This window comes from Salmo salar, chromosome 24 (assembly GCF_965601325.2).
Source record: "Salmo salar chromosome 24, fSalSal1, whole genome shotgun sequence".
Classification (NCBI taxonomy): domain Eukaryota; kingdom Metazoa; phylum Chordata; class Actinopteri; order Salmoniformes; family Salmonidae; genus Salmo; species Salmo salar.
In genome coordinates, this window is record NC_138314.1 from 41,058,474 (window position 1) to 41,189,386 (window position 130,913).

At 43.5% G+C, this 130,913-nt stretch overlaps 2 protein-coding genes across 3 annotated transcripts; one reads left to right on the forward strand and one right to left on the reverse strand.

Annotated features, from left to right (window-relative positions):
* Nucleotides 1-26,640: 26,640 nt before the first annotated feature.
* egflam (EGF-like, fibronectin type III and laminin G domains) lies at nucleotides 26,641-74,781 on the reverse strand. Of its 2 annotated transcripts, XM_014172653.3 has the most exons (24): nucleotides 74,224-74,781; nucleotides 66,587-66,696; nucleotides 62,855-62,941; nucleotides 61,847-61,873; nucleotides 59,408-59,525; nucleotides 57,380-57,515; nucleotides 54,281-54,447; nucleotides 51,002-51,117; nucleotides 49,829-50,249; nucleotides 48,417-48,517; nucleotides 48,221-48,321; nucleotides 47,827-47,971; nucleotides 47,317-47,506; nucleotides 44,557-44,682; nucleotides 42,317-42,560; nucleotides 41,974-42,085; nucleotides 38,753-38,869; nucleotides 36,746-36,926; nucleotides 36,514-36,537; nucleotides 36,073-36,151; nucleotides 35,534-35,677; nucleotides 32,890-32,973; nucleotides 32,046-32,149; nucleotides 26,641-30,595 (listed from the first exon to the last, which is right to left on the reverse strand). In XM_014172653.3, exons 1-24 carry the CDS (start codon nucleotides 74,327-74,329, stop codon nucleotides 30,444-30,446), a joined length of 3,192 nt encoding a protein of 1,063 aa, XP_014028128.1. In that variant the 5' UTR covers nucleotides 74,330-74,781; the 3' UTR covers nucleotides 26,641-30,443. The 2 variants fall into 2 exon arrangements, with proteins under 2 accessions (XP_014028128.1, XP_014028129.1); XM_014172654.3 differs by lacking the exon at nucleotides 36,514-36,537.
* A 41,194-nt stretch (nucleotides 74,782-115,975) lies between these two features.
* On the forward strand, nucleotides 115,976-118,449 carry gdnfb (glial cell derived neurotrophic factor b). The gene is made up of 2 exons (XM_014172651.3): nucleotides 115,976-116,848; nucleotides 117,611-118,449. The coding sequence occupies exons 1-2, from the start codon at nucleotides 116,650-116,652 to the stop codon at nucleotides 118,120-118,122; spliced, it is 711 nt and encodes a 236-aa protein (XP_014028126.1). The 5' UTR covers nucleotides 115,976-116,649; the 3' UTR covers nucleotides 118,123-118,449.
* Nucleotides 118,450-130,913: the final 12,464 nt, after the last annotated feature.

Genomic DNA, 130,913 nt, shown 5'->3' on the forward strand with positions numbered 1-130,913 from the left:
ACGAGCTCCAACTGGAAAAAATAGTTTTGAACGGTTATCCAACTCGGAAATTCAGGCCTCTTTCTAGAGCTCCGACTTTCCGACCTGAAGATCACTGACGTCATCATTTGACCTCATATTTTTCAGAGTTCCCAGTTGTCTTGAAAGCACCATCAGTGCTCTCGTCGGCATTACATCCAAATATCCATGTTGGATGTCACAGCAGAGATTAGGTGTGCACTGTGGACCACGCCCCCTGACTTTGAGAAGCTCCGACACGACATGCATCCAGCACACCCATCTCATTAGTGGTGGTGAGATAAGAGACATTATGTCAGACTTATTTACAAATGACTGTCATAGCCCCACATTAAAAGTACAGTATGTGATGGTGAGTTGAGAAGACAATCAGAAATACTGTTAGAATGTTTTTGAAATGACTGCCATAGCTCCAAATAATTAAGTAAACATTGGTTGTTAATTACATAATTTTTTTCACATGGTTGGGGTTGCGAGAATTTTGAGACATCAAAATGGGGTCGTGCGCAAAAAAGTTTGGGAACCCCTGCTGTAGGGGAACCAGATTTGATTCACGCCCCCACTAAGCCACGCCTCCAATATACAGTGAGCTCAAAAAGTATTGGGGAGGTGACAATGTTTTGTTTTGTTTTGGCTCTGTACTCCGGCACTTTGGATTTGAAATTACATCACTTTTTGTACATAGTCCCCCCATTTTAGGGGACCAAAAGTATTGGGACAAATTCAATTATGTCTATTAAAGTAGTCAAAAGTTTAGTATTTGGTCCCATAATCCTAGCACCAAAGTCTACATCAAGATAGTGACTCTACAAAGTTGTTGGATGCATTTGCTGTTTGTTATGGTTGTGTTTCAGATTTCTTTGGGCCCAATAGAAATGAATGGTAAATAATGTATTTTGTCATTTTGGAGTCAAATGTATTGTAAATAAGAATAGAATATGTTTCTAAACACTTTCACATTAATGTGGATGCTACCATGATTGCAGATAATCCTGAATGAATCATGAATAATGATGAGTGAGAAAGTTACAAGGGCATAAATATCATACCCCCAAAAAATGCTAACTTCCACTGTTATTGTAATGGAGAGAGGTTAGCATGTCTTGGGGGTATGATATTTGTGCATCTGGAACTTTCTGTCATCCTTATTCACGATTAATTCAAAGCTAACCAATTTTATTTTCCAATGATTGCATGTTAGCAAGAAGAATGGAAGGCTTGGGAGTTTACTTGCTGGCCTCCGGATTCTCAGAAGGGTGCCCGCCCTCTTTTCGGCGTCTTTTCTTCATGCAAAAGGCGTGGATCTGGGCCTGTTCCAGTGAAAGCAGGATATCCTTCTCGTCGGACTCGTTAAAGGAAAAAGTTTCTACCAGTCTGCGGTGAGTAATCGCTCTTCTGATGTCCAGAAGTTATTTTCCATCATAAGACACAGTAGCAGCTACATTATGTACACAATAAGTTAAAAAAGAAGTTACACAAAAAGCAAAAAAATGACAAAATTGCACAATTGGTGATGTAAAACGTCAGCCATGTTCATATTTATTTATTTATTTATTTATTTATTTATTTATTTATATAAAGCGAGAATATCCAAGGCCTGAGGTCATCTGCCTTTGGCCTAAAGAGTAGGAACCTGGACTTCGGAAATACAGAAATTGTCATCCTACAAGAAACATGGTATAGAGGAGATGGACCCACAGATTGCCCCCTAGGTTACAGAGAGCTGGTAGTCCCATCCACCAAACTACCAGGTGTGAAACAGGGAAGGGACTCAGTGTAAGGACCGACGCTGGAGATGAGAAGCAGGTACGGGGAGTCAAACATTTAATCAGGAACAGACAGGTAACAGAACAGGAACAGCGTCAGCACACGGGTAAACAAAGACGAATGACAATTAATGCTGAAGCAGGGAACAGCGGGGAACCAGACAGATATAGGGAAGGTAATGACAGAGGTGATTGAGTCCAGGTGAGTCTAATAATCGCTGACGCGCGTGACAAGGGGATGCCAGTTGTGCGTAATGATGATGGCAGGAGTGCGCAATGCTAGGGAGCTTGGCGCCATCGAGCGCCAGGGGGGAAGAGCGGGAGCAGGCATGACACTCAGGGGGTATACTACTTTGGTATAGAGCAGACCTAACTCATTCTATTAAATTAATAAAAAGAGGACGATTTTACATTTGGTTAGAAATTCAAAAAGGAAATGATCTCAACAGAGAAAAATGTCCTCCTGTGTGCTACCTATATCCCCCCACTAGAATCCCATACTTTAATGAAGACAGCTTCTCCATCCTGGAGGGGGAAATCAATAATTTCCAGGCCCAGGGACATGTACTAGTCTGTGGCAACCTAAATGCCAGAACCGGACAAGAACCTGATACCCTCAACACACAGGGGGACAAACACCTACCTGGAGGTGACAGCATTCCCTGCCCCATATGCCCCCCTAGGCACAACTATGACAACATAATCAACAAAAATGGGTTCAGAACTCCTGCAGCTCTGTCGCACGCTAGGAATGTACATAGTCAATGGTAGGCTTCGAGGGGACTCCTATGGTAGGTACACCTATAGCTCATCTCTTGGCAGTAGTACTGTAGACTACTTTATCACTGACCTCAACCCAGAGTCTCTCAGAGCATTCAGTCAGCCCTCTGACACCCCTATCAGATCACAGCAAAATCACAGTCTACTTGAACAGAGCAATAATCAATCATGAGGCATCAAAGCCAAAGGAACTGAGTAATATTAATAAATGCTATAGATGGAAGGAAAGTAGTGTGGAAACCTACCAAAAAACAATTGGGCAACAACAAATCCCAATCCCTTTTAGACAACATCCTGGACAAAACGTTCCGATGTAATAGTGAAGGTGTAAACTTGGCAGTAGAAAACCTAAACAGTATATTTGACCTCTCAGCTTCCCTATCAAATCTAAACATTTCAAACAGAAAAACAAAGAAAATGAACAACAATGATAAATGGTTTGATGAAGAATGCAAAAACCTAAGAAAGAAATTGAGAAACCTATCCAACCAAAAATATAGAGACACAGAAAACCTGAGCCTACGCCTTTACTATGGTGAATCCCTAGAACAATACAGAAATACACTACGGAAAAAGAAGGAACAGCACGTCAGAAATCAGCTCAATGTATTTGAAGAATCCACAAACTCTAACCACTTCTGGGAAAATTGGAAAATGCTAAACAAACAACAACAAAAAGAGTTATCTATCCAAAACTGACATGTATGGGTAAACCACTTCCTCCAATCTTTTTGGCTCTATAACAAAGAACAAACAGCAAAAAAATATACATGATCAAATACACATTTTAGAATAAACTATTAAAGACTATCAGAACCCACTGGATTCTCCAATTACCTTGAATGAACTACAGGACAAAATGCAAACCCTCCAACCCAAAAAGGCCTGTGGTGTTGATGGTATCCTCAATGAAATGATAAAATATACAGACCACAACTTCCAATTGGCTATATTTAAACTCTTTATCATCATCCTTAGCTCTGGCATCTTCCCCAAGGACTGATCACCCCAATCCACAAAAGTGGAGACAAATTTGTCCCCAATAACTACTGTGGGATATGTGTCAACGGCAACCTTGGGGAAATCCTCTGCATTATCATTAACAGCAGACTAGTTAATTTCCTCGGAGCAAATGCCAAATTGGCTTTTTACCAAATTACCGTATGACAGACCATGTATTCACCCTGCACACCCTAATTGGCAAACAAACAAACCAAAACAAAGGCAAAGTCTTCTCATGCTTTGTTGATTTCAAAAAAGCTTTTGATTCAATTTGGCATGAGGGTCTGCTATACAAATTGATGGAAAATGGTGTTGGGGGAAAAACATAACACATTATATATCCATGTACACAAAGAAGAAGTGTGCGGTTAAAATTGGCAAAAAACACACACATTACATTCCACAGGGCCGTGGGGTGAGACAGGGATGCAGCTTAAGCCTCACCCTCTTCCACATATATATCAACGAATTGGCGAGGGCACTAGAACAGTCTGCAGCACCCGGCCTCACCCTACTAGAATCTGAAGTCAAATGTCCACTGTTTGCTGATGATCTGGTGCTTCTGTCACCAACCATGGAAGGCCTACAGCAGCACCTAGATCTTCTGCACAGATTCTATCAGACCTGGGCCCTGACAGTAAATCTCAGTAAGAGAAAAATAAGGTGTTCCAAAAAAAGGTCCAGTCGCAAGGACCACAAATACAAATTCCATCTAGACACCGTTGCCCTAGAGCACACAAAAAACTATACATACCTCGGCCTAAACATCAGCACCACAGGTATCTTCCACACAGCTGTGAACGAGCTGAGAGACAAGGCAAGAAGGGCCTTCTATGCCATCAAAAGGAAGATCAAATTCGACATATCATTTAGGATCTGGCTAAACATACTTGAATCAGTCATAGAACCCATTACCCTTTATGGTTGTGAGGTCTGGGGTCTGCTCACCAACCAATAATTCACAAAATGGGACAAACACCAAATTGAGACTGCATGCAGAATACTGCAAAAAATTATCCTCAGTGTACAACGTAAAACACCAAATAATGCCTACAGTAGAATTAGGCCATTAACCGCTAATTATCAAAATCCAGTAAAGAGCCATTTAAATTCTACAACCACCTAAAAGGAAGCGATTCCCAAACCTTCCATAACAAAGCCCTCACCTACAGAGAGATGAACCTGGAGAAGAGTCCCCTAAGCAAGCTGATTCTGGGGCTCTGTTCACAAACACAAACAGACCCCACAGAACCCCAGGACAGCAACACAATTAGACCCAACCAAATCAGGAGAAAATAAAAAGATAATTACTTGACACATTGGAAAGAATTAACAAAAAAAACAGAGCAAACTAGAATGCTATTTGGCCCTAAACAGAGAGTACACAGTGGCAGAATACCTGACCACTGTGACTGACCCAAACTTAAGGAAAGCTTTGACTATGTACAGACTCAGTGAGCAAAGCCTTGCTATTGAGAAAGGCTGCTGTAGAGAGACCTGACTCTCAAGAGAAGACAGGCTATGGGGACACTGCCCACAAAATGAGGTGGAAACTGAGCTGCACTTCCTAAACTCCTGCCACTTGTGTGACCATATTGGAGACACATATTTCCCTCAGATTACACAGATCCACATAGAATTTGAAAAGAAACCCAATTTTGACAAACTCCCATATCTACTGGGTGAAATACCAGTGTGCCATCACAGCAGCAAGATTTGTTACCTGTTGCCACAAGAAAAGGGCAACCAGTGAAGAACAAACACCATTTTAAATACAGCCCATATTTATGTTTATTTATTTTCCCTTTTGCACTTGAACTATTTGCACAGCGTTACAACACCGTATATATAGACATAATATGACATTTGAAATGTCTTTATTCTTTTGGAACTTCTGTGAGTGTAATATTTACTGTTAATTGTTAATGTATATTTCACTTTTGTTTATTATCTACCTCACTTGCTTTGGCAATATCAACATATGTTTCCCATGCCAATAAAGCCCTTAAATTAAATTGAATTGAATTGAGAGAGGGGGGGTGGATGAGAGGTTCCAGATAGGAGTGTAATTACTTCTTTCATCTTTTGAATCCGCCCCTGACACTCATATAATGGATGCTAGCTCAATAAAATGAAGCTAAGCAGATCATGAGAGAATCAATCCATTTGGACCCTAAGTCTGGATGTATGCTACACAGAGGAAGGGCTGTACATTGATACTGTCATTCCTGTCATTTACTGTCATTTTTTGTGGCCCATGATGCCAATGTACGCTGCACTGGCTTAGAGATTACAGTGAGATACGAACACACATCAAGGCAGAGAAATACACACACACACACACACACACACACACACACACACACACACACACACACACACACACACACACACACACACACACGCATGGTTAAACATAAATACACACACAAACCACAGGCCCATGATGAGCAGTTTGCTTCCTTTTGTCTAGTGATCCAAGCACAATCTGCAGTGTGGAAAGAACATTAGCCATTGATGGAATTCATGGAATACTTGTGGGGAACACTGCATCAAGTACAAATTAGCATTGACTGGGTTCAGTCCTATGACCCACATGCCCCAGGCCCTACATAGTAGCTACAGATATATGGAATAAATCAACTCCACCGTGGAGCTCTATGGTGGCCAAATGTGTTCTACAAAAGCATCATCCTTCAAACAGGTTTTATTCAAGTTTTTTTCTGAACACGTTGAAATAGAAACAGCAAAAAAGAAAAAATCCTTTAAACTGATAAATGAGAGAACTTAAACGACAAAAACAATTAGGATTCTTCAAGGTTAGGATGGCATAGTTTCATTGTTCACATCATCAAGGTGGATAGATTGCTATTTTGGATGGTTCGGCAGTTTGGTAAAACCATGGATGAATCTCCAGATCTGTACCACAAGGTGAGATGGAAAGAGATATTTACGCAATAAGGCTTGAGGGGGTGTGGCATATGGCCAATATTCCACTGCTAAGGAATGTTCTTAAGCATGACGCAACGCGGAGTGCCTAGATACAGCCCTTAGCCATGGTATTTTGGCCATATACCACAAACCCCAGAGGTGTATTATATACTGGTTACCAACGTACATTTACATAATTTACATTACATTTTAGTCATTTAGCAGACGCTCTTATCCAGAGTGACTTACAGTAGTGAATGCATACATTTTTTTTCTTTTTCGTACGTAATTAGAAGAGTAAAAATAAATGTTTTGTAATACCATGTGATATACCAACACTTTCAGCCAATCAGCATTCAGGGCTCGAACCACCCAGTTTATAATACAGATTATACAACGGGTGGGTCTAATCCTGAATGCTGATTGGTTTAAACCGCATTCCAGCCAGTGTCTATTCCACAAATTAAAATGCCTTTTTACTCTGTTCCGTCTGACTGCGCAATCCACTGTCTCATCAGCCCAGCCCAGCCAAGCAATTAAAACACTTGATCTCCACTATAAAAAGCATCTAGATATTATCTCACAATTCTTTTAGACTAACATTTAGTTTTCAACAGCGGAGATTTGTATAAACCTTACTGTCTGTCTCTCCAACATTTGCAACATTGATTCAATATTCAAATTCGATTTCCAACTGTCCCATAGTAATGAACGTGTCGGGAGTCGGGACGAGACAGACGGCAGGCAGCGGTTCTCAGCTTTTCGAAAAGGTAAAACGAGACGAAGTGCAGCTAGTTTGCATTCTTTCCAGCTTCAGTTTGAAGTGAGGTTGCTGTGTTGTTGGCTAGCTCCTCTGAACAACAGTGGCCTGATGAGGGAGCACATTTTCTACGCCAGGCGCAATCGCACCTCATTAGCTCATTGTTATGGATGTATCCAAATAAATGTCACTAGAAAACAGTTTAAACAAATGCAAATGCTGCTACTTTGCTGTTATTCTGGCTTTTCGATGTGACTGTAAGTTAGCAGTATTTGGTTAGCTAGCAAGCAAGGGATAAGAATGTTGCCAGCCAGTATGGCAATGGAACTTTTAGAACGAACAACTGGATCGCGTCCATAGATACAGAACAAAAAGACTGAACGACTGGGTCGCGTCCATAGATACAGAACAAAAAGACTGAACGACTGGGTCGCGTCCATAGATACAGAACAAAAAGACTGAACGACTGGGTCGCGTCCATAGATACAGAACAAAAAGACTGAACGACTGGGTCGCGTCCATAGATACAGAACAAAAAGACTGAACGACTGGGTCGCGTCCATAGATACAGAACAAAAAGACTGAACGACTGGGTCGCGTCCATAGATACAGAACAAAAAGACTGAACGACTGGGTCGCGTCCATAGATACAGAACAAAAAGACTGAACGACTGGGTCGCGTCCATAGATACAGAACAAAAAGACTGAACGACTGGGTCGCGTCTCTAGCAACCAAACCGATAGAATGAATGACCAGTCGACGTGGGTAGCAATCCTAGATTTGTGTCCGGGCTAAATTTATCAAAATATTTTTTTTAATGAAAATATGTCAATCATTATTTGAATATGTTGGTAACCCGTTGCTTAAAAGTGATAATGCCCTCGAAGCCGGTGTTTGGAGGATATATTGTCACAGTCTGCAGACCCTCGACTTCTTCTCGGGCCTAACAACATACGTGCCAATATATCCTCCAAACACCAGCTTCTCTGGCATTATCACTTAAATAACGCACCGTATATCAGCATGGTAGAATTCAATGGCTATAGTTCATTCTTACATATTTAGTTTGAGCTGCTTTTTAAAGCTAAAGTCGAATTGAAAACATTATTGGTATTGTTGAATTAGGTTTTCATAATAGCAAGCTAGGACTGATGGTTTGCTTTTCTAAACTAGCAAGTATGTTTGTTTGGTCACCAAGACAACTACTGTAGCTATCTAGTAAACTTGCTAGCTACTTCAGTAGATGTTGTCACATTTCTACCGGGAAATGAACACATTTCTACCGGCAAATGTGTTATATTATAGCCATGGTATGAAAGGGATAATCAACTCAGTGCTTTATGGGTTCTCTGGAAAATAATGCAACTCGGTGGAAGGTTGGTTCTAGTACGCCAGTGGTTCCCAAACGTTTTATAGTCCCGTACCCCTTCAAACATTCAACCTCCAGCTGTACCCCCTCTAGCACCAGAGTCAGCGCACTCTCAAATGTTGTTTTTTGCCATCATTGTAAGCCTGCCACACACACACTATACGATACATTTATTAAACATAAGGATGAGTGTGAGTTTTTGTCACAACCCGAATCCTTCTAACCCCCCCCCCCCCCAAAAAAGATATAGATGTACTATTGTAAAGTGGTTGTTCCACTGGATATCATAAGGTGAATGCACCGATTTGTAAGTCGCTCTGGATAAGACCGTCTGCTAAATGACGTAAATGTAAATGTGGGAAGTGACAAAGAGCTCTTATAGGACCAGGGCACAAATAATAATATAATAATAATAATCAATAATTTAGCTCTTTATTTAGCCATCTTACATATAAAACCTTATTTGTTCATCAAAGATTGTGAATATCTCACCACAGGTAAATGAGAAGGGTGTGCTTGAAAGGATGCACATAACTCTGCAATGTTGGGTTGTATTGGAGAAAGTCTCAGTCTTAAATAATTTTCCACACACAGTCGGTGCCTGTATTTAGTTTTCATGCTAGTGAAGGCCGAGAATCCACTCTCACGTACAGTAGCTATGTGGTGGCAAAGGGCATCTGCAAGAAACTCTGAGCGCAGCCCTATCCAGAAATCTGGCAGTGGCTTCTGATTAAATTAAATTTTCGCAGAACCGCTTGTTCCCATTTTGATGAGGCTCTCTTGTTCAGATATCCGTAAGTGGACTGGAGGCAGGGCATGAAAGGGATAACGAATCCAGTTGTTTGTGTCATCCGTTTCGGGAAAGTACCTGTGTAATTGCGCACCCAGCTCACTCAGGTGCTTCGCTATATCACATTGTCCGTAAGCTTGAGTTCATTTGCAAACACAAAATCATACAATGATGGAAAGACCTGTGTGTTGTCCTTGTTAATGCAGACAGAAAAGAGCTCCAACTTCTTAATCATAGCCTCAATTTTGTCCTGCACATTGAATATAGTTGCAGCGAGTCCCTGTAATCCTAGATTCAGATCATTCAGGCGAGAAAAAACATCACCCAGATAGGCCAGTCGTGTGAGATACTCGTCATTATGCAAGCGGTCAGACAAGTAAAAATGACAGTCAGTAAAGAAAACTTTAAGCTCATCTCCAAATTTTTTTTTTTAAACGTGTCATTACTTTGCCCCTTGATAACCAGCGCACTTCTGTATGTTGGAAAAGCGTTACATGGTCGCTGCCATATCATTGCATAGTGCAGAAAATACACCAGAGTTCAGTGGCCTTGCTTTAACAAAGTTAACCGTTTTCACTGTAGTGTCCAAAACATCTTTCAAGCTGTCAGGCATTCCCTTGGCAGCAAGAGACTCTCGGTGGATGCTGCAGTGTACCCAAGTGGCGTCGGGAGCAACTGCTCGCATGCGCCTTACCACTCCACTATATCTCCCTGTCATGGCTTTTGCACAATCAGTACAGATACCAACACGTCTTGACCACCAAAGTCCATTTGATGCCACAAAGCTGTCCAGTACTTTAAAAATATCCACTCATGTTGTCCTGGTTTCCAGTGGTTTGCAGAAGAGGATGTCTTCCTTAATTGACCTCCCATAAACGTAACAGACATATACCAGGAGCTGTGCCAGGCCCGCCATGTCTGTTGACTCATCCAGATTAACGCATATAATTCACTGGCTTGCATCCTAAGCAGTAATTGTTTCAAAACATCTCCTGCCATGTCACTGATACATCGTGAAACAGTGTTGTTTGATGAATGCATTGTCTGTATAGGTTGTTTGGCCTTTTCCCCCAGCATTGTCCCAGCCATATCCGCGGCAGCAGGAAGACTTAAATCCTCCACAATAGTATGGGGCTTGCCTGTCCGAGCCACTCGGTAGCTCACCATATAAGACGCTTCTAGCACCTTCTTATTAATGGTATCTGTTGTGTTTATACATGTTTTACTACTCGAAAGTCGTCTTTATTCTCGCTCAAAAAACTCCCGTGGCTTATTTTTCAAAGTGTCATGTTTCGTTTCTAATTGTCTGCGCAAAAGTGAAAGTTTCCCGCGAGAGAGTAATGATTAATGTGATTGGATGTTAATTATTTGACTAGGCTATCTGCATTTTGACATTGACTAGGCTACCTGCATTTTGACATTGACTAGGCTACCTGCAATTTGACATTGACTAGGCTACCTGCATTTTGACATTGACTAGGCTACCTGCATTTTGACATTGACTAGGCTACCTGCATTTTGACATTGACTAGGCTACCTGCATTTTGACATTGACTAGGCTACCTGCATTTTGACATTGACTAGGCTACCTGTATTTTGACACCTGTATTTTGACATTGACTAGGCTACCTGTATTTGACATTGACCAGGCTACCTGTATTTGACATTGACCAGGCTACCTGTATTTGGACATTGACTAGGCTACCTGTATTTGGACATTGACTAGGCTACCTGTATTTGGACATTGACCTAGGCTACCTGTATTTGGACATTGACCTAGGCTACCTGTATTTGGACATTGACTAGGCTACCTGTATTTGGACATTGACTAGGCTACCTGTATTTGGACATTGACTAGGCTACCTGTATTTTGACATTGACTAGGCTACCTGTATTTTGACATTGTATTGTTATTTCGCTGAACACTAGACGGTTTAATTTTATTTTTGGCAGTGAAACGAGGCTACTCAGGCGAGAAAAAACCTCACCCAAATATATAGCCCCGTTGGAAAAAGGTAAATGTACTGTTTGAAAATGTACAAAAAAATCACATTTTTATTTGGCGTACCCCGAACGGCATTGTGCAGGTATGTCTTTCATTATTTTCCATAGAACGCTTAGCCCCTCGTTGATTATCCCTTACTTCGAAACCCCTGCCCGGCTATTACTGCACCTAACATAGACTACAAATTAAATCAATGTTGTAGAATGGATATCCTCTGTGGTGAATTGTGTTGGGAAGCCTGAAAATACCATTCCAGTCAATCTCTATATGGGCTGCAGTAATTTCCTGGCGGGCCGGCGAATCTGCTGTCGACAGCCTGCTGCTGTTATTGCGTGGATGAATTTGAGATCTAAATGTGAATGATTATGACTAACTCTCCCAACCCTAATCCCTTGTTGTACTGTGTAAATGTACGACGTATTAAGATAACCTCATGCAACTGTACACAGTTAAACCTCATTAATCACACATTTAGCGCATTTCACATTGGGTAAAGGGGAATAGAATTCGCAATCTTATTTATACGTGTAATCCACCCCCCTCACATCCATTATATGACTCTCGGCGAATCAATCAAGGCTTGAGTCTCGAAAGTGACAGACTTCCATTTGATGAGCCGTCGTTTGCATTTGATGAGAACGCGCGGTTTCGTCAATTTTGACGGCCGTCTGTTCCTTCTGAACAAGGAGATTTGATTTGTGCGTGGGGAAGGCTACTGTAAGTAAAAACACTCATTTAATACCAGCATGAGGATCCCATCCCTTATTCCCTCATTTACAGAGCATCATCAGAGAAATTTCAGTGACATGTAATTCTATCTAAGCCTCTTAAGCGTGCCTGGCATTCTCTTAAAATGGGGAATCTAGGCTTACGATCCAAACGGCACCCTATTGCCTTTATAATGCACTACTTTTGACCAATACCTTTAGGGCTCTGGTTAAAAGTAGTGCATTATATAGGGAATAGGGTGCCATTTCAGACAACACTTAGGTTAGATCATGAGTGCTATGTGAAAAACATGATGGACAAGAAATGTGCTTTGATTAATACGATTTAGTTGCCATGTCTAAAACCTAGACCATACTGATGGCTCTAGAACACCAAAACCTAGACCATAATAATGGGTCTGTTCTACTAAAACCTGGACTATAATAATGGGTCTGTTCTACTAAAACCTGGACTATAATAATGGGTCTGTTCTACTAAAACCTGGACCATAATAATGGGTCTGTTCTACTAAAACCTAGACCATAATAATGGGTCTGTTCTACTAAAACCTGGACTATAATAATGGGTCTGTTCTATTAAAACCTGGACCATAATAATGGGTCTGTTCTACTAAAACCTGGACTATAATAATGGGTCTGTTCTACTAAAACCTGGACTATAATAATGGGTCTGTTCTACTAAAACCTGGACTATAATAATGGGTCTGTTCTATTAAAACCTGGACTATAATAATGGGTCTGTTCTACTAAAACCTGGACCATAATAATGGGTCTGTTCTACTAAAACCTGGACCATAATAATGGGTCTGTTCTACTAAAACCTAGACCATAATAATGGGTCTGTTCTACTAAAACCTGGACTATAATAATGGGTCTGTTCTACTAAAACCTGGACTATAATAATGGGTCTGTTCTACTAAAACCCGGACTATAATAATGGGTCTGTTCTACTAAAACCTGGACTATAATAATGGGTCTGTTCTACTAAAACCTGGACTATAATAATGGGTCTGTTCTACTAAAACCTGGACTATAATAATGGGTCTGTTCTACTAAAACCTGGACTATAATAATGGGTCTGTTCTACTAAAACCCGGACTATAATAATGGGTCTGTTCTACTAAAACCCGGACTATAATAATGGGTCTGTTCTACTAAAACCTGGACTATAATAATGGGTCTGTTCTACTAAAACCTGGACTATAATAATGGGTCTGTTCTACTAAAACCCGGACTATAATAATGGGTCTGTTCTACTAAAACCTGGACTATAATAATGGGTCTGTTCTACTAAAACCTGGACTATAATAATGGGTCTGTTCTACTAAAACCTGGACTATAATAATGGGTCTGTTCTATTAAAACCTGGACTATAATAATGGGTCTGTTCTACTAAAACCTGGACTATAATAATGGGTCTGTTCTACTAAAACCTGGACTATAATAATGGGTCTGTTCTACTAAAACCCGGACTATAATAATGGGTCTGTTCTACTAAAACCCGGACTATAATAATTGGTCTGTTCTATTAAAACCTGGACTATAATAATGGGTCTGTTCTACTAAAACCCGGACTATAATAATGGGTCTGTTCTACTAAAACCTGGACTATAATAATGGGTCTGTTCTACTAAAACCTGGACTATAATAATGGGTCTATTCTACTAAAACCTGGACCATACTGATGGGTCTATTCTACTGAAACCTGTACCATAATGATGGGTCTATTCTACTGAAACCTGGACCATACTGATGGGTCTACTCTACTAAAACCTGGACCATACTGATAGGTCTACTCTACTAAAACCTGGACCATAAGGATGGGTCTATTCTACTAAAACCTGGACCATACTGATGGGTCTACTCTACTAAAACCTGGACCATAAGGATGGGTCAATTCTACTAAAACCTGGACCATACTGATGGGTCTATTCTACTAATACCTGGACTGGATCTATTCTACTGATGGTTCGATTCTATGGGGAATGAAATTATGTCATTATGAATTACATGGGGAATGGAATTATGTCATAATAAAATGAATGTGCTTGATTATGAGGGGATTAACCAATATTAATAAAAACAGATTAAACGGGTAAGAAAAAAATAGACTATAAAAAGCAGACTTGTTGAGTGCAATGATTTACACACATTTTTCTTTATTCAAAGCAGCGCAGGACAAGCAGCAACTGTATTCCATTAAGGGAATGTTACTATGTAAGAGATCCAGAGGTTGACTTAGTGCAGTTTAAGATTTTATAACAACAGTCACACCTACTGTAAACATTGGTATGATAAAATGTTAACAATTCAATTCAGATTCCATTTCTATTGGCCCTAAAATCAGTCCATAAATTAGGGATTATCCATTGTCTCTTTTGGATTAAGAGCCGAGATGAAAGCACATTGTAGTGGAGAGCATTGGCAGAGCCATCCCTGGTTTCATCAGCAATAAAATGGAACGCATAGAAGCATGTAAGGAACATAACTTCTTACTCTCAATCCAAGCTAACAGTTGTTAACATACATTATTCAAGTCTTTGGTAGTTTGAAGGACTCCTCAATTGTAATACTGTAGGAACTCATGATATTTCTGGATTGAGCTGGTTGCATGGAAGTCTATTCCCTGGAGCTTCACGTCTGTTTTCTTCGGATTACTCTCATTTTAGGTCAAGAAGTATTTTCACATTTTCAGCTCAAATAAATGATGAGCTGATCCTTTCTATTTTTAATCTCTCGTGAATTCTTCAGATGTCCCAAGAAAGTGCTACAGAGGGAGGTGCGGACAGCTCAGTACATCACAGGGCTGAGCTCCTTCCCTGCCATCCAGGATCTCTATATCGGGTGATGTCAGAGAAAGGCCTGAAAAATGTCCAAAGACTCCAGCCACCCAAGCTATACACTGAGTGTACAAAACATTAAGAACACCTTCCTAATATTCAGGTGCACCCATCTTTTGCCCTCAGAACAGCCTCAATTAGTCGGGGCATGGACTCTACGAGGCGTCGAAAGCGTTCCACAGGGATGCTGACCAATGTTGACTCCAATGCTTCCCACAGTTGGTTAAAGTTGGCTAGATGTCCTTTGGGTGGTGGACCATTCTTGATACACACGGGAAACTGTTGAGCGTGAAAAACCCAGCAGCGTTGCAGTTCTTGACTTAAACCACCATACCCCGTTCAAAAGCACTTTTGTCTTGCCCATTCACCCTCTGAATGGCACACATACACAATCCATGTCTCAATTGTCTCAAGGCTTAAAAATCCTTTTATCTCCCCTTCATCTACACTGATTTGAAGTGGATTTAACAAGTGACATCAACAAGGGATCATAGCTTTCACCTGGATTCACCTGATCAGTCTATGTCATGGAAAGAGGTGCCTGGTTTCACCTGGTCACTCTGTGTCATGGAAAGAGATGCCTGGATTCACCTGATCAGTCTGTCATGGAAAGAAGTGACTGGATTCACCTGGTCAGTCTGTCATGGAAAGAAGTGACTGGATTCACCTGGTCAGTCTGTCATGGAAAGAGGTGCCTGAATTCACCTGGTCAGTCTGTCATGGAAAGAGGTGCCTGAATTCACCTGGTCAGTGTGTCATGGAAAGAGGTGTCCTTAAAGCTACCATTTAGCAAACAGACCCGGAGCATACCTGGACGATCTGCATTGACACTATCTTGCACGGACTCTATGCACACTCACAAGACTATACAGTGCATTCGGAAAGACCGCTTTACTTTTTCCACATTTTGTTACGTTACTGCTTTATTCTAAAATTCATTCAATTACATTTTGTTCACATCAATCTACACACAATGCGCAGACCTGCTGGCTGGAGTGTTTACGGACATATTCAATCGGTCCCTATCCCAGGTTGCTGTCCCCACTTGCTTCAAGATGTCCACCATTGTTCCTGTACCCAAGAAAGCAAAGGTAACTAACTAAATGACTATCGGCCCGTAGCACTCACTTCTGTCATCATGAAGTGCTTTGAGAGGCTAGTTAAGGGTCATATCACAATCTACCTTACCTGACACCCTAGACCCACTTCAATTTTTTAATCTTACCTCATTTGCACACACTGTATATAGACTTTTCTATTGTGTTATTGACTGTACGTTTGTTTATTCCATGTGTTACTCTGTGTTGTTGTTTTGTGTCGCACTGCTTTGCTTTATCTTGGCCAGGTCGCAGTTGTAAATGAGAACTTGTTCTCAACTGGCATACCTAGTTAAATAAAGGGGAAATATATATATATATTTTTTTTACAATTGCTTACCGCCCCAATAGATTCACAGACGTTTCAATCGCCAATGCACTGCCGCCCCCAGGTGGTGCAGGTAGGAAACAACACCTCCACTTCGCTGATCCTCAACACAGGGGCCCCACAAGGGTGCGTGCTCAGCCACCTCCTGTACTCCTTGTTCACCCATGAGTGGCTACGCACACCTCCAACTCAATCATCAAGTTTGCAGACGACACAACAGTAGTAGGCCTGATTACTAACAATGATGAGACAGCCTACAGTGAGGAGGTGAGGGCCCTGGGAGTGTGGTGGCAGGAAAATAACCTCTCACTCAATGTCGACAAAACAAAGGAGCTGATCGTGGACTTCAGGAAACAGCAGAGGGAGCACGCCCTTATCCACATCGACGGGACCGCAATGAAGCAGGTGAAAAGCTTCAAGTTCCTTGGCATACACATCACTGACAATCTGTAATGGTCCATCCACACAGACAGTGTGGTGAAGAAGATGCAACAATGCTTTCTGGTGCAATAGCGCCTCCTCAACCTCAGGAGGTTGAAGAAATTTGGCTTGGCACCTAAAACCCTCACAAACTTTTACAGATGCACAATTGAGAGCTTCCTGTTGGGCTGTATCACCGCCTGGTATGGAAAGTGCACCGCTTGCAACCACAGGTTCCCCAGAGGGTGATACGGTCTGCCCAACGCATCACCAGGGGCATACTACCTGCCCTTCAGGACACCTACAGCACCCGATGTCACAAGAAGGCCAAAAAGATCATCAAGGACAACAAACACCAAAGCCACTGCCTGTTCACATTGCTATCATCCAGAAGGTGGGGTCAGTACAGGTGCATCAAAGCTGGGACCAGGACTGACAAACAGCTTCTATCTCAAGGCCATCAGACTGTTAAATAGCCATCACTAGGCAGCTTCCACCCTGTTACGTAACCCTGCACCTTAGAGTCTGCTGTCCCATATACATAGACTTGAAATCACTGGCCACTTTAATAATGGAACACTAGTCACTTTAATAATGTTTACATATTTTTGCTTTACTCATCTCATATGTATATACTATATTCTATTCTACTGAATTTAGTCTATGCCACTCCGACTTTGCTCATCCGAGTCAGTATAGCAGTGTATGTTATTGATCTGTCAGTTTCCCTAGCTAATTCCCTACTTTTCACACTGACACGGTATTAACAGCTCTACAGACTACACTGTCATGGTGCACAGTCAGTACATAACACAATATTGAAGATGATGAATGGATACGTATATTTGTAAGTCGCTCTGGATAAGAGCGTCTGCTAAATGACGTAAATGTATATGTTTGAATGCCCTGACATGTTAACATAATCTCAGACATAAAATACTGCAGTTTAAAACCTCTACAGGATCAGTATGTCCCCCCGCGGGACGGTTGAGCTAACGCGCGCTAATGTGATTAGCATTACGTTGTAAGTAACAAGAACATTTCCCAGGACATAGACATGTCTGATATGGGCAGAAAGCTTAAATTCTTGTTACAGTTTTTTACAATCGCTAGGACCTATTTCTCAATACTTAGGTCACTTTTTCAAAACTCTTCACACAGTTCTCCTAACCAACTTTCAGCTTGGCACAGCAGTTCATTTCACATTCAAAATGCCCTAAAACTACCAAAACACTTCATACATGTCTCAAATTAAATCATTCTTCCATAACACTAGCAAAGGTTGTCACCCAACAAGCACACGTTGTCACTCATAAAACAACGACCTAAAAAACACTAACAACAGGTAGCATTACACAATGTTTTCTTTTGTCAAATTTCTTTACACAACAACAATGACACCTCTCTATTGTTTAGAATTCACTGCAGTATATGTTACAGGAATGAATCAGACATGATACAATATGCTTCAATATGTTTTAGGGCATTTTATGGCATTGAGTGACTCCAAAAATACAAGAATTTGTACATACACCATCTACCAATACAGATACAGTAGCAATGCTAGTCAACCCTGTCTTCTGCATTTGGCCACAGGTTCTCATCCACGTCACATCTTATGTACTGGTCCCCACGGGGGACCAGTACGGAGAAAAAAATGTATGAAATGTATGCATTCACTACTGTAAGTCGCTCTGGATAAGAGCGTCTGCTAAATGACTAAAATGTAAAATGTAAAAATGTCATCTTGGGCAATACACCTAGGAAAGAATCTTTTGTCATGCCTGGTCCATCCCTGTCAATCTTCTGCAGATATGTCCAGTCCAGACATCCAGCATTCATTGCGTCTAGGAGGGACATTTGATCATGTGGATGGTGGTCATAAACCTTTTACCTCCATGAGGAAAATAATTCCTCTATGGGGTTGAGGAATGGAGAGTAAGGAAGGAGGAAAAGTGACGCCATCCTGGGATGGGCTGCAAACCACTCTGTGATTGCACGGGAGTGGTGAAATTCCACATTGTCCTATACAATTACAAACGTTGGCCGATTTCACCTCACTGCAACCCTTTCCTCACCTGGCACAACCCTTCCATAGAGGTCATCCAGGAATGAAATGAGATGCTCGGTGTTGTGTGGCCCAATTATCGGTTTGTGTAACAGCAATCCATCAAAGGATATTTCTGCACACATTGTGATGTTGGCACCCCTCTTGCCCGGGACATCCACTGTGGCTCTTTTCCCAATCACATTCCTTCCTCGCCGCTGTGTTTTGGCCAAGTTGAAACCAGCCTCATCCACAAAGATGAATATGTGGGGTGTTTGCCTGACTTCTATTTCCATGACTCTCCATGACTCTCTCTCTAGTTAGGCTATTACGGTAGTTTACATTATACCTTAAAACATGCCATTGTGTGCCCTGCCCTGTTTGGTTTTGTTCAAGACCAGTTCTGCATTTTATAGTCCTCTTACCTGGACATATTGGTTCCTGAGTTGCTTCACTCGTTCAGATTTCCTCTCAAAGGGGACAGTGTACAACTGCTTCACCCTGACTTGATGTTGTTTCAGGACTCTAGAAATATTTGTTATGCTTACATTGTCTGCCAACACTTGTCCCGAATCTCTGTGAGTTTTATGCCATTGTTTCTGATGACCATATCAACGATTGCAGTTTCCTGCACAGCAGTGAAAATACTACCTCTCCCGCCTATAGGAGGTAACCGTTGGGTCCTAAACGGAAAAACAAAAACAATTACAATTACACACAAGTAGGTTTAGAGGCTTTGCAATTTACTTCTGTAATGTTTCAGTCAGATGCCCTTGCAGAATGCACATCTTACCTGTTGTTTTGCTAGACATTTCTCAGAATAGATGCCACTGTTGAGCGTTGCAGATTTGGCTGCACTCTCAGACCAGCATCTCTCTTGATAGACCATGATTTATTACATGATCAATTATAGTAGCCCTAATCTCATCTGGGACTACAGCTCTTGATCTTTCTCTCAGTCTTCTTCCACCACGCATACGTACTCTTCTCCCTCTCCCAGCCACTCTTCTTCCTCTGTCAGCCACTTCTCTCTCTGGCTGGATCCATGTTTACATTACAGTACAGCATTATTCCTAAGATGTCCCCTTTTGTATAGATGGTAATGTAATTGAAAGACTAACACCTGGGTAGGTGTTCAGCTACAATGGGAATCATCTGTGGTTGGTCTAATTGTTTTGATAGTATTTAATTTTTTAGATTTGGAATATATATTTATGTCTTATTCAATTTTGTGTTATGTTAGGTTTTGAACTTAAGTTTAACAGTTTTGAAAAGAGTATGTAAACATGTGCAAATTGGCCTGTAGGTACATAGAGTTTTGGTGGTGGTTGTGTCTGAGTGAGAAAAGAATTCACGAAATTTGAAAGATGTAGTCATTGAATGCATTTTGTGCCAAGCAATGAAAAATGATCCACAGTTTAGCCCACATAGACTGCTGTTGTACTCACTGTGTGAAGAGTTTTGAAAAAGTGGCCTAAGTATTGAGAAATGGGTCCTAGCGATTGTAAAAAAAAAAAAATGTAATCTAACTGCACTGTCCAATGTACAGTAGCTATTACAGTGAAATAATACAATGCTATTGTTTGAGGAGAGTGCACAGTTATGTACTTGAAAATGTAGCAATAAACCAATTAGGCACATTTGGGCAGACTTGATACAACATTTTGAACAGTAATGCAATGGTTCATTGGATCAGTCTAAAACTTTACACATACACTGCTGCCATCTAGTGGCCATAATCTAAATTGCGCCTGAACTGCAATAATACATTGTGGCCTTTCTCTTGCATTTCAAAGATGATGAAAAATTAAAACGCATGTTTTTTTCTTTGGATTATCTTTTACCAGATCTAATGTGTTATATTCTCCTACCTTAATTTCACATTTATACAAACTTCAAAGTGTTTCCTTTCAAATGGTATCAAGAATATGCCTATCCTTGCTTCAGGTCCTGAGCTATAGGCAGTTAGATTTGGGTATGTCTTTTTAGGCGAAAATTGAAAAAAAGGGTACGAGGTAAGACCATCCATATAACATACTATGTGCCAGTGAAACTGAACGTCATGCACTCAGAAATGTAATTCCTCTGGGGACATATTTGCATATGTTATGTTCTTGTGAAGGCTGGCTGAATTCTTGCAAAGAGTATGATCTTTTATCTCAGCATGTCTACAGATTCTCCCTTCACCCTGTTTTGGTTTGTTTGTAAGTGTTGATACTAGAGACTATTACAGTATCAGAAGAAACGGTGTAACCTAGCATTTATAGCAGCTAGGTTGGTTAGAAGGTTGGTTATCCTCCATACAATGTCACAATGGATGGCAGAAATGTCAAGTTATGTATCACTAGATTTGATTTATTACAAGATTAAGGGTATACTGTGAAACTTTCTTAAAGTCTGGGTGCCTTATATGGAACAGCCTACTACTTGACAAAAGAGGTCTGTATTGAAAACGTTTTTTTTCTTTTTTCGAGCAATCGCAAATCTATAGTTTTTTTCATGGCACACAAGACACCTGTGTAATTTGTGCCTGTCTCAGTGGACTAATCCATTGAGGAAGAAGCAGGGATGCCACGGTCCAAGAATATGGGGATTGTGACGCACAAGGCATGTCTCTCCAGAATGCGCTCTTTCCTGCTATTTTGTGGGTATTCAGTGTTTCATAACTTCATTGTGTGCATTGTTTGTTGTGTCTATCAATTCCCCATTACTTACATCACCAGTAGAAGCCTACATTTACCGTTAATACCCATCCTTTATCATCTGCCTACCTTTGACTCATTTCTCTCTGCCTCCTTCTTTCCACTCCTCTCCTCTTTTGACCTCACCCTCTCACCGTCCCCCCCTACTCACAAGGCAGGCAATACGCTTGACCTCATCTTTACTAGATGCTGTTCTTCTACTAATCTCACTGCAATTCCCCTCCAAGTCTCCGACCACTACCTTGTATCCTTTTCCCTCTCGCTCTCCTCCAACACTACTCACTCTGCCCCTACTCTGATGGTATTGCGCCGTTGCAACCTTCGCTCTCTCTCTCCTGCTACTCTCTCCTCTTCCATCCTTTCATGTCTTCCCTGTGCTCAATCCTTCTCCAACCAATCTCCTTATTCTGCCTCCTCAACCCTCCTCTCCTCCCTTTCTGCATCCTTTGACTCTCTATGTCCCCTATCCTCCCGGCCGACTCGGTCCTCCCCTCCTGCTCCGTGGCTTGACGACTCATTGCGAGCTCACAGAACAGGGCTCCGGGCAGCCGAGCGGAAATGGAGGAAAACTAGCCTCCCTGGCATCTTTTCACTCCCTCCTCTCCACATTTTCTTCCTCTGTTTCTGCGCTAAAGCCACTTTCTACCACTCTAAATTCCAAGCATCTGCCTCTAACCCTAGGAAGCTCTTTGCCACCTTCTCCTCCCTCCTGAATCCTCCTCCCCCCCTCCTCCCTCTCTGCGGATGACTTCGTCAACCATTTTGAAAAGAAGGTTGACGACATCCGATCCTCGTTTAAGTCAAACGACACCGCTGGTCTTGCTCACATTGCCCTACCCTATGCTTTGACCTCTTTCTCCCCTCTCTCTCCAGATGAAATCTTGCGACTTGTGACGGCCGGCCGCCCAACAACCTGCCCGCTTGACCCTATCCCCTCCTCTCTTCTCCAGACCATTTCCGGAGACCTTCTCCCTTACCTCAACTCGCTCATCAACTCATCCTTGACTGCTGGCTACGTCCCTTCTGTCTTCAAGAGAGCGAGAGTTGCACCCCTTCTCAAAAAACCTACACTCGATCCCTCCGATGTCAACAACTACAGACCAGTATCCCTTCTTTCTTTTCTCTCCAAAACTCTTGAGCGTGCCGTCCTTGGCCAGCTCTCTTGCTATCTCTCTCAGAATGACCTTCTTGATCCAAATCAGTCAAGGTTTCAAGACTGGTCATTCAACTGAGACTGCTCTTCTCTGTGTCACGGAGGCTCTCCTCACTGCTAAAGCTAACTCTCTCTCCTCTGCTCTCATCCTTCTAGACCTATCTGCTGCCTTTGATACTGTGAACCATCAGATCCTCCTCTCCACCCTCTCCGAGTTGGGCATCTCCGACGCGGCTCACTCTTGGATTGCGTCCTACTTGACAGGTCGCTCCTACCAGGTGGCGTGGCGAGAATCCGTCTCCGCACCACGCGCTCTCACCACTGGTGTCCCCCAGGGCTCAGTTCTAGGCCCTCTCCTATTCTCGCTATACACCAAGTCACTTGGCTCTGTCATATCCTTACATGGTCTCTCCTATCATTGCTACGCAGATGACACACAATTAATCTTCTCCTTTCCCCCTTCTGATAACCAGGTGGCGAATCGCATCTCTGCATGTCTGGCAGACATATCAGTGTGGATGACGGATCACCACCTCAAGCTGAACCTCGGCAAGACGGAGCTGCTCTTCCTCACGGGGAAGGACTGCTCGCCTCCCTACCTCTGCGGAAGCACAGTTCCCGCTCAGCCCAGTCAAAACTGTTCGCTGCTCTGGCACCCCAATGTTGGAACAAGCTCCCTCACGACGCCAGGACAGCGGAGTCAATCACCACCTTCCGGAGACACCTGAAACCCCACCTCTTTAAGGAATACCTGGGATAGGATAAAGTAATCCTTCTAACCCTCCCCCCCCCAAAAAAAAGATATAGATGTACTATTGTAAAGTGGTTGTTCCACTGGATATCATGAGGTGAATGCACCAATTTGTAAATCGCTCTGGATAAGACCGTCTGCTAAATGACGTAAATGTAAATCTGCAATATTTGTTTGGTTATGGTAATTTACCACATACTACTACTACATAATACTACATAATGGTACTACTCCATACTACTACTACATACTACTACTCCATACTACTACATACTATCACTACATACTACTACATAATACTACTACATACTATTAGATACTACTACATAATACTACTACACACTACTGCATACTACCACATAATACTACTACATACTACTACATACTATTAGATACTACTACTCCATACTACTACTACATACTACTACTCCATACTACTACATACTATCACTACATACTACTACATAATACTACTACATACTATTAGATACTACTACATAATACTACTACACACTACTGCATACTACCACATAATACTACTACATACTACTACATACTATTAGATACTACTACAACATACTATTAGATACTACTACTACATAATACTACTACATAATGCTACTACATACTACTACATACTTAGATACTACTACTACACACTACTACATACTACTGCATACTACTACACACTACTACACACTATTACAACACACCTCTACTACATACTACTAAATACTACTACATACTATTACATGATACTACTACATACTACTATTACATACTATTAGATATTGCTACTACATACTACTAGATACTATTACATAATACTATTACACACTACTACATAATAAACTCAGCAAAAAAAGAAACGTCCCTTTTTCAGGACCCTGTCTTTGAAAGATAATTTGTAAAAATCAAAATAACTTCACCGATCTTCATTGTAAAGGGTTTAAACACTGTTTCCCATGCTTTTTCAATGAACCATCAACAATGAATGAACATGCACCTGTAGAACGGTCATTAAGACACTAACAGCTTACAGACGGTAGGCAATTAAGGTCACAGTTATGAAAACGTAGGACACTAAAGAAGCCTTTCTACTGACTCTGAAAAAAACAAAAGAAAGATGCCCAGGGTCCATGCTCATCTGCGTGAACGTGCCTTAGACATGCTGCAAGGAGGCATGCGGACTGCAGATGTGGCCAGGGCAATACATTTCAATGTCCGTACTGTGAGACGCCTAAGACAGCGCTACAGGGAGACAGGACGGACAGCTGATCGTCCTCGCAGTGGCAGACCACGTGTAACAACACCTGTACAGGATCGGTACATCTGAACATCACACCTGTGGGACAGGTACAGGATGGCAACAACAACTGCCCGAGTTACACCAGGAATGCACAATCGCTCCATCAGCGCTGACTGTCCGCAATAGGCTGAGAGAGGCTGGACTGGGGGCTTGTAGGCCTGTTGTAAGGCAGGTCCTCACCAGACATCACCGGCAACAACGTCGCCTATGGGCACAAACCCACCGTTGCTGGACCAGACAGGACTGGCAAAAAGTGCTCTTCACTGACGAGTCACGGTTTTGTCTCACCAGGGGTGATGGTCGGATTCGCGTTTATCGTCGAGGGAATGAGCGTTACACCGAGGCCTGTACTCTGGAGTGGGATCGTTTTGGAAGTGGAGGGTCCGTCATGGTCTGGGGAGGTGCGTCACAGCATCATCGAACTGAGCCTGTTGTCATTGCAGACAATCTCAATGCCGTGTGTTACAGGGAAGACATCCTCCTCCCTCATGTGGTACCCTTCCTGCAGGCTCATCCTGACATGACCCTCCAGCATGACGATGCCACAAGCCATACTGCTCGTTCTGTGCATGATTTCCTGCAAGACAGGAATGTCAGTGTTCTGCCACGGCCAGCAAAGAGCCCGGATCTCAATCCCATTGAGCACGTCTGGGACCTGTTGGATCGGAGGGTGAGGGCTAGGGCCATTCCCCCCAGAAATGTCCGGGAACTTGCAGGTGCCTTGGTGGAAGAACATCTCACAGCAATAACTGGCTAATTTGGTACAGTACATGAGGAGAAGATGCACTGCCATACTTAATGCAGCTGGTGGCCACACCAGATGCTGACTGTTACTTTTGATTTTGACCCCCCCCCTTTGTTCAGGGACACATTATTCCATTTCTGTTTGTCACTTGTTCAGTTTATGTAAACTTGTTTAGTTTATGTCTTAGTTGTTATGTTCATACAAATATTTTCACATGCTAAGTTTGCTGAAAATAAACACAGTTGACAGTGAGAGGACGTTTCTTTTTTTGCTGAGTTTACTACATACTACTACATAATACTACTACATGCTATTAGATACTAATACTACACACTACTGCATACTACTACTACACACTACTACACACCACCTACTACATACTACTAAATACAACTACATAATACTACTATTACTACATACTACTACATACTATTACATGCTGTACTACTACATAATACTACTACATAATACTACATACTACTACATAATACTACTACTACATAATATTACACTACTACATACTACTACATAATACTACATACTACTACTACTACAGTACATACTACATAATACTATGCTTTAATTGAAGCCTTCATTAACACTTTATAAGGCATAAATTCTTCAGAAATCATAAGCATGTCATGCTGTATGAAGGGTGGCAAAGCACCCTTTGTAATGATATCACCTTTTATGCAGTTTGGCTTTGCTTATTTACAACATCATGTGAAGCACTTATGTAGTGCTCATAAAGACTTCATGAATGACATATACAGCCTTTTTAAATTGTAGTTCATTCAAGTATGACCAGTTTTTTGCCATTTCCCCTCAGAAGGGGTAGCATGGGAACAGTACTTGAACAATTAATAATGTTACTGTGAGTTACATAGATACTCTTATGTCATTGTTACAGAAATACTCAGGTCAATGTTACAAAAATATCCTCAGGTCAGTGTTACAGAAATACTCTTAGGACAATGTTACAAAAATTATTTTATGTCAATGTTACAGGAATACTCTGAGCACAATGACAATCAGATTCCCTCACAGCCTCACCAAGAACAGTGTGTCTCTGAACATGCTGCATAATTTATACATATTCTAAAATACACCAGTAGCGAGCACAAGGCAGCTATTTAAAAATGTGTGTGTCATATGCTTAGTGACAGCAATTCAAAGTAAATTATGTTATATTATTGTATATTATTGAATAATGTAATCATCTCAATTTGGACATTTCTAAGTGGCTACAGGCAGCACAACCTGACTAGAATTGTTCATTCATCATTTATTAATTAACTAACACATTATTACAGAGTCACAGAATGTACTGTAGTGTCCTGCAGTTTCAGCTAAACCAGGGTCAAAATCACACTGTTTCATTGGAGATCATTCAACCATCATAAAGGGTTTGGCTTATCATCAGTGTTTATCAGCATATAAACTTCAGTTACCTGGAAAAGCCAATACACATTATTTCATCACTCTAATGGCAAAGCCTTTTTATTGAATGTCTGAACATCTTTCTGGGTTTGGGGGATACATGTCTGCTCCTATCTTTAGCTAGCGTCCCAGATCTCCTCTTCCAGAAGACTGCATTTGCATACTCCCTGTCATGGATTTAAATGCATATAGGATTTGGTGTAAGGCGCATTGGAATGAAGGGAGTTTCTACTGTTGTTAAATTCAAGCGATAAAGTGGTCAAGTGCACAATTTGGAAGAAGGGTGGAGAATTAGGTCACAGATGCAGTGGAAATGAGACTAGATTGTGGGTCCCCGCATGAACAGCTAACTGGCCCGTCTGGCCCAGGGCATGGAGGAACGCCATTGATTTGTAGCACTGATATTATTGGTAACACCCAGCAGGGGAGAAACCAGGTCAAAAGAGGAATGTTGGGATTTGATGTGGCGTGACATTGCAGATTCACAAAATAATCTCCCAGCTATTGATTAAAATCAAATGTAACCTCTATGTCTACTATTCAATGGCATTTTGGGATGTGAAACCATGCTCCGTTCTCTGCTGGAGTGCCCTTTTGATCTCATTCAAGAAAGTAGCTGCTGCAATCTGTTAATGGACATGCGTGTGATGTGCACCCGGCTCCATAGTTGGATAGAGGGCGCACTTGGCCCAAAGCCTGTTTTTCGCATGGGCAGCGCCATTGAGGTCTTTCACCATTTTGAAGTAGTAATCTGGATGGGACTTTCTATGGGTTAAGGAAGGATCAAAGAGCAAACATTCCATAACTCCAGGTGGCAGTAAATCACCAACCTTTGACTTTTATACCTATTCAGACCGCAGGTATAAAGCCAGATTTGATTTGGAGATCCATCCTGGCATGTCAACAAAGCTCTCTGAAAAAAAATATATATATTTTTGCAACCCAATAGAAACAAGTGAAGTCACAGTGCACGACAACAAACTGTAGGGGGATGCTCAAGTGTCATTCATCACAGGGATGTCAAAAGACTCATCCAAAGGGAATTCAAATAAACAACTCATAACAAACATCCAAAGTAATAAACAGTCAGATTTTTCCAAGCCATCAATACGTCAAGAAATGACCCAACGGAGGCCGTTCCTGCTGTGATTCTTGTACTGTTCTTCTCTTTCACAGAAGGAGCGGTCAAGAGGTGAAGGACGAGGTGAGACTCAAGCAGCTTCAAGTTTGTCAACAGAAAAGTGTGTGTGTGTGTGGTGGGGGGGGGGTTGTTCTTCTATCCTTGTGGGGACATAAAAGCTCCAAAAGTCCCCACAAGGATAGAAGAACAAAGAAAATTCTCCCTTGTACGGACATTTCCCACATTCCCCATGAGGACAAAGGCTATTTTAAGCTTAATGGTTAGGGTTAGAATTAGGGTTAGGGTAAGAGGTTCAGGAGTTAGGTTAGGGTATGGGTTAAGGAAAATAGGATTTGGAATGGAAATACATTTTAGGTTCCCACGAGGATAGAAGAACAAAATGTGTTTGTGTCAAACCAACATTTTCTTTCACTGACTATTTGTGAAGGCAATTTTGTAAAATAGTCCACTTTAGCCAGTCATTTTATTCGTAGCAGTCAGAAGGGGAGTCATTATTAAAATATTTGCAGTAGGCCATAGACAAAATATATGATGACAAAATATATATAATGACATCAAAGGAACATCGAAAGGAACACGGCAAAAACCATCATCTTCACAAAAGCCGTGGCAATGTCTTGATTGATTTCTGTGGAATGCAGTAGTTACCATAGCACAGTCCAAATCAAATGGTAACATATTAGCTAGATATTGATTTCTGTGGAATGCAGTAGTTACCATAGCACAGTCCAAATCAAATGGTAACATATTAGCTAGATATTGATTTCTGTGGAATGCAGTAGTTACCATAGCACAGTCCAAATCAAATGGTAACATATTAGCTAGATAACGGCTACCTGTTTGAACTTCATTGAAATCAATCACATTTTTTATTCCAAATATCTATCATTAGCAATGTTCTCTGAACATTGAGTATTATTTTCTGTTTTAAATCAAACATTAACATTTTAGCAACAAAATCAGACAAAATATCAACACAGAACATTGTCAGAATGTCCTTGGTGGTGAACTTCTTATTGCAGTAAGCCTAGGCCTGAGATGACTTGGTAACTAAATGTTCTGTTAGTATTTGTGGTTTGAAATACACACAACTGGGGAAATTCATTAGGTTCAAAACAGGAGCAACAACACAACTAAAAGGCTGACATGTGCAGTACATCATATCACATTAAGAGGGTGATAGTGTTTTCCACACATTATTTTGGTTGACTTATATCAGGGTTTCCCAAAACTCACACCTCGGAACCCCAAGAGGTGCACGTTTTGGTTTTTGGCCCTAGCACTACACAGCTGATTCAAATAATCAGCTAATCATCAAGCTTTGATCATTTGAATCAGCTGTGTAGTGTTAGGGCAAAACACTAAACGTGCACCTCTTGGGGTCCCGAGGACCAAGTTTGACAAACGCTGGGGACTTGTATATTTTTCTGTGCAATAATGATAGTGTCCATCTGGCATATTTCTTTGTTGTAGAGAAAAAGCAGAGAGACATGGATACTCAAAGAGGAAAATGTCCTGATATCCAGACAGGGGGAAAGAAGGAAACACCTAGACACTCACGGCTGATCTTCATCACCTTCCAGCAGTGGAGGCTGCTGAGGGGAGGACGGCTCATAATAACGTCTGTAATAGAGCAAATGGAATGGCATCAAACACCTGGAAACCATGTGTTTGGTGTATTTGATACCATTCCACTGATTCCGCTCCAGTCATTACCACAAGCCCGTACTCCCCAAATAAGGTGCCACCAAACACTAGCAACCTGCAAACAACTCACATGAATTGAAGTCAAAAACACTGTAGTCTATGGACTGATTGATACAGACACCACAACACAACAATCACAATAACATGACTCTGTGACCCAAGAGCAGGCTTAAAAAATACAACTAAAAAAAGGTAATTTTTCTACAAACATCATGTCACTTTATCAAAAACATCCTTCATTACTACATCTTTTGGTTCTCCAAATCATCCAATAAGGATGTAGAAAAAAATATATGGATATCTTCGAAACCATCCCATGAAATTGTCCTTCGGATGTCAAAATTGCAACCTTACATTTCAGGAAGTTCTAGCGAGGTCTCTCCACTCCAGTCTTGTTGCACTTGTGTTATTGGGTCCTTTGGTGAACGTGTCTTGCTGCTGAGTGGACAGAAAGCCCAAGGCCCGTATTCACAAAGCATCTCAGAGTAGAAGTGCTGATATAGGATCAGGTCTCCCTGTCCATGCTTTCTCATCTAAAAGGCAAAACTGATTCTAGATCAGCACTCCTACTCTGAGATGCTTAATGACTACGGGCCCTGGACACACAGGACTTTTAGTTGGTACAAGTGTTGATGTTCTTGCCATCGGCAGCGTCCTCCACTAGGGAGAGGTGGTAGTCGGTGGACAGGGTGAAGTGGGAGACGCAGCCCACCAGACCTCCACTGTACTGCCGGTTGGTGTGCAGAGCAATCTCCTTCATCCCCCCTAGGCAGAGCAGAGACATCAGGTATTAAAGTTCTAATCCTACTCATCTTCATCATCACCATAATTACAATATGACATTTCTGACCATGACCACCCTTATCATCACCATCATACCATTATCATCACCATCACCCAAATTGCCATCACTATCATCATGATCATTTTCTTTGTCATCATCATCGTCATCACCATCATAACAATTATCATCACCATCATAACCATTATCATCACAGTCATAACTATTATCATTGCTGTTATTGCTATCTTAACCATCATCATCATCATATCATGATCAACACAGGTTGTACTAGCTTACATTTAGTCTTCCAACCATCAGACAGACAGTGGAACCGCCAGACAGACAGACATTGGAACTGAGGAACCGCCAGACAGACAGACATTGGAACTGAGGAACCGCCAGACAGACAGACATTGGAACTGAGGAATCGCCAGACAGACAGACATTGGAACTGAGGAAGCGCCAGACAGACAGACATTGGAACTGAGGAAGCGCCAGACAGACAGACAGTCAGACAGACATTGGAACTGAGGAAGCGCCAGACAGACAGACAGACAGACAGACAGACAGACAGACAGACAGACAGACAGACATTGGAACTGAGGAAGCGCCAGACAGACAGACAGACAGACAGACAGACAGACAGACAGACATTGCAACTGATGAACCGCCAGACAGATAGACAGACAGACAGACAGACAGAGGAAATGAGGAACCACAGACAGACAGACAGACAGACAGGCAGACAGACAGGACAGACAGACAGACAGACAGACAGACAGACAGACAGACAGACAGACAGACAGACAGACAGACAGAGGAACTGAGGAACCACCCCCAGACAGACAGACAGACAGAGGAACCACCAGACAGACATTGGAACGGAGGATGCAGTGAGAATCCAGGAGACTATCCATGGAAGGGAAAGGGAGATACCTAGTCAGTTGTACAACTGAATGCATTCAACTGAAATCTGTCTTCCGCATTTAACCCAACCCCTCTAAATCAGAGAGGTGCGGAAGGCTATCTTAAATCGACATCCACGTCATCGGCGCCCAGGGAACAGTAGGTTAACTGCCTTGCTCATGGGCAGAACGACAGATTTTTACCTTGTCAGCTCGGGGATTCGATATAGTAACCTTTGGGTTACTGGCCCAACGCTCCTACCCGCCAGGCTACCTGCCACGGCTGCACCTACTTCACTGCCCAGTCACTTTTAATGGGGACTAATGATGATTTAGTGTAAACTACACAATAGTTTCTTAAAAATACGATGACATTGCACTTTGGATGAAATCTTAATCAGCGGCAATTGAGAATGGAGTTAGTGGAACTGTCAGCCAGGAGTCACAGAACTTTCAGAGGTGGAGTGACTCAATGTGCAACCCCAGGAATAATATAGGTGACTAAATAGCTGTGGTGGTGACATACCGACATACAAGACCCCGTTGACGTTCAGCTGTCTCATCTTCCCAGGTGACCTGCCAGTCTGGGCCCCATAGTCATCCACCGTCAGCTTCCCAGTCTGGCCATCCCTGAAGAACACACAACAACAGGAAGGATGCGCAACAGAATGACACACAACGAAAGGGAGGGGGGGAGAGTAGAGAGAGAGAAATGAATGGATGAGAGGTTCCAGATAGGAAGAGAGTAATTACGTCTTTCATCTTTCGAATCCGCCCCTGACACTCATGTTATGGATGCTAGCTCAATAAAATGGAGCTAAGCAGGTCATGAGAGAATCAATCCACTTGGACCCCAAATATGGACGTATTCTACATAAAGTAAGAGCTGTCCAGTGATGGGGTCTTGGTGTACAATACATGTACATTTACTGTCATTCCTGTCATTTACTGTCATTCCTCAAGTCTTTTTTGTGGCCCATAATGCCGCTGTACGCTGCAACATAACCAACACTGGCCTAGAGACTACGGTGAGATATGCACACACATCAAGGCAGAGAAACACACACACACGCAGGGTTAAACATAAATACACATACAGTTTTATGTCTATTTCCCAGACTTGTCTAAAGAAGTCCAATTGAAGCAATGAGACAGACCTCCAAATTCTTCCCAAATGTCTTAGACACTGCCTGATTCCATATGCACAAAATGTTACAACAGATACTAGATCAAATGGGAGATGAATCTACAATGCCATACAAGTTTGCCACCTGCAATAAGACACATTATGTTGTATTCCCAGAAACCCTAGTAGAATGTAATGCATTTTTCTTCTTTTAATTTCCAAGTGAGAAGGCATTGAAAAGCACCTGACAGCCTTTACTCTGTGCCACCTTCCATCGCTGAAGGTTCCGTTGACGATCACATTGGCCACACCACTGCCCAGGTTATAGCTACAGACACAGGAAGACAACATTGGAATTAACTACTGCTACAATCATCCCACAGCCAGGTTTGAAGCAATGCACATTCGACAAGGCTCAACTCAAAGGGTTGGTTTCCCAGATGCCGATTATGCCTAGTCCTGGACCAACAAAATGGTGTATGGAGCCTACTTTTTAGTCTAAGAGTAGTTTTAAGGCTTAAGCCGGGATTCATCCTTTTCGGGCTATGCACCTTTTAAAGGCAATGTTCCCGCATTTGTGGAGAACGCATTCACGGTAAACACTGCATATGTCAATCTCAATCGGAAATTACCTTTAAATGCAAATTGCGCTATATTGCGGATCTAACGCGAATCGCAATAAATCCTGGCCTTAATCTGTATCCAGGAAACTGTCCCAAAGATACGGAAAGAAAAGGCTGGGCAATGTTTTTACCAGCCTGGTCCCAGACCTGTTTGTGCTGTCTTACCACAGCATGACCAGAGGAGTTTCTTCTGCAGGAAGCATTAGGGAAAGGGAAGGTGTGGACTAGAGGTTGACCGATTCTGATTTTTTCAACGCCGATACCGATTATTGGAGGACCAAAAAAAGGCTGATGCCGATTAATCGGCCGATTTTTATTTATATATATATATATATATATATATATATTTGTAATAATGACAATTACAACAATACTGAATGAACACTTATTTTAACTTAATATAATACATAAATAAAAATAAATGTTGTCTCAAATAAATAATGAAACGTTCAATTTGGTTTAAATAATGCAAAAACACAGTGTTGGAGAAGAAAGTAAAAGTGCAATATGTGCCATGTAAGAAAGCTAACGTTTAAGTTCCTTGCTCAGAACATGAGAACATATGAAAGCTGGTGGTTCCTTTTAACATGAGTCTTCAATATTCCCAGGTAACAAGTTTTAGGTTGTAGTTATTATAGGAATTATAGGACTATTTCTCTCTATACGATTTGTATTTCATATACCTTTGACTATTGGATGTTCTTATAGGCACTATAGTATTGCCAGCCTAATCTCGGGAGTTGATAGGCTTGAAGTCATAAACAGCGCTGTGCTTCAAGCATTGCGAAGAGCTGCTGGAAAACGCAGGAAAGTGCTGTTTGAATGAATGCTTACGAGCCTGCTGCTGCCTACCACTGCTCAGACAGACTGCTCTATCAAATATCAAATCCTAGACTTAATTATAATATAATAAACACACAGAAATATGAGCCTTTGGTCATTAATATGGTCAAATCCGGAAACTATCATTTGGAAAAGAAAATGTTTATTCTTTCAGTGAAATATGGAACCGTTCCATATTTTATCGAACGGGTGGCATCCCAAAGTCTAAATATTGCTGTTACATTGCACAATCTTCAATGTTATGTCATAATTATGGAAAAATCTGGCAAATTAATTACGGTCTTTGTTAGGATGTAATGGTCTTCACACAGTTCGCAATGAGCCAGGCGGCCCAAACTGCTGCATATACCCTGACTCTGCTTGCTCAGAACGCAAGAGAAGTGACACAATTTCCCTAGTTAATATTGCCTGCTAACATTAATTTCTTTTAACTAAATATGCAGGTTTAAAAATATATACTTGTGTATTGATTTTAAGAAAGGTATTGATGTTAATGATTAGGTACATTGGTGCAACAACAGTGCTTTTTTCGCGACTGTGCCTATTAACCGGTCAACCTCTAGTGTGGACTAGAGTGATGTGTGATGTCAGAGGTTCACCATTAGGGAAAAGGGAAGGTGTGGACTAGAGTGATGTGTGATGTCAGAGGTTCACCATTAGGGAAAAGGGAAGGTGTGGACTAGAGTGATGTGTGATGTCAGAGGTTCACCATTAGGGAAGAGGGAAGGTGTGGACTAGAGTGATGTGTAACGTCAGAGGTTCACCATTAGGGAAAAGGGAAGGTGTGGACTAGAGTGATGTGTAACGTCAGAGGTTCACCATTAGGGAAAAGGGAAGGTGTGGACTAGAGTGATGTGTAACGTCAGAGGTTCACCATTAGGGAAAAGGGAAGGTGTGGACTAGAGTGATGTGTAACGTCAGAGGTTCACCATTAGGGAAAAGGGAAGGTGTGGACTAGAGTGATGTGTAACGTCAGAGGTTCACCATTAGGGAAAAGGGAAGGTGTGGACTAGAGTGATGTGTGATGTCAGAGGTTCACCATTAGGGAAAAGGGAAGGTGTGGACTAGAGTGATGTGTGATGTCAGAGGTTCACCATTAGGGAAAAGGGAAGGTGTGGACTAGAGTGATGTGTAACGTCAGAGGTTCACCATTAGGGAAAAGGGAAGGTGTGGACTAGAGTGATGTGTAACGTCAGAGGTTCACCATTAGGGAAAAGGGAAGGTGTGGACTAGAGTGATGTGTAACGTCAGAGGTTCACCATTAGGGAAAAGGGAAGGTGTGGACTAGAGTGATGTGTAACGTCAGAGGTTCACCATTAGGGAAAAGGGAAGGTGTGGACTAGAGTGATGTGTGATGTCAGAGGTTCACCATTAGGGAAAAGGGAAGGTGTGGTCGAGGGGTGTGTGAGATCAGGGGTTCACCTAAAAATGAGTACTCCATCCTGCAGTCCTAAAGACAGGAAGTCACTGTTGGGCCTCACTTGGCTGTCGCCTCGCCATAGCAACAGACCATCCTTCGCCGTGCTCTTAAAGCGCATAAACATGTTGGTCCTGACGCCCGAAACCCTGGGGTGGGAAACACACAGGATATGTCAGCACAGAGTGGCACACAGCACTTTCCTTAAAATCCCACAAACCCTGAGGGCTTTCTAGTTGACTGTGTTATTCTCACATTGGCTGACTGTGTAGTGTACATCATCTGACTAAAGCTAATATACAGAAACTATGTGATGCAGTATAACTCAACTACTGCTGAAGTCATAGTATTTCTGTCTGAACCTAATACTTCAGAAAATACTATTTCAGTGGTAGTGTTTTCACTCTAAAGCAAACGTACATGCATGCATACACACGCACGCACGCACGCACGCACGCACGCACGCACGCACGCACGCACACACACACACACACACACACACACACACACACACACACACACACACACTTTTACGTAGACAAACCTTTTCAGGATTTCACGGTTGTCGTATGTGAGGTAGCTGCGGCCAATGAATTGTGGAATCTCAATGGCATCTGTGACAGCTGAAAAGAAAATAACATTTACACAATGTGGCCACTAGATGTCCTCCTAAGCATGGTACTAACTGAGGGGAACCAGGACACAGACAACTCTACACAGGATAATGAACAGGGGTGTATTCATTAGTGCACACTGTAGCAAAATATTTTGCAACTGAACACGTTTTGCAACGAATTTGAGAGTTTCTGATTTACAAATTCATGAGAGTTCCTTCCTGGTTTTTGCCTGTTTGTTCTGTGTGGTTCCTAGTAAATACACCCTAGGTAAACAAAAAAAGTGTACAAACAGCGTTATTAAAGTCTGATATGGTAGATGAACAGAGGTAGCCTAGTTTTTACGAACATGATGGTGATAGAAAACTTACTGTTTAAACAGTAATTCCCACATTCTGCACAGCGAAAGCATAAAACAGATAAGACAACGGCTTAGGAGAGATTATGTTGTTCAAATATATTACATACATTAAAATGTACATTTAAATGCAGAATATTTTCCACCAAAATGTTGAAAATCTACCTTGTCATACGGAATGTAGCCTACAGAGTATAACTTGTGGAAAATGTGGACGTGGGAACAATTTATTTTCCGTCTCTCACCCTTCTGGCAGTGCCGGCCATCGTAGCCGAGAGGGCAGTCACACTCGTAGCCATCCCATTTGGGCCTGCAGGTGCCGCCGTTGGCACAGGGACTCTGCACACATGGGTGGGCTGCGTTCTCCACATTCACCCCCAGAGCAAAGTCCTTGGTCAGTGGGATGCTGCGGTCATTTAGAACCAGCTGACACAACAAGTAGAGGGGAGGGTGGGGGGGCAGGTAGATGAGGAGAACGTTAAATGTAGAGGGGAGGGTGGGGGGGCAGGTAGATGAGGAGAACGTTAAATGTAGAGGGGAGGGTGGGGGGGCAGGTAGATGAGGAGAACGTTAAATGTAGAGGGGAGGGTGGGGGGGCAGGTAGATGAGGAGAACGTTAAATGTAGAGGGGAGGGTGGGGGGGCAGGTAGATGAGGAGAACGTTAAATGTAGAGGGGAGGGTGGGGGGGCAGGTAGATGAGGAGAACGTTAAATGTAGAGGGGAGGGTGGGGGGGCAGGTAGATGAGGAGAACGTTAAATGTAGAGGGGAGGGTGGGGGGGCAGGTAGATGAGGAGAACGTTAAATGTAGAGGGGAGGGTGGGGGGGCAGGTAGATGAGGAGAACGTTAAATGTAGAGGGGAGGGTGGGGGGGCAGGTAGATGAGGAGAACGTTAAATGTAGAGGGGAGGGTGGGGGGGGCAGGTAGATGAGGAGAACGTTAAATGAACAATCATTGTATTGTTTCCTTCTCCTATACAAACAAATGAATGAATGAAGTACTGAATGAATTAACAAATGAATGAATAAATTAATGAATTGAGTTGACCATTGTAAAATATATGTCAACTTGCCACAGTACACACATTAACAACAATCGATGAGAAATATACACAAAAGTCAAAATACTGTGGTCAGATGGGCCATCCCAACACTTTAACATGTATTTGAAAAGCCAAATCAGTTGTGTTTGTGGGATATCTGACGCTTCATCTGACTCTTCATCTGACTCTTCATCTGACTCTTCATCTGACTCTTCATCTGGCTCTTTATCTGACTCTTTATCTGACTCTTCATCTGACTCTTCATCTGACTCTTCATCTGACTCTTCATCTGACTCTTCATCTGGCTCTTTATCTTGACTCTTTATCTGACTCTTTATCTGACTCTTCGTCTGGCTCTTTATCTTGACTCTTCATCTGACTCTTCATCTGACTCTTCGTCTGACTCTTTGTCTGACTCTTCATCTGACTCCTTGTCTGGCTCTTTATCTGACTCTTTATCTGACTCTTCATCTGACTCTTCATCTGGCTCTTCATCTGGCTCTTTATCTGACTCTTTATCTGACTCTTTATCTGACTCTTTATCTGACTCTTCATCTGACTCTTCATCTGACTCTTCATCTGACTCTTCATCTGGCTCTTTATCTGACTCTTCATCTGGCTCTTTATCTTGACTCTTCATCTGACTCTTCATCTGACTCCTTGTCTGGCTCTTTATCTGACTCTTTATCTGACTCTTTATCTGACTCTTTATCTGACTCATTATTTACTAGGAACTCTGGGACACATGCAGTAAGAACCTAACAACTGGGCTGTGTTCAGTACGAAAACACATAATGCAACGTTCAATTACAAACAGAAACAGTTGATGTTCTGAACGACCAGTTGGGAAAAAACGGGGAGGGGTTGGGTTGTGGCTTAGGGAACGCTGTCGGAATAGCCCCTGCCCTTTAAATACGTTCACTCACTGCTTCAAGCCCCACCTCGCCTCACCCACCAAACGGAGCAAACGTACCTCAAAGTCAAGAATGTTCAAGAAACGTGTCGTTCAGTACAAGACGTTACACAATGTAGCAAACATGTAATCGAACTGAACGGACCCCCGGAGAGACTGTGGCACCCTATTCCCCTACATAGCGCACTATCTTTGACCAGAGCCCTATGGGCCATTTGGGATGCAAGCCTGTGTGACAGGGCAGGAGGTACGGCTGTTTCAGCCCCTCAACCTGAGTCATCTATACAGTAACAGTACCTTCTGGATGGTGCCGCTGAAGGGGCGGAGCACGGCCGCGGCGCTCTTGGTTTTGTCATATTGTGGAACTCCGCCGATGTACAGAGGAGAGCTGCACTTGATCTGAGTGAAGGCTCCCTGGAGGAGGAGTCACAGTAGAGTAGAGTCACAGTAGAGACACAGTAGAGTCACAGTAGAGACACAGTAGTGTAGAGTCACAGTAGAGACACAGTAGAGTCACAGTAGAGACACAGTAGAGTAGAGTTACAGTAGAGTAGAGTCACAGTAGAGTAGAGTTACAGTAGAGTCACAGTAGAGTCACAGTAGAGTAGAGTCACAGTAGAGTAGAGTTACAGTAGAGTCACAGTAGAGTCACAGTATAGTAGAGTCACAGTAGAGACACAGTAGAGTAGAGTCACAGTAGAGTAGAGTCACAGTAGAGACACAGTAGAGTCACAGTAGAGACACAGTAGAGTAGAGTTACAGTAGAGTAGAGTCACAGTAGAGTAGAGTCACAGTAGAGTCACAGTAGAGTCACAGTATAGTAGAGTCACAGTAGAGACACAGTAGAGTAGAGTCACAGTAGAGACACAGTAGAGTAGAGTTACAGTAGAGTAGAGTCACAGTAGAGTAGTGTCACAGTAGAGACACAGTAAAGTAGAGTCACAGTAGAGTCACAGTATATTAGAGTCACAGTAGAGTAGAGTTACAGTAGAGTAAAGTTACAGTAGAGTAGTGTCACAGTAGAGACACAGTAGAGTAGAGTCACAGTAGAGTCACAGTATATTAGAGTCACAGTAGAGTAGAGTTACAGTAGAGTAAAGTTACAGTAGAGTAGAGTCACAGTAGAGTCACAGTATATTAGAGTCACAGTAGAGTAGAGTTACAGTAGAGTAAAGTTACAGTAGAGTCACAGCAGAGTCACAGTATAGTAGAGTCACAGTAGAGTAAAGTTACAGTAGAGTCACAGTATAGTAGAGTCACAGTAGAGTAGAGTCACAGTAGAGTAGAGTCACAGTAGAGTAGTCGGAGAGAGTCCAGAGTAGAGTCCGGGGAGCAGTAGAGTAGAGTCACAGTAGAGTAGAGTCACAGTAGAGTCACAGTAGAGTAGAGTCACAGTAGAGTAGAGTTACAGTAGAGTCACAGTAGAGTAGAGTTACAGTAGAGTAGAGTAGAGTCACAGTAGAGTAGTCACAGTAGAGTTACAGTGGAGTCACAGTAGAGTGGAGTCACAGTAAAATTGTTCCTTACCATGCCACCTGACCTAGGAAAACACTGTGCCCTAGAGTTTTTACCTGGTCAGGTTACATGGTCAAGTGTAGGGATGTTGTGGTTACCATATTACAGGCAGTTATGAGAAATGTAAAATTCAGTACAAATTGGACAAAAAAAACAGTAAAATTCCACATGAGCATTGAGTCACGGTAATCTCCTTTTATGCACTCTGGACACAGTGGCAGAATAAATTCAACCACACATTTGTTTCATTACAACACCGGAGAGCAACATCTGTCTGGCGAAGTCAACAAAACATATTGCATGTAACAAACAGTTACATGACTTACAGCGTGGTCAAGCAAGGTAATGTTTCCCTGCATTTTCAGACTATTAAAAACAACTATTGGTTTAGAACCACAGAGAGTTACCACAAGTCACAAAGAAAACAGCAGCTGCCTCCACTATTCCAGCACCATTTCAACTTCATCTAATCACCTCTGTTTAGTCTAATACAGTGACAACTAAAAGATACCAAAAACTATTTAGTCCAATCCATGTAAGCTAAATATGATGTGGCTGTCCATGGTATTGATTTCTGTGTGTGTTTGTGTGTGTGTGCATGTATGTGTGAAAACATGTGGATTTACTCTACTTGTAGAGAAACGCCAATGCCATCCTCCTCTTTCATGTTGCCTAAACAGTATATGACTCTTTCATACAGTACACGCTATTATGTTTTGTTGTCCTAGGTTACCTGGCTAAAATACTTGCTCGCTAGCTTAACTTCATGGGCAAAGGCGCGCCAGGCCAGCTAGTTAACGTTAGCATACTAAGTCTAGCTACATGTTGAACATCCATCCTCTCAGGCCAAGGGAACAACAATGTACGAATTTATGGTTGGATCAGATTCGCTGTTATAATAGTTGGCCAGTACGGAGAATTAAGTACAACCACAAGTTCAAATCCCTATCTCCAAATGTAATGACTAATTTAGGAAAGGGACGATTTTAGCTAGCTAGCCACCGGAGGACAACAACACAATGAGATGCAACAATTCAATTTTTTTCTGTCAATAATGACGTTTGGCTCGTGATGTGATTGGTCTGAAGACAAATCCAAACTGGCTTCCCTTGACACTTTTTTTTGTGTGCACCAGGACCATTCACAGCTGAGCTCACTCAGTTTAGCTCAACGCTGATTGGCTATTATTTTATATATTTCTTTATCAAGGGAGGCCAAATGCTCGCTGGCTTTCCTTCCATTCAATGCTATGGGCGGCAGCAATGTTTTTGCGACTTTCTCAAATCATCAATAGTCTATAGTCGCATCATGCAGCCCATTTATGTTTGATTTCTAACACATTCTAAGGTTTGTATCATTCACAACTAATGTTGCCAAATAACTCTAAATCCAGTGTTGAGGACCTGTTTTAAATGATCACTGTAATGCTCAACATAGTCCCTTCACATGTACACTTGTTCCAGAATGGGAAAAATATTGAATTATATTCTTCTAACTATTAAATCATATAATATAAAATAATGGCACAGGACTTAAGCATATCTTGTTGCTAAATGAATAAGCCTACAGCCTAGGCATAGCACATAGCCAGATAACATACAATGGGCCAACTCATATTCTGTTTTTCTGAAATACATTTTCTTCATATCATTATGTTTCTTTAGACCTGCCTAAAATAAATCATGTATTTATTGTGATGGTGTATATTAAATTAATTTGACTTTTTAAATGTAGATGTTCCAAAGGCATGCGTCAGTGGCTTGTATGTGTGGAGGCATGGAGATGCTAAACGTGTTAATTAACGGTCAATTACTGTAAAACAGACAGTCTTATGCATGACAATAACCGGCTGACAAAATGTTTTCTGGAAATCCCAATCGAACAATTCCCAGAATCATGATAGAAAAGGTAGGACATCTGTAATTCTCCGACCAGGATTTCTGGAAAACCTGGGAATTTGGGGAAAGTTATTGGAAATGTCAAATCCTAGTCCAGTCCTGTACCTCAGCTATGCCCTCCATGGGCCTCTGGTTGTCCACCTGCAGGATGCCACTCTTGGCTGTACGAGAAACCCGCAGCTCATGCCATGTGCCTATACTGACCTGCTCCTCACTCCTACACACACACGCACGCACACAGAGACACACATACGCACGCACATAAACAGACATAGACACACATACGCACACAGACACAGACACACACAGACAGTTAAAGCATGGGTCAAACAGTCATAATTTCCTATACACATGAACAAAGAGTTGCCAGCACAAGTCTACAAACACTACAAAACAGTCGTAACAAAGTCATATCTTCTAAACATAGATCTTTCAATGAAGCCTGTACCTAATGACAGACCCTCCAGATCCACAGTCAAAGCGGAACTCCACGTATCCTTCCACCAGGTTGATGGCCAAGAAGTCCCGGCTGCTGGCGTCGTCGCTGTAGAGCAGCGTGCCGTCAGGACTGGCCGGCTGAAAGGTGATCTCAAACTCCATGAAGGACAGGTAACTGAGGAGGGACTGGGGCCAAGGGGCGCTGGCGTACGAAAACATGGTCTCGTTGAAGAGCGGCAGAGACAGCAGGAAACCTGGCAGTGGTTTGAGATAAAGTGACAGGTTTGGGATAGAGTGACAGGTTTGGGATAGAGTGACAGGTTTGGGATAGGGTGACAGGTTTGGGATAGAGTGACAGGTTTGGGATAGGGTGACAGGTTTGGGATAGAGTGACAGGTTTGGGATAGGGTGACAGGTTTGGGATAAGGTGACAGGTTTGGGATAGAGTGACAGGTTTGGGATAAGGTGACAGGTTTGGGATAAGGTGACAGGTTTGGGATAGGGTGACAGGTTTGGGATAAGGTGACAGGTTTGGGATAGGGTGACAGGTTTGGGATAGAGTGACAGGTTTGGGATAAGGTGACAGGTTTGGGATAGAGTGACAGGTTTGGGATAGGGTGACAGGTTTGAGATAAAGTGACAGGTTTGGGATAGAGTGACAGGTTTGGGATACGGTGACAGGTTTGGGATAGAGTGACAGGTTTGGGATAAGGTGACAGGTTTGGGATAGGGTGACAGGTTTGGGATAGGGTGACAGGTTTGGGATAGAGTGACAGGTTTGGGATAGGGTGACAGGTTTGGGATAGAGTGACAGGTTTGGGATAGGGTGACAGGTTTGGGATAGGGTGACAGGTTTGGGATAGGGTGACAAGTTTGGGATAAGGTGACAGGTTTGGGATAGGGTGACAGGTTTGGGATAGGGTGACAGGTTTGGGATAGAGTGACAGGTTTGGGATAGGGTGACAGGTTTGGGATAGAGTGACAGGTTTGGGATAGGGTGACAGGTTTGGGATAGGGTGACAGGTTTGGGATAGGGTGACAGGTTTGGGATAAGGTGACAGGTTTGGGATAGAGTGACAGGTTTGGGATAGGGTGACAGGTTTGGGATAGGGTGACAGGTTTGGGATAGGGTGACAGGTTTGGGATAGGGTGACAGGTTTGGGATAGAGTGACAGGTTTGGGATAGAGTGACAGGTTTGGGATAGGGTGACAGGTTTGGGATAGAGTGACAGGTTTGGGATAGAGTGACAGGTTTGGGATAGAGTGACAGGTTTGGGATAGAGTGACAGGTTTGGGATAGGGTGACAGGTTTGGGATAGGGTGACAGGTTTGGGATAGGGTGACAGGTTTGGGATAGAGTGACAGGTTTGGGATAGGGTTAGGAGAGAGGAGTTGGAAAATGTTTCAAAATCAAAACGCTGATCTTTCTAAGTAGAATATAGGGTGTGGCTGATCTTTCTAAGTAGCATACAGGGTGTGGCTGATCTTTCTACGTAGAATACAGGGTGTGGCTGATCTTTCTACGTAGCATATAGGGTGTGGCTGATCTTTCTAAGTAGCTTACAGGGTGTGGCTGATCTTTCTACGTAGAATACAGGGTGTGGCTGATCTTTCTACGTAGCATATAGGGTGTGGCTGATCTTTCTAAGTAGCATACAGGGTGTGGCTGATCTTTCTACGTAGAATACAGGGTGTGGCTGATCTTTCTAAGTAGCATATAGGGTGTGGCTGATCTTTCTAAGTAGCATACAGGGTGTGGCTGATCTTTCTACGTAGAATACAGGGTGTGGCTGATCTTTCTACGTAGAATACAGGGTGTGGCTGATCTTTCTACGTAGCATACAGGGTGTGGCTGATCTTTCTACGTAGCATACAGGGTGTGTAGCACAAGAAAGAAACATGTCTATGTCTGATGTCACAACTGTACAAGTATGATTGAATGGGCAGAAGTCAGTATTTAATACCCAAATGTATTAATCTAATAATTAATTTGCCTCTAATAACATCATATTATTATAGCAAAATCTGCTCCGATAAAAGGGGCTATGCAATGTCAATCCATAGAAAAACAATGATATCTAAAACAATCAATACAATTTATTCACAATTGGCATTATACAGTTAGTGTTGTAGAGAAGTACAGTATGATGCATCCCAAATAGCACCCTATTCCCTACACAGAGCACTACTTTTGACCAGAGCCCTATTGGCCATTTGTGACGCAGACTAGAGGACAGAAAGATGACTCACTCTCTTCACAGAGCATGCCTCTGAAGCCCAGAGGGCACAGACAGATGTACCCGTCCGCTCGGTTGGCAAAGCAGATCCCTTTGTTGTCGCAGGTGATCATCTCACACACACTGTCACTGCACTCACCTGGAGAACAAACGGAAAGGATACACACAGACGCTGTAGGGTTTAAATAAACAGTTAACAACAACAAAAAAGGTGTCCACTGTTAATACAATCCCATGAAATTGTGCAGTCAAGTTTTCACTTTCAGAACAAAGCTACATTTGTGATGATGTGTTTTGTGTTTTATGATGATTATGATGAACTCTCTCTTTAACTGCCCCCATCTCTAAATGAACTATCCCTTTAACTGCCCCCTAACTCTAAATGAACTATCCCTTTAACTGCCCCCTAACTCTAAATGAACTATCCCTTTAACTGCCCTCTAACTCTAAATGAACTATCCCTTTAACTGCCCCCTAACTCTAAATGAACTATCCCTTTAACTGCCCCCTAACTCTAAATGAACTATCCCTTTAACTGCCCCCTAACTCTAAATGAACTATCCCTTTAACTGCCCTCTAACTCTAAATGAACTATCCCTTTAACTGCCCCCTAACTCTAAATGAACTATCCCTTTAACTGCCCCCTAACTCTAAATGAACTATCCCTTTAACTGCCCTCTAACTCTAAATGAACTATCCCTGGGCTAGGCGGGACGAATTCGTCCCACCTACGCAACAGCCAGTCTAATCCAGTGGCGCGATTTTCAAATACCTTAAAAATCCTATTACTTCAATTTCTCAAACATATGACTATTTTACAGCTATTTAAAGACAAGACTCTCGTTAATCTAACCACACTGTCCGATTTCAAAAAGGCTTTACAATGAAAGCAAAACATTAGATTATGTCAGCAGAGTACCAAGCCAGAAATAATCAGACACCCATTTTTCAAGCTAGCATACAATGTCACAAAAACCCAGAAGACAGCTAAATGCAGCACTAACCTTTGATGATCTTCATCAGATGACAACCCTAGGACATTATGTTATACAATACATGCATGTTTTGTTCAATCAAGTTCATATTTATATCAAAAACCAGCTTTTTACATTAGCATGTGACGTTCAGAACTAGCATACCCCCCGCAAACTTCCGGCGAATTCACTAACAATTTACTAAATTACTCACGATAAACGTTCACAAAAAGCATAACAATTATTTTAAGAATTATAGATACAGAACTCCTCTATGCACTCGATATGTCCGATTTTAAAATAGCTTTTTGGTGAAAGCACATTTTGCAATATTCTAAGTACATAGCCCAGCCATCACGGGCTAGCTATTTAGACACCCGGCAAGTTTAGCACTCACCAATATCAGATTTACTATTACAAAAGTTTGATTACCTTTTGTTGTCTTCGTCAGAATGCACTCCCAGGACTGCTACTTCAATAACAAATGTTGGTTTGGTCCAAAATAATCCATCGTTATATCCAAATAGCGGCGTTTTGTTCGTGGGTCCCAGACACTATCCGAAATGGTAAATCAGGGTCTCGCGCATGGCGCAATTCGTGACAAAAAAAAATCTAAATATTCCATTACCGTACTTCGAAGCATGTCAACCGCTGTTTAAAATCCATTTTTATGCCATTTTTCTCATAAAAAAGCGATAATATTCCGACCGGGAATGTCCATTTAGCTAAACAGAGGAAAGAAAACAAAGCTTTCGGTCGACGCGGGCACGAGCCTGAGTCTCACAGTACTGTAAACAGCCACTACCCAAACGCGCTACTTTGTTTCAGCCAGAGCCTGCAAAGCCACGATTCAGCGTTTTGCCGCCTTCTGAGAGCCTATGGCAGCCGTAGGAAGTGTCACGGGACAGCTAAGATCCTCACTCTTCAATAAACAGAGACAAGAAGAACGACACCTTGTCAGACAGGCCACTTCCTGCATGAAATCTTCTCAGGTTTTTGCCTGCCATATGAGTTCTGTTATACTCACAGACACCATTCAAACAGTTTTAGAAACTTTAGGGTGTTTTCTATCCAAAGCCAATAATTATATGCATATTCTAGTTACTGGGCAGGAGTAGTAACCAGATTAAATCGGGTACGCTATCCCTTTAACTGCCCTTTAACTCTAAATTAATTTACTTATACAGCCAGACTTGACCAATAGATGCAATATGGATGACACTACCACAGACGAAGAGCCAAGCGTCAGTAAAGTCTATTTTTTCACTGCTGTCTATCCCTATTCTACATATCATCATTATGGGATGGGATGTGTATTTCATATCATCTTTCTTTGAACAAATCACCTCATTGATTTCACCTATGTGGTGCTACAGTGAGTGTTACCACTTTGACACAGAGTGCACCAGCAGTGCATCTCCCTCGTTCTGTCGACTCTCATCAACATTGACTGTCCATTCAACTCCACACCCAGTATAAATGCACTAATCAATATGGTGTCTGACTGTTGACCTACAGAAAGCCAGACAACTCTCCAGCTCAAATCTGACCTGGGGACAGATTCATTCCACAGACATGGCCAAAGACATGGGATGATGGACTACAGTACATCAGAATATTCATGGAAATTGGACAAAGTGACATTCTGTTAGAAGTGCTAGAACTAAAACTAGAGGTAGAAGACTACGATTATAAGACTTGAATGAAAAACATAAAGAAACATCAGAAACCATTAGGAATGAAGAGGATATAAGCTAGCTAGACATCCAGACGTGTATGGATCGGACCCCCTCCCTTACCGATGTCTGCCCCGCTCAGAGCACTGCCTAGGGGCCAGGGTCTGAGATCCGTGGCCTTGTTGTTGATGGTCAGGCTCTGGATGCAGCCCTGGAAGCCCCGGTTGCTCCCTGTGGCCCTGACCAACCAATAGGCACTGGGAGCCCCTCCCACGTACAACGGGCTTCGGAATGTGATCTTAGTGTACTGTCCCTGTGGGGGAGAATGAGAGGGTCAACCATTACAGTCAAGCAAATCTATAGCTAATCCTGGCAAAACGATGCGCCAAAGCTCTGTAATGGAGAGATTATCACATGTCAATCATGGATGTACGCATCCCAAATGACACACTATTCCCTATATTGCGCGCTACTTTTGACCAGAGTCCATCGGGGTCTGGTCAAAAGCTGTGCACTATGTAGGAAATCAGGTGCCATTAGATACACAGACCATTATAGATCATACTTCTATCTCAGTGAAATATCGACCCAATCTAAAATGTTGCTGGCTCACCTGCTGTGTTCTGCCCTCACCTGTGAGCGTCCTGAAATGGGCGTATCGTTGTCCATTCTCAGCCAGCCACTCATACCGTCCCTGAACACGGTGACAGTGTGCCACTGTCCCGGCACCATGCGAGTCTCGCTGACTATCTGAGCTGCCCCAGTGCCACAATTAAACCTGCAAAACCACAACACATCGTCTGTCTCCCCCGCCGCAACCACACTGACCCTATCACAGCATGTCTAATCTCTGTCACACAGTCTGGTATGAATTTTCCCCTAAGTACAGATCTAGGATCAGCTTCTCCTCCCCAATACTAACCTTAATTATTAGTGGGGAAAATGCAAGACTGACACAAGATCAGCATCAAGGGGCAAATTCACCCTACACCTTGACAAACCCGCCACAACCAAACTGGTCACACACCTGTAATGCAGCTTGCCTCGTACAAGAGCCAGAGAGGTGAAGTCTCCACGGCCATGCTCATTCTCCCCACAGTACAGCAACAAGCCATCCTCCGAGTCTGCCTAACACACAACACACACACAGATACAGACAGAAATACACACGCACATGCACAGACCACACACACAGAAACACAACCAGTGGTATAGTACTGTACCTTGAATTCAAGGGTCATCTGAAAGGTCTGGTAAGAGTTCTTCAGAGGTTCAAAGGTCATGTGGGAGTGGCCATAGAACCTTGGGAACTGCACCGTCACTCCTGGCAAACACAGAGCAGGAAACACCAGTTCATCACTGTGTTTTACAATGGCATCGATCAAGTCAGTGTGAACACGCAACACACTCAACTGAATTCAATACTGGGGCTCAAAAACGTAGGAGTGCAAGGCAGAACCAGGTGGAAGATCATGATGGTATTCATTAGGGCACACCGTGGCAAAAGGCTTTGCAATGGAAAGCGAAAACAAGCGTTGGTTATTGGACAAGCTCAGGTATAGTCCATCTTTGTTTTAGTTTGCTTCTTCTGTTTGGTGAATAATGAATACGACCCAGTTGAATTTAGGTGAAACACAAACATATTCGAAACTCTGCCCCCTCCCTTTCTCCCTGTGCGCCACATGATCAATTTGTGTTCATGACACAGAATTTGGCCTACACCAGAGACACCCTATCCAGAGACCCTATCTCCACCAGAGAGACATTTTCAGAGAAAGAGAGGACACAGATCATTTCCAGAAGGATGTCTATAGACCTAAACTCAGCCACTGTCTCTGGGGTACCCCCCCCCCTCCCACCAATTACAGAGGATAGAACGCTCCGATTGCACAGGGTTGATCCATTCTCCCACGAGGAGAGGGGTTAAAAACACTCAATAAAGTCTGTCAAATTATTCTCAGGGTTTATAAGACTCAGGAGATAAAATGCTTTGAGTATATTTCTGAGGAGGAGCAGGAAGAGGAGAGGAGGAAGGGGAGAAAGAGGAGGAGCAGGAGCAGAGGAAAAACAGGAGGAAGAGGAGCAGGAGGAGGATGAGCAGAAGTAGAGGAGGAGCAGAAGAAGAGGAAGCAGCAGGAGGAGGAGCAGGCAGAGGAAGAGCAGGAAGAGGAGCAGGAGTAAGAGGAGCAGAAGAAGAGGAAGAGCAGGAGGAGGAGAAGGGAGCAGAAGAAGGAGTAAGAGGAGCAGAAGAAGAGGAAGAGCAGGAGGAGGAGCAGGCAGAGGAGCAGGAAGAGGAGCAGGAGTAAGAGGAGCAGAAGAAGAGGAAGAGCAGGAGGAAGAGCAGGCAGAGGAGCAGGAAGAGGAGCAGGAGTAAGAAGAGCAGAAGAAGAGGAAGAGCAGGAGGAGGAGCAGGCAGAGGAGCAGGAAGAGGAGCAGGAGTAAGAGGAGCAGAAGAAGAGGAAGAGCAGGAGGAAGAGCAGGAGGAGGAGGAGCAAGAGGAGGAGAAGCATGAAAAGCAGGAGGAAGAGGAGCAGGGGGAGGAGAACGCTAGCAAGTCCCTGTCCTAATCCAAGGTCCAAGTCCTGTCATCACAGGGTTAACTCCCCCTGACCTGACCTGACCTGGACTGACTCACCGTAGGAGCAGATGTCACCACTGCGGCCCAGGTTGCAGTGGCAACGGGATCCTCCGCTGTCGTAGTCACTGAGGCAGAAGCTGTCGGGGGGGCACACCGTGTCCTCACAGGCTAGGTCGTAGAGTCTGGGCACGGGGCCTATCCACTGGGTCATGGGGGGCGTGGGGGTGGTGGGAGGCAGGGTGGTGGGGGAAGGGCTGTCGGTGGTGGGGCTCATGGTGATCAGCTCAGGGGTGACGGGGGTAAGTGGGGAGCCCAGCTCTGGGTCAGAGGGAGGTGAGGGGAGGAGGATGGCGTTGGGTGCGACCGTGCCCATCCTGTAGATGACGTTCCCGCCTGGCTGAGAGGACGGCGTTCCAGACCGGGAACGGAGCTGGGATCTCTGGTTGTCACCGTTGGGAATGGCAGGGAACGGCTTCAGCTTCGAAACGGCAAGATGGATTAAGAGGGGTGCCACTGCCACGGTTACTTTAGTTTGCTGGATTAGTTATTGGACAGACTGGGTGCATGCCTAAAACAAACAGTGTTGCCAAATCTATAGTTATACTTATAGAGCTGCTTTCCTGGACCAAAATGAAACCTATTCCTGGACCCAAATGAACCCTATTCCTGGACCCAAATGAACCCTATTCCTGGACCCAAATGAACCCTATTCCTGGACCCAAATGAACCCTATTTGTGGACCCAAATGAACCCTATTCCTGGACCCAAATGAGCCCTATTCCTGGACCCAAATTAACCCTATTCCTGGACCCAAATGAGCCCTATTCCTGGACCCAAATGAACCCTATTCCTGGACCCAAATGAACCCTATTCCTGGACCCAAATGAACCCTATTCCTGGACCAAAAACCAATCTCAATGGATAATCTGCATTAAAAGTGATTTTTGAACAAGGAATCCAGAACATACAGTCGTTAAATATTTGCCCTGAGAATAGATTCCAGACTGGGATATGACTGAGATAAAGATAAGATTGGTAGGGTGGCTTTCCTGGGTTTCTAGGGCCACTGTGACCGGTCTAGGGTGAATTTTCCCCTAGACACTGATCTTGGGACAGTTTTTCCTTTCCCCCACTAATGGTTAAGGTTAGGATTGAGAGAGGGTAAGCGGATCCTAGATCTGTACCTAAGGAAAACTTAACCCCAGAGCCCTGATGGACATGATGACCCACCTCCTCAATGAAGACATCGTAGTCAGAGTCGTCTATGTCAAATCCGTCTTCATCTTTGATCTTGCCGTCTGTGATGTATCGCTGGCCATAGCCGCTGCTGCCAACCTCTGCTGTGCCTATGGATATGGACACTATTATGTATAGAATTAAATAGACACAGTGTACAGTACAAGTACAATATCAGCATCATGAGACTATGACAAGAGCACAGTGAGTCACAATGTCACAGTTAGTCTGACTCTCCAGACAGATGGATAGGTGGGGAACATAGAGTTGGAAATAGCTGCCCATGCTAACACAGGCCTTGTGGCAGGTACTCTATCCAACTCTATGGTGGGGACTTGGTCGAGTGGGCAGCAAACACACAGGGAGCCCATGGTGCTGAGGATGATGATGATTAGCTAATAAATGTTGGTGGATGATCCCCTTTATAGGGATGGATGATATACAGTAGTAGCCTGATCCTAGATAGATCAGCTTGTGCTGTTGTGTCAAAGTCATGACAAGGAGTTGACATAATGGCACAAACAGATCTGGGACCAGGCTAATACAGTAGGTGTCCCAGGTCTACCTGTCACAGTGTAGAGAGCTTGTTTCACCACATACTGGAACCTGTCCCCCAGATATACGACTGACCATGCAGACAGAGACCAGGCTGAGTCCGACCAGACAGTAGGAAACAAAAACACCATGATGTTTAGAATCCCCAACCTAAATGTTTTATTTCACATATAATGCTGTGTGTCTCTGTGTGTGTGTGCAGAACAAACTCAAAATAATTACTCCTAACCATAATGTAGGAGTGGGGTAAGGTTACTGCTGACCATGATGTAGGAGTGCGGTAAGGTTACTACTGACCATAATGTAGGAGTGGGGTAAGGTTACTACTGACCATAATGTAGGAGTGAGGTAAGGTTACTACTGACCATAATGTAGGAGTGGGGTAAGGTTACTACTGACCATAATGTAGGAGTGAGGTAAGGTTACTATTGACCATAATGTAGGAGTGAGGTAAGGTTACTATTGACCATAATGTAGGAGTGAGGTAAGGTTACTGCTGACCATAATGTAGGAGTGAGGTAAGGTTACTACTGACCATAATGTAGGAGTGAGATAAGGTTACTATTGACCATAATGTAGGAGTGGGGTAAGGTTACTACTGACCATAATGTAGGAGTGAGATAAGGTTACTATTGACCATAATGTAGGAGTGGGGTAAGGTTACTGCTGACCATAATGTAGGAGTGGGGTAAGGTTACTACTGACCATAATGTAGGAGTGGGGTAAGGTTACTATTGACCATAATGTAGGAGTGAGATAAGGTTACTATTGACCATAATGTAGGAGTGGGGTAAGGTTACTACTGACCATAATGTAGGAGTGAGATAAGGTTACTATTGACCATAATGTAGGAGTGGGGTAAGGTTACTGCTGACCATAATGTAGGAGTGGGGTAAGGTTACTACTGACCATAATGTAGGAGTGGGGTAAGGTTACTACTGACCATAATGTAGGAGTGAGATAAGGTTACTACTGACCATAATGTAGGAGTGGGGTAAGGTTACTACTGACCATAATGTAGGAGTGAGGTAAGGTTACTACTGACCATAATGTAGGAGTGGGGTAAGGTTACTACTGACCATAATGTAGGAGTGAGATAAGGTTACTACTGACCATAATGTAGGAGTGGGGTAAGGTTACTACTGACCATAATGTAGGAGTGAGGTAAGGTTACTGCTGACCATAATGTAGGAGTGAGGTAAGGTTACTACTGACCATAATGTAGGAGTGGGGTAAGGTTACTGCTGACCATAATGTAGGAGTGGGGTAAGGTTACTACTGATCATAATGTAGGAATGGGGTAAGGTTACTATTGAACATAATGTAGGAGTGGGGTAAGGTTACTATTGAACATAATGTAGGAGTGGGGTAAGGTTGCTACTGACCATAATGTAGGAGTGAGGTAAGGTTACTATTGACCATAATGTAGGAGTGGGAATTAAAATGGGTTGTGTTTAGTAAGGAGAAAACTTTTTCAATCAGAGTGAAAACAGTATGAGGCCTCAATGTGTTATGGTAAAGAAGATTGGCATTAAAATGATCCTATCCTCTTTATTCTTTGTTTTGTGGGAGGGAACTACAAATAAGACAGTGGGGATGTGTCACGCCACCCTCCCCTCAGGTGCCCCATGTTTTTGGTCATGCAGGGAGTTAATTTGGAGATATGGGTGCTAGTCAAGTCCTGTACAAACCCGCCCTTCCCCGTGGGGGGGGGGGGGGGGGGGAACCTCCCCCATCCCCCCGCTCTTAATCCTGTCTGATGAGGCCAGGGCGTAACCCGATTTTCGCCCTGTGAGGGGGGGCAGGCTTGTGACACAGTGTGTTGGGACAGCCTCTCTGTCCAAACCAACAGGACTTCAGATGCTTCATTCAGTCCAGTTTAACCCTGTGATTGCCACCATGTGTCTGCGCGCCAGCCGCCCACCCACATGGCTCTAGGAGTTGGATTGACAGGACAACAGCTCCCACAGTCCTCCTCACAACATGGCATCAGGAACCTCTCTCTGTTCTGTAAAGGGTTAAACTTGTATCCAGTACGTAATGGGAGTCTTACCTCCAACCTGTATTTATAACCTTATGTTTACCTAATACAGTGTGTGTGCAAACAAATAAATAAAACAAATAAACACACTTCCATACTTGCACACGTACACACACACACACCAGAGTAAAGCTTACTTGCTGATGTTTGTCCATAGACTGCCAGTCTACCATGGCCCCTCTCTCCCCTACAAAAACAGTACTGATCCGGGGCCTCAGGGTTATCTCTGGTAGCCTCCTAAATGGCATCCTATTCTCTATATAGTGCACTGCATTTGACCAGGGCCCATAGGGATCTGTCAAAAGTAGTGCACTATGTAGGGAATAGTGTGCCATTTGTGACACAAACCTCTTTCTCTCTCATGTCAATATCAATCAGCCCATAAACCTCCCTTCCCCCCACCACACCAATTGTAATTTACATTATAATAATAGGAAAATACAATTCTCTGGACCCGGTCTAAGTCTATCGCTTTATCTCCATGGACTTAAAGAAATGGACAGAAAACACATACGCTCTCTATGCATGCACAACACACACACACACACACACACACACACACACACACACACACACACACACACACACACACACACACACACACACACACACACACACACACACACACACACACACACACACACACACACACACACACACAGTGGCGGGGCAGTTACCAGGGGTGCGGATGGGGTTGTTGATGGCGCTGGGAGGGCTCACTCCATGGACGTTGGCGGCTCGGACCACAAACTGGTATTCCGTGTCGGGGCTTAACCCTTTCAGTACCATGGAGTTGGCTTCAATGGGCTCCCTGATGTAGGTCCACTCTGTGTCCATCTCAGGCCTGTATAGAGGAGACCATTCATATAGGAATTACACTGGTGCACTGACTAAAACACTATTCAGAATATAAAACACTGAGAGAAAAATGTTTATATCTCATGAAATAATGCATTTATTTATTTTTTTAACTGGGAGGAATTTGGAGTGTGCAACTTAATTCATGGTCTGCGTTAGTCTGCACCTTGTTAACGAGTGTGTTTCTCCAGCTTCATGCTCCACTTAACTAGAGGGCCACTGACTGCGTAACTGCCAGGTTAGCTTACAGGGTTCTCACCCCATACTGCACACCTGTCCTGCACACTTCCAGTCCCAACACGGTTCACAGGTCAAAGTTGAGTCTTAACACACTCGTCTTAACACAGAAACACAACTCATTCTCAACTGATTGGCAGCCAACACCGGGATAGTGTTTTCAGCAAATGTTGATGTGAAATTGAATATATGCTGAGGTCTAGAAATATAAGAGATATATTGATGTAGCTCCATTTAAACAACCCTTTCTACCTTTTTTCAGTTGCCATTTGGAATTAGAATCGGGCAACGGATCAACCCAAATCCAAGTACTTGCTTGTTCTAACAGGCGTGAAACAGTATCTTACTCTATTGGCTGGGAACATGAGGATATTACAAATCAGACAATTGTCTGTCAGAGGCTTGGCAGGGTGAGGTCATCAGAGTTGAACATGTACAGCTGGTACTTTAAATACTGTCCATCTCGCTTTCCTCAGTCAATGTTATTTTTTAAATCAATACTTCTCATTTTAAATGGACTGTGTGAAGAAAACAGCTGTTCAAATAGAACCACTGTGGTTTGGTAGAGTTGAGAATTCAAACTGAAACATGCATTCTAGACTGGAACAAATCTGCAAAAAGGTATAAAAACATTACTGTCTTCAGAGGGCTTTTCTTTTCTTTCTTCTTTTTCTCCCCAATTTCATGGTATCCAATTGGTAGTTACAGTCTTGTCCCATCGCTTCAACTCCCCTACGGAGTCAGGAGAGGCGAAGGTTGAGAGCTGTGCGTCCTCCGAAACACAACCCAACCAAGTCGTACTGCTTCTTGACACAATGCCCACTTAACCCCAGAAGACAGCCGCACCAATGTGTCGGAGGAAAACACCGTACACCTGGCGACCGTGTCAGCGTGCACTGCGCCCGACCCGCCACAGGAGTCGCTAGTGCGCGATGGAACCCTCCCCTTATCACTCCTTCCGTGGCCTCCAACTGCTCTTAAACACTAGCAAAACCAAATGCATGCTTTTAAACCGTTCGCTGCCCGCACCCGCCTGCCCGACTAGCATCACTACTCTGGACGGTTCTGACTTAGAATATGTGGACAACTACAAATACCTAGGTGTCTGGCTAGACTGTAAACTCTCCTTCCAGACTCATATCAAACATCTCCAATCCAAAATCAAATCTAGAATCGGCTATCTATTTCGCAACAAAGCCTCCTTCACTCACGCCGCCAAACTTACCCTAGTAAAACTGACTATCCTACCGATCCTCGACTTCAGCGATATCATCTACAAAACAGCTTCCAATACGCTACTCAGTAAACTGGATGCAGTCTATCACAGTGCCATCCGTTTTGTTACCAAATCACCTTATACCACCCACCACTGCGACCTGTATTCTTTAGTCGGCTGGCCCTCGCTACATATTCATCGCCAGACCCACTGGCTCCAGGTCATCTACAAGTATATGCTAGGTAAAGCTCTGCCTTATCGCAGCTCACTGGTCACGATAACAACACCCACCCGTAGCACGCGCTCCAGCAGGTATATCTCACTGGTCATCCCCAAAGCCAACACCTCCTTTGGCCGCCTTTCCTTCCAGTTCTCTGCTGCCAGTGACTGGAACTAATTGCAAAAATCGCTGAAGCTGGAGACTAACATTTCCCAAACTAACTTTAAACATCAGCTATCTGAGCAGCTAACCGATCGCTGCAGCTGTACATAGTCCATCTGTAAATAGCCCACCCAATCTACCTACCTCATCCCCATATTGTTTTTATTTACTTTAATTTACTCTTTTGCACACCAGTATCACTACTTACACACCATCATCTGCTCATCATCTGCTCATCTATCACTCCAGTGTTAATCTGCTAAATTGTAATTACTTTGCAACTATGGCCTATTTATTGCCATACCTCCTCATGCCATTTGCACAAACTGTATATAGACTTTTTTTTTCTTTCTATTGTGTTATTGACTGTACGCTTGTTTATTCCATGTAACTCTGTGTTGTTGTTTCTGTCGCACTGCTTTGCTTTATCTTGGCCAGGTCGCAGTTGTAAATGAGAACTTGTTCTCAACTAGCTTACCTGGTTAAATAAAGGTGAAATAAAAATCAAATAAAAATAACCCGGACAACGCTGGGCCAATTGTGCACCGCCCCATGGGTCTCCCGGTTGCAGCCGGCTGCGACAGAGCCTGGACTCAAAACCAAACTCTCTAGAGGCACAGCTAGCACTGATGCAGTGCCTTAGACCACCGCGCCACTCAGAGGTCGACACAGTAGTGGCAAGGAATCTCAATAACCTTTACATTTCAGGTACTGACATAAATAAACCTTATTGTCATTTTGGATATTCTTAACATATTTACTTGGATGTACACTAAAACAGACCACATCTAGGCACATCTGGGCTCCCGAGTGGCGCAGCGGTCTAAGGCACTGCATCTCAGTGCAATAGGCGTCCCTACAGTCCCTGGTTTGAATCCAGGCTGTATCACATCCGGCCGTGATTGGGAGTCCCATAAGGTGGCGCACAATTGGCATAGCGTCGTCCGGGGTAGGCCGTCATTGTAAATAAGAATTTGATCTTAACTGACTTGCCTAGTTAAATAAAGGTTAAGGAAAAAAGTAGAAGACTGACTAGAATTGTTTACCGCTAGCGTAAGCTAAATAGTCACTGTATAAACGTACCTGATGTAAGCAACAAGAAAGTGTAGAACTGGTGCACTTCCCTCACTCTCACCCTGTGTCCACGACAACGCAAGCTCTGTGTCCGATACGGCCACGACAGTGGGCTGAGTGGGAGGGGACGGAGGCATACACATCTCTGCGGATGGGAAAGAACAACCCTGTCATGTGACATTTAAATGTCCCGCTGAACTCAATGTAAGATCATGCTCGATTTACAAAGTCAAATAAATTCATCCTAGAGGGGGAATTACAAGGAAGGAAACAATAAACAACAACATGAAAACAGGAAGACAATTAATATCCCACAACATACTGTATACCATAGATGATATTAATATACCACCACATACTGTATACCATACATGATATTAATATACCACAACATACTGTATACCATACATGATATTAATATACCACAACATACTGTATACCATAGATGATATTAATATACCACAACATACTGTATACCATACATTATATTAATATACCACAACATCCTGTATACCATACATGATATTAATATACCACCACATACTGTATACCATACATGATATTAATATACCACAACATACTGTATACCATACATGATATTAATATACCACAACATACTGTATACCATAGATGATATTAATATACCACCACATACTGTATACCATACATGATATTAATATACCACAACATACTGTATACCATACATTATATTAATATACCACAACATCCTGTATACCATAGATTATATTAATATACCACCACATACTGTATACCATACATGATATTAATATACCACCACATACTGTATACCATACATGATATTAATATACCACCACATACTGTATACCATAGATGATATTAATATACCACCACATACTGTATACCATACATGATATTAATATACCACCACATACTGTATACCATACATGATATTAATATACCACCACATACTGTATACCATACATGATATTAATATACCACCACATACTGTATACCATAGATGATATTAATATACCACCACATACTGAATACCATACATGATATTAATATACCACCACATACTGAATACCATACATGATATTAATATACCACCACATACTGTATACCATACATTATATTAATATACCACCACATACTGTATACCATAGATGATATTAATATACCACCACATACTGTATACCATACATGATATTAATATACCACCACATACTGTATACCATACATGATATTAATATACCACAACATCCTGTATACCATAGATGATATTAATATACCACCACATACTGTATACCATACATGACATTAACACAGGGTTTCTTGTACTTTGTCTGCACACAACAAAAAAAGTTGACACTAGATTCAGGGGATCCAACTTGGAAAATGTATATTCCTTAATTACCGCTGTGTTCATTATTCACCGAATTTTAGGTCCCGCTGGTTATCCTTACACACAATAATGTAGAAGGTGTAAAAGGCTCTTAGTTGACACTAAAAGGTAGTGTTCTAAAATAAGTTCTTAATTTGTTTGATAAGATTGCAGATTTTCTCAAGGGACCTCATTTGAGTTTCAGACCCCACGTTTGGGAACCACTGCATTAACACATACACATCAAATCAAATCACATTTTATTGGTCACATACACATGGTTAGCAGATGTTATTGTGAGTGTAGCGGAATGCTTATGCTTCTAGATCCGACAGTGCAGCAGTATCAAACAGGTAATATCTAACAATCCCACAACAAAACCTAATATCTAACAATCCCACAACAAAACCTAATATCTAACAATCCCACAACAAAACCTAATATCTAACAATCCCACAACAAAACCTAATATCTAACAATCCCACAACAAACCCTAATACACACAATCTAGTAAAGGAATGGGATGAGAATATATAAGTGTAAAATATATGGATAAGCAGTGACAGCACACCTCAGACAGGTCTAGCTTGTAGAGTAAAAAAAAAGAGAAAAAAGTACAGCACAGTATTGTGGTCACCTTTGCTGTCACCTCTGCTGTCACCCTTGATTACCTTGTGAAGAAGTGCTGATGTCCCTGGGCATGCTGGGTCGGCCCTCGCCTGCCCATCCATACGCACCAACACTAACTCTGTACTGGGTGGCAACTTTAAGGTTACCAATGTCCACATCCTAGGAGAAAGGGTGAGAGAGAGTGAGAGAGTGCATAGTAAGCTTGTCTGCTCTGAAACTTCCATTCACATACAGCACCAGTCAAAAGTTTGGACACAGCTACTCATTCAAGGGTTTTTCTTTATTTTTACTATTTTCTACATTGTAGAATAATAGTGAAGACATCAAAACTATGAAATAACACATATGGAATCATGTAGTAACCAAAAAAGTGTTAAACAAATAAAAATATATTTTAGATTCTTCAAAGTAGAATGCATACTCTTTGTCACGTCTGCTCCCGCTCTTCCCCCCCCCCCCCCCCGGCGCTCGAGGGTGTCAGGCTGCCCTGCATCCCGCCTCCCTCGCTGCAGCGGGATTGACAGGCGTCTTGCCTCAGCCGGATTGTCTGGCTTCCATGCCTCAGCTGGCTCGCCAGGCTCTCACGCTCCTGCCAGTTTGTTGGGCTCCCACGCCCCAACCGGCTTGCCCAGCGCCCATGTCTCGGCCGGTTCGCCCAGGTGGGACGCCGGGTGGCGCCCCAAGAGGGGGGGTACTGTCACCTCTGCTCCCGCTCTTCCCTCTTCCCTGGTGCTTGAGGGTGTCAGGCTGCCCTGCATCACGCACTCCTTCCATCCATTACGCACACCTGCCTTTCCTCGTCATGAGCATCAGCGATATTGGACACACCTGGACTCACTTATCACCTGTTTATTTCCTCCCCTATATTTGTTCCCCAGCTCTGTTCCCCGCTGTTGCATTGTATTGTTTTTGTCTTTAGTATTAGTTTGCTGACGCTGTTCCTGTCTTGTTCCATGTCCGTTATTTATTAAATGTTTTACTCCCCATACCTGCTTCGTCTCTCCAGCGTCATTCCATGTGGCACTCTTGGTATTCTCTCAACCAGCTTCACCTGGAATGCTTTTCCAAATGTCTTGAAGGAGTTCCCACATATGCTTAGTACTTATTGGCTTCTTTTCCTTTACTCTGTGGTCCAACTCATCCCAAACCATCTCAATTGGGTTGAGGCCAGGTGATTGTGGAGGCCAGGTCATCTGATGCAGCACTCCATCACTCTCCTTCTCACTCTCCAGCCTGGAGGTGTGTTGGGTCATTGACCTATTGAAAAATAAATTATAGTCCCACTAAGCGCAAACCAGATGGGATGGCGTATCACTGCAGAATGCTGTGGTAGCCATGCTGGTTAAGTGTGCCTTGAATTCTAAATAAGTGACTGACAGAGTCACCAGCAAAGCACCATCACACCTCCTCCTCCATGCTTCACGGTGGGAACCACACATTCGGAGATCATCCGTTCACCTACTCTGTGTCTCACAAAGACACAGCGGTTGGAACCAAAATCTCCAATTTCGACTCATTAGACCAAAGGACATATTTCCAATGTCCATTGCTTGTGTTTCTTGGCCCAAGCATGTCTCTTCTTATTATTGGGGTTCTTTAGTAGTGGTTTCTTTGCAGCAATTTGACCATGAAGGCCTGATTAATGCAGTGTCCTCTGAACAGTTGATGTTGAGATGTGTCTGTTACTTGAACTCTGTGAAGCATTTATTTGGGCTGCAATTTCTGAGGCTGGTAACTCTAATGAGCTTATCCTCTGCAGCAGAGGTAACTCTGGGTCTTCCTTTCCTGTGGCGGTCCTCATGAGAGCCAGTTTCATCATAACGCTTGATGGTTTTTGCGATTGCACTTGAAGAAACTTTAAATGTTCTTGAAATTTCCCCGATTGACTGACCTTCATGTCTTAAAGTAATGATGGACTGTAATTTCTCTTTGCTTATTTGACCTGTTCTTGCCCTAATATGGACTCGGTCTTTTACCAAATAGGGCTATCTTCTGTATACCAACCCTACCTTGTCACAACGCAACTGATTGGATCAAATGCATTAAGGAAAGAAATTTCACAAATTAACTTTTAACAAGACACAACTGTTAATTGAAATCCGTTCCAGGTGACTACCTCATGAAGCTGGTTGAGAGAATGCCAAGAGAGTGCAAAGCTGTCATCAAGGCAAAGGGTGGCTACTTTGAAGAATCTCAAATATGAAATATATTTTCATTTGTTTAATACTTTTTTTGGTTACTACATGATTCCATATGTGTTATTTCATAGCTTTGATGTCTTCACTATTATTCTACAATGTAGAAAATAGTAAAAATAAAGAAAAACACTTGAATGTGTAGGTGTGTCCAAACTTTTTACTGGTACTGTACATACAAAGGCTGTGGATAAGATTACATTAGACAACAATTATGTAACTTTAAAGTTTTACACTCAAATATGTTTGGCACAAGTAGCACAGTTCTGTCTGAATACTACTTACAAAACTTGCTTGTCCATCCAATTGCCCCTAAGAGAGAATAAGAGCCAAAATAATAAATAAGTAATTATGTTGGATTAAGTAGGATAAAACAGTCAACTATTTGTTTTCCAAGAAACACTATGTGACCTCCTCAAAACGGATAAAAAACTTCTACTTTTAAAAGAATTCCACCAGATGCCTAATCATCTACTTCTATCACCCATTTATTTGTTCAATTACTGTAAAGGACACGTCCATACTGTTAGATTTACTTTAAGGACAAATCCATACTGTTAGAATTACTGTAAAGGACACGTCCATACTGTTAGATTTACTTTAAGGACACGTCCATACTGTTACAGTTACTGTGAGGACAAGTCCATACCATTAAGGTTACTGTAAGGACAAGTCCATACTGTTAGAGTTACTGTAAGGGCATGTCCATACTGTTATGGTTACTGTAAGGACACATCCATACTGTTATGGTAACTGTAAGTACACGTCCATACTGTTATGGTAACTATAAGGGCATGTCCATACTGTTATGGTAACTGTAAGTACACATCCATGCTGTTAGAGCTACTGTAAGGACATGTCCATACTGTTAGAGTTACTGTAAGGGCATGTCCATACTGTTATGGTTACTGTAAGGACACATCCATACTGTTAGAGTTACTGTAAGGACACATCCATACTGTTACTGTTAATGTAAGGGCATGTCCATACTGTTATGGTTACTGTAAGGACACATCCATACTGTTATGGTTACTGTAAGGACACATCCATACTGTTAGAGTTACTGTAAGGACACATCCATACTGTTAGAGTTACTGTAAGGACACATCCATACTGTTATAGTTACTGTAAGGACACGTCCATACTGTTAGAGTTACTGTAAGGACACATCCATACTGTTAGAGTTACTGTAAGGACACATCCATACTGTTATGGTTACTGTAAGGACACATCCATACATATACAGCTAACAGTATCACTGGCATCACTCTGAGGAGAGGACATGTTACTTACGGTGGTCAGCATGTCCAGACTGAGAGGCACCTCCAGCGTCACGGCAGTACTCACTGGCCGACTGTTCCTCATCTCTGTGTAGAACACCTGACAAACACACACATACACACGCACACACACACGCACACACAGCCTGGGTTCAAGATTGTGCAGTATACTATCGTCAGGCTTAGAAAATGTACAAGGTGGCAACAAGGTGAAGTGCCCTTCTGTGAAGTGGAGAGAATGGTAAGTGGGATAGTGTATGGCAGAGTGTGTGTGTGTGTGTGTGTGTGTGTGTGTGTGTGTGTGTGTGTGTGTGTGTGTGTGTGTGTGTGTGTGTGTGTGTGTGTGTGTGTGTGTGTGTGTGTGTGTGTGTGTGTGTGTGTGTGTGTGTGTGTGCGCACAAATGGCATGTATGCAAGTGTGTGTGTGTTTGTGGGTGTGCATGTGCTTGTGTGTGTGTACAGGTGTGTGTGTGTGTGAGTTTGTTTTTGTGTGTGTACATGTTTCACAGCTAAAGCCTGGGTCCAGTACAATAAGCTTCCCTTTATGTGAATGAGGAGCAAAAATATCATCCTGTCCTCTCTTTATGTGTATGAGGAGCAGAAATGGTATCCTCTCTTCTCTTTATGTGAATGAGGAGCAGAAATGGTATCCTGTCCTCTCTTTATGTGAATGAGGAGCAGAAATATATTCCTGTCCTCTCTTTATGTGAATGAGGAGCAGAAATGGTATCCTCTCTTCTCTTTATGTGAATGAGGAGCAGAAATGGTATCCTGTCCTCTCTTTATGTGAATGAGGAGCAGAAATATATTCCTGTCCTCTCTTTATGTGAATGAGGAGCAGAAATGGTATCCTGTCCTCTCTTTATGTGAATGAGGAGCAGAAATGGTATCCTGTCCTCTCTTTATGTGAATGAGGAGCAGAAATGGTATCCTCTCTTCTCTTTATGTCAGTTTGAGATGAGAAACCGGAGCATCAATGCTTCTTGATCCACGATGGTAATGAGGCCTTAGCTGACGTTCACCACAAGGTCATCAGACTGCTGTCAAATAAGAGACACAGTGCATCCCAAATGGCACACTATTACCTACTTAGTGTATTACTTTGAGTAGTGATGGGGGGGAAACATCGATACAGTTACATTTCGCAATGTTAAGTGTTGATTTGTAAAAAAGTATATATACACACTGAACACACTGACCCATAGATTAATACACACTGAACACACTGACCCATAGATTAATACACACTGAAAACACTGACCCATAGATTAATACACACTGAACACACTGACCCATAGATTAATACACACTGAACACACTGACCCATAGATTAATACACACTGAACACACTGACCCATAGATGAATACACACTGAACACACTGACCCATAGATTAATACACACTGAACACACTGACCCATAGATTAATACACACTGAACACACTGACCCATAGATTAATACACACTGAACACACTGACCCATAGATTAATACACACTGAACACACTGACCCATAAATTAATACACACTGAACACACTGATCCATAGATTAATACACACTGAACACACTGACCCATAGATTAATACACACTGAACACACTGATCCATAGATTATGGCCTAATGAATTTATTTTAATTGACTGAATCCCTTATATGAACTGTAACTCAGTAAAATCTTTGAAATTGTTGCATGTTGGTTTATATTTTTGTTCAGTGTATATACAGTTAATTCGTAAAGTATTCAGACCCCTTGACTTTTTCCACATTTTGTTACGTTACAGCCTTATTCTAAAATGTATTCAATCGTTTTTTCCCTCATCAATCTACACACAATACCCCATAATGACAAAGCAAAAACAGGTTTTTAGAAATGTTTGCTAATTTATAAAAAACTGAAAAATGACATTTACATAAAAATTCAGATCCTTTACTCGTACTTTGTTGAAGCACCTTTGGCAGCGATTACAGCCTCGAATCTTCTTGGGTACAAGCTTGACAGACCTGTATTTGTGGAGTTTCTCCCATTCTTCTCTGCAGATCCTCCCAAGCTTTGTCAGGTTGGATGGGGAGCGTTGCTGCACAGCTATTTTCAGGTCTCTCCAGAGATGTTCTATCAGGTTCAAGTCCAGGCTCTGGCTGGGCCACTCAAGGACATTCAGAGACTTGTGCCGAAGCCTCTCCTGCATTGTCTTGGCTGTGTGCTTAGGGTCGTTGTCCTGTTGGAAGGTGAACCTTCACCCCAGTCTGAGGTCCTGAGCACTCTGGAGCAGGTTTTCATCAAGGATCTCTCTGTACTTTGCTCCGTTCATCTTTCCCTTGATCCTGACTGGTCTCCCGGTCCCTGCCACTGAAAAACACCCCACAGCATGATGCTGCCACCACCGTGCTTCTCCATAGGGATGGTGCCAGGTTTCCTCCAGACGTGACGCTTGGCATTCAGGACAAAGAGTTCAATCTTTGTTTCATCAGACCAGAGAGTCTTGTTCCTCATGGTCTGAGAGTCTTAAGGTGCATTTTGGCAAACTCCAAGCGGACTGTCATGGGCCTTTTACTGAGGAGTGGCTTCCATCTGGCCAGTCTACCATAAAGGCCTGATTGGTGGAGTGCTGCAGAGATGGTTGTCCTTCTGGTAGGTTCTCCCATCTCCACAGAGGAACTCTAGAGCTCTGTCAGTGTGACCATCGGGTTCTTGGTCACCTCCCTGACCAAGGCCCTTCTCCCCTGATTGCTCAGTTCGGCCGGGCGGCCAGCTCTAGGATGAGTCTTAGTTGTTCCAAACTTCTGCCACTGTGTTCTTGGGAACCTGCTGCAGACATGTTTTGGTACCCTTCCCCAGATCTGTGCCTCAAAAGAATTCTGTCTCGGAGCTCTACGGACAATTTCTTTGACCTCATGGTTTGGTTTTTGCTCTGACAAGCACTGCCAACTGTGGGACCTTATATAGACAGGTGTGTGCCTTTCCAAATCATGTCCAATCAATAGAATTTACCACAGGTGGACTTCCATCAGGTTGTAGAAAAATCTCAAGTATGACCAATGGAAACAGGATGTACCTGAGCTGAATTTGAGTCTTAGGGTCTAACTACTATGTAAATAAGTTATTTATGTTTTTTATATTTAGTAAATTTGCGAAAATTTCTCAAAACTTGTTTTTGCTTTGTCATTATGGGGTATTGTGTGTAGATTGCTGAGGAATTTGTATTTATTTCATCAATTTTAGAATAATAAAAAGTTAAGGGGTCTGATGACTTTCCCAAAGGCACTGTGTATATATATATGTTTTGCTAGGTAGCGTCAGCAAGTGCTAGTAGGCTGTACCTACACCTAAACTATCATTTTGATCCTGTAGCATGTTTTCCATCTTATTTTTAAATAGTGGGCCAATATGTCTTTTATTTCCATGACTGCTCCATGACTAATCAAAACTCATGTTCTCATGGTCTCTCTGCAGCAGACATCCACCACCGTGCTTATTATGGAAAGGGAGATACCTAGTCAGTTGTATAACTGAATGCATTCAACTGAAATGTGTCTTCCACATTTAACCCAACCCCTCTGAATCAGAGAGGTGCGGGGGTCTGCCTTAATCGACATCCATGTTTTCGGCGCCCGGTTAACTGCCTCTTCCCGGTACATATAGTGAGCAATATGTTCGGAACATCAAATCGCAATAAAATCACAGTATCGAATCACAATACATATCGTACCGGTACCGAAGTGTGTTGGTGTATGTAAGCCAATTGTTACCTTGTAGCCTGTGATGGTGCTAACATGACGCCGGGGCATCTTCCATCGCACACTGAAGGCTGTGCAGTTCACCATCTCCAACTGGATGTCCAATGGAGGGCTGAGGCGCTCTGTATGGGCCAGGAAATGATGTCATCACAATGGGTCAAAGTGAAAAGGCAGTGGCACTCATTAGAGGTTACAGGTCAATCACAATCCAAGAAGCAACAACAAAGAAGTAAGAGTGATCTACAACCAATATGTAATCCTAAATACAGGTACAAATACTGTGCCTCTGTGAACGAGTTCAAGAGTGAAAACACACACATGCTGTTATAAAAATGCTGTGTTTGACTGCCGCAACAGATAAACTGCTAATATTTGACATGACAATGCATCTGCAGACTACCAGAACTTTCAGAAGACCTAATGAATCTCTTCATATAGTGCCCTTCTGAGTAAGCACCCATAGAATAAAGCTCTGATGCAAGTCTGGGGTGTGGAAGGGACCACAATAATGGTGTCATTCCACACCCCAGACTTCCGAGGTGATTTAATTTATATTTCAGACAGCACCTTTAATAAGGCTTATTGAATGATGACACAAAAGATGCATTTGCTCTGACATGGCTAATAATCACAATCAGCCCCATTCTTCATGGTAAATTCCTTGAGATGCTGATGGTCTCATTGGTCTTTGCCTAATTATTTTCCCTGATGTGAAAGTGTGGAGAGTTAGCACTTGTGTCATCAGTATGGCTCCTGAAGAGGACACATAACTTGGTACCCTTTCTGTCTGAATGGATCTCTGAGCGCTGAAATGGCATCCTATTCCCTATATAGTGCACTACTTTTGACCATTACACATGGGTAGTGCACTATGTAGGGAATAGGGTGCCATTTGGGATACAGACAGACCCAGGCAGCCAGAATAAAACACTACATAGTAGATACATGTACCAAAACTTCCACTATGACTCACTTGCTGGAACCTAATGTCAGCACTGCACTTAGAACAGACCTTTCCAGAGCAGTGAGAGGAGAGGAGGGGAGGGGAGAGGAGAAGAGGGCCAAGCAAGGACATATTTCCACTGGGGTAAATGTCTGATAGGGAGCAGACCTCCATGGCCAAATGGAAAGGACATGTAGGGAGCCTGCACTGCTCTCTGAGCAGATAATGCACTATGTGAAGTTGACTTGTTCCTGTCCCCAGGTGCACTTGAGTAGGTCATGTAGAACTGATTCTTAGAATCAAATTTAATAGAATAGAAATTATAGAATAGAATACAATGCTCATGGATCTCCAAGCAGACAGTACATGACGTGATAATGTAGGGGTCTGCAGTAAGATGTAGTGGTTTAGGATAGTTTTTAGGATGTTACAAAGCACTTCCCGGTAAGTTACACCAAGACTGTGCAGCGTCTAGGATTTAAAAAAGCCCCTTGTTGTCACACAAGAGTTTGTCAATCATCATTTGGTTTCCCTTTCCTCAAGCTACTATGTCTTTCTGAAGAAGACAAAAAGGCAACTTTGCCAGCCTTTAAGGCAGGGTTCCCCAACTGGCCTTTAAGCAGGGTTCCCCGACCAGCATTTAAGGCAGGATTCCCCAACCAGCCTTTAAGACAGGGTTCCCCAACCGGCCTGGCGGGTTCCCAACCGGCCAGGCAGGGTTCCCCAACCGGCCTTTTAAGGCAGGGTTCCCCAACCGGCCTTTTAAGGCAGGGTTCCCCAACCGGCCTTTTAAGGCAGGGTTCCCCAACCGGCCTTTTAAGGCAGGGTTCCCCAACCGGCCTTTTAAGGCAGGGTTCCCCAACCGGCCTTTTAAGGCAGGGTTCCCCAACCAGCCTTTTAAGGCAGGGTTCCCCAACCGGCCTTTTAAGGCAGGGTTCCCCAACCGGCCTTTAAGAAAGGGTCCCTCAACTGTCAAAATAAAACATAAGAAAAAGTATGTTTGAATGACACTGTGTTTTTACAGCTAATGTCGGTTTGCCTGAGACTGACGCGGTGGAGGTGTTTGTACATATGAATATATACACACTCTCATCCAAATAAACACATACAAGAACACACACATACATGTAATAGTGCCAGACATGCACACAAACATATCCAGTTGGCATCGCTGTTATGATTTTAGTTGTCCTTGATGTCCTTTGTTTTGCGTTGTTGTTTGCTGTTTTCTTCTGTCTTTTCCTTTTTTCTCTTTAGTTCATTCTCTTGGTTGTTGGAGCATTGGGGGGGTTCTTGAGGGTGGGGAATGGAATTAATTGTATTTTTTATTTTTATTTTTCTTCATGGGGGGACTGTGGGAGGGGTCTCGAATGGTTGAGGGACAGCTATTGGGGAACTGTGGGGGGGATCTTGGAGGGTTCGGGTTCATGTTTTTTGGCCTGGTGGGTTGTTCTGTCAACGTGCCCTTGAGCAGGGCATTGACCCTGGATGCTTCTGTCTGTTGCTCTGAATGGGAATCTGTTGGATGACTGGCATGATGAAGTTGTTGAGCTGCTTCACTGCAAGCATATTGTATGTTTTGGATATTCAATAAAAAAAAATATATAAAAAAATATAGTTTTTAAATGTAAATATAAAAAAATACAGGATTCCCCAACCGGCCTTTTAAGGCAGGGTTCCCCAACTGGCCTTTTAAGGCAGGGTTCCCCAACTGGCTTTTAAGGCAGGGTTCCCCAACTGGCCTTTTAAGGCAGGGTTCCTCAACCAGCCTTTTAAGGCAGGGTTCCTCAACTGGCCTTTTAAGGCAGGGTTCCCCAACTGGCCTTTTAAGGCAGGGTTCCTCAACTGGCTTTTAAGGCAGGGTTCCCCAACTGGCCTTTTAAGGCAGGGTTCCTCAACTGGCCTTTTAAGGCAGGGTTCCTCAACTGGCTTTTAAGGCAGGGTTCCCCAACTGGCCTTTTAAGGCAGGGTTCCTCAACTGGCTTTTAAGGCAGGGTTCCCCAACTGGCCTTTTAAGGCAGGGTTCCCCAACTGGCCTTTTAAGGCAGGGTTCCTCAACTGGCTTTTAAGGCAGGGTTCCCCAACTGGCCTTTTAAGGCAGGGTTCCCCAACTGGCTTTTAAGGCAGGGTTCCTCAACTGGCTTTTAAGGCAGGGTTCCCCAACTGGCCTTTTAAGGCAGGGTTCCCCAACTGGCCTTTTAAGGCAGGGTTCCCCAACTGGCCTTTTAAGGCAGGGTTCCTCAACTGGCTTTTAAGGCAGGGTTCCCCAACTGGCCTTTTAAGGCAGGGTTCCTCAACTGGCTTTTAAGGCAGGGTTGTTGTTGTTGTTGTTGGACATAAAAGACCGGAAAAACACCAGCAAGTCAGCTCCAAGTGATCTTAATTTTAGAAATCTGTTCCAAAGTATTCCCACGCATAATAGAGATATATACGTGACCATGCAAATGTAAGCAATGTTTGAAATTATTATGTTTCAATCAAATATTATATCTGTTTGGGCTTCTTGCGGTCAATTTGAAGTCGACAAACTATTTGTAATTATGTTCCGGTTCACTGACCAGCTGCTCAAATAAAAATCGGGCAAAAATCTAGTTGATCGGCTGAATCTAGTTGATGATCCCTGCTTTAAGGCTAAATTAGGAGGAGTCAGTCATTTTTTAGATGCCGCAGTACTCCTACACTCTTAGATAAAAGGGTTCCAAAAGTGTTCTTCAGCTGTCCCCATAGGAGAACCCTTTTTGGTTCCAGTTAGAACTATTTTTGGCTCCAGGTAGAATCATTTTGGGTTCATGTAGAACCCGCTGTGCAAAATGGTTCTACCTGGAATCAAAAATGATTCTTCGAGGGGTTCTCCTATGGGGAAAGCCAAAATAATCATTTTAGGTTCTAGATAGCACCTTTTTCTTCTAAGAGTGTCGCCTGTGTCTCAAATGGCACACTATTCCCTATGTAGCACTATGTAGGAAAAAGGGTGCGATTTGGGACGCTGCCCCAGTCTTGTGTTTTAGAGGGGATGTGATTCATGTGGACACGTCCCTGCCAATCTCCTCGTAGAATGTGATCAGAATGACTGGAAACACACCGCAGAATACAAAGACATACAGCTGTCGCTGCAGGAAAGAGATCAGGATACAAGCTGTGTGTCAGAAACAACTGCTCTGAGTTCAGTCTACACTACAGGGAGATATAATAGTCTCAATCCAAAAGGCTTAGAGGTCAGGCGGACAGAGCAACACACTATCACAGGAAATAGAGAAAGACACCGTAGACTAGAACCCAAACATTGTAGCACTTAATATCCATGAAATACATATTTTTTGTTGTTGTTGATGAGGGTATGCTCTGATATACTCCTGCTGACCAACATCAGGCCACCAAGCTGCAGTAAAATGAACACACTGCAACATTCTGAATGCTCCTCCATAGTGATAATGATCATTGATGGCCAGTGAGCAGACCACAAGTTAACGTTACTAATTGAGATAAATGTCAAATGAATAACTGACTAAAATAACACCTGTGAGGTGTTATAAAAGTAGGCTGGGTTTCTGTATAAGCACTTTGATTGATTGATTGATTGATTGATTGATTGATTGATTGATTGATTGATTGATTGATTGATTGATTTGACAACAGAGTAAGGCACATCCAAGGATGTTGTTCTTTGACTGCTACTATTACAGCAAGAGAGACATTTTAACTTGGAACTCATTATACAGTAGATCTGGTGCAGTAAGTTTACATCACATTATACAGTAGGTCTGGTGCAGTAAGTTTACATCACATTATACAGTAGGTCTGGTGCAGTAAGTTTACACTACATTATACAGTAGGTCTGGTGCAGTAAGTTTACATTACATTATACAGTAGATCTGGTGCAGTAAGTTTACATTACATTATACAGTAGGTCTGGTGCAGTAAGTTTACATCACATTATACAGTAGGTCTGGTGCAGTAAGTTTACATCACATTATACAGTAGGTCTGGTGCAGTAAGTTTACACTACATTATACAGTAGGTCTGGTGCAGTAAGTTTACATTACATTATACGGGGGGCCAGCACAGAAAAAAAAATGTATGAAATGTATGTATTCACTACTGTAAGTCGCTCTGGATAAGAGCGTCTGCTAAATGACTAAAATGTAAAAAATTATACAGTAGATCTGGTGCAGTAAGTTTACATCACATTATACAGTAGGTCTGGTGTAGTAAGTTTACATGACATTATACAGTAGATCTGGTGCAGTAAGTTTACATCACATTATACAGTAGGTCTGGTGCAGTAGGTTTACATCACATTATACAGTAGGTCTGGTGCAGTAAGTTTACATCACATTATACAGTAGGTCTGGTGCAGTAAGTTTACATCACATTATACAGTAGTTCTGGTGCAGTAAGTTTACATCACATTATACAGTAGGTCTGGTGCAGTAAGTTTACACTACATTATACAGTAGGTCTGGTGCAGTAAGTTTACACTACATTATACAGTAGGTCTGGTGCAGTAAGTTTACACTACATTATACAGTAGGTCTGGTGCAGTAAGTTTACACTACATTATACAGTAGGTCTGGTGCAGTAAGTTTACACTACATTATACAGTAGGTCTGGTGTAGTAAGTTTACATGACATTATACAGTAGATCTGGTGCAGTAAGTTTACATCACATTATACAGTAGGTCTGGTGCAGTAGGTTTACATCACATTATACAGTAGGTCTGGTGCAGTAAGTTTACATCACATTATACAGTAGGTCTGGTGCAGTAAGTTTACATCACATTATACAGTAGTTCTGGTGCAGTAAGTTTACATCACATTATACAGTAGGTCTGGTGCAGTAAGTTTACACTACATTATACAGTAGGTCTGGTGTAGTAAGTTTACATCACATTATACAGTAGGTCTGGTGCAGTAAGTTTACACTACATTATACAGTAGGTCTGGTGTAGTAAGTTTACATCACATTATACAGTAGGTCTGGTGCAGTAGGTTTACACTACATTATACAGTAGGTCTGGTGCAGTAGGTTTACATTACATTATACAGTAGATTTGGTGCAGTAGGTTTACATTACATTATACAGTAGGTCTGGTGCAGTAGGTTTCGGCTACCAGACTCTTGTAGACACATTTTTTTACCAGAGTAATAGCCATCACTCTGCAATCATACCACTTTGTTAATAAGTACAAGAGGGCACATTTTATGTTTTACGTTTCAAGGGCTGTGCATTTTTATGATTTTTAAGTGTGCATTTTTTATGATGCATGTAATACAGTGTTTAGACAAACTGTAGCTGGTAAGGGATGTGTAAAATGGAGGAAGGGAGGTGTAACGCCTCTGTGTGTGCCCATTTAATAACAAATGCAGCATGTGTACTCAGCACAGGAATCTATGGGTATCCAAAGGTCCTCATCAAGTCATACAACATCCTGTACACCATATATACCATGTTCCTCTATACAAGCTCTCTCCTATTCTCTCCTCCACTACTACTCAGTATAAATTGTGTACTTCTGCAAATCCCCTTCCTCACTGACAGAAACAACACTGACATGTGTCTGTCACCTAGTATGATAATGTGTCTGTCACCTAGTATGATAATGTGTCTGTCACCTAGTATGATAATGTGTCTGTCACCTAGTATGATAATGTGTCTGTCACCTAGTATGATAATGTGTCTGTCACCTAGTATGATAATGTGTCTGTCACCTAGTATGATAATGTGTCTGTCACCTAGTATGATAATGTTTTTGTCACCTAGTATGATAATGTGTCTGTCACCTAGTATGATAATGTGTCTGCCACCTAGTATGATAATGTGTCTGTCACCTAGTATGATAATGTGTCTGTCACCTAGTATGATAATGTGTCTGTCACCTAGTATGATAATGTGTCTGTCACTTAGTATGATAATGTGTCTGTCACCTAGTATGATAATGTGTCTGTCACCTAGTATGATAATGTGTCTGTCACTTAGTATGATAATGTGTCTGTCACCTAGTATGATAATGTGTCTGTCACCTAGTATGATAATGTGTCTGTCACCTAGTATGATAATGTTTTTGTCACCTAGTATGATAATGTGTCTGTCACCTAGTATGATAATGTGTCTGCCACCTAGTATGATAATGTGTCTGTCACCTAGTATGATAATGTGTCTGTCACCTAGTATGATAATGTGTCTGTCACCTAGTATGATAATGTGTCTGTCACTTAGTATGATAATGTGTCTGTCACCTAGTATGATAATGTGTCTGTCACCTAGTATGATAATGTGTCTGTCACTTAGTATGATAATGTGTCTGTCACCTAGTATGATAATGTGTCTGTCACCTAGTATGATAATGTGTCTGTCACTTAGTATGATAATGTGTCTGTCACCTAGTATGATAATGTGTCTGTCACCTAGTATGATGACAGACTTATTTCAGATTAGCGTTATTATGAGTTTATTACCATATAGTAATATGGCTAATTGTCCTACTGTATTCAAAAAACATGTAACAATTCATGTAGTATGTGGAAATGACAATCAGAAAATTGGTCATAATTCCTATTGATTCTGCCGTAAATGATGTAGGCCCAATGAATATTCACAAAATGATAATATGTATGAATTTGTCTTTGCTGTTTATTAAAATCAGGAGAAATATCTATTGACCTAGGCCTACATATCAATCGAGAATATGATCAATAGTCAACTTACCCGATCTTCGAACGTTGGTCCTTTTCGCAGAAAAAGAAACGTTGATCATGCATATTGAAAAAAACAATATATAAAAAACGCTCCTCTGTTTACTGGTAAACTCCATATCTTTGTCTAAAGTTAAAAAGGTCAAATGGTCATTTTAGGCTACATGCAACAACAAAAAACTCCTTGCGCTTAATTATACGAATTGACGAGAGACGCAACTGATCAAAGTTTCTGATGACAAAGACAACTAGTCATTCAAAGTTCCTCACAACCTGCTCTCAAAGAACGCAAATGAAAAGGAAATTATGTTTGGAAGGCAACTGAGGTTTGACACGGATAAGATTGCAAGCTATTAAGATCAGTTGAACGCACCACGAGTTACTGTGACATTGTCGACGCGCAAATGTGTCCTGAGTAAACGTAAAAAAACCACAATCTGGATTTCCGAGTGGGTACTAATTTTACGCGCGACACTCTTCTTCTTGTCATTCGTCTTGTGATTTAGAAGTTTGCGAAATGGCAGAGGAGAGCCGAAACGTGGGGACATTTAGAGCTAAGAGGATAACAGGAGTCTAATCCACCCAGCTGGAGACTTAGCAGCGCACTACAGCCACTCAGACTAATATAGACACACACTGGCCGCGCACGTAATAGAAAACAAATAAACCATGAATTAATGAATTAAATTCTATATTTCATATGAACTTTTAAAGAGAAGTCGGCTTTTTTGCAAAAAATAGTGTCAAAAACAAATGACTGGAGAATGAGCATATAAATGTATGTAGCCTTCCATAGGCTATGCTACTGTATGTAGTGCTGACTAATTTCAAAACAATGACCCGCTGACTCGGGTATAACTCATTTAACCAAGTAAGAGGACTGATTGGTAAACTCAATTGTCTTGAGGGAAATGACTTGGGTTCTCTCGCTGTGTGTTAATGCTCACTGATAGATGCGTTTTCTGGGGAGATCAGCCAAATGGCTTAAGTAAATTTGCCAATTCCCTCCTCCCCCATAGAAGAATCCCTTGAAGAACTCCTGTCTTATTTCTCCGGGAAATGTATTATTATTTTATTGAAACAGAGCTCTAATCGAAATGAAGGAACATGTGAAATGTAGAATTAGGAGGTTAATATTTGCTGTAGCGCTGCATGTTGTCTAGTATAGCGTTCCACACACACACACACACACACACACACACACACACACACACACACACACACACACACACACACACACACACACACACACACAAATCGGAACCCCATAATGGATAGGATTAATAGCTATCTCTGATCATCTTAATAACATAATAAATCCAATCAAAGCTCTTCATAGGATAGAAGATGTCTATTCTGTTGTGATAATCCTACTCATCATAAAGTTCAGAGGTTTCCTTTCTATTCCTCCACCAAATGTCCCGTATCAAACCGTTTTAATTATTATAATGGCACCCTATTCCCTATATATTACGCTACACTACTTTTGACGAAGGCCAATGGGGCTCTGGTCACAGTAGTGCACAATATTGGTAATAGGGTGCCATTTAGGACGCAAATCCATGTCAAACACATTCTAGTATTCTAACATGGCACAGATACACCATGCTCGGTGTGAAATCCATGTTGTGGGATTAGTCTGTTAAATCTACACTGAGAATGTCAATGACTGTTCTGTGGTCAGTCTTATTAACACTCCTCTTCAACCTCTATTATCTTTCCCTGCAGGTCACCACAAATGTAACCTTCCTTGCCTGGGAAGGAAATGAGGAATCACAAGGAGAAGTCGAGAGGAAATTGTTGAATTCATTACCGAGCACAGAAATATTCTACTATTTTTCCTCTATGGGGTTATAGGAGAGTCAAGTTGATCTCTTATTTTCTAATGAAACCAAGATAAGAAAGTCGAATAGAAAAAAAGAAAAATGAAAGAAAGTAAAATAGAATGAGATACAGTCTAGGGTTAGTCAACACTGAGTGGACAAAACATTAAGAACACCTTCAGTCTAGGGTTAGTCTACAATAAAAATATGAAGAACACCTGCTCTTTCCATGACATAGACTGACCAGGTGAATCCAGGTGAAAGCTATGATCCTTTATTGATGTCACTTGTAAATCCACTTCAATCCGTGTAGATAAAGGGGAGGAGACGGGTTAAAGAAGGATTTTTAAGCCTTGAGACAACTGAGACATGGCTTGTGTATCTGTGCCATTCAGAGGGTGAATGGACAAGACACAATATTTAAGTGCCTTTGAACAGGGTATGGTAGTAGGTGCCAGGCAGGCACACCGGATGGGTCAAGAACTACAACGCTGCTGTTTTTTTTTACGCTCAACAGTTTCCCGTGTGTATCAATAATGGTCCACCACCAAAAGGACATCCAGCCAACTTGACACAACTGTGGGAAGCATTGGAGTCAACATGGGCCGGCATCCCTCTGGGACGCTTTCGACAACTTTTAGAGTCCATGCCCAGATGAATTGAGGCTGTTCTGAGGGCAAAAGTGCAAGTATTCAGACCTCTTGACCTTTTTCACATTTTGTTACGTTACAGCCTTATTCTAAAATTGATTTTTTTAGAAATGTTTGCTGATTTATATTTAAAAAAAAAATGGAAATATCACATTGACAGTGGCAAGAAAAAGTATGTGAACCCTTTGGATATACCTGAATTTCTGCATAAATTGGTCATAAAATTTGATCTGAACTTCATCTAGGTCACAACAATAGACAAACACAGTCTGCTTAAACTAATAACACACAAACAATTGTACGTTTTCATGTCTTTATTGAACACACCGTATGAACATTCACAGTGCAGGGTGGAAAAGGTATGCGAACCCTTGGATTTAATAACTGGTTGACCCTCCTTTGGCAGCAATAACCTTAACCAAATGTTTTCTGTCGTTGCGGATCAGACAACCGTCAGGAGGAATTTTGAACCATTCCTTTTTACAAAACTGTTTCAGTTCAGCAATATTCTTGGGATGTCTGGTGTGAACTGCTCTCTTAAGGTCATGCCACAACATCTCAATTGGGTTGAGGTCAGGACTCTGACTGGGCCACTCCAGAAGGCGTATTTTCTTCTGTTGAAAACAGAAACTTCTGTGTTTTGGGTCATTGTCCTGTTTCATCACCCAACTTCTGTTAAGCTTCAATTGGCTGACAGATAGCCTAACGTTCTCCTGCAAAATGTCTTGATAAACATGGGAATTCATTTTTTCGCCGACAATGGCAATCTGTCCAGGGCCTGAGGCAGCAAAGCAGCCTCAAACCATAATGCTCCCTCCACCATACTTTACAGTTGGGATGAGGTTTTGATGTTGGTGTGCTGTGCCTTTTTTTCTCCACACATAGTGTTGTGTGTTCCTTCCAAACAACTCAACTGTAGTTTCATCAAACCACATAATTTTGCCAGTAGTGCTGTGGAACTTCCAGGTGCACTTTTGCAAACTTCAGATATGCAGCAATGGTTTTTTTGGACAGCAGTGGATTCTTCCATGGTGTCCTCCCATGAACACCATTCTTGTTAAGTGTTTTACGTATCGTAGACTTGTCAAAAGAGATGTTAGCATGTTCCAGAGATTTCTGTAAGTCTTTAGCTGACACTCTAGGATTCTTCTTAACCTCATTGAGCATTCTGCGCTGTGCTCTTGCAGTCATCTTTGCAGGATGGCCACTAGGGAGAGTAGCAACAGTGCTGAACTTTCTTCATTTATAGACAATTTGTCTTACCGTGGACTGATGAACATCAAGGCTTTTAGCGATGCTTTTGTAACCCTTTCCAGCTTTATGCAAGTCAACAATTCTTAATCTTAGGTCTTCTGAGATCTCTTTTGTTGGAGGCATGGTTCACATCAGGCAATGCTTCTTGTGAATAAAAAACTCAAAGTTTGTGAGTGTTTTTTATAGGCCAAGGCAGCTCTAACTAACATCTCCAGTCTCGTCTCATTGATTGGACTCCAGATTACCTGACTCCTGACTCCAATTAGCTTTTGGAGAAGTCATTAGCCTAGGGGTTCACCTACTTGTTCCAACCTACACTGTGAATGTTTAAATGATGTATTCAATATAGAAAAATACAATCATTTATTAGTTTAAGCACACTGTGTTTGTCTATTGTTGTGACTTAGATGAAGATCAGATCAAATTTGATGACCAATTTATGAAGAAATCCAGGTAATTCCAAAGGGTTCACATACTTTTTCTTGCCACTGAACATAAGTATTCAGACCCTTTACTCAGTACTTTGTTGAAGCACCTTTGGCAGCGATTACAGCCACGAGTGTTCTTGTATTTGGGGAGTTTCTCCCATTCTTCTCTGCAGATCCACTCAAGCTCTGTCAGTTTGGATGGGGAACGTTGCTGCACAGCTATTTTCAGGTCTCTCCAGAGATGTTCGATCAGGTTCCAGTCTGGGCTCTGGCTGGTCCCCTCAAGGACAGTCAGAGACTTGTCCCGAAGCCACTCCTGTGTTGTCTTGGCTGTGTGCTTAGGGTCATTGTCCTGTTGGAAGGTGAAACTTTGCCCCAGTCTGAGGTCCTGAGTGCTCTGGAGCAGGTTTTCATTAAGGATCTCTCTGTACTTTGCTTCATTCATCTTTGCCTCCATCCTGACTAGTCTCCCAGTCCCTGCCGCTGAAAATCATCCCCACAGCATGATGCTGCCACCAACAGGGATGGTGCCAGATTTCCTCCAGACATGACGCTTGGCATTCAGGCCAAAGAGTTCAATCTTAGTTTCATCAGACCAGAGAATCTTGTTTCTCATGATCTGAGAGTCTTTAGGTGCCTTTTGGAAAACTCCAAGCGGGCTGTAATGTGCCTTTTACTGAGGAGTGATTTCTGTATAGCCACTACCATAAAGGCCTGATTGGTGGAGTGATGCAGAGATGGTTGTCCTTCTGGAAGGTTCTCCCATCTTCACCTCCCTGACCGAGGCCCTTCTCCCCCGATTGCTGAGTTTGGCTGGGCGGCCAGCTCTAGGAAGAGTCTTGGTGGTTCCAAACTTCTTCCATTTAATAATGAAGAAGGCCACTGTGTTCTTGGGGACCTTCAATGCTGCAGAAATGTTTTGGTACCCTTCCCCAGATTTGTGCCTTGACATAATCCTGTCTCGGAGCTCTACGGACAATTCCTTTGACCGCATGGCCTGGTTTTTGCTCTGACATGCACTGTCAACTGTGGGACCTTATATAGTTAGGTGTGTGCCTTTCCAAATCATGTCCAATCAATTGAATTTACCACAGGTGGACTCCAATCAAGTTGTAGAAACATCAAGGATGATCAATGGAAACAGGATGCACCTGAGCTCAATTTTCAGTCTCATACTGTAGCAAAGGGTCTGAATACTTATGTAAATAGGGTATTTCTATTTTTCATTTTTAACACATTTGCAAACATTTCTAAAAACCTGTTTTCGCTTTGTCATTATTGTGTGTAGATTGCTGAGGATAATTTTTTCCTCTTAAAGGGGTTAGGGTTACAATGTAGATGCCTACCATATGGATGTATCCTCTTAAAAGGGTTAGGGTTAGAATGTAGATGCCTATCGTATGGATGTACTCTTAAAAGGGCAGTAATTATTATTTTTTACTGTTACATACCAGCCGTGATTGGGAGTCCCACTGGGCGGCGCACAATTGCCCCAGCGTCGTCCGGGTTTGGCCGGAGAAGGCCGTCATTGTAAATAAGAATTTGTTTTTAAATCACTTGCCTAGTTAAATAAAGGTTAAATATATATATTTTTTTTATTATGTATTGATAATTACACCATACTTAAATTATATTTTTTTGGAATACCTATTATTCTTGTATTGGATTGACTATTCACAAGATACTTTCGTCTAACTATTGTTCACAACCATACTGAATATACCATCCTCATAGAGAAAGCCTCTATGGCCTCTACTTCTCCGGTCACATTCCTACAGCAGACATCAAATCAGACACAATTCCTTATTTTGTAAACCAATGTCTTTGTTCATTATCACATCTTTATAGGATCCTGTGGTGCCCCTGGCTACTAATGTGGCATCCTTGTATTCAATTTAGAACTCTCCCGAGCAAAATGCTAAAGAGCAAGTATGTGTCCCAAATGGCACCCTATTCCCTACGTAGTGCACTACTTTTTTTTTTACCAAAGCCTTATGGGCCATGATCAAAAGTAGTGCACTAAATAGGGGAAAAGGGTGCCATTTAGAATGCAATGATCTCTACCGCCATGCATACACATCATATCTCCCTGCAAATTAAGACGTCAAATTCAGGAACCAGCACCAAACAAACTAGCTTGATGATTTGTGCAATTGTTATAAGCTCTGAGGAGAAAAGATAACATTGTTGTTTGTCATTAAAGTTCCATACCCATATACCCAAACCACCCAGTCATCAGTTGTATGGCTTTTTCTCATCTGTCTTCACACAGCAGTATGGTTTCTCTGTCTCTAAAGGGTGGTAGACGGTGCTCTGGGTTTGGCAGAGTGAGAGTTCACAGCAGTATGATTTCTCTGTCTCTAAAGGGTGGTAGACGGTGCTCTGGGTTTGGCAGAGTGAGAGTTCACAGCAGTATGGTTTCTCTGTCTCTAAAGGGTGGTAGACGGTGCTCTGGGTTTGGCAGAGTGAGAGAGTTCAAAGCAGTATGGTTTCTCTGTCTCTAAAGGGTGGTAGACGGTGCTCTGGGTTTGGCAGAGTGAGAGTTCACAGCAGTATGGTTTCTCTGTCTCTAAAGGGTGGTAGACGGTGCTCTGGGTTTGGCAGAGTGAGAGAGTTCACAGCAGTATGGTTTCTCTGTCTCTAAAGGGTGGTAGACGGTGCTCTGGGTTTGGCAGAGTGAGAGTTCACAGCAGTATGGTTTCTCTGTCTCTAAAGGGTGGTAGACGGTGCTCTGGGTTTGGCAGAGTGAGAGTTCACAGCAGTATGGTTTCTCTGTCTCTAAAGGGTGGTAGACGGTGCTCTGGGTTTGGCAGAGTGAGAGTTCACAGCAGTATGGTTTCTCTGTCTCTAGGGGTTGATAGATGGTTGCCTGGCTACCCAAACTCCTTGCTACGGCCAAACGTTACGCCACAGACGTTAGTTTCTTCTCCGCAATGACAAAGAATCTGGATATGAGTACCTCCCTAACGATTTCTAGAATGGAAATCCATTCTAGACCATCTGATTGGTCGCAGAAACTGATGGGTTGGGCCAGAGTCAGGACACACGTGGGTAAAGCGCCGTTTAGAAAATTCGTCATTGGCTTTGATACTCTGATTGGTTAGAGATGGTCCAATCGCTGATGACTTTGTTTTGTACAACACTCCTCATTTTGACATCACCACAAACAACTTCAATGATGGCAGTCTCAAGCTGAAGGTTGTAGTGAACGATAGAGCAGAGGAAGAATTCAGTTTGAGTCGTCAGATAGATGGGGTGGTCACAACAGTATGGTAGATATAGAAGCCTCTGTCCTGGTTATGCTGGCCAGCAGGGCTGGACTGGGGTGAAAAATAGGCCCAGGCGTTTTTAATTTCCTTTTTACCTTAAGGCCCCCACAACCGGACCATTTTTTTCCTCGAGGCCCCCACTATATTAACCAAATAATGCTAATTCTACACAGGTAAGGCAGGTAGCAGGTAGTGGTTAAGCGCGTTCAGCCAGTAACCGAAAGGTTGCTGGTTCAAATCAATGAGCCGACAAGGTGAAAAATCTGCCGATGTGCCCTTGAGCAAGGCACTTCACCCTAATTGCACCTGTAAGTCGCTCTGGATAAGAGGGTCTGCTAAATGATTAAAATTATAATGTAAAATGTAAAACCTCCCAGAGTCCATTTCTTCTGGCCAGGCCTAACCCTGTTGGAAACAGGACATCTGCTCTGAGGAGACACAGCCAAGAAACAAAATGCACAGGTTCTAGACTACACAACCTGGAGGAGCAACCACGACATCTGGCAATATTTGACGTCTTATTGAGAAAGTTTACATAAATTAAAAGGTGAGGACACCTAACAACAACGTCTGACCACCATCTTTATGTGTCATCCTCAATGATTTTATGTCTGCACCTTGTCTGTGATATGTGTTTATAAAATGATCAAATAAACATTTGACCAAAAAAAATGGTTAGCAGTACTGCACTGTCATGGAGTTATCATTTTATTAAGGTCATTGCTGGGAATACGGCATTTTCGCCCCCGTCCCGCCCCTCTAGAAATATATTTCTCAAAACTATGGATCAAGTTATGCGCATGTGTTATTTTACGCACAATGTTTTTTCTATGTAGCTGCCGCTCACACTCCACACCTCCCTAAACATTTCTCTCTTTACTCAACCTCTTCTGAACCACTAGCCTATGTCTTTGAATCATATTTCTGAACAGCTGAAATAAAAACCCTGCAGCGATATGAACGAACATTCAAGCATTTTGAAGGCTACAACCTTCTCTGTCTGCTGTAACGGATATTGCCATTAAACAAGCAGGGCGCAGTCTCTACACATTGCATTGGAGCAAAAACAATCTTCGTTTTGTGTGATGATGTAGGTCTCTTTGTAATCTTTGTAGTTGCTGCCATGTAGCCACTAGTCAGAGTTGCTGAAAAATAACATGACAACAGTGTCTGCCTCCTGCTTAGCCAATGTTTGCCGTGATGATGAAAATAATAAGACTACATCGCTAATTAGACTGCGTGTCTGTGGGCGCGTTTGTGTGGTAAGGCGAAAGCAACCGACTGCAGACTAAAGTGAAGTCGTGGAAGGTACATCTGCGACAGCCGAAAGTTGGACACTCATGTGGTTTTCCAACAGCAAGGCTCAGATCAACATGGCAGCGTTGCCATTGTTTATTAAAGTTTTACTTTATAATGTCGAATTAAACATGCCTCCATACACTCACAAAAATGTAAATCATACAATACAAGACCAACAGTATGTGGACACCTGCTCGTCGAACATCTCATTCCAAAATCATGGGCATTAATATGGAGTTGGTCCCCCTTTTGCTGATATAACAGCGTCCACTCTTCTGGGAAGGCTTTCCACTAGATGTTGGAACATTGCTGCAGGGACTTGCTTCCGTTCAGCCACAAGAGCATTAGTGAGGTCGGGCACTGATGTTGCGGAATTAGGCCAGGCGATGGGGTTGAGGTCAGGGCCCTATGCAGGCCAGTCAAGTTCTTCCACACCGATCTCGACAAACCATTTCTGTATGAACCTCGCTTTGTGCACAGAGGCATTGTCATGCTGAAACAGGAAAGGGCTTTGCCCAAACTATTGCCACAATGTTGGAAGCACAGAATCATCTAGAATGTCATTGTATGCTGTAGCATTAAGATTTCCCTTCACTGGAACTAAGGGGCCTAGCCTGAACCATGGAAAACTGACATTGCTTCCAGAGGCAGGTTGGAACTCAGTAGTGAGTGTTGCAACCGAGGACAGACAATTTTTATGAGCTGCGTGCTTCAGCACTCGGCAGTTCCCTTCTGTGAGCTTGTGTGGCATACCACTACGCAGCTGAGCCATTGCTGCCCCTAGAAGTTTCCACTTCACAATAACAGCACTTACAGTTGACCGGGGCAGCTCTTGCAGGACAGAAATTTGTCAAACGGACTTGTTGGAAAGGTGGCATCCTATGGTGGTGCCTTGTTGAAAGTCACTCAGCTCTTCAGTAAGGCGATTCTACTGCCAATGTGTGTCTATGGAGATTGCATGTCTGTGTGCTCGTTTTTATGCACATGTCAGCAACGGGGGTTCTCGGCATTAGCCAAATCCACTAATTTGAAGGGGTGTCAACTTATTTTTGTGCCTTCGGTAAGTATTCAGATCCCTTGACCTTTTCCACATTTTGTTACATTACAGCCTTATTCTAAAATGTATGAAATTGTTTTTTCCCCCTCATCATTTTACACACAATACCCCATAATGACAAAGCAAAAACAGGTTTTTAGACATTTTTGCTAATTTATAAAAAATAAAAAAAATAACATAAATATATCACATTTACATAAGTATTCAGATATTTTACTCAGTACTTTGTTGATGCACCTTTAGCACTGATTACAGCATTGAGTCTTCTTGGGTATGACGCGACAAGCTTGGCACACCTGTATTTGTGGATTTTCTCCCATTCTTCTCTGCCGATCCTCTCAAGATCTATCAGTTTTTATGGGGAGCGTTGCTGCACAGCTATTTTAAGGTCTCTCCATGTTCGATTGGGTTCAAGTCTGGGCTCTGGCTGGGCCACTCAAGGACATTCAGAGATTTGTTCCGAAGCCACTCCTGCGTTGTCTTGGCTGTGTGTTTAGGGTCATTGTCCTGTTGGAAGGTGAACCTTCACCCCAGTCTGAAGTCCTGATTGCTCTGGAGCAGGTTTTCATCAACAATCTCTCTGTACTTCGCTCCATTCATCTTTCCCTCAATCCTGACTAGTCTCCCAGTCCCTGCTGCTGAAAAACATCCCCACAGCATGATGCTGCCACCAACAGGGATGGTGCCAGATTTCCTCCAGACATGACGCTTGGCATTCAGGCCAAAGAGTTCAATCTTAGTTTCATCAGACCAGAGAATCTTGTTTCTCATGATCTGAGAGTCTTTAGGTGCCTTTTGGCAAACTCCAACCGGACTGTCATGTGCCTTTTACTGAGGAGTGGCTTCCATCTGGCCAGTCTACCATAAAGGCCTGATTGGTGGAGTGCTGCAGAGATGGTTGTCCTTCTGGTAGGTTCTCCCATCTCTACAGAGGAACTCTAGAGCTCTGTCAGAATGACCATCGGGTTCTTGGTCACCTCCCTGGCCGAGGCCCCTCTCCCCTGATTGCTCAGTTTTGCCGGACGGCCAGCTCTAGGAAGTGTCTTGGTGGTTCCAAACTTCTTCCATTTAATAATGATGGAGACCACTGTGTTCTTGGGGATCTTCAATGCTGCAGAAATGTTTTGGTACCCTTCCCCAGATCTGTGCCTTGACACAATCTTGTCTCGGAGCTGTACAAACAATTCCTTCGACCTCATGACTTGGTTTGCTCTAACCTGGAAGCTTATAACAAATCCCGCTATGCCTTCCAACGAACCATCAAACAGGCAAAACATCAATACAGGACTAAGATTGAATCGTACTACACCGCTCTGATGCTCGTTGGATGTGGCAGGGCTTGCAAACTATTACAGACTACAAAGGGAAGCAAACAGCTGTCCAGTGACACGAGCCTACAGTACTAGATGAGCTAAACTACTTCTATGCTCTCTTCGAGGCAAATGGCACTGAAACATGCATGAGAGCACCAGCTGTTCCGGAAGACTGTGTGATCACTAGGGATGGGTATCATTAAGATTTTAACGGTATTGCTACTCTTACCGATACTGCTTATCAATCTGTACTTTAACGGTATTCTTATCGGTTCTTTTTGTTATTTTTTACGAGAAAAACAAAAAGCAAATTAAGAACAGAATGAACGTTGTTTTATTTTCTGAAATGTTAAATAAAATAAACATTTATTTACAGCAAAAGAAACAGCAATGTTTTGAACAAATCACTATTATAGACCGTAATGTTGTGATGATGGAATTGTAAAACAAATGAAATAAACAATATTTTCCTGCAAAAGAAAAGACAGTGGTACAGAGCAACACGGGTGGGAAATGCAGGTAGGCTGCAGAAGATAAGACAGTCGTATAGAGCAACACTGGTGGGGCATGCAGGTAGGCTGCAGAAGATAAGCCAGTGGTATAGAGCAACACAGGTGGGGCATGCAGGTAGGCTGCAAAAGATAAGACAGTCGTATAGAGCAACACTGGTGGGGCATGCAGGTAGGCTGCAAAAGATAAGCCAGTGGTATAGACCAACACAGGTGGGGCATGCAGGTAGGCTGCAAAAGATAAGCCAGTGGTATAGAGCAACACAGGTGGGGCATGCAGGTAGGCTGCAAAGGACTAACAGTTCTTAGCAGTTCTTCTGGAGAAAGATAAACATATTTGCCTTCTCTGGCAGAAGTCGGGACCTCTCCTGGCTTATTGTGTTCCCTGCAGTTGAAAATGCCCTCCTGCAAGGGGTGTAGGCTAGAGCACAGAGGTAGCTTGTTGCAATGTTTGTGAGGAGGGGCAGAGTAGCTATCTTCTCCCACCACCACTAAATCACCGGCTCTTTAGCCATGGGGATGAGAGGCAGGCCTTTGTAGAGCTCAACCTCTAGGTCAACATGCTCGCTGAGGGTGAGGGACGAGGTGTCCTGTTGGATCGTCAACCTCAACTCTCTGTCCTCCTCTGAGAACAGCTCCTCCAAGGCACTCCTTGTTTTGTGCAATGGAGGGACTGTCTCCTCAATTTCCTCTCCTTCTCCTTCAGACTCCTCCTCCTGTTGCTGGTGCTGTGTGTCTGTCTGCTCCGGCTCCTCTGACAGCCCTGGTGTTACCTCTGTCACATTGGCTTCAACAGTTGTCTTCCTCAGCCTGTCCCAGGTGGCGTCACTCACCAGCCTCCCTTTAAATCTGGGGTCCATTGCTGTGGCCTCATGCAGGACGGGTTGAATGTCCTCATCCTGATAGCGCTCGGAGAGGTTCTCCCACACCTTCTCTTTGATGGTTGCCACAAACGTTGTATCTTCATGCTTCACAGTGAAGTGCTCTTCCAGTTTGTGGAGGATGGGTTTGATCTGTCCACAGGGCTGCTGCTTGGATCGCTGGATACGGCTCCATGAATCTCTCTGTCATTAGATAGAGCGAGTTCCATCTGGTCTCGACATCAAGGATGAGTGAGTGTTGTGGAAGGCCTGAAACAACAAAAAACAACATACATTTAATTACCGCACACTTGAATATTGAATTAAATTGTTAAATCTGGGAATTTCAAAATAATGCTTTAATAGATTGAACTGGCTTCTTACCAAGGAGCTGCTGCTTTTCCTTCAAGACTGTTTTGGACACCGAGCATCTCTTAAACCACATGACCACTGCTCTGATTCGGGCTGCCCATTTATCAATGGAAGTCATTTAGTAGATTTTCTGCGCTGCCAGATTCGATGTTTGTGCAAAGCATCTTATTTTTAGGATGTGGAGCCTCTTGATGGCAACATCCATATTGCCAGCATTATCAACAGTCACAGCTACAACCTTGCTCGGCTCGATTTCAAACTCTTCCAGAATGTCTGAGATCTCCTCTGCCACGACTTCGCCAGTTTGCGATTTGTACACTGCCCTGCTGTGAAGGACCTTCTGTTTTACACTGCCCTGGCTTGTGTAGTGCACTGTAACAGTGAGATAGTGGTCCTGACAGAGCGCTGGTCCACCCGCCTGATGTGATGGCTATCTTTGGCACGTCCTTCAGCTCAGTGATCACATTGGCCTTTTCTAGGTAGGAATTAAATGTTAATTAAAGTGTCACTGAGGTAACTCCTGGATGGAGGGGTATATTTGGGGTTGAGTGCCTTTGTCACGCTGGTATAAATGATTCGGGAGACAGACACAGGAATGTGTAATAGGGTTTTTTATTGTACCCAAATTACGGCGTGTCGTGTAAAGGCGAAGACCAAACAAACACTATACAAAAACACAGGGTTGAAACCTCCCAAAAAGAGCGAGGAGTACGTCAAATAAATAACACACGCACACAATGATTAACACACGGGACGAGACCCGTAATCATCTGTGCAATCCACAAGGGCACGAAAGCCCAAAACACACAGCACAGGTACTCACACGAACCAACGGACATTGTAACAATAATGGACAGCCCAATGGAAACCAAAGGGCACACTTAAACCAGTACTAATCAGTGGGAATAAGGGACAGGTGTGCGTAATGAAAGTTACGGAGGGATCCGTTACAGCCTTGCTCATCTCCCTACAGTAAAAAATATACTGCTCAAAAAAATAAAGGGAACACTTAAACAACACAATGTAACTCCAAGTCAATCACACTTCTGTGAAATCAAACTGTCCACTTAGGAAGCAACACTGATTGACAATAAATTTCACATGCTGTTGTGCAAATGGAATAGACAACAGGTGGAAATTATAGGCAATTAGCAAGACAGCCCCAATAAAGGAGTGGTTCTGCAGGTGGTAACCACAGACCACTTCTCAGTTCCTATGCTTCCTGGCTGATGTTTTGGTCACTTTTGAATGCTGGCGGTGCTTTCACTCTAGTGGTAGCATGAGACGGAGTCTACAACCCACACAAGTGGCTCAGGTAGTGAAGCTCATCCAGGATAGCACATCAATGCGAACTGTGGCAAGAAGGTTTGCTGTGTCTGTCAGCGTAGTGTCCAGAGCATGGAGGCGCTACCAGGAGACAGGCCAGTACATCAGGAGACATGGAGGAGGCCGTAGGAGGGCAACAACCCAGCAGCAGGACCGCTACCTCCGCCTTTGTGCAAGGAGGAGAACTGCCAGAGCCCTGCAAAATGACCTCCAGCAGGCCACAAATGTGCATGTGTCTGCTCAAACGGTCAGAAACAGACTCCATGAGGCTGGTATGAGGGCCCGACATCCACAGGTGGGGGTTGTGCTTACAGCCCAACACCGTGCAGGACGTTTGGCATTTGCCAGAGAACACCAAGATTGGCAAATTCGCCACTGGCGCCCTGTGCCCTTCACAGATGAAAGCAGGTTCACACTGAGCACATGTGACAGACGTGACAGTCTGGAGACGCCGTGGAGAACGTTCTACTGCCTGCAACATCCTCCAGCATGACCGGTTTGGTGGTGGGTCAGTCATGGTGTGGGGTGGCATTTCTTTGGGGGGCCGCACAGCCCTCCATGTGCTCGCCAGAGGTAACCTGACTGCCATTAGGTACCGAGATGAGATCCTCAGACCCCTTGTGAGACCATATGCTGGTGCGGTTGGCCCTGGGTTCCTCCTAATGCAAGACAATGCTAGACCTCATGTGGCTGGAGTGTGTCAGCAGTTCCTGCAAGAGGAAGACATTGATGCTATGGACTGGCCCGCCCGTTCCCCAGACCTGAATCCAATTGAGCACATCTGGGACATCATGTCTCGCTCCATCCACCAACGCCACGTTGCACCACAGACTGTCCAGGAGTTGGCGGATGCTTTAGTCCAGGTCTGGGAGGAGATCCCTCAGGAGACCATCCGCCACCTCATCAGGAGCATGTCCAGGCGTTGTAGGGAGGTCATACAGTCACGTGGAGGCCACACACACTACTGAGCCTCATTTTCACTTGCTTTAAGGACATTACATCAAAGTTGGATCAGCCTGTAGTGTGGTTTTCCACTTTAATTTTGAGTGTGACTCCAAATCCAGACCTCCATGGGTTGATAAATTGGATTTCCATTGATTATTTTTGTGTGATTTTGTTGTCAGCACATTCAACTATGTAAAGATAAAAGTATTTAATAAGATTAGTTCATTCATTCAGATCTAGGATGTGTTATTTTAGTGTTCCCTTTATTTTTTGGAGCAGTGTATATAGTTTTCATGTGGTGAATTATCATTATTGAATTATTGTGTTGTTGTGTATTGTATTGTGGAGTGATGGGACTAACATACAACCCTTTTATACTACTATATCCTAAACATGAATACAACTCAATATATACTGACTCCACAATTGCAAAGGGGTGTTGGCCTTTCACTATGAACTTGGTCATGGTTAGGTGTCACTCATTCACCCTCTCCTCAGTCATCCTCCCACTAGCTGCCAGTGTGAAGGGGCTTTGGGCTTGTCTTTGGCTTCTACCAGCTGTATTAGACGAAGGAGTGGGGTTGGTTCATTTTAGCTGCAACTTTACCAAAAAAGTTGCAAAATCTTAAATGGATGATTGAATTTACGAACGCACCCATAGCTAAACAATCAGCTGGCTAATGGTTACTATTGATCATGAACAAATGTTCGCATTATTTAGTTAACTCCAGTGTGTGGGCTCTAGGCTGCTAGCATTACATACCTAACGTAGATCGGGCAATGAGAGATGAACTACGAGCTAGGCAGTCGAAAACTGTGCATTTCTCTGCCTGTACATGATGCACTTTCAATAGACGTTTGGACAGATTGCTCGTGTTTCCGCCCTTACAAGCAAAAGTCTTGTTGCACTTGTGGCAACGGAGCATCGTCAGCATCGACTCTGGTGAAGTGTAACCACACTTTTGAACGTTTAGTTCTCTCCGCCATCATCACTAATTCAGGGCAGGGTATTTGTTGTGTGTGTGCTGTAGCGTGTGAGAGACAGGCTCCGTGCGAGAGAGGTCTCTCTTCTGGATTAGGAATAGTGAAAATGCATCATAGATGAATGTCTTCATCTCATTGCAAATTAGAAACGGTTGGTGAGATAAAATGTGCAAGATAACGTTAATGTAGCAATAATAAATAGGAAATGTATTTTCTTAATTTCTCCAGTACCGAAAGCAGAACCGATAACATCGGAGCTTATCAATACTACGGTCTTTCATAATTTAGCCCGGGGCCCGTTTAATACCGGGTTTCAGTACCCATCCCTAGTGATCACGCTCTCCGCAGCCGATGTGAGTAAGACCTTTAAAAAAAGTCAACATTCACAAGGCCGCAGAGCCAGGCAGATTACCAGGACGTGTACAGAGAGCATGCGCTGACCAACTGGCAAGTGTCTTCACTGACATTTTCAACCTCTCCCTGTCCGAGTCTGTAATCCCAACATGTTTTAAGCAGACCACCATAGTGCCTGTGCCCAAGAACACTAAGGTAACCTGCCTAAATGACTACCGACCCGTAGCACTCACGTCTGCATCCATGAAGTGCTTTGAAAGGCTGGTCATGGCTCACATCAACACCATCATCCCAGAAACCCTAGACCCACTCCAATTTGCATACCGCCCCAACAGATCCACAGATGATGCAATCTCTATTGCACTCCAGGCTGCCCTTTCCCACCTGGACAAAAGCAACACCTATGTGAGTATGCTATTCATTGGCTACAGCTCAGCATTCAACACCATGGTGCCCTCAGAGCTCATCAATAAGCTAAGGACCCTGGGACTAAACACCTCTTTCTGCAACTGGATCCTGGACTTCCTGACGAGCCGCCCCCAGGTGGTAAGGGAAGGTAACTATCATCCACCAAGCTGATCCTCAACACAGGCCCCTCAGGGGTGCGTGCTCAGTCCCCTCCTGTACTCCCTGTTCACTCATGACTGCAAGGCCAGGCACGACTCCAACACCATCCTTCAATTTGCAGACGACACAACAGTGGTAGGCCTGATCACCGACAACGATGAGACAGCCTACAGGGAGAAGGTCAGAGTCTTGGCAGTGTGGTGCCAGGACAACAACCTCTCCCTCAACGTGATCAAGATAAAGGAGGTGATTGTGGACTACAGGAAAAAGAGGACCGAGCACGCCCCCATTCTCATCCTGCAGTGGAGCAGGTTGATAGCTTCAAGTTCCTTGGTGTCCACATCACCAACAAACTAACATGGTCCAAGCACACAAAGACAGTCATGAAGAGGGCACAACAAAATCTATTCCCCCTCAGGAGACTGAAAAGATTTGGCATGGGTCCTCAGATCCTCAAAAGGTTCTACAGCTGCACCATCGAGAGCACCCTGACTGGTTGCAAAACTGCCTGGTATGGCAACTGCTCGGCCTCCAACCACAAGGCTCTAGTGAGGGTAGTGCGAACGGCCCAATACATCAGTGGGGTCAAGATCCCTGCCATCCAGGACCTCTATACCAGGCGGTGTCAGAGGAAAGCCCTAAAAATGGTCAAAGACTCCAGGCACCCTAGTCATAGACTGTTCTCTCTAATACCGCACGCAAGCGGTACTGGAGCGCCAAATCTAGGTCCAAGAGGCTTCTAAACATCTTCTACCCCCAAGCCATAAGACTCCTGAACAGCTAATCAAATGGCTACCTGGACTATTTGCATTTTGAGTCTCATAGCAAAGGGTCTGTATACTTATTTAAATAAGGTTTTTCAGTTTTTTATTTTTAATACATTTGCAAACATTTCTATAAACCTGATTTTGCTTTGTCATTATGGAGTTTTGTTATTTTTTTTGTCAACGATCGATGCAAAATACTCTGCAATGTCAAAGTGGAAGAAAATTCTAATGTTTGTAAAAGAAATAATGAAAAAGAAAATACTAATATATCTTGATTAGATAACTATTCAACCCCCTTATTCAATGTTAGAATCACCTTTGGCAGGGTTAACAGCTGTCTTTCTGGGTAAGTCTCTAAGAGCTTTGCAAACCTGGATTGTTCAATATTTGCACATTATTCTTAACAAAATTCTTCAAGCTCTGTCAAGTTGGTTGTTGATGATTGCTATACAGCCATTTAAGTTAAAACTGTAACTAGACCCCTCAGGAACATTCAATGTCATCTTGGTAAGCAACTCCAGTGTATATTTGGCCTTGTGTTTTAGGTTATTGTCCTGCTGAAAGGTGAATTTGTCTCCCATTGTCTGTTGGAAAGCAGACTGAACCAGGTTTTCCTCTAGGATTTTCCTGTGCTTAGCTCTATTCTGTTTCTTTTTATCATAAAAAACTTCCTTGCCGATCACAAGCATACCCATAACATGATGCCATTAAACTCTATAACTGTTTTAAAGTCACCATTGGCCTCATGGTGAAATCCCTAAGCGGTTTCCTTCCTCTCTGGCAACTGAGTTAGGAAGGATGGCTGTATCTTTGTAGTGACTGGGAGTATTGATGCACCATCCAAAGTGTAATTCATAACTTCACCATGCTCAAAGGTATATTCAATTACAGATTTTTTTTAACCCATCTAGCAATAGGTGCCCTTCTTTGCGAGGCATTGGAAAACCTCCCTGATCTTCTCGACTGAGGGACCTTACAGAAAATGGCATGTGTGGGTACAGAGATGAGTTAGTCATGCAAAAATCATGTTAAAACACTATTATTGCACACAGAGAGAGTCCATGCAACCTATTATGTGACTTGTTAAGCACATTTTTACTCCTGAACTTATTTTAGCTTGCCATAACAAAAGGGTTGAATAATTATTGACTCAAGACATTTCAGCTTTTCATTTTTATTTAAACATTTCGAAAAACATATCTCCACTTTGGAATTATGGTGCATTGTATGTAGGCCAGTGAAAATTGTTTTTCAATTTAATCTTTTTTAAATTCAGGCTGTAACACAACAAAATGTGGAAAAACTCAAGTGGTGTGAAAACTTCTTGAAGGCACTGTAGGCCTTTTTTTATTTAACCTTTATTTAACCAGGTAGGCTAGTTGAGAACAAGTTCTCATTTACAACTGCGACCTGGCCAAGATAAAGCAAAGCAGTTCGACACAAACAACAACACAGAGTTACACATGAAATAAACAAACATACAGTCAATAATACAGTAGAAAAAAGTATATATACAGTGTGTGCAAATGAGGTAGGATAAGGGAGGTAAGGCAATAAATGGGCCATGGTAGAGAAGTAATTACAATTTAGCAATTAAACACTGGAATAGTAGATGTGCAGAAGATGAATGTGCAAGTAGAGATACTGGGGTGCAAAGGAGCAAGATAAATAAATAAATACAGTATGGGGATGAGGTAGTTGGATGGGCTATTTACAGATGGGCTATGTACAGTACAAGTGCAGTGATCTGTAAGGTCGATGAATACGGCTGCACAGTAATATCTCTTATCGATGGCGGTTATGATATTGTTTAGGACCTTGAGCGTGGCTGAGGTGCACCCACGACCAGCTCTGAAACCAGATTGCATCTCTTGGGCGAGTTGCTGTGGGGGGTTCAGGGCTGTTGATCGGGGTAGGGGTAGCCAGGTGGAAAGCATGGCCAGCCGTAGAAAAATGCTTATTGAAATTCTCAATTATAGTGGATTTATCGGTGGTGACAGTGTTTCCTAGCCTCAGTGCAGTGGGCAGCTGGGAGGAGGTGCTCTTATTCTCCATGGACTTTACAGTGTCCCAGAACTTTTGGGATTTTGTGCTACAGGATGCAAATTTCTGCTTGAAAAAGCTAGCCTTAGCTTTTCTAACTGCCTGTGTATATAGATTCCTAACTTCCCTGAAAAGTTGCATATCGCGGGGGCTATTCGGTGCTAATGCAGAACGCCACAGGATGTTTTTGTGCTGGTCAAGGGCAGTCAGGTCTGGAGAGAGCCAAGGGCTATATCTGTTCCTGGTTCTAAAGTTTTTGAATGCGGTATGCTTATTTAAGATGGTGAGGAAGGCACTTTTAAAGAATTACCAGGCATCCTCTACAGACGGGATGAGGTCAATATCCTTCCAGGATACCCGGGCCAGGTCGATTAGAAAGGCCTGCTCGCTGAAGTGTTCCAGGGAGCGTTTGACAGTGATGAGGGGTCGTCATTTGACCGCGGACCCATAGCGGATGCAGGCAATGATCACTGAGATCTTGGTTGAAAACAGCAGAGGTGTATTTGGAGGGCAAGTTAGTTAGGATGATATCTATGAGGGTGCCCGTGTTTACGGATTTGGGGTTGTACCTGGTGGGTTCATTGATAATTTGTGTGAGATTGAGGGCATCAAGCTTAGATTGTAGGATGGCCGGGGTGTTAAGCATGTCCCAATTTAGGTCACCTAGCAGCACGAGCTCTGAAGATAGATGGGGGGCAATCAATTCACATATGGTGTCCAGGGCACAGCTGGGGGCAGAGGGTGGTCTATAGCAAGCGGCAACGGTGAGAGACTTGTTTCTGGAAAGGTGGAGTTTTAAAAGTAGAAGCTCGAATTGTTTGGTTACAGACATGGATAGTAAGACAGAACTCTGCAGGCTATCTCTGCAGTAGATTGCAACACCGCCCCCTTTGGCAGTTCTATCTTGTCAGAAGATGTTATAGTTAGGGATGGAAATTTCAGTGTTTTTGGTGGTCTTCCTAAGCCAGGATTCAGACACAGCTAGGACATCCGGGTTGGCAGAGTGTGCTAAAGCAGTGAATTAAACAAACTTAAGGAGGAGGCTTCTAATGTTAACATGCATGAAACCAAGGCTTTTACGGTTACAGAAGTGAACAAATGAGAGCGCCTGGGGAGAAGGAGTGGAGCTAGGCACTGCAGGGCCTGGATTAACCTCTACGTCACCAGAGGAACAGAGGACGAGTAGGATAAGGGTACGGCTAAAAGCTATGAGAATTGGTCGTCTATGACGTCCGGAATAGAGAGTAAAAGGAGCAGGTTTCTGGGTGCGATAGAATAGATTCAAGGCATAATGTACAGACAAAGGTATAGTAGGATGTGAGTACATTGGAGGTAAACCTAGGCATTGAGTAATGATGAGAGCGATATTGTCTCTAGAGACGTTTAAACCAGGTGATGTCACCGCATATGTGGGAGGTGGAACTAAATGGTTGGTTAAGGCATATTGAGCAGGGCTAGAGGCTCTACAGTGAAATAAGTCAATAATCACTAACCAGGACAGTAATGGACAAGGCATATTGATATTAGGGAGAGGCATGCGTAGCCGAGTGATCATAGGGGTCCAATGAGTGTTTGGGCTGGCTGGAGACACGGCGATTCAGACAGCTAGCAGGCCGGGGCTAGCAAGCTTGCAGAAGGGCCTTAGAAGGACGTTGCGAAGGAGGAAAGTCTGTTTTAGCCTCTGCCTACATGAAGTTGGTTCCTGTTTCTTTGGTCACGTTCACGTGGGTCAAACAAAAACACCTTAATGATTGGTTGACGATAGAGCCTCCCACAATGCAGGCGATGGCTGAAGGTTGAAGAGCAACTGCAGAAACTTGCAGTAGACTGCAGTCAACCTTTGAACTTTGATCACATGATTTCTGTTAAATTCATGCAAGTCGGACAATTTTTATCCCCATAATGCAGCACGTTTTAAAAGGCGGTGACCTTGCAAAAGTGATACGCTCGAACGTGCCCTGTGTCTTGCTTATGTTTGATATGTTGCCTCCCCACTTGAGTTTTGCATTGGTGCAAAAAACTATTTGTGAGTTTGTGCGAAGATGTTGATCATGTCTATTATGTACAACATGTAAATACAACCACCGACTTTTTCCTAATTTGTGTTGCTCAACTAAGCGCGTCAAGGCCACTACGTCTCCAGTTGAGCAACTCAGCGCGTCAAGGCCACTACGTCTCCAGTTGAGCAACTCAGCGCGTCAAGGCCACTACGTCTCCAGTTGAGCAACACAAGTTAGGAAAAAGTCAGTCATTGAAAAAGTTTTTATTAAAAGTAGGAATTTCAGCACCTCCTAGTAGAACTGTAGTTGTATAGGACAAGGTCAAGGGGTAACAGAACACAAGGGGTAACGCAACAGAAGTACAGGTAAGCATTTTCAGAATTTACCATTATTTTTTTTAAATATGTTTTTTGTATTTTACTACCTTTTTCTCCCCAATTTTGATCTTGTCTCAAGGTTGGGTCATGCGTCCTCCGAAACATGACCCGCCAAACTGCGCTTCTTAATACCCGCCCACTTAACCCGGAAGCCAGCTGCACCAATGTGTCGGAGGAAACACTGTTCAACTGATGACCGAGGTCAGCCTGCAGTCCGCCACAATGAGTCATTAGAGCGACATGAGCCAAGTAAAACCCCCCCGGCCAAACCCTCCCCTAACCCGGACGACACTGGGCCAATTGTGCGCCGCCCTATGGGACTGCAGATCACGGCCAGGTTGTGATACAGCCCGGGATAGAACCCGGGTCTGTAGTGACGCAGAATTTACATTTTTACAAGAATTGACTGATGATGGCTCAATGTTATTGCTAGCAAATCGCATGACCAGTTAAGCCTAACTCCCCTCCTAAAAAAAATAACATGAAATCGTGCTTCTGCCTACTGAGGCCTATTGAGGCAGGGAACGCAATATCCGATTCGACCATGTCCTTTGTATACAACATGAAGTTTGTAGGCTACACCAGACCAAGGTGTTCATTACCGATCAAGAAAGGGGAAGCGGCAGGGGGACGAGCACTGAGCAGCACATAAAGGCAGAAGAGTGGGTATAGACAGCGGAGTGGGCAGCAGCAGCAGCATAAAAAACATCTCAGTATCTTTAGCCACGGCAAATCGGTTTTCCAGACCTGCCACCACTCCGTTTTATTAAACACAACAAACACATTATGAATATTAGGATTGTTGTTCTGATTATTTCAGAGGAATGGCCTTAACTGACCCTGGGGATTAGTAGTAGTAGTAGATTAATCCTCCATCATGCAGTAAGGGTGTAATAATTGGTTGACCTGCAGTTGACCCCCTAGTTATGTGATGGCGCAATCAAAGAATGAAATCATGAAGAAAAAAAAATCTAAAATCCTGCATGTGTATTATAGAACTTTATCAAAACTAAAAAACAACTTTCAGTCTGTTAGTAAGAGTCTGCTTCTGAACAAGTGCAATGTGTATGGCGATGGAGAGATCCCAGCTAACCAGTTTTGGTTCCCAGAACCAAAAAAACAAAGGAGAACCTTTAGGCAACGTTACAGGAACGTTCTGTACTAGCTGGGATAGACCTTTCCTCTGTCTGAATGGGACAGCCTGTAGTTCACAGGATCATCATAGAGACAGGCTGACAGAATCCTACTTCTTTCCCTGTGGATTACTTCCTAATCTATCACTGTCAATAAATCTCACAAGGGAGATTATACAGTACATTGGAAAGATTTACAAGGTGCCCTAGTGTCAAGGTGACCATGTGCTTGTGCATTGGTTAAATTAACTCCTCAGCTTGAAATACCACCACCCGTGCTATCAAATTGCAAGCTTTTCGGTGGCACAGCAGACTAAGGTGTTGACAAGAGGGCAGTCCCATGTGTTCCAGAGACAGAGGATCCAATATTGAATGCCAGTGTGGGCTCATGAGGAACGAAGTGGTACTGTTAAGCAAGCAGCATGGCGCCTGTTACACTCAGGCCTCTGTATCGACTGCATGCAATGATATGAACAGGCGTATTACCCATCTGTTTGTTGCCTACAAGCAGATAGGTGTTTGCCCCTTGTAAATCCAGTGTCTGACCTTTCTGACTTGTTTCATATCTATAGATTGTTTTTGTCTCAGAAAGAGCAAGCAAAGCCAGAATGTAACAGGCCTAGATACACAACCGCTGGTCTCTAAAAGGCAATGAGATAACACAGTAAACCCTTCATGTAATACCACCTTCAACTCCTTCTTTGCTATGTGATATTATTTGCTTCCATATACAATGTCCTAGTCTGCCCTCTAGTGGACTTGAACTGTAAATGTAAATGTTTCTGAAGGTAAAAACCCCTGTGGGTCCCAGTGAAACAATAAACCAATTGACTTTCCCTGAAACAACCATAAAAACCCCAACAATGCCCCTTGCCTGTAGAATGACATCCTAAACTCCTGCTACATGTACATCCATATTAGATATGAAGGGGAGAAAACTGTAGGCTAGGATGGTGATGAGTGAGCTATGCCCTTTCAATGGGAGGCCATCATTTGGCCACTACGGTTGTAAAATAACACCCCTTGACCTTGTCCTCCCCAGCCGCGTTATGTTTCCACCTACAATCTGGTTTGATCTAGCTTGCATCCTTACATGTAAGGGCTGTCCCTACTACAGCAACCCTTGTCTGCTACCTGAATGTCTCAATAACACAAAGACCCACATGCTATCTGGTGGGAACGCAGCCCTCCAATGGGAATAACAGTGATTGCTGTCAAGATAAAGCTTCTAGCTAACTAATGAACGTCCATGTTGAGATCTTGAGAGGATAGTTAGTTGTGGCTATTATTCCCTTCCATCTCATATTTCTCAAATGAATAGCAACACCTCACAGAACAACGCCTTTCCCCTATTTGACCTATATAGTTTGTGTGTATGTATTGATATGTAGGCTACGTGTGCCTTTTTAAAACATGTACGCAGTTCTGTCCTTGAGCTGTTCTTGTCTATTGATGTTCTGTATTATGTCATGTTTCCTGTTTTGTGTGGACCCCAGGAAGAGTAGCTGCTGCTTTCTCAAACAGCTAATGGGGATCCTAATAAAATACCAAGATGTCATAAAATCAAGGCGGAATTACGAGAAACCTTCAGGACCATTTTATAGGCCTACTTGAAGACTAATAAAATATCAACTGTGATAATGGGATGATCTAATGATATGTGTTTGCTGTAAAGCATCGTCTTATTAACGTTCCCTTAATGGACAATGGGTGGAGCCACTTCAACTTGAGATCTATCACTTTCCCTGGTGTGTTATCGTCATCACACTCATAATAAACTTCGTAATGGCTGCACTTCAAAATGGCTGCGCTTCCAAAATGGCTGCACTTCAAAACACATAGATGGAAGCATACAGACATACACACACATACAGTCCATTCAGAAAGTATTCAGACCCCTTCCCTTTTTCCACATTTTGTTACGTTACAGCCTTATTTTAAAATTGATGAAATCAAAAAAATGTATCATCAATCTACACTTAATACCCCATAATGACAAAGTGAAAACAGGTTTTTAGAAATGTTAGCAAATGTACTAAAAATAAAATACAGAAATACCTTATTTACATAAGTATTCAGACCCTTTGCAATGAGACTCGAAATTGAGCTCAGGTGCATCCTGTTTCCATTTATCATCCTTGAGATGTTTCTACAACTTGATTGGAGTTCACCTGTGGTAAATTCAATGGATTGGACATGATTTGGAACGGCACACACCTGTCTATATAAGGTCCCACAGTTGACAGTGTATGTCAGAGCAAAAACCAAGCCATGAGGTCAAAGGAATTGTCCGTAGAGCTCCGAGACAGGATTGTGTTGAGGCAAAGATCTTGGGAAGGGTACCAAAAACAGATCTGCGGCATTGAAGGTTCCCAAGAACACAGTGGCCTAAATCATTCTTAAATAGAAGAAGTTTGGAACCACCAAGACTCTTCCTAGAGCTGGCTGCCCGACCAAACTGAGCAATCGGGGGAGAAGGGTCTTTCAAGTCTTGATCAAGAACCTGATGGTCACTGACAGAGCTCCAGAGTTCCTCTGTGGAGATAGGAGAACCTTAGAAGGACAACAATCTCTGCAGCACTACACCAATCAGGCCTTTAGGGTAGAGTGGCCATATAGAAACCACTCCTCAGTAAAAGGTACATGGCAGCCCGCTTGAAGTTTTCCAAAAAACAAGATTTTCTGGTCTGATGAAACCAAGATTGAACTCTTTAGCCTGAATGCCAAGCATCACATCTAGAGGAAACCTGGCACCATCCCTACGGTGAAGCATGGTGGTGGCAGCATCATTCTGTGGAGATGACTGGGAGACTGGTCAGGATCGAGGGAAAGATGGACGGAGCAAAGTACAGAGAGATCCTTGATGAAAACCTGCTCCAGAGCGCTCAGAACCTCAGGCTGGTGCGAAGGTCCACCTTCCAACAGGACAACGACCCTAAGCACACAGCCAAGACAATCCAGGAGTGGCTTCGGGACAAGTCTCTGAATGTCCTTGAGTGGCCCAGCCAGAGCTCGGACTGGAACCCGATCGAACATCTCTGGAGAGACCTGAAAATAGCTGTACAGCCACGCTCCCCATCCAACCTGACAGAGCTTGAGAGTATCCGCAGAGAAGAATGGTGACAAGCAGACAAGCTTGAAGACTCGAGGCTGTAATTGCTGCCAAAGGTGCTTCAACAAAGTACTGAGTAAAGGGTCTGAATACTTATGTAAATGTGGTATTCCAGTTTTGAATTTTTAATACATTTGTTAAAAAATCTAAAAAAATATTTTTTTTGCTTTGTCAATATGGGGTATTGTGTGCAGATTGGTGAGGGGGAAAAAACAATTGAATCAACTTTCGAATAAGGTTTTAACGTAACAAAATGTGGGAAAAGTAAAGGGGTCTGAATACTTTCCGAATGCACTGTATGTACACTCATGTTACATATAAATCACAAATGCAGCTCTCATACTCTTATTTAGTATTGCTAATACTGCCCAATTTAAACACTGGCGCCCACAATCCCGCCCTTTCTCTATATGTTTATTAAATATTGGACTATAAATTGTGTCTTCCTGTATTATACTTATGCTGAAATGTTAATTATATTCTAATGAGCCATTTGACTTCATGTTTGTATTCTTATCTTTTATTATGTCTCATTGTTGTTGCATTTTCGAGAAGAAACCTGCAAGTAAGCATTTCGTTGGACGGTGTGCCTACCATGTGTATCCTGTAGCCTGACTAATTAAATTGAAACTACAGTATGTGAGGTAAAAGCACCATGGCCTCTGTGTCTGTTAGCAACAGCAGCAGAGCATGGTATGTCTCTCAATAGGCCTCCTGAGTCAAGTCTACTACACAATACTGTTGCACTTCTGCTCTTGAACCCAGGGAACCAGCTGGACCTTAACACCAGTACATGTGGTGTGGATTACATCACCAGCGGTCACTTTCTCCCCCATTTAATCACACCCCCATTACAACTGTCAGATCGTCCCTCTAGGAAGCTGAGTACAGCAGGTGTGCATCCCAAATGGCACCATATTCCCTATATCGTGCACTACTTTAACCAGGTTCCCCCTAAGTAGTTCACTACTGTATCTAGGGAATAAGGTGCCATTTGGAACGTATCCCCAGGAGTTTCATGTTAGAGGCATAATGGAGGAAAATGCCCCTTACAATTAGCCATGTGAGTGAAATAATACCTAGACTGCATGTCGGCCTCCATCAGTCTTGTTGTGTCCCAATTATCTTTCCTGAACTCGTGCACTTGTTCACTTCCCTTCATGGATTTGAAGGGAAATGAATGATGTATGGAAACTCCCACTAGCCTATGCCTACACCAATCCAATTCTTTTAAACTTGTGGGGAGTAGAAAACGATTGCATACTTCAGGAGGAAAGAGATATCATTGGGACACCCCCATTGAGTCCAGCAGGGGAGGAAGTGGGAATCTTCTTTGTGGAGTTGAAGCAGGAGGGTAATTGCTTAGTTGTTTTCTTTCTTTTTTCAATCAGCAAGGAGTCTAATTGGTGAAGAGAGGACTCTAACGACGAGACTTGCTGTTGCACCCATCGGCATTGTACAGTACTTTATATGGGAATTGCATTTGTATAACCAGTGTGTCCCACTGGTTGATGCTTATTTATAAAACCCTCTTAGGCCTCACTCCCCCCATCTGAGATACCTACTGCAGCCCTCATCCTCCACATACAACACCCGTTCTGTCAGTCACATTCTGTTAAAGGTCCCCAAAGCACACACATCCCTGGGTCGCTCCCCTTTTCAGTTCGCTGCAGCTAGCGACTGGAACGAGCTGCAACAAACACTCAAACTGGACAGTTTTATCTCCATCTCTTCATTCAAAGACTCAATCATGGACACTCTTACTGACAGTTGTGGCTGCTTCACGTAATGTATTGTCTCTACCTTCTTGCCCTTTGTGCTGTTGTCTGTGCCCAATAATGTTTTGTACTATGTTTTGTGCTGCTACCATGTGGTGCTGCTGTCATGTTGTGTTGCTACCATGTTGTTGTCATGTTGTGTTGCTACCATGTTGTTGTCATGTTGTGTTGCTACAATGCTGTGCTGTCATGTGTTGCTGCCATGCTATGTTGTTGTCTCTTTATGTAGTGTTGTCTCTCTCGTCGTGATGTGTGTTTTGTCCAATATTTATATTATTATTTATTATTTTTAATCCCAGCCCCCGTCCTCGCAGGATGTCCCTTTTGGTAAGCCGTCATTGTAAATAACCATTTTTTCTTAACTGACTTGCCTAGTTAAATAAATAAAATCAATTTAAAAAGTGTCACTTTGGTAATTCATAACACTGTATCTCCAGATCTCAACCCAGTGAACCCTGAGACAATGGAATGTCAGGATTCTGCCCCTCTCACAGCTTTCGTCAATTAACATTTGGTGAATAAACACGATTTAACTGGAGATATATGTCTTACTGATAGAAAAGTGGTAATAGTTCTCTGACTGGGAGGTTTTCATAGGAAAAATAATTAATGTATTTTCTATAGACAGAAATACACAAAATACTGACGTTTACTGGCCTCAGTGAGTGACTGGAAAAAAGTGCACTGAGAACGAATGTGGTATTCCAAAATGTTCATCTATATATCCTTCTACAGGACATTAACTTCCCTGAAACAACTGATCTTCAGCCCATTAGGAGCCAAAGGCCTTGACAACATTACAGCCTTTAGTTCTCTCTGGACTTTGTAGAATGCAGTGGTGTAAAGTACTTAAGGAAAAATACTTTAAAGTACTACTTACAGTAAGTCTTTTTGGGGGGGTATCTGTACTTTACTTTGTTATTTATATTTTTGAAAACTTTTACTTCACTACATTCCTAAAGAAAATAATGTACTTTTTACTCCATACATTTCCCCTGACAACCAAAAGTACTTGTTACATTTTGAATGCTTAGCAGGACAAGAACATTTTCAAATGCACTCACTTATCAAGAGAACACGTGGTCATCCCTACTGCCTCTGATCTGGTAGACTCACTAAACACAAACGCTTCGTTTACAAATTATGTCTGGTTATCTGTACATTTTGAAAACAAGAAAGTGGGGCTGTCTGTTTTACTTAATATAAGGAATTTTAAATGATTTTTACTTTTACTTTTGATACTTAAGTATATTTAGAACCAAATAGTTTTGGACTTTTACTCAAGTAGTATTTTACTGGGTAACTTTCACTTTTACTTGAGTAACTTTCTGTTAAGGTAACTGTCCTATTACTCCAGTATGATAATTGGGTACTTTCTCCACCACTGGGTGAATGATGTTGAAGCCACTGCAACAAACATGAGGTGAATGATGATGAAGCAAGCATGATCTAAGGCATTTACAAAGAACAGCATCAAGGGTGGAGCAGAGCAACCACTAAACATTGACATCTCTCTCTGGGAAAAACAAATGCTGAGCCAGAGCAGGTCAATACTGTGATTTGAAACTTCATCTTCAAATTTAGCCATATGGCAATTTTGGCAAATGGGTTGGTCCATCTTTGGCCCAATGAGCCAGTCTAAATTGGGGGTTTTGCACAAAATGATGATTAATTAGCTGACGGGAGTAGAGAGGACCGTACCTCCGACGGGAGGAGAGAGGACCGTACCTCCGACGGGAGTAGAGAGGACCGTACCATGATGACAGTAGAGAGGACCGTACCATGATGACAGTAGAGAGGACCGTACCATGATGACAGTAGAGAGGACCGTACCATGATGACAGAGAGGACCGTACCATGATGACAGTAGAGAGGACCGTACCATGATGACAGTAGAGAAGACCGTACCATGATGACAGTAGAGAAGACCGTACCATGATGACAGTAGAGAAGACCGTACCATGATGACAGTAGAGAAGACCGTACCATGATGACAGTACAGAGGACTGTACCGTGATGACAGTACAGAGGACTGTACCTCTAATGCATGCCTGATATGACAAAGTCCCTTTCATCATCCTCTCCTTAATTTTTTATTCAGTTATTTTTAACAACGTCACACAATGTGACATTAAGAAAGCCTTATCTGAGCCAGAACGGCCCATCGGTCATCTCCTGTTTCTGTAGCGTGAGTGAGGCAGCTTGCTGTACAAGTACACCCCCTGGACACGGTGAAATGGAAGGCACAAAAGCCTTGTGATAAGCCAAGGCCTATCTTGACCACTAAGCTACAGAGACACAGCAACAGCTCCAACTCTGGCCCTGCAATTTGGATGCCTGTCAGGCACTGTGGCTGCTGGTTGCATTTAAAACCTTGGAAACTGGCCAACACTAGTAAACTGCTTTAATTGAGTTGTACTAGATTACACACAAGTACAAGCCTATAGTACTTTGACAAATAGAACATAACTCGAAAAGGCAAACACTGATCATTTGTGAAGTCCTTTTTACATGTGGAACATGACAACACAGGGATATCTCGCTGAGATGTACCCCAAACCAGGGCTATTCAACTCTTACCTTACGAGGTCCTGAGCATGCTGGTTTCCAGTTCCACCTGATAATTAATTCCACATACCTGGTGTCCCAGGTCTAAATCAGTCCCTAATTAGAGGGGAACAATGAAGAAAAGCAGCAGAACTGGCTTCGAGGTCTAGAGTTGAGATTGAGGGCCCTAAACTATTAAGCTAAATGTGGATAGGCCTATCTCAGAACACCGTATTAAAGTTACACAGACAGACAGGGTTGTGTTTGACTAGAAACCAATCCCTTCTGTGGAAAATGTGCTTTTATTAATGATGTCTTGTCTAATACCACACAAACCATCTAAATGACAAAGACAAACTGTCAAGTCCTCCTCTTGTTCACCATCCAAAGGACACAGGGACAACTCAATTTTCCAACTCAATATTTTTTATTTTTAGTTTGCCTTCAGTTGATTGGTCTGTCCAGTAATTTAGCCAGTAAATTAGGTTGTAAACCTTTAAAGGAACTCTGGTCCCTCTTGCCATGTGGAATTCTCCTTCAAATCTTCAGGAGCACCCCCTCTTGTTATGATGTCAGCTATGTTTAGATCCCCACGGATCCACCACCAGTCTTGCACTTGTCCAGCCTTCTGGATTTCACCCACTCTGTTTGCAAAGAAGGTTTTGTACCCATAACTGACTCTTTGAATGGCTCCCAAGACCGTTTGACTGTCAAGTAGATGGAACCATCTCTCGATCTTCATTCGAGCATGCTTTTCCACATACTTCCTGATCCTGGCTGCGAAGACAGCACCACAGATCTCAGCTTTTACAGCGTCTCCCTTCTGATCCAGGGGTGTCAGCTTGGCTTTTGATTCAACAAATCGAACTTTAGTGCCTTGACTTGTCTCCCATCTTAAGTACATCACAGCTCCATAGGTTTTATCACTTCCATCAGAGAATGTGATGCCCCACGGTTTCCCTTCCCAGCCAGCTGGTGTGAGGCTCCTGTGGAATTTCACCTCTCCAAGCTGCAGATATTCTTCAAAAAGCTGGATGGCTTCTTCCCTGAGGCTTTCTGAGAGAGGTTGGTCCCAGGTTTCTTGGGTTAGTTTCCCACCCCCTCCTTCTTGGAATGCTTTTCGAACAAGAATTTCTCCCTTCTGTTTGGCAGGTGTAACTAAGCCAATTGGGTCATACAGTCCAGCCACTTGGCTTAAGAGGGCCCTCCTAGTCAGTGGGTTAGGTGTCTCAGTTCTCACCTCCTCCTTGAGAAGATTTTTCCCAACTCTCATCTTCTTTTTCCTTTTTGAAAAGTTAACTGAGGTTAACATGTAGAGCTTGTCTTCATCCATTCGGTAGCCGATACCCAAGGCTTTGTTGTCTTCGTCCCTCATTTGATTTGGAAGAATTAAGGTTTTACTTTGTGCCTTTGATAGACCCTCCACCTCCATTCCTTGCCTCCCACTTTGCCCTGACCGGACCCATGGTTTGAGGAAGAACCCTCCAGCTTTCAAGATGTCTTCTACATTTGCTATGATTTTCTCAAGTTTATCCAGGTCATTTTGGGAGGTTAAGAGGTCATCCACATAACTGTCCTCTTCAATGACTCTGCGCTCATCCTCCAAGTGAAGAAAGTTGGGCAGGCGTGCTGTTTCCCTCATAGCCAACTGAGCAATGCAACCAGCAGGTCTGTCCCCAATGTTGACTCTGGTTATTGCATATTCACTTATCTCTTCAACTGGGCTGTCCCTCGAGAGGAACCTGTGAAGATGCATCTCACGCTCCTCCAGCCATACAGAGTTGTACATCTTATTGATGTCTCCTAGAGATGCATACGTCCCCTCTCTGAACCTCAGCAAGACAGCTCTTATAGGGTTGAGAACGTCTGGTCCCTTCAGAAGAAGATCATTCATACTCACGTCTTTGTATTTCTGGCTACTATTCCATACAATACGAACCGGTGTTGTTACCGAATGAGGGTTTGGCGCCACCAGGTGGCTTACGTACCACACTGGTCCATTCCACTCGTCCATGATTTTATTGGTGAGTTTTATCCTTAAGAAACAAGCCTGGACTGCACTTTTGTTATTCGGGAGAGAGGCTGGATCTACCGTCCAAGGATACTTTGCATCCCAATGTGGAGCCGGTGTGTGAGCATCCCCCTTCTCGTAGGTGAGGCCTCCTTTAATGATCTCCAGTTCCCTCTCCTCTGCCAGGGTCATTTCTTTTCCTCCCGGTGGCCAGTTTCCACATCGGCATCCTCCACATCTTGGCTCACATGCAGCTCCGATGCTGTCCCAGTGCCACCACTCAAGGAACTCACGGTTACTGGCAGCTGTAAATTTGGTCAGAGTCACATCCTCCTGCTGTAGCTGGGCTGTGTCAGTTGTTGGACTTGTGATTTCTTGATATTTGACAGCTGCTGTCCTCATGGAGCGAGCAAAGTGTGTTTTGGACTCATATAGTGCAACCTCCACTTCTTCAAATAAGTCGGGATGTGCTCCACCCACTGTTTTCCCCAATGGACCCTCCCACAAGACGAGGTCTCCCATGATTTTTACCCTCTGGGGAGCGAGTCTTCCCTCTCGGTGGCTAATGAGAAGTTCGACCTCTTCTGGCCTTTCCAATTCTGTAAGTTTGACTTCTGGGAAGAATTTTTTCAACTTCTCAGGTTCAATTACTTGATGCACTCTGGCGATTTCATCCAAGCCGTAGCAGACCATTTCATGAGCTCTCTCTGTCCCTTTAGGTGTCTTGACTCTGACTTTGAGGAGATACCTTAGTGTGTTCACTTTCATGGTCATACCACCAACCCCATGAACAACTAAAGTTATCTTCTCATGTCTTAACCTCAGTCTTTCAGGAGCCTTATGGGTAATGTAGTTTGTGTCTGAAGCAAGGTCAATTAAAGTCCCAATCTTCTGCCCTGTGTTCGCCGTGACTTGCATCAACATCATGATGACAGGAAGTTCAGTGAGCCCATTTCTCTGCAGTAGCTCAGACTGGCCTGAAGCATCGAGTGTCACTGCGGTTTTGTTGGTGGTGAAAGCCTTTCTGCATCGATCTGCCATTTCCTGGGAAAGTTCAGACAAGATCTTCTCTTGTTCCTCCGTTAGCTTGCTTTCACCTTTGCTGTCTCTTCCACTCTTTCTCTCTTCCCCTCTTTTGACTTCTCCTTTTGGGCAGAGGAAAAAATGGTGGTCTGGGGCACCACCTTCTCTTTTACAATCTTTGTTTCTGCATAGGAAAGTGTCTCTGCAGTATCCATCTTCATCATGACATCCGAGACATTTCTGCATGCTCCCAGCTTTCTTAATACAGTTTTCTTTTCAGGTAGCTTAAGTCTTTTGAACTTTCTACAGAAGAAGATCTTGTTGTTGTGCCCACTATCACCACATACACCACATACCTCATCAAGCTCTTCTTTCCTTGTGGTTTTTGTTGAGGCAATCTTTGTGTCATACTTCTTGTCCAAACGATCCGATTTTTCCACCTTCTCCTCAGTTCTGAGCTGTTCGAGTCTCTCCAGTATTCCTTCTTGACTTTTCAGGAACTTCAAGAGCATGACAAAGTGGTTGTCTGATGTGACATCGTTTCTGGGTTCAACCATGAACATAACCCAGTCTCTTTTAATGAAGTCAGGCAACTTGCTTTCAATGGATCTAATTACCAGTGGGTTATTTATGGCTCCAGAGTTTCCTAACTCTGTGAGATCTGCTAGAGCCTTCTCCACTGACTGTATGAGATCAATGACCTTTCTTGGTTGGTTCCCTTTCACATGTGGCATCTTCTCCAGCTCTTCCAAGATTTCCACTATGATGGTTGACTTGTTGCCATACCTGTTCTCCAGGACTCTGAACATGTCATCGGCAGTGGTGTAGGTTGAAAGTCTGAGGTCTTTTGAGATTTTGTCATCCACACTCTCCAGGAGTTGAATTTGGCTCTCCCTGCTTTTGCAGGCTTTCCCAGTCTTTCCTCCATCTGTGATATTCTCTCCTGCTTCCATTGAAGATAGGTAGAGAGATTGGCTTGATTCTCACTATTGGTGTGGATGTTGCCGGTTGGGGTAGTAGTTTCACTCCTGTGCCTCGCTCATTGGTCATCCGTGCAGTGGCAAATTCAGGTCTCCTTAACTCAAGCCTGTAGTAGAATGCTCTTACGTCCTTGACTCTTCCATCTAATTCGTCCTTTAATTCTACAGGGATCCATCGCTCCCCTGATGACATTGCTGAGATGGCCTCTTTTATCCTCTTGTCCAAGAGAGCGAGGTGCACTTCATAGCCTTCTAAATTGGCACTTTCCACTGGTACATAAGCCGCTTTATCATTGGCTTTTTCTGCTTCCAGGATTGCCACAAGAAGTTCACTCCTTCCATACCTCGACCACAGATTTGTTTGAACAATGTCTCTTGTTTCCGCCAACTTTGTTTCACCTTCATTTACAGATCTATCAATGTCAGCCTCTTGCTGTTCATTAACCTGTTAGGGCTAGGGGGCAGTATTGACACGGCCGGATAAAAAAACGTACCCGATTTAATCTGGTTACTACTCCTGCCCAGTAACTAGAATATGCATATAATTATTGGCTTTGGATAGAAAACACCCTAAAGTTTCTAAAACTGTTTGAATGGTGTCTGTGAGTATAACAGAACTCATATGGCAGGCCAAAACCTGAGAAGATTCCATGCAGGAAGTGGCCTGTCTGACAAGTTGTGTTTCATCTTGGCTCTTTTTATTGAAGACTGAGGATCTCTGCTATAACGTGACACATCCTACGGCTCCCATAAGCTCTCAGAGCCCGGGAAAAAGCTGAACGATATCGAGGCAGCCTCTGGCTGAAACACTTTATCGCGTTTGGCAAGTGGCCGATCAGAGTACTATGGGCTTGGGCGCGTGCCCGAGTCGACCCCATGCTTTATTTTCTTTTGTCTGTTTACCTAAACGCAGATTCCCGGTTGGAATATTATCGCTTTTTTATGAGAAAAATGGCATAAAAATTGATTTTAAACAGCGGTTGACATGCTTCGAAGTACGGTAATGGAATATTTAGAATTTCTTTGTCACGAATTGCGCCATGCTCGTCACCCTTATTTACCCTTTCGGATAGTGTCTTGAACGCACGAACAAAATGCCGCTATTTGGATATAACGATGGATTATTTTGGACCAAACCAACATTTGTTATTGAAGTAGAAGTCTTGGGAGTGCATTCTGACGAAGACAGCAAAGGTAATAACATTTTTCTTATAGTAAATCTGACTTTGGTGAGTGCAAAACTTGCTGGGTGTCTAAATAGCTAGCCCTGTGATGCCGGGCTATCTACTGAGAATATTGCAATATGTGCTTTCACTGAAAAGCTATTTTAAAATCGGACATATCGAGTGCATAGAGGAGTTCTGTATCTATAATTCTTAAAATAATTGTTATGCTTTTTGTGAACGTTTATCGTGAGTAATTTAGTAAATTCAGCGGCAGTGTTCGGTGGGAATGCTAGTCACATGCTAGTCACATGCTAATGTAAAAAGCTGGTTTTTGATATAAATATGAACTTGATTGAACAAAACATGCATGTATTGTATAACATAATGTCCTAGGGTTGTCATCTGATGAAGATCATCAAAGGTTAGTGCTACATTTAGCTAGGTGGGACGCAAGCGTCCCACCTAGCCCCTAGCCCATAGAGCTTAAGACCTGGTTCCTCATCCTCAGTCATGTCAACCTCCAGTCCAATCCTGTAGTCATCGTTGGCATCGAGCATCTTTCTGAAACAATCTGAAAGCTTAGCGAATTCCTCCTTTAACTCCACTTGAAGCATGCAGCTTGCTCCTCTTGAAATGAAGTTGGCTTGTCTGGTGAAGCTGCTTTTTGCAGTGGTCCTCTCTTTTTTGAGCTGCTGGACCGACTTCCCCAGGACATCTTCCGCCATCTTGACTTCCTCTGCGTCAACAGCTTATTTCTGGATCTGAAGCCGTTTATCCTCAGGGCCAGGCCGCTCCGCGTGGTTTACAACTGTCAAGTCCTCCTCTTGTTCACCATCCAAAGGACACAGGGACAACTCAATTTTCCAACTCAATCTTTTTTATTTTTAGTTTACTTTCCGTTGATTGGTCTGTCCAGTAATTTAGCCAGTAAATTAGGTTGTAAACCTTTAAAGACAGAACAAAAAGTTACCATCTTAATTAAACATTTTAATGAACTTAAATTAGTTTAAACATTTAAATAACATTCTAAATATCTAAGATGAATTAACCATTTAAGCCTTTTACCATTGGCGTCTTTGGACTGAACCTGTGAGTGAACTTGGAGTTTTCCCTCTGAAGTTTGTTCTTCTGAATGACTGACGCCCTCCATGCCTTCACAGGTGCTCCAAATCAGTGAAAATGATTGATCAGGTGACAAGCAGCCGGTTTGCTGCTGCTGGTGCACTCTGGGAAGTGTAGTTCTTTGACTCAACACAAACAGACTACAAAAGGGAAGCATAGCCGTGAGCTAACCAGTGACACGAGCCTACCAGATGAGCTTAATTACTTCTATGCCTGCTTCGAGGCAAGCAACACTGAAGCATGCATGAGAGTATCAGCTGTTCCAGATGACTGTGTGATCACACTCTCCACAGCCGATGTGAGTAAGACCTTTAAAAAAAGTCAACATTCACAAAGCCGCAGGGCCAGACGGATTACCAGGACATGTACTCTGAGCATGCGCTGACCAACTGGCAAGTGTCTTCACTGACATTTTCAACCTGTCCCTGACCGAGGCTGTAATACCAACATGTTTCAAGCAGACCTCCATAGTACCTGTGCCCAAGAACACTAAGGTAACCTGCCTAAATGACTACCGACCCGTAGCACTCACGTCTGTAGCCATGAAGTGCTTTGAAAGGCTGTCATGGCTCACATCAACACTATTATCCCAGAAACCCTAGACCCACTCCAATTTGCATAGCGCCCCAACAGATCCACAGATGATGCAATCTCTATCGCACTCCACACTGCCCTTTCCCACCTGGACAAAAGGAACACCTACGTGAGAATACTATTCATTGACTACAGCTCAGCATTCAACACCATAGTGCCCTCAAAGCTCATCACTAAGCTAAGGACCCTGGGACTACCCTCTGCAACTGGATCCTTGACTTCCTGACGGGTCGCCCCCAGGTGGTAAGGGTAGGTAACAACACATCTGCCACGCTGATCCTCAACACGGGGTCCCCTCAGCGGTGCGTGCTCAGTCCCCTCCTGTACTCCCTTTTAACCCATGAATGCATGGCGAGGCACGACTCCAACACCATCATTAAGTTTGCCGACAGCACAACAGTGGCAGGCCTGATCATCGACAACGATGAGACAGCCTACTGTATTGGGAGGAGGTGGTCCTGGCCGTGTTGTGCCAGGACAACAACCTCTCCCTCAACGTGATCAAGACAAAAGAGATGATTGTGGACTACAAGAAAAGGAGGACCGAGTACGCCCCCATTCTCATCGACTGGGCTGTAGTGGAGCTGGTTGAGAGCTTCAAGTTCCTTGGTGTCCACATCACAAACAAACTAAGATGGTCCAAACACACCAAGACAGTCGTGAAGAGGGCATGACAAAGCCTATTCCCCCTCAGGAGACTGAAAAGATTTGGCATGGTTCCTCAGATCCTCAAAAGGTTCTACAGCTGCACCATCGAGAGCATCCTGACTGGTTGCATGACTGCTTGGTATGGCAACTGCTCGGCCTCCGACCGCAAGGCACTACAGAGGGTAGTGCGTACGGCCCAGTACATCACTGGGGCCAAGCTTCCTGCCATCCAGAACCTCTATACCAGGCGGTGTCAGAGGAAGGCCCTAAAAATTGTCAAAGACTCCAGCCGCCATAGTCATAGACTATTCTCTCTGCTACCGCACTGCAAGCGGTACCAGAGCGTAAAGTCTAGGTCCAAAAGGCTTTTTAGCAGCTTCTACCCCCAAGCCATAAGACTCCTGAACAGCTAATCAAATGGCTACCCAGACTATTTGCATTGCTTTTGTACTGTATCTGGGAATATATAGGCCTAGAATTTTTATCCTGGATGACATGAATCCAACTACAGATGTTTTTGTCAGTGCAAAGTGAAAGCCCCGGGGTAGTTTCACCTCGTACAGATCTAGGATCAGCTTCCCCTCTCCCTCTTCCAATCCTAACCTTAACCATTAGTGGGGAAAATGCAAACCCGACCCCAGATATTACATTCATAGAATAATTCATTATATTTCTAGGATTGTCAAACATTCATTAACCATGTGCCCACATTTGTTTTTCAGTTAAATCCTGGAACTGTTTTCACTATCTACCTGACATTTCGGCCATTCTTATCTTCACATTATCAAGCCATGTGTTGAGATAACCATCAATATGTCATATCAGATCCTAAGTTACAGTTACAATTCCTTTGAAATTGCTGTAATCAGATGAACTCACATAACATGACATTGTAATGACACAATATGCGTGTTCCAATTGGCACCCTATTCCCTTTATAGTGCACTACATTTGTAGGGCTCTGGTAGAAAGTAGTGCACTATATAGGGAATAGGGTGCCAATTAGGATGAATACAGCCTTTGACAAAACCATGGCATTTTGATGTACTGTATAGTGTTTGATGTTGAGGGAGGAAAATGCTGTTCTAAACATAACGTGTGTACGAATAGCTTTTCCATTGACCAGTTGTGCGCTTTACGGCTGGGTGGGTGTACACAGTAGATTCACTGTAAACAACTTTAACGACATCTGGCAAAAGGACACTTGACACGCATGCAATGACACACAAAGTCCCTGACCACTCTGTTCTTTGACCTGGTATATGGAGACCGTGATACGGCGTCAGGAGGCGACTCCCCCTATACAGCTTCATTCATGGCAAAGTCCTAAGCTTACTCATTAACACTCCACTCCTCTTCTCTCTATCCAGTGTTTCCTATAGGTGGGGCAAAGGCTTTAAGTAATATTCCAAACTGCCAAATATTGACGCCGAACTGAAATTCTCAAGTCAAACTTAGTAATTGGGGAAGGACTTCTCCCTGTATAAAGAAGTCAATGGCATTGCTTCAACTAAGTTCCCTAAAGACTAAGACAGTTTGTCTTCCTTCTCATGGAGATTGTGTTTTAGGTTAAATGTCTAAATTACACCGATTCTTGGCAGGATTTTCAGTCCAGTGAAGTCATATGATACTCACCCGAGGTAAGCGATATACGTCCACAATTACTCCCCTGGTGGAAAATGTTATCTGCTGGTCAAGCTCCGTTTAGAGTTCAAGCTCAGAAGGCAGAGAAATAGGTCGCCAAAGCCTCGCTTGGCGAATGTTTGTGGGAACGTGACCAAATATTTCAATACAATCTTCGAAGAGTTGATTCCTTTTCTCTTTCTAAACATGCCTCATCCAACATAAATCTAAAGCTCAGAAATCCAAGCTGAAGGCATCTAGTGCTCTGTGAGGAACTGCTCCTGTCTTTCTGTGCTCAGGCATTTTGGTAGAGGGACTTGTTCATGAGCTCCCTCACTCTCGCCGTATGAAGCAACTGTTATGTAACAGAGTGAGCCCTCTCCTTTACTATCAGCATAAAGTGATTATAACCCCTTAAAAAACTGTAAACATTTCATTTGGACCTTTATCCATATGAGAACGTGGATGAGGATTGTGGCTGTCCTGGGTCTGTATAAGATGGATGTCACATCATGAGGACATAGGGTGCCGTTCGGGCAATTTCAAGTATTGTTCGGGGCCTTATTTGTGGAGTAACTGTTTTTCTGGGTGATTTGTGACGTTTTATTTTGTGCTTCCAATGACTGTGTTTTTGTATTTTAATGTACAGTGCATTCGGAAAGTATTCAGACCCCTTTCCCTCATCTATCTACACATAATAACCCATAATGACAAAGCAAAAACAGTTTCGAATTTTTTTGCACATTTTTTTTATTCAACTAAAAAACTGAAATTTCACATTTACATAGAGTACGAGTCAAAAGTTTGGACACTCCTACATGTTGAGATGTGTCTGTTACTTGAACTCTGTGAAGCAATTATTTGGGCTGCAATTTCTAAGGCTGGTAACTGTAATGAGTGTATCCTCTGCAGCAGAGGTAACTCTGGGTCTTCCTTTCCTGTGGCGGTCCTCATGAGAGCCAGTTCTTGAAATTTTCCGGTTTGACTGACCTTCATGTCTTAAAGTAATGATGGACTGTCGTTTCACTTTGCTAAATTTGAGCTGTTCTTGCCATAATATGGACTTGGTCTTTTACCAAATAGGGCTATCTTCTGTATACCAACTCTACCTTGTCACAAAACAGCTGATTGGCTCAAACGCATTAAGAGGGAAAGAAATTCCACAAATTAACTTGAACACAAGGCACACCTGTTAATTGAAATGCATGAAGCTGGTTGAGAGAATGTCAAGAGTGTGCAAAGCTGTCATCAAGGCAAAGGGTGTCTACTTTGAAGAATCTAAAATATATTTCAATGACAGCCTACCAAAAGGCAAAAGGCCTCCTGCGGGGACAGAGGCTGCGATTAAAAAATAATAATAATAATATTGGACAAAACACATCACAACAAGAGAGACAACACTACATAAAGAGAGACCTAAGACAACAACATAGCATGGCGGCAACACCATCAACAGTAATCACATGGAAATGAAAGATATCCTAAATGCTCATGACCTGAAAACAACTGTAAAATAGGCCTATAGTGCAAAATCCCAGTATCTCCAGGAAATGTGTAATATGCATATTTAAACTAACTGGAGTTATGCGTCTCTTCTTTAATCCGATGTGTGCAACCACATCATATTAACAACATTTGAGAGTGGATTCATAAATACAGTTGCCTACGGTCTTCAGTATTTCTCTTGAAGACAGCCACTGCAATCTACTTCAATAAAGTATGTTGGACCATTTCTCACGTTGGATGGTGACCGACAGCAAGCAGCACACTAGAGAGGGCGGATTACGAGACGTCAGCACTCCCCAACCCACTGTATAAATCTCCTCCACCACCAAGACCAGTAGGAGCTGCGCGGAATTCTGAACCATGAGGACCACCAACACTAATCTCGAAGCTAGTTTACTTCACACTAACTGGTTTACCTACCTTGAGAAAGCCTTAAACGAAATGGAATTTTACTAAACAACAACTATGGTGTAGATGAAACATTTTCTTCTTCTTTGGACATAATTCACATAATTCGCATTGGACATCGCATAGGCTACCAGTTGATTGCATTCTTAGTTCTCGAACAATCATGGCACGTTCGGTCTTACTGTCGCATGGCATATTTGCTTATTAACCAGTTTTGATGTTTTATTCTTTATGCCAAGCAGTTATTATTGGACAATTTGTAGAAGTGTAGAGTGGTAGAGTGACTGACATCTGGAATTTAGGAAAAAACGGTCGCTTCGCAGCGCATGGACAGGTTGTCATCGTGAAATTGGATTGAAATTCTATATTATCCTAATTGTTAAATCTGTCAATGGATTTTAGATATTGAACTCTAAAACATATTAATTTGTATTCAGCATCTTAAAAAAGTTGGCATGGACCTGATATAAATTGAGGATAACCTGGATAACCATAGGCTTATCGCCAAGGGAAAATGTTTACTCGGTATTTATGTTCCAACGGGAATTTCTTTGACCCAGGGCAGGTTCCACAATTGGACTAAGTTCTACAATGAAGTTATGGGATACCCTTACCACCTGTTTCGTGCTGCTGAGCAGCGTACATACGAGCCCTCTCCGGAACCGACAGTCCACAAAAAGAACACGCGCTTCAGAGAGTCTCCATGACTTCCCGCCAATGCATCTCAGCATATTTTCAACCAAAAGTCCAGAAACAGCCGACAGGGAAGAGTTATCTGTAGAAACACAATGTAAGTTCAGGCATTCTCATTTCTGGAATTAAATCAGATCTTACTGTGCCAGAGACCCACGTCACTGACTTGGCTGCAATAGGCCTGCCTCTTGGTCGGACTGGTTTTGCACTACACATTTAATAGTGTTATTTGTTTCAGAAGCAAGAATAATACAATAGATCACTCCCAATGACATAAATACAAAATACCAATTGAAGGGCCTGAGTTCCCGCACTAACACCCTGGACCAGAGCTAGGTATCATCTAGGTGCATTTATCATCTGACCAACATTCAGATGACAGGACCAGTCAATAACTTTAAAATCACATGTAAAGATGCACTCAAATATATTGACACCCTTGCACAATTCACTATTTATTCTAAAATAGCCATTCAACCAGTTTTGAAAAGAGAAAACAGAACATTCTGCTCCATTGCCACAATATTTGGCCACATCTGTAGTATAATCTCAAAGAACATATCATGTAGCCTATTGGTACACATAATATTGTAGTTTCATGGGAACTCACTTTGTGTGCATAAATTCTATACAATTTCTGTGAGAAGTTTTAAAAGTATATACTGCTGCGGATGAGGTATGTACCCAGTCTTTTCAGGATGAGGTATGTACCCAGTCTTTTCAGGATGAGGTATGTACCCAGTCTTTTCAGGATGAGGTATGTACCCAGTCTTTTCAGGATGAGGTATGTACCCAGTCTTTTCAGGATGTGCATAGTATATACCGCAGACTCTAATTTGCTCATTTTTCTCTCTGACAGATAACATGGATGAGCTTCAGCCAGAGCAGTTTGAGGATGTGGTGGATTTCATCAAAGTCACCATCAGTAGACTGAAGAGCTCGTTACACCTGGGCACGGGCTCAAGGATACGAATGAAACGAGAGAGAAGGAAAGGAGGGAAGGGAGCAACCAGAGGAAAGGACCAGAGGGAGAGGTCTGGGAGCGGACGAGGGAGAGGGCGAGGGAAAGGGGGCAGAGGACAAGGCTGTCTGCTCAAACAGATCCACCTGAATGTGACTGACCTGGGTTTAGGTTATCAAACCAGCGAGGAAATGATCTTCCGGTACTGCAGCGGGCCTTGCAGGAACTCGGAAACCAACTACGATAAAATCCTCAACAACCTCACCCAAAACAAGAGGCTCCTGCCGGAAACGCCGCCTCACGCTTGCTGTCGACCAGTCGCCTTTGACGATGACCTGTCCTTCCTGGATGACCACTTGATGTACCATACAATGAAGAAGCATTCTGCCCGGAGGTGTGGCTGTGTCTGACCTCTGACCTGTGTCACTAAGAAGAGAGTCAATAGTAGTGAGAGGACATGGCTTGGATCAAAACTAAGATATATTTTGTAGAGGCCATCCTGGACCCATTGAAGGTACATGAAATGAAAGGGCCTACCAATGCTTTGTGTTGTTGATAGGATGTTTTAGGAGGCATGCCATACCTCTCCATTGATAATTATATCCCACCACTAACTGATGACGTCAAAATCATCCTGACTCTATGGATGGTTTTAGATGCTGACAATGGACTTAACATGTTCAACAAATACTGAATTACAGTGTGTACAATATTTAGAAAGATTTAATTAACTTATTTTTATTTATTACAGTTTTTATAATAAAGGAATTATCTTCTTGTTATTTATTTCTATGTCATTTCCTCGATAAATGCCAAAGGTTTAAGTAATGGATAAAAGAGCATATTATAGATTTTTGGGGAGAGTAGGCTATTCTATATCCTGGGCCCAGTTTTTTTAATGCATAGAAACAGAATGAATAGAACGGACAAATCGTTGACTTGAATGTGGGCTCCCTGTTCTATTTCTATGCATTTAATCCTATCCGATGGGCGAAATCCGCATAGATAACTTTTGAAAAACTGGGCCCTGGCTACAGTACCAGTCCATTTAGCATGGCCTGTGTGTCGTCTATTATTGTCCTCCCGCATCCTGCTCGACTTCCATATAACCATAGTGGTTCCACATCATCATCATCAAAAAACATATTCGTCCCCATGCCAGCCAAAAGAGACCTGCGACCCTGCTCTGGTCTTCAAGGTTTGTGTGCTTGTGCTTTAGTCAGTTGATTGTGTGTTTTTTTTGTTCAGACTAGTGCGCTTGTCTGTATTTCAATGATATTATTCTGGTAAAAAAAGGGAAGGTGTTCTTTATTATTCAGGGTTGAAGAGTTGTGTGCTGATCTTATTAAGTTGTATTACTGAACCAAAGCTTCACAAAACTATTTTTTATACAATATTTGTTTTTTATAACTTTTTATTGGTTCCAACCGCTGTGTCTTTGGATGACAACTGCGTGTTAATTCATAGGCCTATGTCATCTTTAAATTAGATCACTTTTCTTTTCCATTTTAGATTATTAGTCATTTAAAATCGTTAGCTGGTTGTAATCAATACCCGGGAATCTTCTGGCTAGCCTGTTTGAAGAATGTATCAATACTAGTGGAAACAGATTGTAGAGAGGTGCATTAAACAACATGATAGGTGAATCAGGGGAGAAACACTCTCTCTTCCCATGCTTTTGAATACACCACTAAGAGGCCTACAATCCAATTCCACATTGCTACATTTTCCAAAACTACTAGCCAAAATATTTTGGACGGCACTAAATAGGTCTATCCAATGACTACACCCTAGGTTTGACAACACCTTTAAGATCCCGCGCTGTACAGATCCTCCCTTTTTGAGCTCTGTAAACCTTATGCAGTTGAGAAACAGAGTCAGATTAGTACTATCAAATCTGTCTTTAGACATTGCATTGTTAGGCTCAGGGCTGTGTATCACTCCTGTGCCCCAATCAGGGCCCACTGCCCTCAGTGGATGCCCTAATGACATCATTTTGCTCTCCACTCCTTATGGAATCTTATGACATGTCTGTCATTTCTGATACTGATGACATGGTGTGTGAGGATAAAGCTTTGTGGATTATACTACAGGGCTGCTTGATGAGAGCTGCTTCACTGCTTGATGAGAGCTGCTTTTACAGTCCTCAATGGGTTTAGTTTAGTGAGGTCTGATCCCCTAACTGGCTGCATGCTAACCACTGGGGACTTTGCTATGATCCTTTAAAAGTATAATATTGATCTGAACAATTATTTTGTACGCCTGATTCCCACTATAGGGCTGACCCGAATCGCACTGCACTGGCTTGGACATGTTCTTAACACATTGTCCTCTCCAACACTGTTCCAACAACTATGGTGGATGCGTAACCAGGCCAGACCAGTACATCTCGGCTTGGCCATGTACTGTGAACCAGACTTTACTATCTGCAAATACATAGGCAGGTCTACACAGTGGCAGGACTACAAAGAGAGAGGTCTACATAGAGAGAGGTCTACACAGAGAGAGGTAGGTCTACACAGAGAGAGGTAGGTCTACACAGAGAGAGGTAGGTCTACACAGAGAGAGGTAGGTCTACACAGAGAGAGGTAGGTCTACACAGAGAGATGTAGGTCTACACAGAGAGAGGTAGGTAAACACAGAGAGGTCTACACAGAGGTAGGTCTACACAGAGAGAAGTAGGTCTACACAGAGAGAGGTAGGTCTACACAGAGAGAGGCAGGTCTACACAGAGGTAGGCAGGTCTACACAGAGGTAGGTCTACACAGAGAGAGGCAGGTCTACACAGAGAGAGGCAGGTCTACACAGAGAGAGGTATGCAGATCTACACAGAGAGAGGTAGGTCTACACAGAGAGAGGTCGGTAAACACAGAGAGAGGTCTACACAGATGTAGGCAGGTCTACACAGAGGTAGGTAGATCTACACAGAGAGAGGCAGGTCTACATAGAGAGACACAGGTCTACATAGAGAGAGGCAGGTCTACACAGAGAGAGGTCTACACAAAGGTAGGTCTACACAGAGGCAGGTCTACATAGAGAGAGGCAGGTCTACATAGAGGCAGGTCTACACAGAGAGAGGCAGGTCTACACAGAGAGAGGCAGGTCTACATAGAGAGACACAGGTCTACATAGAGAGAGGCAGGTCTACACAGAGAGAAATCTACACAGAGGCAGGTCTACACAGAGGCAGGTCTACACAGAGGCAGGTCTACACAGAGGCAGGTCTACACAGAGGCAGGTCTATACAGAGGCAGGTCTACACAGAGGCAGCCATTTCAAACGGCATTGTCTGTTTCATCAGTGTTGTCTGTTTCATCAGTGTTATTTTAGACCAGGAGAGAAAACCACACAAATGGACTAAAATAAAGTTCAAAGCAGTAGGAAGAAGAATAGAGAAGGGAAAATGTGTCACGCTCTGACCTGAGAGAGCCTTTTTTATGTCTCTATTTAGGTTTGGTCAGGGTGTGATTTGGGTGGGCATTCTATGTCCTTTATTCTATGCTTTGTATTTCTTTGTTTTGGCCTGGTATGGCTCTCAATCAGGGACAGCTGTACATCGTTGTCGCTGATTGGGAGTCATACTTAGGCAGCCTGTTTTCCTTTGGGGTTTGTGGGTAGTTAATTTCTGTTTAGTGTTTTGTTATACCTGACAGAACTGTTTGGCTGTCATTTTCTTGTTTTGTTCAAAGTGTCTCGATTACCATTAAATATGAGCACTCAACACGCTGCGCCTTGGTCTACTTCTTCAGACAGCCGTTACAAAATGAAGTCCAATCTTATCAGATGGAGGAAACAGGGAAGCTTTCATGTGAACGGAGCGACAACACGAGAGGGAGGTGAAGATGGAGGGAGGTGAAGATGGAGGGATGTAGAAGAGGTGGAATAGAAAACATGAGATGTAGTTGACATGTGATCCAGCCCTCCCCATCCCCATGGCCTTGACACAATGACTCAGCCCATCAACACAACAGAGGAAACAATTACACGTCCAGGAACAAGGAGGTGACCAGATCGTTAGATGAGCTACACCAAGGACTATTGTTAGGGTATCGTAGGCCACTTGTAAATGAAGGACAATACCCAACGACTGAACCTAGACACCCAGTCCAACTGCTATCTGGTAACAGAACACAGGTGGTGGCAAAGCAGGTGCTAAATACATGTATGAGCGAAAACACACTCCTTGTCCCGGGGGATGTATTTCAAAAGGGCTTTTTCAGATACAAACGGCAATTTCTATAATCAGGACAAAATGGTTGACGATCAGTAGACTTGGCTCTCTCTGACGCTGCCATGCGTCAATGTGTGAAAAGACAAGGAATGTGGAAAAATGACCTCAAACATGAAGTGGGAGGATGATAACATCAGATGGGGGGGGCGGGCGGTCAATCCAAGGGGGATATGAAACACACGGACCATAAGGCTGTGTGTGACTGGGTTTCACAACTATGAAATCTTTCAACATGAGTCAGTTGTATGGGAATATGGGAAGAGTCGTGGCTAATATGGCCGCAGCATCAGAGGGTGACCAGGGGGGCAACAAGCTGATTAGTTTCCTGGATGTCTGGCCTCCAACCACAGCACACCCTTTCACCAGTCCTTAGCTGCAGTTAGATCTCACCCACAGCCATACAGTGAGTCAGCCTCACCATTACTCGTACTACAGAGGTCAAACCCAGAGCAAGCCACTGGATCTCTCACGCAACCCCACTTGTCTACTTAAATGACTTGTCTAGTTTCCTTAGATGCTATTTGTTTATTATCCTGCCTTCTTCTTTTTTACATTGGAAAAGGTTTCGTAAAATATAGCTATATCATGATTACATAGAAATGACTTCCAGCTTTACAGTAATAATACTTGTTTTGGCTGCCTAGTATTTTCAGGTGAGGTGTGAACTGGAAATGTAATGTAACCTTTTTCAGGTGGGCGTCAGTCAGATGTCTGATTCAAAGCAGGCTTATTAAATATTCAGGTGTGCCAAGCCGGGGGAAACCTGAGTGTCTCACACCTGTGTAACGCTAAGGTGTCTCCCACAGTACAACCAGCTCCCCTCTTACACATAGACTGACTGAATTCAGTCAGAATGTGTCGAGTTCCCCCCATGGACTGCCATGCACTGCTGTGTTCCATTGCCATTATACTATATGTGTGTGTGTGTGTGTGTGTGTGTGTGTGTGTGTGTGTGTGTGTGTGTGTGTGTGGTGTGTGTGTGTGTGTGTATATATATATATCTGTCTGTTTTTTTTCTATGTGTGTGTGTTTTTATACGTGTGAGACTGTAATTTAATGGAAGCCCTTGAATTTGAGTAACACACAAACACACACATACATACAAACACACAGAGAGAGACAAAGATAGAGAGAGACAGAGAGAGGAAGAGTGAGTGAGAGAGTGAGAGAGAGAGAGAGAGAGAGAGGAGACAAAGTGACTTTCCATTCAGGAGCCTGGTTGTCTCTGCGCTTCATAGTTAATTGCTCACAGGAGACAGGAGCAGTGTTTGGTGGAAACTGTCCATACTCCTCCTGCACAGTACATTAAGCAAAGAGGTTACTGCTGACGGCCTGTCTCTTTCTCTTTGGAGTGAGCGGCATGGTGCCGTGCCATCCAGCAGCACAGAGGCACACAGAACTCTGGTCAGTGTGGGAAGCACTTCTCCCTGGCATGACAGTGAGGTGGCCTGCCTCTCCTCTCCTAGGCCACATGACCAGCAGCAGCACAGCAGAGTCACAGAGGAGACAAACTGTCCTCTAGCTGCCCTTTGGGGGGTCTGATGGAAACACAATCAGAGGAGAGAAGAGGGGACGGGAGAGGGGAGAGGAGAGGAGGGAGGAGAGAGATGAGACGTATCAGAATTGATGCCCTGGTACAACCCCTGTTAGCCTGGGACTGGCACCCTATCCTGTATGGGCTCTGGTCAAAAGTAGTGTACTATATAGGGAATAGGGTGGCATTTAGGATGCAGCCGTGGACTACGGTGTCACTACAGCTCAGAGTTCCAGGAGAAAAAAAGAGTTCATTAAGAGAATGACGTCTCGTCTTTACACGATTGAGAATCAAGTTTCATTAAGCAGATGCTTGACGGACAACACTTGGTCTTCATTAGGCATTAGGATGAGGTCCGAGACAGACACTCCAACCTGACTGAAAACATCAAAGGCATGTCAACAAATCATTTTTACTGGTATTCGTTTGCATTGTACACATTCACTCATCGGACGGAAGGAACACCGAAGGCCTTCCAAACAAGACGTCTCAGACAGAGAGTCCTCACCAGGGTGTTTTACAATCAGGGTTTTACAACTGGTACATACAATTGGGGGCTGCTGTATGAAACCGGTAAACTCCTTCTCCTGAACAAAGCGGATAAATGATGCGTTTCTGGATGTAGCGGGAAGGAAAGGATGAGGTCTAGATGTAGCGGGAAGGATAGGATGAGGTCTGGATGTAGCGGGAAGGAAAGGATGAAGTCTGGATGTAGCGGGAAGGAAAGGATGATGTCTGGATGTAGCGGGAAGGAAAGGATGAGGTCTGAATGTAAAGGGAAGGAAAGGATGAGGATTGGATGTAGCGGGAAGGAAAGGATGATGTCTGGATGTAGTGGGAAGGAAAGGATGATTTCTGGATGTAGCGGGAAGGAAAGGATGAGGTCTGAATGTAAAGGGAAGGAAAGGATGAGGTTTGGATGTAGCGGGAAGGAAAGGATGAGGTCTGGATGTAGCGGGAAGGAAAGTGGGAAAGGATGAGGTCTAGATGTAGCGGGAAGGATAGGATGAGGTCTAGATGTAGCGAGAAGGATAGGATGAGGTCTGGATGTAGCGGGAAGGAAAGGATGAGGTCTGGATGTAGCGGGAAGGAAAGGATGATGTCTGGATGTAGCGGGAAGGAAAGGATGATGTCTGGATGTAGCGGGAAGGAAAGGATGAGGTCTGAATGTAAAGGGAAGGAAAGGATGAGGTTTGGATGTAGCGGGAAGGAAAGGATGAGATCTGGATGTAGCAGGAAGGAAAGGATGAGGTCTGGATGTAGCAGGAAGGAAAGGATGAGGTCTGGATGTAGAGGGAAGGAAAGTAGGAAAGGATGAGGTTTGGATGTAGCGGGAAGGAAAGGATGAGGTCTAGATGTAGCAGGAAGGAAAGGATGAGGTCTGGATGTAGCGGGAAGGAAAGGATGAGGTCTGGATGTAGCAGGAAGGATAGTATGAGGTCTGGATATAGCAGGAAGGAAAATAGGAAAGGTGAGGTCTGGATGTAGCAGGAAGGAAAGTAGGAAAGGATGAGGTCTGGATGTAGCGGGAAGGAGAGTAGGAAAGGATGAGGTCTGGATGTAGAGGGAAGGAAAGGATGAGGTCTGGATGTAGAGGGAAGGAAAGGATGAAAGGTGAGGTCTGGATGCAACAGGAAGGAAAGTAGGAAAGGTGAGGTCTGGATTCAGCAGGAAGGAAAGTAGGAAAGGTGAGGTCTGGATGCAGCAGGAAGGAAAGTAGGAAAGGTGAGGTCTGGATGCAGCAGGAAGGAAAGTAGGAAAGGTGAGGTCTGGATTCAGCAGGAAGGAAAGTAGGAAAGGTGAGGTCTGGATGCAGCAGGAAGGAAAGTAGGAAAGGTGAGGTCTGGATGCAGCAGGAAGGAAAGTAGGAAAGGTGAGGTCTGGATGGAGCAGGAAGGAAAGTAGGAAAGGTGAGGTCTGGATGCAGCAGGAAGAAAAGTAGGAAAGGTGAGGTCTGCGCTAGCTAAGGGAAAGGAAGCTGGTCAAATGAGAACATATTACCCTGATGAAAGCAGCTTAATAGTATCCAGCTGTGCAACCTCTGTGTGTTTCTGTCAGTCTGTGACGTCATCAGTCAGGGACAGAAACACCAACATGCCCTGGCCCCTGACCCATCTAATCAAGTTAGAGAACAGCTCGGCACTAACACTTCATTGAGCCTGGTTTATGTGTAATCAAAACCTTTTTTCTTGACCAAACAAGATTTATAGTGTAATACAATTAATTACCATTTGGGTTTCATTCAGATTGTTATCAGGGCTCAGTCTGACATCGTTCTGCTCAGGTCTTTTCATCCATTCTAGTATTGAAGTGAATAACAGGATTGCTTTCAATTTGGGCCAACTGTTCATTAGAGAATTCAGGTGGTCATTTATCTCAATTTGTAGTGAGCAAAGCAAACCTACTTCTAGTTCTGGGTTCCACATCATGGTCTTCTAAGTAATGTTGTTGCAGCCAAAATGGACACACCCTGACCACACCCAACTTCTGTTGGTTCCTGTCTGGATCCAGCCAATCAAAGTCAACCAAACTGTGTTAGAGTAGGACATTACCTTCCAAACTCAACAGTATGTATAATGTGTGCGCTTCTGCAAAAACACAGCTAGCTAAAACAACAGCATTTCTTTTATTTTACCCACAGCGGCTGCCCCAGTTACAGCTTGTGACATTGAGACTTTTCACCCCCTGGGGTGTGCGGGGAGTTGAGGCCAGGGCGATCGTGCACAGTTCAGCCATATCAGGTGTGATTGGGCTGGATTGACGACGGCTGGGCTGCCTGTGTTTTTAGCTCTGCTCTCACCTGGGTCACAGAGGAGAGGAGAGACGAGCCATGTAGAGGGAGGGAGGCACAGTGAGGAAAGCCTCTAATCTCCCTCCATAAACAACCAGACCCCTAACTCAACTCCCCAGGAGAGGAAACATCATCTCTCCACAGATCTGTTTCTTTTAGCTCTCCACCTCCTACCACACAGCACTGGGTCTAGCTGGCTGGGCTGTTGCCAGGTCTCCTATCACACAGCACTGGGTCTAGCTGGCTGGGCTGTTGCCAGGTCTCCTATCACACAGCACTGGGTCTAGCTGGCTGGGCTGTTGCCAGGTCTCCTATCACACAGCACTGGGTCTAGCTGGCTGGGCTGTTGCCAGGTCTCCTATCACACAGCACTGGGTCTAGCTGGCTGGGCTGTTGCCAGGTCTCCTATCACACAGCACTGGGTCTAGCTGGCTGGGCTGTTGCCAGGTCTCCTATCACACAGCACTGGGTCTAGCTGGCTGGGCTGTTGCCAGGTCTCCTATCACACAGCACTGGGTCTAGCTGGCTGGGCTGTTGCCAGGTCTCCTATCACACAGCACTGGGTCTAGCTGGCTGGGCTGTTGCCAGGTCTCCTATCACACAGCACTGGGTCTAGCTGGCTGGGCTGTTGCCAGGTCTCCTATCACACAGCACTGGGTCTAGCTGGCTGGGCTGTTGCCAGGTCTCCTATCACACAGCACTGGGTCTAGCTGGCTGGGCTGTTGCCAGGTCATCTCTCTCCTTCCTTCCCTCGCTCATTGTGACTGCCTCGTTAGATTAAGAACCTCTGAAAACCCCTTCACAAACAACACTCCAGCATGCAGAGGACTTCAACATGGTCCCACTGTCAAATGACCAAACCCGCATAGATGGTTGTAATTAGCAGTAACTTTTTGCTTTTGTTACTGTAAAATGAGAATAAAACGTGCCTGTCTCTTCGATATTTTAACACCAAAATAATTGCAATGTGGGGAAACGAATAATTAATGAATATGAATAATTCCTACTGTGATGTGTTTAAGAATGGTACACACAAATAGTTGACCTGAATGGCGTGTGAACAGAAAAAGTTCCCAGAATAGTTCCTCAAAAGGCTTTTTAGAGGATTTGGAGAGTGTGGGTGTGTATAGTATAATCTTTAGATAAAAGGTAAGAGGTAAGCGCTACACTATAGAAGGTTTTGTGTTTATCCAAAGCATTCTTGTCTGAGTGTATGATGGTAGTGGGCTGGTTAGTTTACGTTAGACTGAGTTACAGTCAGGTCTAGGAGCGGGAGAGGTCTGCTCTGAGGGGGAAGAGCCGTTCAGCCCCATCACTGCTCTGAGGGGGAAGAGCTGTTCAGCCGTATCACTGCTCTGAGGGGGAAGAGCCGTTCAGCCCCATCACTGCTCTGAGGGGGAAGAGCCGTTCAGCCCCATCACTGCTCTGAGGGGGAAGAGCCGTTCAGCCCCATCACTGCTCTGAGGGGGAAGAGCCGTTCAGCCCCATCACTGCTCTGAGGGGGAAGAGCCGTTCAGCCCCATCACTGCTCTGAGGGGGAAGAGCCGTTCAGCCCCATCACTGCTCTGAGGGGGAAGAGCCGTTCAGCCCCATCACTGCTCTGAGGGGGAAGAGCCGTTCAGCCCCATCACTGCTCTGAGGGGGAAGAGCCGTTCAGCCGTATCACTGCTCTGAGGGGGAAGAGCCGTTCAGCCCCATCACTGCTCTGAGGGGGAAGAGCCGTTCAGCCCCATCACTGCTCTGAGGGGGAAGAGCCATTCAGCCCCATCACTGCTCTGAGGGGGAAGAGCCGTTCAGCCGTATCACTGCTCTGAGGGGGAAGAGCTGTTCAGCCGTATCACCGCTCTGAGGGGGAAGAGCTGTTCAGCCGTATCACTGCTCTGAGGGGGAAGAGCCGTTCAGCCGTTCAGCCTCATCACTGCTCTGAGGGGGAAGAGCCGTTCAGCCCCATCACTGCTCTGAGGGGGAAGAGCCATTCAGCCCCATCACTGCTCTGAGGGGGAAGAGCCGTTCAGCCCCATCACTGCTCTGAGGGGGAAGAGCCGTTCAGCCCCATCACTGCTCTGAGGGGGAAGAGCCGTTCAGCCGTATCACTGCTCTGAGGGGGAAGAGCCGTTCAGCCATATCACTGCTCTGAGGGGGAAGAGCCGTTCAGCCCCATCACTGCTCTGAGGGGGAAGAGCCGTTCAGCCCCATCACTGCTCTGAGGGGGAAGAGCCGTTCAGCCGTATCACTGCTCTGAGGGGGAAGAGCCGTTCAGCCCCATCACTGCTCTGAGGGGGAAGAGCCGTTTAGCTAGTCAGCCCCATCACTGCTCTGAGGGAGAAGAGCTGTTCAGCCCCATCACTGCTCTGAGGGGGAAGAGCCGTTCAGCCCCATCACTGCTCTGAGGGGGAAGAGCCGTTCAGCCGCATCACTGCTCTTAGGGGGAAGAGCCGTTCAGCCGTTCAGCCCCATCACTGCTCTTAGGGGGAAGAGCCGTTTAGCTAGTCAGCCCCATCACTGCTCTTAGGGGGAAGAGCCGTTCAGCCCCATCACTGCTCTGAGGGGGAAGAGCCGTTCAGCCCCATCACTACTCTGAGGGGATGAGCCGTTCAGCCCCATCACTGCTCTGAGGGGAAGAGCCGTTCAGCCCCATCACTGCTCTGAGGGGGAAGAGCCGTTCAGCTCCATCACTGCTCTGAGGGGAAGAGCCGTTCAGCCCCATCACTGCTCTGAGGGGATGAGCCGTTCAGCCCCATCACTGCTCTGAGGGGGAAGAGCCGTTCAGCCCCATCACTGTTCATTGGGGATGGGCCGTTCAGCCCCCTCACTGCTCTGAGGGGGAAGAGCCGTTCAGCCCCATCACTGCTCTTAGGGGGAAGCGCCGTTCAGCCCCATCACTGCTCTGAGGGGGAAGAGCCGTTCAGCCCCATCACTGCTCTGAGGGGGAAGAGCCGTTCAGCCCCATCACTGCTCTGAGGGGAAGAGCCGTTCAGCCGTATCACTGCTCTGAGGGGGAAGAGCCGTTCAGCCCCATCACTGCTCTGAGGGGGAAGAGCCGTTCAGCCCCATCACTGCTCTGAGGGGGAAGAGCCGTTCAGCCCCATCACTGCTCTGAGGGGAAGAGCCGTTCAGCCCCATCACTGCTCTGAGGGGGAAGAGCCGTTCAGCCCCATCACTGCTCTGAGGGGAAGAGCCGTTCAGCCCCATCACTGCTCTGAGGGGGAAGAGCCATTCAGCCGTATAAACCTGGGCTCCCACGAAGGGCAAGAGAGGGGGTTAGGGGAGGGTAAGAGAGGGGGTTAGGGGAGGGTAAGAGAGGGGGTTAGGGGAGGCAGCATGGTACATTTACATTTACATTTTAGTCATTTAGCAGACGCTCTTATCCAGAGCGACTTACAGTAGTGAATGCATACATTTCATACATGGTAGAGTCACGGCGTGTATATTGGCTGTAAAGGAACTACTGCAGCACCCATTAGCATTATTATAGGAATAGTGGTGAAGTCTCTAATCTGGAGAGGGAAGGTAACATTGCTGTTCACCTAGAGCTCTAAAAGCCCTTTCCTCCGACTCTAGTGTCATCAAAATTATGCTTCTGCCTCAATTTAGATTACCTTTTCATTCTAACTCTTTCAGCTCTCGCTCTAAGTTGGAGTGGGGGAGGGCTATATCTCACAGGTGGAACCAGACCACAGACAAAGTGTTGTAGAGAATGTGCTCCTCGAAATCACAGATAGAGCCATCAACAGCATTGTATAATCAAATCAAATTTATTTGTCACATACACATGGTTAGCAGGTGTTAATGCAAGTGTAGCGAAATGCTTGTGCTTCTAGTTCCGACCATACAGTAATATCTAACAAGTAATATAACCTAACAATTTCACAACAACTACCTTATACACACAAGTGTAAAGGAATGAATACGAATATGTACATAAAAATATATAAATGAGTGATGGCCGAATGCAGTAGATGGTATAGAGTACAGTATATACATATGAGATGAGTAATGTAGGGTATGAAAACATTATATAAAGTGGCATTGTTTAAAGTGGCTAGTGATACATTACATCAAGATGGCAAGATGCAGTAGATGGTATAGAGTACAGTATATAAACTGCTCAAAAAAATAAAGGGAACACTTAAACAACACAATGTAACTCCAAGTCAATCACACTTCTGTGAAATCAAACTGTCCACTTAGGAAGCAACACTGATTGACAATAAATTGCACATGCTGTTGTGCAAATGGAATAGACAACAGGTGGAAATTATAGGCAATTAGCAAGACACCCCCAATAAAGGAGTGGTTCTGCAGGTGGTAACCACAGACCACTTCTCAGTTCCTATGCTTCCTGGCTGATGTTTTGGTCACTTTTGAATGCTGGCGGTGCTTTCACTCTAGTGGTAGCATGAGACGGAGTCTACAACCCACACAAGTGGCTCAGGTAGTGCAGCTCATCCAGGATGGCACATCAATGCGAGCTGTGGCAAGAAGGTTTGCCGTGTCTGTCAGCGTTGTGTCCAGAGCATGGAGGCGCTACCAGGAGACAGGCCAGTACATCAGGAGACGTGGAGGAGGCAGCAGGACCGCAGGACCGCTACCTCCGCCTTTGTGCAAGGAGGAGCAGGAGGAGCACTGCCAGAGCCCTGCAAAA

Coding starts and splice junctions, on each gene's coding strand:
- egflam (XM_014172653.3), bottom strand. CDS start 74,329: ATGGAGTTTACCAGTAAACAGAGGAGCGTTTTTTATATATTGTTTTTT. Junction 51,118..54,280: donor CAACCCCATCCGCACCCCTG/GTAACTGCCCCG, acceptor CCATATCCATAG/GCACAGCAGAGGTTGGCAGC. Junction 36,538..36,745: donor TGGCCGGCACTGCCAGAAGG/GTGAGAGACGGA, acceptor TTCGCTGTGCAG/AATGTGGGAATTACTGTTTA.
- gdnfb (XM_014172651.3), top strand. CDS start 116,650: ATGAAGTTATGGGATACCCTTACCACCTGTTTCGTGCTGCTGAGCAGC. Junction 116,849..117,610: donor GTTATCTGTAGAAACACAAT/GTAAGTTCAGGC, acceptor TCTCTCTGACAG/ATAACATGGATGAGCTTCAG.